General features: G+C 42.6%; 5 protein-coding genes across 13 annotated transcripts in view; 2 read left to right on the forward strand and 3 right to left on the reverse strand.

The window, feature by feature from the left end:
* The first annotated feature begins 17,488 nt into the window (after positions 1-17,488).
* Positions 17,489-18,626, forward strand: LOC119648262 (alpha- and gamma-adaptin-binding protein p34). The gene is made up of 3 exons (XM_038049913.1): positions 17,489-17,649; positions 17,707-17,912; positions 17,965-18,626. Exons 1-3 carry the CDS (start codon positions 17,583-17,585, stop codon positions 18,529-18,531), a joined length of 840 nt encoding a protein of 279 aa, XP_037905841.1. The 5' UTR covers positions 17,489-17,582; the 3' UTR covers positions 18,532-18,626.
* Positions 18,627-26,505: 7,879 nt separating this feature from the next.
* On the reverse strand, positions 26,506-52,124 carry LOC119648044 (tyrosine-protein phosphatase 69D). Of its 2 annotated transcripts, none has more exons than XM_038049496.1 (13): positions 51,779-52,124; positions 51,387-51,495; positions 41,714-43,605; positions 41,418-41,648; positions 41,093-41,354; positions 40,520-40,883; positions 39,931-40,464; positions 39,722-39,874; positions 39,551-39,661; positions 29,667-29,846; positions 29,299-29,606; positions 29,101-29,236; positions 26,506-29,036 (listed from the first exon to the last, which is right to left on the reverse strand). In XM_038049496.1, exons 1-13 carry the CDS (start codon positions 51,882-51,884, stop codon positions 28,956-28,958), a joined length of 4,467 nt encoding a protein of 1,488 aa, XP_037905424.1. In that variant the 5' UTR covers positions 51,885-52,124; the 3' UTR covers positions 26,506-28,955. The 2 variants fall into 2 exon arrangements, with proteins under 2 accessions (XP_037905424.1, XP_037905423.1); XM_038049495.1 differs by having other exon boundaries at positions 41,418-41,663.
* An 8,048-nt stretch (positions 52,125-60,172) lies between these two features.
* LOC119649801 (serine protease inhibitor 27A) lies at positions 60,173-68,751 on the reverse strand. Its single transcript, XM_038052113.1, has 8 exons — positions 68,589-68,751; positions 68,303-68,502; positions 61,617-61,805; positions 61,289-61,502; positions 60,990-61,201; positions 60,740-60,925; positions 60,523-60,673; positions 60,173-60,459 (listed from the first exon to the last, which is right to left on the reverse strand). Exons 1-8 carry the CDS (start codon positions 68,599-68,601, stop codon positions 60,320-60,322), a joined length of 1,305 nt encoding a protein of 434 aa, XP_037908041.1. The 5' UTR covers positions 68,602-68,751; the 3' UTR covers positions 60,173-60,319.
* Positions 68,752-89,142: 20,391 nt separating this feature from the next.
* On the reverse strand, positions 89,143-142,662 carry LOC119648028 (dynein heavy chain, cytoplasmic). 8 transcript variants are annotated; one of them, XM_038049446.1, is made up of 37 exons: positions 142,422-142,662; positions 133,356-134,588; positions 133,127-133,300; positions 132,380-132,878; positions 132,218-132,322; positions 132,055-132,160; positions 131,705-131,743; positions 131,441-131,596; positions 131,199-131,378; positions 130,999-131,142; positions 124,299-124,444; positions 123,999-124,241; positions 123,730-123,944; positions 122,956-123,665; positions 122,682-122,891; positions 122,273-122,620; positions 122,072-122,211; positions 121,386-121,932; positions 120,237-121,323; positions 115,045-115,133; positions 114,936-114,962; positions 114,365-114,600; positions 114,124-114,301; positions 113,862-114,065; positions 113,645-113,802; positions 113,063-113,436; positions 112,814-113,001; positions 111,836-112,759; positions 111,615-111,776; positions 105,829-106,422; positions 105,529-105,769; positions 104,279-104,477; positions 97,145-97,262; positions 94,023-97,075; positions 89,888-90,170; positions 89,547-89,815; positions 89,143-89,486 (listed from the first exon to the last, which is right to left on the reverse strand). In XM_038049446.1, exons 1-37 carry the CDS (start codon positions 142,660-142,662, stop codon positions 89,321-89,323), a joined length of 13,986 nt encoding a protein of 4,661 aa, XP_037905374.1. In that variant the 3' UTR covers positions 89,143-89,320. The 8 variants fall into 8 exon arrangements, with proteins under 8 accessions (XP_037905374.1, XP_037905375.1, XP_037905378.1 ...); XM_038049447.1 differs by lacking the exon at positions 104,279-104,477 and adding an exon at positions 104,956-105,151 and having other exon boundaries at positions 89,321-89,486; XM_038049450.1 differs by lacking the exon at positions 131,705-131,743 and having other exon boundaries at positions 89,321-89,486.
* Positions 142,663-142,882: 220 nt separating this feature from the next.
* The window catches only part of LOC119648030 (probable leucine--tRNA ligase, mitochondrial), a 14,885-nt gene continuing 13,588 nt past the window's right edge, over positions 142,883-144,179 (forward strand). The window contains exon 1 of the mRNA XM_038049455.1: positions 142,883-143,081. Coding sequence (XP_037905383.1) covers positions 142,986-143,081 — 96 coding nt within the window. The 5' untranslated portion in view covers positions 142,883-142,985. The remainder of the gene's footprint in view (positions 143,082-144,179) is intronic.

Here is a 144,179-nt window from a genome sequence, read left to right on the forward strand (position 1 = left end):
TCAAGTCAAATTCTTCGTTTGCAATAGTATCAGGCAGCATACTCCTATGATAGATCGCAGGCGGGTGTTCACGAAGGCTTAGAACTTTTGAGTGACAGTGGTGGTTACTTTCCAGTAATGCAGAACAGTTTCAACTTCACCTTGATGTTAAGATGACTCCATTTCCAGATTTTATGCAAGGCAACGGATCCAGCTCTGCTAATTCACCGAGCGACATCCAATTCAATACCACCGTCGGTAGAAACCATCATCATCAACCGCGCAACAACCGGTATCCGGTCTAGGCCCGCCTTATTAAGGAACTTCAGACATCCCGGTTTTGCACCAAGGTCCACCAATTCGATATCCCTAAAATCTATCTGACGTGCAGACCTACACCATCGCTAGATCTCAGGAACGGTTTGCCACGTCTTCTTTTCCTACTATAGATATTGCCCTTATAGACCCGCCAACCGCAACCTATTGAGCCGGATTTTATCCACAACCAGACGGTCATGGTATTGCTCACAGATTTCGCCGTTGTGTAGGCTACGGAACCGCCCATCCTCATGTAGGAGGCCGAAAATTCCTCAGAGAATTCTTGTCTCGAAAGCGGCCAAGAGTTCGCAATTATTCTTGCTAAGAACCCAGGTCTCTGAGGAATAAATAAGGGCTGGCAAGATCATTGTTTTGTTCAGTAAGAGCTTTGACCCTATGGTGACACGTTTCGAGCGAAACAGTCTTTATAAGCAGAAATAGGCTCTGTTGGCTGTCAACAACCGTACGCAGATTTCAACGTCATAGCTGTTATCAATTGTGATTTTCGACCCTAGATAGGAGAAGTTATCAACGGTCTCAAAGTTGAAGTCTCCTATCTTTATTATTTTCGTTTGACCAATGCGATTTGGTGTTATTGGTTGGTTGGTTTTTGGTGCAGACGTTGGATGAAGGAAATTTGTACGTCTGGGGTCGATATCGTTAGCATAGGCCAGTAGTTGAATGGATTTAAAGAGGATCGTACGCCTCGCATTTACCCCATCATCACGGATCACTTTTTCCAGGAACAGGTTAAAGAGTACGCTTGATAGGACATCCCCTTGTTTTAGACCCTGGTTGACGTTGAATGGTCTCGAGAGTGATCCTTCCTAGTCAGTCTATCAGTTTCGTTAGGATACCGAAATCTCTCATGGTCGTGTGCAGTTTTATCTTGGCTATGCTATCATAGGCGACCTTAAAGTCGATGAAAAGATGGTGCAACTGATGTCCATATTCCAATAGTTTTTCCATCGCTTGTCGCTGAGGGAAAATCTGATCTGTTGTTGATTTGTCTGGAGTGAAACCTCTTTGAGTTGGGCCAATGGCGTTCTAGGGATATGGGGCAATCTGGCCTACCCTATATACGGTACTCGGCAACGTGATACCTCTATAATTGCTGCACTGCCTTCAATGCCTCGTTGCCAGTCGTCAGGCATTGATTCGTTGTCCTACACCTTGAGCATAAGTTGATGAACCGCCTTGTCTAATTGGTCGCCTCCATATTCCTCCAATTCGGCTGTAATTCTACCAGCTCCTGGCAACTAATGATTTTTAAGCCGATGAATTGCATGGGCTGTTTCTTCTATACTTGGTAGTGGTAGCATTTGTCCATCGTCTTCAATTGGCGACACCTCCATCTCGCCGATGTTCTGGTTGTTGAGCAGTTCAGCGAAATACTCAACCCATCGTTCCAATATGCCCATTCTGTCGCAAATTTCCCTTTTTGTCTTGGCAGGATGAGTATCGAGGTGTATACGACTTCATCCTGCTGACTTGTTGGTAGAACTTCCACACCTGGTGCGGGTTCTTCTTGTATTTTTCCAGTTCACAGACTTGTTGGTTCTCCCAGGTTCCCTTTTTCTGTCTGTGAAGTTGCCTCTCCGCTCGACAGAGTTCATGGTAAGTCTCCGACCGTGCCCGCGTTCTTTGAGAAAGAAAGATTGCTCGCTATATGCATTCTTCCATCGTCGAACGAGTCCTTCCGACTTAATTTTTCGTACGTTTGTGGCCGTATCAATGATAACGCTCTTCAGCTGATTGATTGACCATTCGTCGATGCTTCATCTCCGGGACATCTGTTGATTACGGTCATGGCGGCATCTATTTCCCCCTTATTACGGAGGGTTGTACTGTGGGTGGTTTCATTCAGGGAAAATTCTAGGTGATGTTATTGGAAAAATAGTGGTCTACATTGACCCCCCTATAGTTTCTGGCATTTGGTTGAAAGTAGTCCCATCTGGAGGGGCCCATGTTTGTTTGTGGACCGCTATCCGCGCAAACCTGGTAGTTCCAACAATCGTTTCGTGTAACACAGCTAAGTGAATAATCCGCAGTTCGTTATCATTGATATGGGCGTGAATGTAAATGAGGCTTATATAAAACTAAATTTGCCTCGCAAGCGCAGAATGCATAGCCATTCGCCGTCAGTAGAGATCAATATACATACATTGATCGACCCCTTCGAAACTCTGCCCATTAATGCTGATAGGGAGAGTGCGATGACCCGTAAGGCTGAGAATCTTAGTGTAATTGGTGCTTGTCCTCACTTCAAACTGTGTTTGCCCCTTTTCCAATTCCAGAGCCATTTGGCCAAGGTCCATGACTCGGTAAGGTAGCCAACAGATGTCATCAGCGTTGTTGAGATGTTTGAAGAAAGATGCCATAGTCCATTGAACTCCTCCACTTGCTCCGGACAATACAGCATAAAGATCATCACCGATAACAAGAAGAAATAATATCGGTAACAGGATGCAATGCTGGCGAGATGTTCTTTGACGTGTTCCAGAATTATTTTAGCTATCATCTTTGCCAGTACAAAGAGAACGCAAATATCCCTCCAATTTTCGCACCCAAGCGGAGGCCCTTCTTTGGAATCGTGATGATCATATCCTTCTTTCACTTTATGGGAAAGACCTCGAATTTTCTGCATTTCTGTATGAAGTAGTAGTATGTGACAACTGCAACTCAGAAACTGTAGGTGCAAAGATGAATAACTCTGCGGGGAGACCGTCGAACACAGCAGCTTGAGCGTTTGAGTGCATTAATAGTTGGAGGAACAGTCTATGTCCGCATGTTACATGGGCGAGGAATCGACCGTTAAAATCCTTCACAAGACCATCGAAAGATTTACAACCACATGGAAGTTCTTTTGTAATGCGGTATACACTTCTGAAATGATTGGGTTCTGCGCCCCTTGGCCAGCGCAATAACAAATTCCCTTTTGCCATGGTGGAAACTATGTAGAACTTCTCGGGATTTCGCTTGGTATTGGAGCTAGCGCGCGTCACTCCCGTCATGCCCCGTAGCTGTCAATAGAGCCCTCAAACCCTTCCGTTCATTGTTCCGCTTCCGTCCACCGTAGCAACCGACAAAAGAGCATTTCTCGATGGCGATTTAATGCTCTTCGACATTCTCAAGCGGATTATTCAGTGTTTCTGCCGTCCGATCAGGGAGATAGTTCTCTCACTGCGGAGTGGCAACTGGATCATCAAAACGGTCCATGTTAAATTTGGGGCCTCAGCTTTCCAACCCTGCGAGAAGCGACGGACTTAACACGGGAACGTAAACGACCATCTGATGGTGATCCTTATCGAGGCCAATTGCTCATACGGTACTAGTCAGTTGAACAGTTGACGTTTTGGCAAGCTGTACGCTTTAACAATGAGCTACCAATGACGAGGCAGTGGAAGTTGCATTGGCGTTGAGGTCGCCAAGACCGTGCTTCCCCCTCACATGTCCGAACAAAGTTCTGTCAGAGCCCACCTTGACATGCAGATCACCCATCACGATCACAAAGGCACCTTTAGGAAACCTTTCCCGAAATGCATGTAATTACTTAAAGAAAGCATCCTTTTCCGCTATATCAAAAGTCTCCGTTGGTGCATAACACTGTGCAATCGTGATGCTCCTTAATCTGGACCGGAATTTTGCAGTCAGAAGTTTGGCAAAAACCGACTCCCAGAGAGTGCGCCTTGCGGTAGCCATCAGAAACAACCCGATACCGAATTCGCGTCTAGTACTACTTGGTTTTCCAAAATACTAAAGCACATTACCGCAAAGTGAAGACGTGTACTCAACAGAATCTCACCATCTTACCTCGCTTAGCCTCAGAATGATCAGCTTATATCGTTGGAATTTTCACTCGAGTTAGAGAAAGCGTCGTAGCCTTGAGTTCAGTCCCTATCGATGATGTTTTGACGTATCGCTAGCAATAAAGTTAAAGCCCACAAACTTCTATCCCTTTTAGTTGCCCTTTACAAGAAACAGGGAAGATTTTCAGTGTTTCTTAAGCCCGAGGCCGGGCACGAGTGGTCGGATGAAAATGATGGGCTAGGCAAAGTTTCATACAGAAATTCGTTTAATTTTTGGCCATTATTCTAGATATATCTAGATACCAAGCTCGGTTTTAATATTTTCTGTTCCAGGAGACTTTCTATTGAAGGTATCATGTTTTACTCAGTAAGTTCAAGCGAAATCCACCTATCAGGTGTCTTTACATTTCGAAGTTGAAGAAAGTATCTCTTACGTCTAGGTGTCAGACCGTACCAGCAAGTGCAACTCGTCGAATCAATTTTCGATTTTCAGTTCAATTTTGGAACTTGGATTGCAATGCAGTAAGTCAAAGATGAACGAGCAAATCACAGTGATGATTGATTTAAAATCAACAGCGTAGAAACGTTACGTTTTCACATAGCAAGACACTGACACGCTGGATGGAACTGATGCTTCTCCTCCTTTCCTTCGTATTTTTACAGTTGCTTAAGAAACCGTAACGCAATCCTCCTTCGACCTGACCATCTGCGCAATTACATATATTCCCCGGGCTTATGATCCTCTCCTGCACTTGGTTTAGATTCCTCTTCTCCATTGCGAAACTTCTTCAAACCACCACATCTAGGACAATTCGGTGAATCATCCAACGTAAAGCGAAGTAGATACTGCCTGCACCAACTACCGTGTCCGGTGAGGAACTGAATAATGTCATTGTTGGTCTCACCATGTCCCCGCTGAAGCCATACCCTAATGTTGGGAATGTGCTTGTGTCCTCAATGATCCTTCGTAGACCCATCCCATCTGCGTTTCCAGAGATCATTCGACACAGACCTTGCCGCATTCCTGCGTTCTGTCTGCCCCTCTATACATCTCGCGTAGTACATCACAATCATTTCTTTTAGCAGAATGTCAATTGGGATCATGCAGGCCAACACCGGTACCGCCTCATCTGATGAGATTCTAAAAGCATTGCAAACATTTAAAGCCACCACCCGTAAACCGAATTTAACTACTTCTGTCAATGAGAATTTGCAAATGCCTCCGCTCACACATATGACGCGTAAAGCAGAATGTATCGCACCACTCCGGCTAAAAGTAACCTACAAAAATAGGTAGGTAGTAGTAGGCCCGCTAATATTCAATAATGATTTTGCAAGTGCCTCGGTGGCACTGGCTGCCTTTTGACATTTATGCTGTAGGTGTTTTCCAAAGCTCAATTTGGCATCAAACATCACCCCAGCTATTTGATAACTAGCTTTGAGACAACCCTATGTATACCGATTTCCATTGACATAGTGCTCTACTTTCTAAGGTTCGTTATTAAGACCGACTCTGTTTTCTCTTCTGTAAAGCCTTGTTGCTCGGAAACATACCGCTCGCAAACTTGCGATTTCTTTGTTCCACCAGTAGTTGAGTTGCCTACTGCGGAGCAGTTTCCTTCTAGGTATAGTAACATTGCATGCTTCCGTCACACATTGGTGCATTGGTTGACTTTTTCTCTGGCTGCATCATCCAGCGATATGTTGGATTTTAGCGCCGCGGAAAAAAAGGTCCCCTTCGTAAAATTTTGCTATCCACCCGAGCAAACCACCCGGAATTCTGCGACAGCTCTTTCCGGAGCTCAGTTCGCCCTTGTTTCCAATGCAAATTGCTTGGTGGTCACTGTGAATATACCGCTCACTAACTTGCCAAGCGAGTCTACTCGCTAAAGCGGCGTTCACGTATGTCAGGCCTACTATAGACTTCAGGTCCTTCGTCTGAAGGTGTATAAGGTCCCGACATTCGCAAGTACCACGTCTAGCTCCGGGAATAGAACACGTCCTCTCACATTTGTTGCCCAGTTGTCCCATTCAAAAGCCCACAATGAGTCTCCACATACGTCCTCTTGCATCTAAAACCAGAGCGCTCATTATCTTCTCGTAATAGGTAAGTATAGCACTGGGTGGAACATAGCAGCTATATATGCGGATTTCGTTGACTTTTGCTCTGATGAATTCATCCTTCAGATGCCCCATTATTTCCTAAAAAGCTTGTTCTCTGCAAGCTGCTGAACCCGCTTAGCCTTTGGCCCAACCGTCATTTCAATATAGCTCACTAAATATAGTCACATCGATATTTTCTCGCGGATAGTTTACAAGAGTATGTGCCGCTTGACAGTGATTGAAGTTAATTGTGTCAACCCCATGTGTGACTTGCATTAAGGGTTCTACGGGGGTACGGGGTTTACTACTGCCTAACCAAAGCCAATGCATCTGAAGCATTCCTTCTCCATAAGCCGACCTATGGCTTATGATGACGGTTTGTGTTTCATCGTAAGCTTTCCTTAGCGTTTTTACCGCTGACTCTTGTAGTGGAATAAACTCGAATTGCTTTTCCAAGGCTTCACGAATCTCTTGATTCGTGGTTATCTCATCTATATCCTTGCACAATATAGTGATATCCGACCTACTAGCCTTTATGCGGGCTTCCTGTTGTAACGATTCCCCAATTTGCTTCAAGAGTTTATCCGGGGTTACTTCCTTCCTCCAAAAATTGGGGTCCGACCACAAGAGTCGAACAAAGATGCTACCCAATTGGCCCGGTCCGTCATCAAACCTCAAACAAAAAATTCACTTTGACCTAGTTTAGGACGAAACATAAGGTGAATTTAACTTGAATATAATTCGCACTGATGTCGTGTTGCGATTATATATGAATGGATCGATTACCGTCTGCCGCTACTTTCGGTAACGATGCTCCCAAGGTAGAGGTGAGACATATTCGAGTGAATATTCCAGCGCTCTGTGATTAATTCACAAAGCTCCATGATGGTGTTACCCACTGCAATAAAGGCAGCTTCCATTTGGCAGCTGCATTTCACATCGCTCAGATGGTTTTGGGGGTAGCTCTTTCGATCGCAGGAACATGGGTACTGGGTTTCTGAAACCCAGCAATGTGATTTTATTCGTTTTCTACTCCATGGTCATGTTTGATTTTATTTCTGGGTATCCTTCCCATAACCAATTTTTAATAATAATAATTGTTGGTGCAACAATCTAATTAAATCAGGGCTTTGAAGTGTGTTACAGGATAGCATTGCGCTTCCCCGAGAATATTTCCCTGATTTGACTCAAGTACTCATTCACAGCTGAATCGACTGGTATCTGACGTCAAATCACGCTATATATTCCACTGCCACCAGTAAGATTTGAACCGCGACCTTCCGTAAGATAGTTCTTGAGTTCTTGGCGACAAAGCTCTACCCAACTAAGGATTCATTTGGCGATAGAAGATCCATTGGAAACTCTGAATCGCACACTTTTAAAGTGTTTTGAAGAGGCTTGTCCTATTTCCCTAGGCCAACGTGGTAAAACGGTTCCATGGTGGAACCGAGAATTGCAAAGACTCAGGAAATCAACCAGACCAGATGGAGACTGGCTAAACTTCCCGATCTCACAGCGTGAATATAAGAGGCTCGTAAAACGTTCGACACGAGGCTCTTTTTTTCTGCAAACCTTTCAACACGAAGATGCTTCAAGGGGAATTGGGAAACTGCGAAAGGGGTTGCTATCAATGAAAAGGCGAGAGCTGCTATACTATCATTTGAACACTTCAAATCACCTGGCATGGATAACATCTACCCAGCGATGCTAAAGGAGGGTATAGAGCACTTAGAGCAATTTCTGGGATGCCTTGCTCTGAGCTACGCGCCTTTTTCTTGGCAGAAGGTTAAGGTGGTCTTTATACCAAAGCTTATTAAAGATGACTATTCAAATCGAAAGAATTTCAGTCAAATCAGCCTAACATCATTTTTGCTGAAATATATGAAAAGACTGTGAGAAGGCACTAAGGTGGCACCCCCTAAATGAAAATCAACATACTTACCAACGTGGAAAGTCGTGTAAGTTTGCTCTTCATTTTTTGGGTGAGGTGTTCGCGGACATTGAAATGGTTTTTGACTGTGCGCCCTTCCAGAAGCTCTGTGAGAATGGTGTTGATGAAACTGTAATAAAGTGGATCTATGCTATGCTAACGCGTTGTCTGCTGAAGTGGTTGTTGATTGCTACCTAACAACGGAAGCGACGAAAGGCTGCCATCAAGGAGGTGTGCTACCGCCACTTTTGTGGAGTATGCTGATCAACTCGCTACTATGCGAACTGCAAAATCTGCCAATACACCTTCAAGCTTATGCGGATGACATGACTGTGCTGGCTGTTGTTCGAGATCTCGGAATAATGTGTAGAAATACACAACGCGCCGTTGATTTGATTGACAGTGGGTGTCTCAGGCATGGACTTTCAGTAAATACAAATAAAACTGTTACACGTGGGAATCGAATACAATGGACCACTCAGGTCTGAGTGCTTAGAGGCTTTGCCTCTCCTCCACCTCAAACATACACACACACTAGCCCGGCCTCAAGGAGACATTGAAAAATGCACTCGAGGTGCTCTACATGCTCGGACTCAGAGAAGGACGCGACCAGAACATCATCCAAATATACCAAACAGAAGTTGAGATTTCGCAGCACAGAGTGAATGAATCTCTGAAAGATGCAAAATCCAAAAGTCATCCTAGTGAACTCAACGAGTCCGAATGGTCTGCATATTGCCGTTTGATGGAGTTTGGGGTTTGATGGTGTAGCTTGACTAACGTCGAGAAAATACAGCAATTTGCGATAGTGTGCGCAAAATTGTGGATGAGTGGTATGGGGTAGCGGCTTAGAATAGTCTCCATTCGCCATTGGATTTAGGGACCATATGAAGTGGCGAAGACCAACCGCTGTCTGAGGGTCTGCAAATACCCTGCTCAGAACTTCTTTGAACTCTTTCCGCGCAACTGCGAGCTTCTACGGTGGTAATCGCAATCACAGAGAAGAACAAGTCGGGAAACTGGAAGCTGGACGCTTTAGGTAAGAAAGGTTTTGTATATTTCTTAGTACGTAGCACGTAATATATCCATATATTATGTGAGAGTATCCACTTTCGGGTGATGTTAACATCCATAGTCTTTAATTTTCAAAGAAGCAACAACTTTGACGTATTATAACTTTGTTAGTAATAGTGCGATTTCCACCAAACTTGGTAAGATCATGCTCTACATCATAGCCCACATCACACAATACAAAACCTTAAAAATGAGTGTCAATAGTGTTGATGTGGTGCTGAACATAATAGGTGCGTCGGTAAGGTCGTCAAAAACGATGGCTAGGTGAGAAGGATGAGGTTTTTCCCTCATGACCTAAGGCAAGTTGTGGGGTCAATCAGGGGCCTATTATGTAAATCCACTAACGGTCCATAGTGGCACAGGAGATCTGCGCCTAAGATGGGAATGCTGATGTCCACGATAATGAAGCGCCAAGAAAACGCTAGTCGAAGTCCTAAATTCAAATTTACCTTCCTGTAGCCATACGTGCGGATCGACGAAGAATTCGCTGCCACGAGTTTCAATGATTGCGGTATTAAATTATTATACCGGGAAGAACCGAAAGTTCAGCGCCTGTATCGATCAGGTAATTGCGCCGGCTCAAGAAGTCTTAGATTGCGACTCATACAGTCGCCAGAAGTCTCGGCAAATATTATTTATTTGATGAGAAATTGCAGGGGCTGGTACATTTTTCAGTCTTTTCAGACGATGGTACGATGGTACCAGCAAACCCCGGAATAACCGATCTCTCATTTCGGGAGGCGGATTTAGACCTACTCCCTGAACGCAAAGCGGTTGTTGCGCCGTTGTGATGATGATGAAGACAGCGTTTCTGACCAATTAAGGGTAAAACTGCCACGAGATCAACCATGTAGAAATGTGTGAGATGTAGTACAGCCAAGCCAAAACTGCTAACTCAGCTTATGGGAGATGTGCCAGCACATCGAGTACAACCAGCCAGAGTGGATTTCGCCGGACCTATCTAGACTCATTCTAAGATCAGAGGTAAACGACCACAAAAGACATATCATGCCGTATTCTGCTGTTTCGCTGCTAAAGCGGTTCATTTGGAGTTAGTCACCGACCTGGCGACTGAATCCTTCATCAACGTCCTAAACAGTTCATCGGACGCAGAAGACACTGCCGAAATTTATATTGTGGCAATGCTACAAATTTCGTTTCGTTAGAAGAGCTAGCACAATGCATTTACAGTAGTCAAGCACAGAAACCGTTGGTCGACTTTTATATCCGGAAAGGAACCGATTTCCATTTTATTCTGCCAACTTCTCCCGATTTCGGCGGACTGTGGGATGTGGCTGTGAAATCCGCCAAATACTTGCTATTGAAAAACATCGCGCCGGCATCATTCACATATGAAGAAATGGAGAAAGTCATAGTCGAAGTTGAAGCTGTTCTGAACTCCAGACCGCTGACACCATTATCAGCGGACGCAGACGACTTAACCGTGTTAACACCGGGCATTTTCTTATTAATAAAGATATGACCAATACCATTAACGCAAATGTGGGCGATGTAACAACCTGTCTACCTAAAAGACAACGATATAAATGGAAACAGTGTTGAGAAAATATCAAGCCAGGCATGTTAGAAGTATTAAAGAAGATAACACGCCTGTTCTCAAATGTCCAATGGGTCGCATTCAAAAAGGAATACGAGGAGCGGATGGTCTCGTAAGGCTAGTGGACATCAAAATATGAACAGAGGTAGTACGCAGACCTATTAATAAAATAGCACCACTGCCGATTGACTGAACCATAGAGGTACCTTCCCACCTGAGAACAAATTCGGCGCCAGTTCAGGAGCCGCCAGCGGACAACTCAGCCGAACCAGATCCATCACATGAAGATCTGATTCCCATAACGAAGATAAGGCGATTCTCAAGCTTAATAATTAACTAACAACTTTGGGCTAGCGTCATTTTACCAGTATTCACCAACCCGATTTAAATTCCACACGCCATAAGCACTATTTCGAGAATTTCGGAGCAGCCAATTTGATTTTAAACGAAAGGAATGTGGTCGTGCCCTACAACTTAGGACCGTACTGGAATGAAATGGACAAATGTTCTAGGCGATATCAAGAGAAATAACGAACCATTATTAGCATCAACCAAGCAGCTGCAACGAATAAATAAACGAGGAGCCCGGAATTTAATCGGTAACATAGCCAATTCGTTATTTGGGGTAGTAGACTCGGACTACGCGACTAAGATGGCAATCGTTGTTAAAGGTTTAAAGGGGAACGATGCACACTTGCTGGACCTCATCAAAAATCAAACTTCGATTATCGACAAAACAGCAAGCATTATGATGAATTTGGAAAAAACTACAGATAGTTCATTCCGTTCCTTGCGCTCAACCAAACCACAACCCGAATGAACAACATATCCAGGGAAATGTGGGAAATAGAACAAACGCAAACATTCTCCATGCAGCTGGGCACTTGTTGCTAGCCATCAGCGGCTACCTAGGGTTAATTGGCATCGTAATTATCTCGAGCTATCTTCTATGGACCAACCGACGGCGGATAGCGACCGAAGATACCAGTTACTGAACCTAGAACCAATACAACACATCGAACTTTGTTAATAATAACGCGATTTCCACCAAACTTGTTAGGATTATGCTCTATGTTATAGCCTACGTTACTGCAATGTAGTACTAGGATGAACTTAAGGAGGGTTTTGCAGCCGATTACTAGAAAATATAGTAACATACTATTATTAACTTTATTTCAACAGATACCCGTATGTAGGGTATTTCGGAGCCTAGGTACCATATAGTGGCAGCTTCTTGATTTTTTTTTCAGATTTTTCGTTTGAGTAGTTTCTGAGGATGGGTTCGTTAAAGAAATGATCCCTTTCAATCCCCACATTCTAACAAATGTCAAAACTAAGACCGGCTTCAAAAAGTACTAACCACATGACTATATTTGATAAAAAAATGTACATCCCCCTTTTGAAACCACCTTAAATTCGACGTAGATTTATGTAACTGACTGTATGCGTGAGCGTTCCACCAAATTTGGTATCAATCGCTACAACCGACTCTGAGAAAAATGCGTGTGACAGACAGATAGACAGACCATTGAGGGGTGGCTACATCTTTCATCAAGCATGACCCCATCTGACGCATTGGGGCATACCTATTGATGTGTAAATATGTGTTCATGCACTTTTCTCACTGTGCATGGGCTAGTGTTTGCTTATCTCTGGTGCGCGGACCAAAATGGCTATGGGAAGGATACCCAGAACATAACATAGGTTGCAGGGGCTCGGAACCCCAATACCGGCAGCTTTTGGGAGTGAGCAAACACGGCAGTGCCCCGCTTGTGGACAACTTGGCCACCGTGGCATCTAGCGCTACAAGTGTTTGGAAGGGTCTAGAAGTGTTTAAGCGAAGTGCCATTCTTCCAAGAACACCAGTAACAAATTGGGAGAAGGATGAATTGAAATTAGATCGCTGGACGACAAAAACAGTAATAACACCGACCGCACATATTCAAGAGGAGCAGCAGCAGGAGGTACTCGAGGACCAGCAAAAAGGACTCATTCAGAAGAAGTTCGTCAACTTTGAGATCTCCGTCAATGACAAATATCAAAAAAGATAAAACGGAGGCAAGGTCAATGAATGCCAAATGTAAAGGACTATTTAAAAATAGTATTCCAGTTAGGACTCATGGAGAGCAGAGCCCTGAAGCAAAAGAATTACCCTTCACACAACTTGGTGCAAAAATAGTTGAGTTGTCTGAGTTCATCAAGGGCAAGCACAACGTGCATCAAACCATAAAAAATATGGTGAGAGCGATTAGAGTGTTCTACAACAAATCGTAGCAGGAGGAACGAAATTCGAACAGCAAGTCGAAATCTGTTGTCACAGGCGACCGAAATGACACCCAATCGTATTGCAATCAACATGCCACTAGAGTGCGGGAAAAATATATGGATCTTCTGGGAAATCAGCAAGTGCCTAAGAAAAAAAAGGCCATACAAATTCCGAAAAATGGAAGTAAAAGCACCGAAGAGAGAAAGCAGGTCCCCAAGTGCGAGCCCCGGCAATCGAATCGAGAAAATCCAAGGCGAATTAAAACGGTGGATGGACCTAGGTAGTTAATAAAAAGGCGAAGAAAAAGGCAAAAGTGCGAATTCGCCCAGTAGCGATTGTGATCTCCAGCAATGGAAGTTCCTACGCGGAGATACTGAAAAAGGTCAAAGCTAACCCCGACCTAAAGGATCTAGGCGGAAACGTCAGCAACATTCGAAGGATCCAAAAGGGTGACCTCATGTTTGAGCTGAAAAAAAACCAACTTGCGGAAAACTGATGGCTTCCGAACTCAAGTTAAGAACTCACTTGGGGAGAATGTCGCAGTACGAACCCAAAAACATAAGGTCTATATACAGTACAACGATTTCGATGAAGTGACATCTAAAGGAGAAACTGCACTGCCTTGATGGAACAGTTTAGTTGGAGGAACTTACCGAGGAGTCCATTGTGAGTTTGCAGAAAACCTATGGCAATACTGAAACGGTCACATTGCGATTACCAATGGACCCAGCGCAGAAGTTATTAGCGGCCGGGAAGGTTCGAGTCGGATGGGTTGGTTGCCGTCTGAGAAAGTATATTTCTCTAATGAAATGCTTCAAGTGTCTCCCGTTTGGTCATTTTACGAAGGCATTACCGCATTACCGTATATTGCCGGAAATGCTAAATGCCCGGAATTTAGGAAGGCGCTGACTTCAATGAAAAAATGAGGTTTATTCAAATAAACCTCAATCATTGCAGGGTCGCTCAAGATTTACTCGAGCAGACCACCTACGAATCTGAGGTGGAAATTGCCATCATTAGCGAACCCTATAGAACCCGTCATGGTGGCGTATGGGTTATAGATTCGACTGGTGGAGCGGCAATATGGGCATGCGGTCGACAAGCCATCCAATGTACTGGGAATCAGACAACCATCGGCTTTGTGTGGGCGAAAATAAACGGGGTATATTTGTACAGGTGTTACACCCCACCAAGTCTGATACTGTCCGAATTCGAAGAAATGCTTGACAGTCTTGTTCTCGACATACGGGGTGGTAGTCCAAAAGAGATTGCAGGTAATTTCAATATTTGGGCCCGTGAGTTGGGTAGCAGGGAGACAAATGCAAGGGACCACAATCTATTAGACAGTTTTGCACAGTTGGATATAATGCTGGCCAAACACTTTTCAAAAAGGAGGGTCTGCATCAATCGCAGACCTAACTTTTGTTAGCCCTGCACTGGGTCGTAGTATGTCCTGGTGCATCAGCGAACGCTACACCCACAGCGATCACCAGACAATCTTCTTTGGGCTATGGGTGGAGCCACCGGGCAGAAGATCATCATGCCTGAAACCGAGAAAGAGAGAGGCTGATCTGCCAAAGCTCTGCATGACAGACCTTCGTAGAGGTGTGGTTAGACCAGCCTAATAAAGCAGATGCCTCTACGGAAAGAGCTGTCCATCTGGCCCAATGCATCGCCAAAGCGTGTAACGCGTCCATGCCTAGAAGGTGCTCATTCCCCAGCAGAAGACCAAACTACTGGTGGAATGCTGAACTGGTCAGCCTTCGATCAACCTGTCACCGAGCCAGAAGAGCCGCTCAGAAGGCGGTAGGCAGAATCAACCAAGGGCAAAAAAAAGCGCCTATAAGGAAGCCCGCAAAACCCTCAAGCTCGCCATCCAACGGAGCAAGAGGGAATGCTTTAAGGAGCTCTGTTCGGGAGCGGACGTAAACCCGTGGGGGAGCACCCATAGAATCGTGATCATCAGGGGCCGTTCACCCCCGCAGATCACGTGCCCTTCCTACTTGTTAAAAATCATCCAGAGGTTATTCCCCCAGCAAGAGGAGGGCATTGACAGCTTCCAGTGACCTCTGAATGTGACGGCAATATTGCCAATCACCAGCTGCTGGAAATCTACGTTAGAATGAAGCCCCCAGTTTGGATGGCGTACCGAAAAAGGCCCTTAAGCTTGCCGTGAAATCGAAACTGGACATGTTCGCTGAGCTGCTCGAAATGTGTCTGAGGGGATATTTCCTGCACCATGAAAGCGGCAGAAGTTAGTACTACCGCTTAAGGCTGGTAAAACTCCAGGCGAACAAACCTCCTGCAGACCTATATGTCTTTTGTATACTGTGTTGAAAGCCAGGGAGGTTCTGTAAAGCCAGATCAACCATTGATGCCATCAAAATGGCTACCGGTTTGGCCGAAGATGTAATTCACGGAAAGAGTAGTACTAGCAAATATTGTGTGATGATGACCCTGGACGTGAGAAAGGCATTCATTTCAACCAATTGGATTGTAATACGGGAGTCTCTGGCGAAGATTGGTATTCCCACCTATCTCGCAGCTATTGTTTACAGCTATTTACAAGAACGGAGGCTTTGGTATGCCACTGATGATTGACTCCAGGAGTACGTTGTCTCCGCGGGTGTCCCACAGGGCTCCGTACTGAGTCCACTGCTGTGGAACATCATGTACAACGATGTACTTAATCTTCCCCTTCCGAGGGAGGCCACGGTGATGGGTTACGCCGACGATATAGCGCTGGTTGTGGTCGCAAAGCACCTCGAAGATACTGAGTTATACTCATGCGAGGCGATCAGTGCTGTTAAGGATTCTTGTCTGACACTTGCGTAGAAAAAAACGGAAGCAGGCCTCATCACCAAGCGCCGTAAAAGAAATTTTGCCCGTATTCAAATTGGGAATCATATCATTATTTCCAAGCCTGCCTTGGGAGTGATGACAGACGGGAGGCTCAGCTAATAAATAACACGTGCAGTATGCTTACGAGAAAGCATCCACCGCAAGTGTGGCCCTGGCAAGCGTGATGCCGAACGTTGGGGGGCACGGCATGCTTCCAGGTTGCTTACAGCTAGGATAGTTAGTTCGATCCCGCTCTATGCAGCCCCAGTTTGGGGAAAAGCATTGCAGGAAACATTTTACGCAAACAAAGTGAGTTCAGTCTACAGAATAATAGCCCTAAGGGTGTGCTCGGCATTCAAGACTGTCTCAGAAGATGCAACATTCGTCATCTCAAGAATGATGCTTATTGACATCTTGGCAGACGAGATGACGAATATATACTATGCGAAGTCTTCTCTCCTTCATCGCAGACAAAGAACGCCGAAAGGGAGAGATCTCTAAATAAACGACAAGAGCGTTGAGAACGCTCGGAAAAGGGTCAGTGGACACACAGGCTCATCCCTGCCATCAAGGAGTGCTTGAAGAGACGGCACGGTGGGATTAATTATAATCTTACCCAGTTTCTCACGAGGCATTGAGGATATCGCCAGTACCTGTTCAGATTTAAACTAGATACCTCACCCGATTGTCCAAACTGCAATGGAGTCCCAGGGGACCCAAGGCATGTATTCTTCCACTGTCCAAGGTTTGTAGAAGAAAGGAAGAACCTAGAGAAGACTCTAGGGGAGGTGCTCGTACCAGAAAATCTGGTGCGAAGAATGCTAGCATGTCAGGAAAACTGGAATGTGATCATGGTCGCATCTATCCAGAGCAAACGCGGAAGGCAGAGGAGACTAGAAAAAGCGGGGTTATGAAAGGGAACCAAGCTAAAATGAACTGACTCCGCCCCGTGATATAATACCGTATGGTGGTCCCACGCGGCTTGGAGGAGTCGGGGATGGTTTTAGTGGGTAAAAATTCCACACGCTGACGTGTCCACGTCAGTGTCTTTTGAAGGTTCCCACCTCCTCTAAAAAAAAAAGGACAGACAGATAGGCAGGCAGATAGACAATAAACTGATTTTAATAAAAAATGTATTTTAAACATGTAAGCAGTTTTCATGTATAAATTTCTGCGATACTGTAAATAAAGTGTAATCAATTGCGTGCCTACCCATTAATTGCTACTCATCCGCTGTTGAGGTTGATAGCCGCGCAATTACTTGTGACTACCAGCTTTTGAAAGAATTTTGCATCCATTCAACTGCAAAAGCAACAGATCTGATTCTGCTTTCGATCGGTTGATGTGCAAGCGAGCCAATCTTGGATCGCTATACAAACCTCTGGAAATGCAGTTGTCCTACTCCAGTGTTCTCTCCTTGATTCAATTAATAATTCAATTTAATTTGGTTAGCCTAAAATTGTAGCAGGTCTAAGTAACAAGGTCGAAGGGTTTATATACATCTAATAACCGAAAATTACTTGACGCCATTTACTCTGTTTTTCCAATTACTTTAAAAGCATCAAACGCTGCAAAATGTACTCCTATTGGAAAGAAGAACAAGACATAACCAAATGACATTTCAAACATTTCCAATTTCCAAGCTTCCAGGCGTAAACCTCCCGAATCCATTAAATTTTGAGTGAATCCTGAGTGGCGTAAATAATGGTGAAGTATCCGGTTATCCTCGTTGTATCTGAGGGCCAAGTATCGCCGGAGAGTATTATTGAAAGTAAGGAGTTGCATTTGCTACCATTGAAGACATTTCTCAGTGAATTTCCTGTTTCAGATATTCGTAAGAAGCCACCAACAGAAGATGTTGATCAACTGATGACACTCCCTGCCGGCGATATAGTCGGCTGCAAACTCCATTTGGTTACAAAGTACTACCAGACTGACCTCTACTTAGTTCCTTTCAAAGAAGACATTTCCCTCCTGCCTGCAGAGATACAAGAAGCCATTGAAGCGGTTCTCATATATTTCGACTCCGGGAAGGTATTTAGATATTCGAAATTATCCTGCGCAAATTTTCTGAAAATCCTTTTAGCGGAGCTTTTCAGATCGCATTCCAGTCTACGCCCAGTTCTTGAAGAGCAACGGGATCGAACTTGGTATCCTGCTCTGCGACAGAGTTTATGAAGACTCGAACGAGGGAATCACCTACAAAGAGGCCAAACAAGCTAGTCAAGTTCTTGATGTGATTGAGTTGGGAAGGAAGCGTGAAGAGGGCGAGGAAGATGATCCCCATGACCCCATTGGTTACGACGAAGTCATGCAGGCACTGCGAAGTTTTATTTGGTCAAATGTGGACATGGGCGCAGCCTCTGGTCAGGGCAAAACTGCACCAAAGAAGGAGGCAAAGGACACTAAGAAAAACAAAGACGGCCCCCCAGGCAAACCAACTCCGAATTCAATGGAAGCAGAATTGGAGATTTTCGAGAAGTTACTCACCAAAGTCATGGATTTCAAAAATGAAACAGCGACAATGACGCCTCCGGAACGCTTGGCATACGCAGAACGGATTGCCTACGATTTCGAGAATCTCATGGACGATGATGACAGTGATACCTCCGATGAAGGGGAGATGCTTCTTCCAAAATTTGGGATAAAGTAGTTGACATAAATGTATGATAAGTAGTTAAGTCGTGTCTACTTAGAAATGTAAGCTCAATATACTCAGTGTAATTGCAATTGTTTTTCTTTAATCGAGCTGCGTCGTATTACCCTTGAAGCAACTGCTTTCCTGGCCAGCTTTTGAATTGTTTTCCATCGACCTGGATGTTGAGCCCCTCTTTCATCATTTGAAGCTCTTTCCTCGCGACTGCACAAGAATCGAGGCCGGTCCGGTCGCGACTGCCCCTAATTCGGACACGCTCAAACGATCGGTATCCCCCAAAAAGCCGTAACTATAGGCGGAAACACGCGGACAACAGAAGTAATTCCCAACGCGCGAAATTCACCATTGGCAGAAAGCAAAAATCCAAACACTTCAGTTTTGATTAAGGCCGATGCCGCTGGCAGCAAATGTGTAAGTTTTTTTTGGAATTAGTTATTCATTATGATCATCAACCGGTTTCCGGCTAAGCTTGCCTTAATGAGGAACTCCAAACATCCAGGTTTTACACCGTGGTCCACCAATTCGATATCCCTAAAAGTTGCCCGGCGTCCTAGCCTACGCCATCGTTCCATGTCAGACAGGGTCTGCCACGTCTTCCATTCCTACCATAGATATTGCCCTTATAGACTTTTCGGGCAGGATCATCATCATCCATTCGGATTAAGTGACTCGCCCACCGCAACCTATTCAGCCGAATTTTATCGCTCGTAGATTTCGTCGTTATGTGGGCTACAGAATCATCCATCCTCATGTAGAGGTCGAAATTCTTCGGAGGATTCTTCTCTCGAATGCGGGTTAGAGTTCACAATTTTTCATGTAAAGACCCCATGTTTGATCATTGCCTTGTACAGTAAGAGCTTTAACTCTATAGTGAGACGTTTCGAGCGAAACAGTTTTTGTAAGCTGAAATAGGCTCTGTTGGCAGCCAACCGTCGTAGCTGTTAGCGGTTGTGATTTTTGACTCTAGATACGAGAAGTTATCAACGGTCTCAAAATTATAGTCTTCTATCTTTATTATCCTCGTTTGACCAGAGCGATTAGATGTTGGATGGCTGGTTTTTGGTGCTGACGTTGGCACCATATATGTCGTCTTATCTTCATTGATGTGCAGCCCAAGATCTCGCACAGCCTGCTCGATCTGGATGGAGTTTGTACGTCTCGGATCGTTCTTCCCATGATGTTGATACCGTCAGCGTCACGGATCACTTTTTCTAAGGCCAGATTAAAGAAGACGCATGATAGGGCATCCCCTTGTCTTAGACCGTTGTTGATGTCGAATGGTCTTGAGAATGATCCTGTTGCTTTTATCTGGGCTCGCACATTGGTCAGGGTCAGCCTAGTCAGTCCTCTCAATTTCGTCGGTATACCGAATTCTCTCATCGCCCTGTTCAGTTTTGGCCTGGCTATGCTTTCATAGGCGACTTTAAAGTCGATGAACAGATGGTGCAACTGTTGTCCATATTCCAAAAGTTTTTCCATCGCTTATCGCAGAGAGAAAATCCGATCTGTTGCTGATTTGCCTGGAATGAAGCCTCTTTGGTATGGGCCAATGATGTTCTGGGCGTATGGGGCTATTCGGCCCAGCAAGATAGCGGAGAATATCTTATAGATGGTACTCAGCAACATGATACCTGCATAATTTCTGCAGTGCGTGATGTCTTCCTTTTTCTGTATGGGGCAGATAACGCTCCGTTGCAAGTCGTTAGGTATTGATTCGCTGTCCCACACCTTGAGCATAAGCTGATATATATAACAAATTCGGCTGTAATTCCACCGGCTCCTGGCGACTTATGGTATTTAAGCCGGTGGATTGCCCGAACTGTTTCTGGAGGTCGTGGCAGCATTAGTCCGTCGCCTTTAGTTGGCGGGACCTCCAACTCGCCGATATTCTGGTTCTTCAGCAGTTCATCAAAATACTCAATCCATCCCTCTAATATGCCCATTCTATCGGAAATCAGATTTCCCTCTTTGTCTCGGCAGCATCGATGTGTGTAAGGAATCAGTCATTGGAAACTTTATTTTCTGCAGATTTAACCATTGGCCGTGTTGCATACAGTGACCATTCCATGGATAAGTTACTTGAAATAAAGCTTAACCATGAGAGGCTGGATGGGTAATCAGATTTTATTTCTCCCAAAGCAATACGTAAGTCTACTTGTTTGGTCTCCTGAACAATTGTCGTGAGCGGGTAGAAAAGCGTCATCTGCTTAGACGTATATATGCGTTGGCCTACCCTGAGAGTTAGGGCTTAAGAATACACTCAAAGTCTTCCCTGCTTGTCATAAAAAGCGAATTAAAGGAATATAAATTGAAGTGTTAGCAACCTACAGAATTTCGAAGTTTCACTGCTACCGAATCGTCGGCAAATCCTCGGATAGAGACTGACAACTGGCTATTGAAAAGGAACTATGATTGGTATGTGGGATGCACGTGCGCTCCACAACAACGGTATTGAAGGTCACCAGAATGCTCGATCTCTCCAATTCGAGGGAGAATTCCTACGGGACATTCCGGGCCTAAGCGAACTACGAGGGACTCTAAAGAGTGCTCCTCTTCCTCTTCGCTCACTGACAATCTGCTTTTGTACTCTGGAAAGTCAAGTATTAGCAGCCGCGAATCCGGTGTCAGATTCCGGTCCAGGTTAAGGAGCATAGCAATTGCACCATGCTACGCACCAACGCAGTTCTGAAGAGGCTTTCCAACGGCGACATTCTAATCGTGACGGGTGCTGTAAATGCTAAGGTGGGTCCTGAAAACTCTTTGCTCGGATATGTGATGAGAAAGCACGGTCTTGACGACCGCATCGATAATGGTGGGAAGTTTGTGGATACGACGGGAGCTGAATCTCAATCGCCTCTTTCTGAATTAATTTGGTCAAATAATGCATTCCATAATGTGCAATTAGCCTGATATTCGCAGCAGATTGCACATTATTGAATGCATTCGGGGAAATAGATCTTGACAGAGGCGCACGCGCATGTTGCTGCAACATGAACGCTCGGAATTCAACCGAGTTCAAGGAGAGCGTAGCGGCATGGGGATCGATTCGTGGGTGGACAGCGGATCAACGGTCGGTGGGATTTGAAAAAGTCATTCGCACCTCGAACAGCCGGGAGGGCGGCACTGTGGGAAACGATCTCCGCATTTCCCTTGAGCGAGAAAAGTGGTGAAGCGATTTTCACCTGTGCCCGTTCCGCGTTCCCGTGATTTTCGGAGTGAGAATTTCGTTCTTTGGAAGAATTGTAGCTTTGTAGTGCGGGAAGCGTTGACAGGAGAATAAAAATTTAAATAAATTTGTGAAATTTGAGTTTGTTGTTAGAGGTGAGTTTTTTTGCGATTCGCAGTGCCAATGACACGATTTCAAATCGCCAGATTTCTCGAAGAAAATATTGTAACCAATTCACGATACCACTGTATGAGGTACTAGTGCCGTCGAAGGACTCGCGAGAAGGCTGTAAGTCACCAAGTACAATACCCGGCACAACGCAAGCCTGCTATAAAATCATCAAGTTGTCTTATTAAATCTGAGTTTTATAAGTCGCAAACAAAAGCGCAGTACGAGGTCTAACTGCAATGTTGAAATAGTTGAATCTGGTCGTTAGCGTCGCCATCATCATCTCCTTGCAATTGAGGCGATCTAGCGTGACGAACGTTTTGCTTCTTTTTGGGTATTGAACAGACGAAATCCACTTTCATTTGGAAGACAGACAGCAAACACTATTCTTCAGTTTAGTGCATTTTATTCGACTAGGTGCTGTCGTACGGCGCTTTACTCAGCCTATTCCGGCAATCAAGGAAAATATCGTTTTTTTTGGCAACCTGTTGGCGTGGTTCATTGCTAACCGTACGCAATGTAACGCATCGAAAACCAGCCGCAGAAAAAACCACAAACTCTTAAGGTGATTTTGTAGGGAAAATTCGGTCGAGTTTTGGTTTCTCGAGAAAAATCGAGTGTACTGGACGATCCAAATTGTTAAATTTCGAATTAATCTTCTAGAATTTCAATGTTTCTTTTAAATATTTTTGATGATTTGATTTCTTTTTACTTTTATACATTTTTTCTTTTGATTGCATGAATATAACATGAATTTGAGATAATTTTTTTTGAGGACCTCCCTTCTTGACCCCGCAATACCTGATTGAGGACATCCTCTAAATAATGACCTGAGGATATCAAGGATAGGAGGGAACCTCAGGGGCCCATTATTGGGACTGTGATCCGCCGTGGATCTTCCCTCTCGATCGCGATGCTCGGGTCCGGAGACTTCTGACTCCACGAGCGCAGTCGAGCAGTTTTTTTTATTTTCCAGTTCTATCTCGCGTCCTGGTTTTTATTGTTACGCCGTCACGAATTTCTTTGTTTGTGATCTATTTTTAAATACGGTGCGGACCCACGGTATAGACACGTTAATTTTGTACTATCGACACGTGAGGGATCAAAGCGCTCAAAGGACCACCTCTCAGCCTTGATGGATGTCTAAAAAGATAGGGGGCAATATAGATTCGGATCACTATTTCGTTGGCATAATGCTTCGAGCTCGAATTACAACACCACCTACAATCCCCTTTGACAATCAGGTGAGAGTAAATACTGAAGCCATTCGAAACATAGTCCTCCGTAACACCTATAAGGGGGAGCTGGATGCCGCAACAACCGCAGATAACAGATGTCATGGAGATGGAGCATGAACAAATGATCTTCACAACCACCTGAAGAGCGTTATCACTGATACGGCAACAAACATACTTAGCCCCAGCCGCAAGAAAAATCAGAACGGCTGGTGCGACGATGAATGTAAGCTAGCAACGGAACGGAAGAATGCTGCACTCTCAAAGAACGTGGGCACGCGCACAGACTTATCACGAACTCACTCGAGCGGAGAAACGACTCCACAGACGGAAAAAGGAAGTTTTACCAATAAGTTAACAAGATGATGCATTATATACCGCGATACTCATCCTGCCGAGACAAAGAAGGAAATTTGATTTCCATCAGAATGCGCATATTGGAGCGATGAGTTTTGTATTTTGATAAATTGCTGAACAACCAAAATATCGAGCAGTTGGAAGTCCCACCAACTAAAGACGACAGACAAATGCTACCACCACCAAGCATAGAAGCAGTCCGCGCAATCTACCGGCTTAAAAACCATGAGTGGCCAGGAGCCGATGGAATTACAGCCGGATTTGTTAAATATGGAGGCGATCAACTACACCAAGTGGTTCATCAACTTGTGATCAAGGTATAGGAGAGCGAATCAATGGCTGACGATTGGCAACAGGGCATTATCTGTCCCATATATATGCAGTGCAGTAACCATAGAGGTATCACGTTGCTGAGTACCATCTATAAAATATTCTCCGCTATTTTGTTAGGCCGGACAGCCCCATACGCCCAGAACATCATTGACCCATAGGAGGCTTCACTCCAGGCAAATCAATAACAGATCAAATTTTCTCTGCGGCAAGGGATGGAAAAACTGTTGGGATATAGCCATCAGTTACACCATCTTTTTATCGACTTTAAAGTCGCCTACAGCATAGCCAAGGTAAAACTGTACATGGTCATGAGAGAATTCGGTATCCCGACGAAATTGATAAAACTGACTATGCTGACCCTGACCAATGTGCGAGTCCAGATGAAAGCAGCAGGATCACTCTCGAGGCCATTCATCTAAGACAAGGGGATGTCCAATTATGCGTCCTCTTTAACCTGGCCCTGGAGAAAGTGATTCGAGATGCAGATGTAAATGCGAGAGGCACCATACTCTTCAAATTCACCCAACTACTGACCTAGGCTGTCAATATCGTCAACATTACGGGAAGAACAACCCGAGGTGTACAATCTACCTTTATCCACATCGAACTTGGGCTGCACATTAATGGAAGCAAAACGAATTGTATGGTGGCAACGTCAGTACCGAAAACCGAAGAACGAACAACATCGAATCGCACTGGTCAAAAGAAGCAATAAAAATAGTAGAGTACAACTTTGAGACCGTTCTCCTATCTAGGATCGAAGAACACAATCGATGCCAGCTATGACGATGAAATCCGCGCACGGTATGGTAGAAAAAGAAGACGAGGCAGAACCTGCCTGAAATAGAGCGATGGCATAGATCAGGACGTCAGTCAGCTTTTAGGGATATCGAATTGGTGGACTTCGGCGCAAAACCGGGTTTCTGGAGTTCCTTATTTAGGCAGGCCTAGATCGGATACCGGTTGTTGCGTGGTTGATGATGATGATCGTGTGCAGATGTTTTCATAGAGAGTAGTAGCCAGTTGTTATACAGGGTGCGGCAGCATAACTTCCTTTTTTAAAATGCGCGCCACTCAGTTAGTTGATGTCATAGCGGAGCGCTAGTGGTCTCGTTCAAGAGGGAATACTGTAAAGTTTTGTCCCGACACGGTTCAGTCCCCATCATGCGTTGGAATAGTGAGGAGCATGCCTTTGCCGTTGCGGTTTACTTTTCAAGCGGATGTTCGGTTATTGCAACAGCGTGCATTTCGGAATCGCTTTAATTTAGCCCCGTTGGCTCCCGTCCCAGACCGCAAATCAATTGTTACATGGGTCACTACATTCAGACAAACTGCAAGTGCGACAAGAGGAAGAACTGGATTCCCTCGGTCCGCTAGATCACCTGAGAACATTGAAGCAGTGAGAGCGTCAATGTTGCGATCGCCACGGCGTTCTGCGCGCAAACACGCATCTGCCCTTGAACTATCCGATCGTTCTTTGAGAAGAATTCTTCGTGATGATCTTCATTTTCATCCCTATAAGACGGCGATAGTGCAGGGACTTTCAGAACGTGACTTTAATTCTCGGATGAACGCGTGTGAGCTTCTTCTTGATGTCGTTCCCGAAGGTGCTATTGTTTTTTTTAGCGATGAAGCCCATTTTCATTTGTGTGGGTCGGTTAACAAACAAAACATCCGCTACTGGGCTGATACCAACCCTCGAGAATTGCATCAAAAGCCTTTGCATTCACCCAAAGTCAGTGTGGTGTGCAATTTCCTCAGCTGGAATTATTGGTCCCTGGTTTTTTGAGGAAAATGAGGTTACAGTGACAGTGAATTCGGACCGGTATGTAAACATGCTACAGAATTTTTTTTTTTCCCACGGCTAGAAAATTTGGATTTGGGGGACACTTGGTTCCAACAAGACGGTGCACAGCACACACTTCAAGAGCATCGATGGCTGTTTTGAAGAAACACTTTCCGGCACGCTCTCCCGATCTGTCCGCTTGTGATTTTTTTCTATGGGGTTTTTTGAAATCCCGTGTTTATGTGAACCGTCCAAGAACCTACAAGATTTGAAGACCAACATCCAAGAAGAAATTGCCAACATAACACCTGCTATGCTAACAAGAGTCATGACAAACGCCAGAAATCGGTTCACGCAATGTATGGAGAATGGGGGACGTCACCTAACAGATTTGATCTTCAAAACAATGTAAATAAAAACTTTAGACATGTACCTACATTATAAAAAATAAATAAATATTTTCCGATGCATACAATAGTTTTTATTGAGTTTTGAAAAAAGGAAGTTATGCTGCCGCACCCTGTACATACCAGTGTTTACAATGTCACCCATCCTGCAGTATTAGTTTGATATTCCCTTGATAGGCTTGACCTCTCGATCTCGCATGACCTTCAAAGATGTGGCTTTGCCGATTTCAAGTGCAGGCTCTGGTCTGGTATTTAGGATCCTTTTCTTGCAACTTCATCCGTCCTCTCATTCTCACCAATACCTTTATGGCTCGCTATCTACTTCAGCGTTATCTCGCTTTTGGCAGCCAGAGCTTTAAGGCGTTTTATAACCTCGATGGGATACTTATGCTTCTTGAAAGAAGTTTCGAAAGTATTCCTTTGAATGAAACGAATTGCATTTTATCACCCTACCGTGGCTTACCAATGATATTTCTCAAGTTGAAATGCATAACAATAAGTAGATTTATCAGCAAATAATTCCACTTTATTTCAGTTTCTTTATTCCTTACTAAACTTTCATTTATAATAATAATTATAGTCTAAATATATGAGTATGAAAGCGCCACATTTTCGAGAAGAAATACAAAAGAAAAAATCGTTTGATCTATTTATATTTCAATTAAAATGAAAAAATAAAATAATGATTATAAGAGAGAATGTTATTCATAATTACAAATATGTTTCTGGTTTGTTACTTTCTTTACATTACATTTAATCGCGAAAACATATTACCATTATGTGTATGTATTTCATTAAATAGAAATATATTTTTGGTTTATAAAAAAATTGTAAAAATGTTTTTTTTTTATTTCATTTTCATCTTTTGTTCATATCTTATATATTTTCGTGTATATTTTACTTCTATTTCATTTTATACCATTTATATTATAATTTGTCATTAAATGTGTGTTTCTTTTACGTTTAAACTGAACAAAAAATGTTATAGGTGTATAGACTAGATTATCATTAAAATATTTTTATATCAAGGCTAGAATCATGTCGAATCGTCAGTTAGAAAAAGGACAAGACAAACTTTCCAATTATAAACAAATTGAAATGAACAAACATCTGAAAACGATGTTTTGTTCACAGTTTGATTATAGCTACATAGTTTTTCTTTGCAACTTTTTTAAAAAGTAACAACAACAACAAAAAGTCTATATGGAGCGAAGACAAAACATTTAATCACATAACTTATTAGTTGCATATGAGAGAAAGGAAGCGGAAATATACGTATGTCGGGCGTGAAAGTTTGTCTTAATTTTGCTTAGACTTTTAATTTCGATTATGGCATGTGGATATTGTTTTCGTTATTTCAGTTTTGAGTTTCTCGAGCTCTCAAACACAAAGCATATTCCTACACGTGCAGTAACTGAACAATGACCGAACACATCTAGATAAAAAAAAAACGTTAATTGACCTAATAAAAGTAATCACAAGCACGGAAACATGATTCCTGGGAAAACTTTGTTGGTAGCAAAGATGCAATGGTTGAGCAAGGAATTTACGTGAATCAATTCACGACAAGAAGGTTTGAAAATTGATCGGGAAACACTATGTGTGTGTGTGGTATAAACCTTAATCATTCGAATTAGAGCTTGTGAAAAATGGTGAAGAGAAATTCCACCTAAATCCGTCATTTTTGGTTAAGCTTAATTAAAACCAGATATCCTGCTTTTTCGCTGGTATTTTTTCTCAAATAGGAACGCACACTACTGGGAAGTTGAATTAATCACAACATCAGGGAAAGTATGGTTTCTTGTATAAAAAATAAATGAACACAAAATTGTTCTGCAAATCTGGTTTTGCACTCTTCTGAACAGAAAAAGAAAATACGCCTGAGTATAACTTTTGATATTGTTTCATTATTATTCTATTGGAAAAACAGATTCACCCTCAGCTTCCCTCTGAGATTAATTGGATTTCATTCAATGTTAAGACAGCTCGGATAATGTAATTGACAAAACTTACCAGCTCTGGCAAAGAAAACGATAAAATACATAGTCGGATAAAAACTAAAATGATTTTCTCCAAGCACAATTGACTCTAGACAGCATTCCTATTTTATAATCCTACAATCATGTAAATGATAAAAAAAATCGCAAACAAAATAAATTACAAGTTTTTTTCGTCATTTCCCCATTAGCCTCTTCAAAATAAATTATCGCTTTAAATACAAGCATAACTATGCCTTGCAGTCTTCTTAAAAAAAAGAATATTTCAATAACAAAACAATGTATAGAAATATGCTTTGGAAAAATATATATAAAAAAGATTAAAAATAATTTCATCTTTATCTTGTACAATACTAAATTCTTCTCAATAATCTTAGGATGAAAATGAAGCCCAAGAACTTATATATTTATTTCACTGGATTTTTGCATTCACAAATGCCGTAAAACTTGTCTACACATGAAAAAGCAATAATTATTGTTAATGCGACGGCACAATATTCGTTTCCTACGTACATAATATTTTCGTTTTAAAAAATGTTTAACTTTTCCACAGAGCATGTGCATTCTCAGTGCGGCTATTATTTGTATGTATTTTTATCATCATCATATTGCTGGTAACTTATTGTAACGAAGAAATCAAGTTACTAAAAGACTTACCTTTGATTCTTCCATTCCAAGTGTGTCAATTGAAACAAATGGAGCAGATGAGGACAGTTAAAATAAAAATATGAAAATGCCACGATTAAGTCATATCACAAATAAAAGTTGAGTGTGACTTTTTATCTAAAAAAACTTAAAAAACAAAGCAATAAAAATATTTCCAATGTTTAAAAAAATGTAAAATGTGTCGTGTGTATGTATAGATAACATGCCATATATGTGTGTTTGTGTGTATGTTTAATGAGTATGTCACAAATCCCGTTTATCGACAGTCTATATCATTCCTTGAAGCATTCCCCCGCTTCTGAGATTCTAGTCGGATGGAGATTCCAGTGATAGTTTATGCAAGTCAGCATAGTTCACGATGGCTCGATGCAGGAACTCGTATTGTGCCTGGAATACAACCAACAAGCATTATTGCATTCGTTGAAAACTCCAATTGCAGATCAACACTTACATATGTGTCTAAAAGCATACTTCGTTGGGATCGCAACTTTCGCGCAGTTGTGCAAATGTCAACTTTCTTTTCAGTCCTTAATTGTTGAACTAATATGCACATAGAAACGAATATCGAACTCCGGTCAGTGCCCAAACTGTAACCAAAAACATTCATTAGTCACAGTTCACACACCTGCATATGTAGTTCTATCTTTACCTGCAATGAACAGCAATTGGACTTAACGTAGAAAAGTGCATTTCTGTATTGTGATGTCGTTGAGCTTGATCCACAAGCTCAATAATCCCGCGAGATACTTCGGGCACTTCACCATCGACTGTAGGCCACCCGTTATACTGGAATTGCGTTACTTTAATTGTATCGTCAATTTTACAGTTCGTCACATTAAATTCTCGTCTCGTATAGTACGGACAACTTTCACTGTGCATATATTTCACTAAAATATGGTCATACTGAACTTCATCATCGGCCCAATATCGTGGACATTTTCGCGGCCCATCTCCGATCTAAACAATGAACAATAGTAAAAATTAGGACCCTAATGAGCTAAAAGAAGTTTGACATACCTCTGAAATCATTACAAGTGTTGTTATCCCCTGTTCCGATATCATTCGCCAAAAGTCTCCTATTGTGTTTTCCATCGGATCTTGGGTAATGATAAATGACTCTGAATTGTCATATCCTTCAATGAAGGAAGCGTTGATGTATGTTGAATGCTCTCGTGTCGGGATAGGAGTTAAAATGACCTTGAAATAATAATTTGCTCAATTGTTTTAAAATGGAAACCAGAGGCAGAAAATTGTAACTTATTCCTAAACGCCTGGAAACTAAGTAAGACTTATACAGCAAAACTTCCATGAACGGACACTTCTAACAGGCTAACATTTCTCGTAAGCGGACAATTATATTTTCTCCCTCATAATTTTTAAGTTTTCTTTATATTTTTACTTCTGATATCCGGGCATCCTCAGAGATTTTATTAATAGTTTGACGTAAAAACTTCAAATACGCAGACAGTAGGATAAAATTTCCGTCTGCCGTCCTTAGTTTTCCGAATTCAATGAGTTCGAGGAATTTTAAGTGCTCGCTAAGCTATGAATGTTTTTCAATTCAGTTCACATATTTTCCTCGTTGAAACTGGGAAGATGTCTTCCAAAAGAAATGTGCTAACCATTAAAGAAAAAATACAGATTATATACGCGAGTAAAAGTGTAAAATTGATTGTCCACGATCTTGGAAAGTGGTTTAAAATTCTTAAGATCAGTGAAAGGGAACGTCCACGGCATCTTCATCTAAAGCGTAGATCTTCCTTTTCTTCAGCCTTTGTCCCGTTCACAGGCGGGGTCGGCTCGTCGTGATCGATTTCGCCATTTAGTTTTATCAAATGCCTGATCTGGATGCAATCCCGAGGCTTTTAAATCCCCATCCAGTGTATCAAGCCACCGTTGTTTCGGCTGGCTTTTTGGTCGTTTAGCATCGACTTCGATGTTCAGACCAATCTTAGTAAGTGAATTCTCGTTAGCGACCATACCATCGAAGAAGCCTCTCTCGCAATTTTTCCACGATCGGTGCAACCCCCTATCGATCACGGATATCCTCATTCAGGATGTGATCAAAACGTGTCACCCCACTAGTCCAATGCAACATCTTCGTCCCCATTACTACAAGATGTCGTTCATTGTCAACTATAGACAGCGACAGGACGGACGAAAATGCAGTAAATTTTAGATTTGAGACGTTCGTTGATACGTCGATCACAAAGAACACCAGTTGTGGAACGCCACTTGATCCAGATTGTGTTAATGCATGTATCAATTTCATAACGCAGATCTCCATTGGTTGATAGCATTGAAAGCAGGTCACTGCCGCTGACAGTGATTATGCCTGTTTCATGGGGATCGGTCGTCAAAAATTCAGTTTTATTGAGATTCAATCTTGGACGATCATTCCATTTTTGGATAAGTTGCTCGAGATCATTTTTGCTATTAGACGCAAGGAAAATATCTGCATAAAGCAGTGTATAGGGACCCTGGACGTTGAATGTCTCGTGTGACGGTGTCCATAACAAGAGCAAAGAGGAGTGGTGAGAGGGTGTTTCATTGAAGAACACCAAGAGAGACGAAGCGGTTTTGATACAACCGCCACACCTTGAATTTTACTTTTCAGATCGTAGTAGAGCAATTGAACCAAGCGCACGAGTTCTTCTGGCACGAAGTGTTGTCGTAAAGCATACCAGATGAGTTCGTGTGGTACACAGTCAAACGCTTTCTCTAGATCCAGAAATGCAATGTAAAAAGCGCGATGCTTCGACTCGACGGATGGTAAGCAAATTGCCGTTCTTGTCATTAACGCGACAGAAGTGTTCAATATCCTTTGTGTGATCGTGTCGGCTTTTAGCAAATCGATACAGATCTCTTTCGCCATCCCGAGAGTCCAGTTTATCGTAAAGATTTTTGTAATGGACTACCCGGTTGACAAACCTTTCATTTGTTCCCCGACATGACTATATGCGGTGGAAAAATATTTTACATCCCACTTTGGCATGTATGGGGATACAATCCTCACAAAAATTCTACAGAGAAAAATTAGATCGTTCGCCGATAAGACGATTGGTGAATACCAAGGAAATTTTTGGACAAGAAGATTTATTTACGGTCAAAGAGGTGCTAGAAAAATACTGGGAATTCAACATCGATGTTCATCAAATGTACGTGGACTTCAAGCAGGCATATGACAGTACTGACTGAAATCTACTGTATAAAATAATGCTTGACGTGACAGCAGGTCTTAGTCACAAATAACCTCACAGATGCGTTTGAGACAGACTTCGGATTAAAACAAGGAGATGGGCTGCACGTCTACTGTTCAATGTGGCACTGGATACGAAAGTTGCGTGTGGATACAAAAGGCACGCTGCTCTTTAAGTCCTGTCAAAAAGTCGTGAACGATATAAACACCATGGCGCGACCTTCCACATCAGCAAAGGAGATTTTTGTCAATCTCGACAAAACGGCAAACAATGTTTCTCTGCGAATTAACGAAAACAAGACGAGAACTATGACGCAAACGAAAAAAAATACGCCCACTAGAAAGAATATATCGATTGAATAGTACAACTTAGCAAATGTACACAGTTTTTTATGCTTGGGCGTACAACTGACGAACAATAGAAATGAACTTGACGACCCATGCCGATCAGATTATTTATCACCCTATGGATCCGTTTTACAACCTTTTTCTCTGAGATGCCCCCTTATGAGCTCCCAAGAGTTATTCACATAAACCTGTGACGAATTAAATATGGTGACCTTATTGCACTAAAATGCGATTACAAATGACACGAACACACTGGTCTCAGGATGTGTATTGCGTCACAGCTGTGTGCATTTGCATCGTCCTGTAAATATTCTCCAGTCCAGTCCAGTAATATGGAACTCATTAATTATGGCTATGTACGGCTCACCATTTACTGTAATTGCTTGGTACCCTGCGTTGTTATACCATACCATAAAGTGGTTTTGAGTTAATGTAATAATATGGGAAGAAGACAAGAAACAAGAATTCCCTTTGTTCACCTTTTTATTAAGATGGATATGGGCATCGCCACACATGATGAGTTTTGACAAAAAATTAAACACCTCCTTTTGAAGACTCAGGATGGTACGAGCATATGTCAAACTCGTCTCACGGTCAACTGGTTATTACTGATAAACTCTCTGCAGTTTGTAAGGAAACATTTTCAAATCTTTATTCAAAATGTGTTGCAGAGACGACCACGATCGCATGCTGTTGCATATTCCACCACATCTTGAGCCCCGGGAGCCATATTCTGGGCAGGAGGAGCACCTCGCCATCTTTCACTTTGTAATGAATATCTTGTTGATCCAGTCCCTTCTCTGCAAAATTCACGCAACGCCAAATTATGGACGAATTATTCCTTAAAAAAAATATTTCGCGTTCTTGAGGAGTATGGCATTTCATGGTTTCTTTACACATGTCTAATTATGTTTACTTGACAAATACAATGGAATTCCGATAATTGATTACCCCAATAATTCATATCAAACCGTCAGTCCCTTGCCTTGCGCCATGTACAAAATTTATTCCAGTTGATCTAATGACATCTGTCTGTTCTCTCACCGGATCATGGACTTTGGGCAAATGACTCTGGATTTGGAAAGAAAGACAAGTCCATCATCCATGAAAACCAAGATCCTCAGTCTGACGGGTCATCACTCTCTCTATTTGCATTTCTGAGTAGAGCATCGAAAGTGTTGATTAATTTGTATATCTACCGAACTAGATGTCGCATTTACGGTTTTTTCAATACCAAGATTAAGTTAGAGTCTCAACTGTGCTAATGTTCTTTCTGTGTTGCTATATAGGTAGGCCCAAGCCCTCAACAACACTTGTCTGCGAGGTTTCATCTGGCGCGCAGGCCAGTTACCCGTGGACAATGTGATCAAAAGGCGGAAGTGGCAACGGATAGGTCACACATTAAGGAGAGGCGAGAATTCAATAGTTGGCTACGCCATGCATTAGAATTCACGAGTGGGTTGCTCCAAGAGCACTTATCGTAAAACAGAAGAAGAACAAATGTGGGAGTCTCGGAAAGTCCTGGAAAGAGTTGAAATGCATTTCAACGAACCGTGCAAGATGGTGCGCAGGTGTCGTTTCCGCGCTATGGCATATCGCTTGACTATAATCCCCCGGAGGATGCCATCAAGCTGACCATGACAGCCGAAGAAAGAAACGGCGGTATAGGTCCAAGTGAAGACCCGTTCAGTTTCGACATGCGACGAAAAAATGGCCAATACCAAAATTGTAAATACCGCTCCAGAAAGCAAGCTTGTTCCCAGGTGAGGCAGTATCTGATGAATTACCTCTGCCCTGGACGAAACCACAAGCCTTTCTAATTCTACACTACCGTCAATTAAAAAAAGTGATATTTTCGATAATTATTGGATATAATCTAAGTGTTTCTTAGCGCTTCATTAAATAATACAAAGGCAGATATGAACCCAACAGATACCACACCAAAATATTCTCTCCCACAAACCCTAAGGACTCAGTCCTTCATTACCAGACGTCTCCACACTGAAATGCATCCTAATGAAATTCTTTCGGACTTTACCATGGAGCACCCTCAATTAAAATTGTGTTGGTTCATCAATTTTGTGACAAAGAAGGACAAAGCTCCCCACATGGCGAACCGTTCACTTCCAATAAAGTTCCAATCGGAGTTTTTCATTGCCACTTTCAAGGCTTCCCAGGAGCTCAATGAAGTTTTCAAAGTGAAGTATATTTTTTAAAATTCCCTCGATGATTACCTGCCTTGTCGTAGGGTGGGAGCTCAGTAGGGAAAATCCTCTAGGGAACGAGAGGGAAAACCTGAAGCTAAGCGGTAATCAAACCTCCATGCCAAGGTATGACTATCGACTGAATGGTCACAGGGGTTAAAATGCGAACGGTGAACTCTATGTGCTAGGCGACCCAGAGTTTTAACTAGCCTTGTCTCGAGTAAAAGGGGCTCTGCAGAGATCGACTTACTTTTCCCAGAAAAACCAACCAATTATTATCGTCTCCTGGCAAAACACCATCGCCGGGTTTTGTCGAAGTTTGAGGGGAAATGATCATCCAGGGCATTTGCTGCTCTTTCGGTGTACTAAAAGTCCTCTGACGATCCCTACTTCTCAGCCTAAAGGAAGGCTACAGAAAACAGTGAACGAGTATGACGACACCAATCCACCCGGATATGATAGTAAGCAGTGCTAACAACTTAGGAGGAAAATTCTCCTAGCTATAAGGACAGCATCATGGCAATGCATTAAGTTTTGCTTTGGGACGGCAGGTGCAGAGAAAGAAAGCACAAGCGAATGGCTCAGACAGTTGTGCTCCTCCCTCAACGAGTGGGAGTCTAAGTCTGAAAAGGCTCTCTGAACAGCAATCTTTCAAAAAGTGCCAGGACTGTGACATAAACTAAACTTCAACGCCTCCATCTGCATGCTCCAATGCAGGAGAGAGGAAGAGCCGACAGGCCGGCAACTTTCCTTACTATCGGCCATGTTGAACCGAATATTAAAAAGGTTCGGAAACTAACGGGTTTGCGACTGTCACGTGGCAAGCGTCGGCTTTTAAGGCCAGTGAAAGGGACGTGCAGCTCACGACATCTTCATCTAAAGTTTAAATGAGGTGCAATATTTCCCAAAGGAATTTGTGGTATTGTAAAGTGGTTACTGCACTAATCAATCGTCGGCTCAATAGCTGCGAAACATCTATATACCTTATAAAAAAATAATGAGCTGTTAAAAATCAGGGGCTTAAATTTCGGATATGCTGACCTGTTTAATGCCAATGGAAATGCTAGACCCTGCTCCTAGTCTCAACGGACCTCCAGACTATCTAGGTTAATGACCTATTTAATGGAGACATCACAACAGTAAAATTAACCATAAGAAGCAACAGAGAGTTAAGGAGGTTCTTGGGAGCTCTGCTTATTATTCCTATGAATAAAACGAAATTTCTAGTGGAACATCCATTTAAGCTATCTAATATGCTAAAGTAGAGGTATATAGGTAGGAGCACGACGCGATGTTAACGCCTGCCATATCTTTTGGGGAAGTTCTAACATCAACACGAGAGGATTGAAACTATTAGAATATCTGGTATTAAACGATATATGACGTAGCAGGTATACAGCAGACGAGAAACGGCAATTTCATTTACTTCAACTGCACTTCCCATCTAATATCTCCCCTCCGGTAGCCTAATTTATTTATTTAATGAGGACAATACACAGAAAACAAATTCCTTATTACATATTGTCCTCAGAGAGAGGAGCAAGTGAATGACTTACTTTACGCCTAAAACTAGAGAAGGAAATAGAGTTCAAGGACCCAAGCTGTAGGGTGTTGTAGGACCGACATAGCCTCGGGATCGAAGAGTGGAAGTTAATCTCAAGCTCGCCGAAGGGTGCATCAAAAATGTCCGCACTACGTGTTATGAAACGAGCCGATACGGAAAGTAATATCCGAGTTGGCGGAGCAGTCCATCAGACAATTGCAGTTTGAAAAGATGTTTACTCTTTTCAAGGAAGATACGGCGTTGCTGCAGGGAGAGGAGATTGAGGGTCGTGACGGATAATCAACACGTAGAAAGTTCTTTTTGTAAAAGAGGGTCCGGGTTAAGACCAGACTGCACAGCAATATTCAAGGATGTTTCTGACAAGGGAATAGAAGAGTGTTAAGGAGGGCTGAATTGAGGTAAAGTCGGAGGAGGAACATAGGATAAAACCAGACATTTTGGAAACTTTATTGATGACGTCAACGAAGTGGGAATTGAAACGAAGTTTGTCTTTGAATATTACACCCAGGTTTTTGAAGATCAGTAGTGAAAGGAATTGTCCACTGAGAGAATAGGAAAAGTATGTTGGGGAGGGTTTAAGCGAATAGCACATCCAGTGGCATTGGTTAACATTCAGTGTTAGCTTGTTGACCGAACACCACCGGACTAAATTATCAAGGTTGGACTGTAGAGAGCACAGTCCAGCGGAGATGAAACAGAGACAAACAATTTAAGGTCGTTTGCGTAAAGCAAATACGGGCAGGTGAGGATGGATGCGAGGTCATTGATAAAAAACAGGAAAGGTAGCGGGCCAAATATAGAGCCTCGGGGAACACCAGAGGAAGGAGAGAACGAAATGATCAATAACCACGAAAAGAAACGGAATGGTATGAGAGATAGGAGGAAAGGAGATGACTGAGAGAGGGAAGTCTAGTAATGAAAGTTTAGATAGGAGAATGTTATGGTCAACCGTATCAAAGGCTTTGGAGAAATCGGTATAAATAGCATGTACCTCCTGTCGTGAATTAAAGCATTTAGCAACAAAGTTGATAAAGACGAAGATTTGAAGCCATAGATCTATGTTTCGCGAAATCATGCTGCTCTTTGACAATGACGTGACCGAAGCGGTCAATCAGTCGTTGACGTATCTTTCCAGGAGGTAGTTCACAGTAATAGAAGGGCCTCCGCTCTTAAGGATAGGGATGATAAGGGTCTCTTTCCAGAGATGGGGAAAGTAGCATTCTTCTAGACTTTTGCTGTAGATTATACTCAGGGGGAGGGAAATGTTTCTACAGTTAAGGAGGAAGAGGCTAGGAAGCACATCGGGGCCAGGTGCGACATTGGGGTCAAGATTACCAATGAGGAACTCAACCAAGGAAGGCGTAAGGAGAGGAATGGCCAGAGATTTGGAGCAGTCTGCTCAGAAGTTTTCTCTCCTTTGTAATGGCTCTTGGTAAAGGAAGTACACAACGGTCTTTGCGTAATTATTTTCGTAGTGGCGTCTCCATAACCGACTCACGGTGAATGTTAGAAAGACTAAACTAGTTATGTTCACTAGGAATGTTATGCAGGGTAGCTACACGCTAGAAATCTTATCGAATGTAGAAAACCATCTAGTACGAACAGTGACGTGGTCTCTAAGCTAACGTGAAAGCATCATATTCAGGAGCAATGTCAAAGTTTCTGCAAATTGCCCTGGTGCTGAAGGACTGGCTTTCACCACAACAGATTCATTAGATGTTTGAGTCTGAAATTTACTAGCAGCAGGAAGCTACTGGTGCAGATTTAAAGAATCGGTTGCCTAAGTGTCACTTGAGCAATCAATATTAGTCCGTTGCTTGGCACTTGAAACTATCCTAAATCTACCACCTTTCATTTGGGGATGAAATGGAAAGCAGCTAACGACATGCGTCGATCTAGATATCCCTTGCCATAAATCGGGTAGCTCTGATGATTTTGAGGAGACATACTTTGTGGTAATCACCAAAAGAGGAAAAGGGTTACGAGACTTTTGAAATTAAAGACTTATTCTTTACCGACGATGGGTCAATCATGGAAGACTTTAACATTCCTGGTATTGACGCCAGGGCACTCGAATATCACTTCTGTCATGGAATAGGCAATTTTAGGAAATAGTATCGGGTGTACAAATTAATTCAGTCCGTTTTTAAGAGATGGCGAGAATCCATGGGATAATCCACAAGCAAGGAAACTGGATACCTTATCAACTTAAACTGAGCTTCAAAGGTAAAAAAGAGAGGGTTTTTTATTATGACTTGTGGTGAGAAGTTGATATTTTATAATAATCTCAAAAACGAAAAAATAATACGCTAGGCCCAATCAACACCAAAGCCGAATATCCCTGGTTCGAAGATCATGTTGCGTATCTGGTGAGACCAACAGGGAATAGCGTATTATGAGGTCCTGAAACCTGGTGATTCCATTACGGGTAATCGGTATAGACTGCAATCGCTTTTGCGCCGAAAGTTACGAGAAAAAATGCCAGAATACGAGGAAAGGTACGACAAAGTCATTCTTTTGCAAGAAACCGCTATTTGCTAACTCTCTAGTGGGATGTTTTACCTTACCCGCCGTATTCGCCAGACATTGCTCCTTCTGATTACTGGCTAGGAATGCAGCAAGATTTGACAGATAACCGGTTCACTACTTTCGAAGAAGGCTTCAAATTTTGATCACCTCCAAAGACGAAAAATTTCTTCGGAATGGAATTCGAAAACTGCCTCAGACATGGGCAAATGCTGTAGCCAACGATTGACATTATTTTGATTAATCCGTTTGTTTATCTTGTTTCGAAATAAATGCATTGTTAACATTAAAAAAACAGACCGAATTAATTTGTACTCCCAATACAATGGGTCTAACAAAAAGCCGTAGTGCTTGTGACTGTCCTACTACACTAAACTAAATATCCTTCACCAGAAGATCACTCTTGGCAGAGTCAGGGGGTGGCACGTTGTCTACAACTGTGTGTTATCTGTTTATAAATCCATCCTCATGGGGAATATCCGAGACCATAGACACAAATACCACATTGCTGCAACTGCGGTCAAACCGAAAATCTTAGCAGCTACTGCGTTCTCAGAGGGGGAGCTTCAAAAATTTTAAAAAATAAACGAAATACCACGATCCAAACAAACATCAGAAATGAGAGAGGCCCCGGATGAAGATGTGATCAATCGTGAATCTTCACTTTTGGGTCACAAGTATCGCAGCCCCATGGGCGTGGTTGGACCAGTATTTCAGATTCTTGTGCGTTCTTAATGCGGCGGATTAAGAACACATGGAAAGTTAATAAATGTCGTCAAAAGGACTGAAATGTCCCAAATGAGCCGCCCCCAAATTCCCCACACTAACCACAGTGGGATGTAGCGCATGACATTTCAGTATGGCAAAAGTTTGTGTGTTGGTGGACTTACATGGCTTACTTGGCCACTTTTCTTTTCTGGTTAATCTGGAAAGTCGGTTTCGCCATTCCCCCACAACTTCCCTAAAATCCTTCCTAAAGATTGTTCGAATATGCATCTATTTGAATTCTGATTCAATCTTACTGTCTGTATTCTAAAGAAAAATAATCATCAACACTCACCCGATTGCGATCATATGGTATAACTAATTCACTACGATTCTTATTTGAGTTTTCTTCACCACTACCTACTGAACAACTCTTATTCGTTTCATCTTGAATAGATTTGATCCTCTGCAAAGAATACCAAACATTAACGATCAAAACCATTAAACATCAATTCAATCAAATTACCTCGAACTCTAGCTCCAATTTACACTTTTCTTTGCTATCGTTCGGTTTCAGTTTCAGACTTTCCACTATTGAATTCAGTCCTCGAGCAGGCAGTTCTGTGTTACCAAATTGTGCGATGTCAAGTAACGCTCGATATAAAAATATGTATTGTTTCTGAAATTTGGCAATATTAAATGCTAAGACTGGCAGTAAACTTAGCGATTAATTACCAATGACTGCACTAAAAAGTTGCGTTGATGTCGAAGATCACAAACCGTGTTGAATATTGAAACTTGACCCTCTTCTTCAAGCTGCTGAGTCAGTGAGTCTAGAGCAACCAAAGTGCCTGTTCTTCCAACACCAGCGCTACAGTGCACCAATATTGGACCCCGCTGCACTGAATACACAGCATTAATTTGTCGAATAAACTTGATAATGCCGTGTGGATGTTCAGGGGCCATGAAGTCCTTCCATACCAAATAATGATATTGAGTAATCTGTCGTCGTTCTTCATCGTCTTCATTATTACTTCCATTCTTTTTGTAGACGTCCAGGTTTCGCACGAGATAGTCTGAATAGCGTTGCTCTGAAGCAAAAACTACAGTAATATCTCCGAACTGCTTCGAGTCATTTACTTTCTCTGGCCAATATTTTGCACATTTTGCTTTGTTGTATTCTTCCAGATTTGTCAACATTACAATTATCTCCAGATGTTGCTCCCAAATCATGCGCCAAAAATCGTTGATTGTGCTATCCATAGGACCCTAAAATATTCCGTTATTCAAATTTAGTCAATACCACTGGGGAAAATCAGCAAACCTGAGCACAGATGAACTTCTTTCGCTCCTTATACCCTATTACAAAATTAGCGTTAATGTAATCCGAGCCTTGCATACCATTTGAAGCGGACAATTTGACTCGAGTTTGATCGTAGGCTTTTATGTCAGGATAACGATTTTTATGGGAATTTTCTTTAAAGTCAGAATTTTTTGTTGTCCTGTCATTGAATCGATTCGGAAGCATTTCATATTCACGCAGAAATCCATAATCGGTATCCTTGTGACGATTTATGTAGGCTTGGGCCAGATCATGTTTTGAAATCGGACTAATGTCTGCTGGTTTTGCGAGCGCTGACCCGATGAGATGACGATGATTGCTTGTACGGCCGCCGCATAACGCCCGGCTGTGAGTATTATAATTTGACATTTGAAATTGGAAGCGTGTATGTTTGCAGGAAATTTAAATCAAGAATATAATTTCATACGCACACAAGAATGATTCATTGAAAGTCTACTATTCTCTTAATGGACAAACTACTTTTGGGTACTTATAAACCCTTCGTGTTTGAAATTTGATTTGACATTTAGTATATGCCAAAAACTTGGCAATTACCTTAGTGAATCACGTAAACTGATCACTTCCTCCCCTTGAACCGCTTGCTTGCTATAGTAACGATGCATGAAGCAGAGGGCAGCTAGCAGTAGCAATACCAAGACAATAAGCGCACATAAGACTTGAACGACTATATTCAGAATATACGACACATCATCAACATCATCCAAATTCTGCGCTTCCGCCCCAGGCAGGATGGTTTCGAAGTAGTCGCTGTATAGAAACAATACTCGGTCTCCACCTTCGTTTAAATCATTTCGAACTGAAAAAAACAATTGGCTCAAAAATGAAAAAATCACGATTGGAATTAAGTAAATAATTTTACCCGCGATTTCTATAAATCCCGTGTAATCACTCGAAATATCAATAGGACCATCGAAAACATCTAAATCTGGCTTTGGATCAACTGTGGGAGACCACGTTGTTGATTCAAACAAATGATTCGGATTCGATGCACCTGACTGTTGGTTTCGACGCCTCCGCTTATTTCCCAAAATTTTGGAAGCTGCCTGTGTTAAGTTGCCTGCTTTGACTAGCTGTTCTCGTTGTGAACGTTCTGGAATCACAGAATCTAACGAGGTATTAATTAATCTGTCAATTAACATTTTAATATCAAACTACCTTCTGCTGGTGTTTCAGTTGTAGTAAAAGGTGTCGTTCTCAATACTTTTCTGGCTTGTCTCCTAAACGGTACTCCCTCCAAACACTTGCGACATAATTCGTCATTCAAAGCGCGATCTTCCTCAGAAATAACGTTACCACCATCACCTAGTAAAATTTCTGAGCGAAAATGCTCCCCCGAAAACATTTCTGCAATGTAAGCTCCACCTCTTGTATTATTGGGAGAGTGTACCTTACTGTATGTAGAAATGTCCAGATGTTCAGGAATCGGAAGATGCTTATTTGCGTCCGTGATACGAACTAGGTAAATACGATAACAACAAATGGGTCCGTTTCGCTCGCTTGTCCGGTCCATATGAAGTCTTATCAAAACTTGTTCCTCCGAAACTTTAATCTTCACCCAACTCACTCTACCGATGTGGTCGGGAACAGTGACTGGCATGGTGCATGTCCCTGTTGAAGAGTTACCTGGCCGTTTCCGTCCATTAACCGCCGAAATGTCGACAGTGTAGTTAGTATTCGGCGGGACTTCTTCAAATGTTGCGAAATGGCTTTTCTCGTCAATGTTTCTTATTTTCGGACCATAAGTTTCGTTCAACATGCTTCCGTTCGAACGGTACGTTGCTAAACCCTTAAGGATAACTTGATAGGAAATTATTTTTCCATTCGGAGTGGCTGGCGGATCCCAGTCGACTTTGACGCTATTTCGTCTTGTTATATTGTAATGGGTGCAAACAGTCCTCACATTTAAAGGTTCACTGGCCTTTCCTTCAATCGTTGTTCCATTCACTGTTTGGGACCATGGTCCACAAAGTTTTGTCATCTCACTGCACGCTCGAACCTTGAAACTGTACATTGTTCTACTTTTCAAATTGTCAAACATGTATGGCAAATTTCTGCTGTTCTGGGGATGATATGCCTTTTCAATTATACTAGAATTATCACTGGCATCCCAAACGGTAGGCTCATAGTAGTCAATATACTCTAAGAGTTCGGGTGGAGGTGGCGGCCACCCTATTGTCATCGTTGACGATGAACTGCCTGTCACTTCGATTTGCGGTATGAACACTGGGTCTTTTTCTAGAGTTTTCACTGGATGCGGGTACTCCATTGCTGCACTATCTCCGATTGCATTTTTCGCTGACATTTTCAAGCGATATGTCATGTTCGCCGTGAAACCTTCTAACACGTATGAGGTCTTCTTCCCATCGATCGGATGGTTGTAGTACGTAAACCCTGAATTGTTTCCTTGCAGATACGTTACGAAATACTTGCTCACTGGCGAGTTTCCATCGTTAACAGTCCAATTTAAAAATATTTTGCTAGATCCTACAGCTTTTACAAAATCTATACTAATTTGCGGTATATCTAAGACGAGTAGATCTACTTTCATATTCGTTAGCTCATCTCCTGTTTCGGCTGACGAAACAGAGCACACATACGTGCCGTTATCTTTCTTTTTTATTTTCTTCACCTCGAAGGTGGCGTTGATGTGAGTAGCATTTAATACCTTAATCGTGGTTTCATTTTTTAAATCTAACAGTGTGTTGTCATCATCTTTTCGCCATTTTATCAGGGTCCGATATGGTTCGGTGGGATAGACTTCAACAAGACAGAATAACTCAACGGATTCATCAATTTTTTTCTTAACCTTTGCCGCTTGTTCACCAACGATTTTCGCTCGAATTGTTGGCTGGAGGAAAATGGTCGTTTCACCCGCTGTGGAATCATCAGCGGAAGCGTCGGCACTAGAACTTCTACATGTAAAATTGCCTTCGTCTTTAATGTCTACATTGATTATTGTAAGAGTATTGTTCAGTTTGATGATCTCTGCTTGTTCCAGAACCACATTCCTATCGTGTTGATTGAGAGTTATGGATGAGGGTTTGTACCTGGAAAAACGAAAAGAATAATGTTTCAGTTTATCAGATTCTGATTTGCGGAGATTAACAATCAGCCCAAGGAAGTACTGGTAATTAGACCTATTACTAACGAATAGTGGCATTAGGATCGAGCAAATGGAGTTAAGTATTTTGCTATGTCTCGTATGACGATTCCTCTCGATGAGCGGTAAAGGAAAAAAAATCCGGTTGCTATGTTTATCACACGGAGACCAGAAAACCCATGCGGCGGAAAGGAACGTCAGCAGGAACACTATAGCAAAAAATAACGACGCCGAATACAATTCTAATGAACTAAGTAGTCAAAGGCTAGGATAGATCCCAGGGCGAAACGTGGATTGGTACCCACGATGGAGCATAAAACCTGGGAAACGCCTGCTTAACCACCATCAACAGCTCTACTACCAAACCCTTTCTCCATCTCCACGTGGTGACCGCGTGATTAAAACGAGTATAATAATAATAATCGTTGACGCAACAATCCAAGTTGGATCAGGGCCTTGAAGTGTGTTAGAGCACTTCATTCAAGACCGTAACGGTACACTAGGAGGCAATGTGGTCAGCATTGCGCTCGCCCGAGATTATTACCCTGATTTGACTCAGGTACTCATTCACAGCTGAGTCGACTGGTATCCGACGTCAAATCACGATACAAATTCCGCTGAGAGTGAGATTTGAACCGCGACCTTCCGTATGACAGCCTTACGCTCTAACCACTCAGCTATCCGGAAACGAGTATCCCGCGCCTAAAAACGGGAGAAATTTTATCAACTCGTCCTCCACGTGGGGGGTTACGAAGCCGCAAAAGGAACTTCGAACTGGATTGACAACACAGCAAAGAACCCGGCAACGAAAACGGAATAATGATTTGCTCATTTTCTTATGGCAGCTAGCCGATAACCTGTCCCAATACAAGGCTAATGTAACAGCGTTGCAAATGATGCGTTAGACAGGGACCACTTTCCTGGGGAAGAACCACTACACCATATATTATAGTGGCCATCCAGTAAACCAAGTCCTCGGACTACGCTTCTTAGTCAGCCAAAAATGAAACCTGCTGTTATCGACTTTGAAAATATAAGCGAACGGCTATGCACATTGCGCTTGTGAGGCAAATTTAGAAATATAAGAGATATTAACGTTGGCGTCCCTACAGAGACTACAATCGGAGAAAGATATCTTCTAGGAGGCAGTTGAGCGGAACCTTGAAGATCGTTCCAAGTATGATATCAAAATCATACTTGCAGGTTTTAACAGCCAAGTAGGGACGGAACCCATATTCAGGCGATACGGCTAGCAGTTTACATAAGGATACAAATGATTGCGGACTGCAAATTATTCAATTAGGGGCACCACACGAAACGGTTGTTGGAAGTTCCTAGTTTGGACGGAAAGCGGTCCACAAACATACGTGGGCCGCTGCAGACGGGACCACTTTCAACTAAATTGGCCACATATTGATCGACCGCAAGTACCTCTCAGCCTTGATGAATATCAGAACATATACGGGAGCCAATATAGACTCGGACCACTATCTCGTTGACATGATGTGTGTGTGTATGTGGTGGGGGAGAAGCTACAGGTTCTGAGCACTCAGGCCATGTTGATCCATTGTACTCGCCACCCCCGTCTAACGAAATATTCCGGATTCGTTGATGTATCGCAGAATTTCCATTAGTGGATGTGATGCTACCCGTCGCAACTAGAGAACATCGGCACCAAAGATCTGATGCCTGATGCGTCCATAGGCGGGGCATTCACATAGTAGTAAATGCTCTGTGGATTCCGCTTCCTCATTACAGGAGGGACACGTATCATCTTGAGTAATTCCTATTCTAAGCATATGTCCAGCTAGTGAATTATGGCCTGTCAGAATGCCCACAATACACCTGCAAGTCCTCCTGCTTTTCGACAGGATAAACTTTGCGGTACGCTTGTTCGGTTCTGATAGGAGAAGTTTGGTGTGTCGAGCAGCATTTAGGATCTGCCACCTGGCATTGTGGGAAGCTTGTTCGTAGTTTTTGAAAACAGACTTAGCCAATGCTACTGATACTCCAATTGCTGGTTCCGGTCCCGGCATAGGGGAGATTGACCCCTCTTTCGCTAAAGCATCCGAGATTTTATTTCCCTCTACGCCACAGTGACCAGGTACCCAAAGTAGTTCCACCGCATTGAATCTAGAAATTGAGTTAAAACGGTTTCTGAATTCCTGAACGATTTTCGAGGTGATCAACGGACTACTCAGTGCCCTCAATGCAGCTTGACTATCACTGCAGATTGCGATGCGCCTGCCCTTCAATCGCTCGTCAATCACTCAGTTTGCCGCCCTCAGGATCGCATAAACTTCGGCTTGAAAAATCGTTGCATATTGTCTCAAAGGAAAAGCCCACTTCTCGTTTTTATTCGAGAGGTAGACTCCGACTCCAGGACCCTCTTCTGTTTTTGAGCCATCGGTGTAGAATCGAAAGGCATTATAGGAACTGGATTTAGTCCTCCCAGTAACTCTTCCAATGCTCTGTGCCCCCCACATCCGTTGTTGCCCCATAGATCTAATCGAATTAGTCTATGAGCTGCTATCATTGCAGTGCTTTGAATAAATGTATCCAGGGGCTGCAAATTAAGTAGTGCATCCAGAGCTGCTACTTCTACATGTTTATTCCAAAGAAGTTTTTTATCTAGAGTGACTCCCAGATATTTCACTTCTTCGGAGAGTTAAAGAGGAGTCCCCTCATCTCAGGAAGGCGAAGTCCATCCAGTGAATAATACCATTTTGGTTTTATTTGGATTAACTGAAAGACCATGTCCGAGGCACCAACTGTCTATCAAATCAACGGCGCGTTGTATAATCGTAAACACCGTTCCAAGATTCCGATCAACAGCAAGCACAGCCACGTCATTAGCATAAGCTTGAGCGTGTATTGACAACTTTTGCAGTTCGCATAGTAATGAGTCAATCAGCATACTCAACAGAAGTGGCGAAAGCACACCTCCTTGGGGGCAGCCCTTCGTTGCTTCTGCATTCAGATAGCGAGCGATACCCACCTCACCGCACTGCAATCTCTGCGTTAGCATAGCATCGATCCACTTAATTAAAGCATCATCAACACTATGCGCTCTGGCAGCATCACAAAGTTTTTGAAAAGGCGCACAGTCAAAAGCCCCTTCAATGTCCACGAACACCCCCATCGCGTACTCACCATTCAAAGTTATATTCTCTATCTTTGTGAACAAAGAATGAAGAGCAGACTCACAGAACTTTGCAAGCTGGTAAGCAAGTTGGTGTTCATTGAGTGGGTGTGACCTAAGTGCGTTTCCACGAATGCGACGCTCCATCAGTATCTCCAAACCTTTCGGCAAGAATGAAGCCAAGCTGATCTGTCTGCAGTTCTTTGGATTTGAATAGTCATCTTTCCCAGGTATCGGTATGGAGACTACCTTAACCTGTTACCAAGAGGAAGGCACGTAGCCCAGAGTAAGATATCCTCGAAAAACATTTCTTAAAGGTCGCTCTAAATGCTCCATACCCTCCATTAGCATTGCCGGATAGATGCCATCCATGCCAGGTGCTTTGAAATGTTTAAAGGACAGTATGGCAGCTCTCACCTTTTCATGAGTAACAACCGCTTTGGCAGTGTTCCAGTTCCCCTTGCAGCACTTGCGTGTTGAAGGGGTTGCAAGAACCGTCAACTCTCCCCCTGCCACTTCTCTGTACTTCCAGGAGGGTCTGTACTGCATCCAGTCTGGAATTCCAGAAAGTACCATCGAGTTTTCTAAGAGAGTCCAACTTGGCCGACTCTGCACAGCCTTGAAGTCTTATTTTCGCCTTCCAGTTCCTAACAGTACGCTCTAAAGTTGTATCATTTCGAGCACCAACGAGCCTCTTATATTCACGCTATGAGTTCCTGAAATTTGACCAGTCTTCGTTCTTATTACTTTTGCAAGCCCGGTTCACAAGTCGCCTGGTTGATTTCCTGAATTTTTGCAGTTCCCGATTCCACCAACGAACAGTTTTACCGCTTTGGTCACGGGAAATAGGACAAGCCTCTTCATAGCAGTGTGCAATTCAGAGTTTTAAATTCATCTTCCAGCGCCAAAGGACTCGTCGTCTAGGGAATTGTACTTAATTGACAAAAAGTTAATTGAACCTGTGATCTAACAGTGAGACCCCGTCTAGCACTCGCCAATATGTAATCAACTCTAACAACCTTGAAGTGCAGATTGTTCGGTCAATTACTTCACTTCTTCTTGGTCCCACGAACGTAGGGGCGCACCCTACGTTCGCGGTCATCAGACCAGCTGAACCTACTAAAAGTTCAAGACGACTTGATTCTGCATACACTACCAGATCCCTTAGTTCTTGCATCCGAGGAGGGCACAAAGAATCATAGGGTAAGTAGGCAGAGACAATTATAACGTTTCTCCTCTTACCGTTAACCTGGTGTTGTAAGTTGACCGCAACAAGGTCCTGGGAACAGAATTGTCTCAGCATGGTTGCTTCTAACAATTTTGAGAACGGAACGCAAGCCCTCGGTCTCGAGGATCTTTCATCGAAGATCCTGGCCCCCTTGACTGATCCAATATCACAGATTCTCTTAAAACGAACTCATGGCTCTTCAACCAGAAATATATAAGGACAGTTCTGCAACTTTGCCGCCAGTAGATAGGAAGAAGCTTTGGCATGCTGCAGGTTGATTTGACTAACTCTTATGTTTGTAGCAATAAGTGCAGTCTAATGTGAAAACCGCCGCTAACTGAAAAGTGTGCTGCATTCAATGTGGATTTCACCATCCATCCACCACCTTCCACCAAAAGTTCCGCATTCTTGCGTCCGATTTCTCTGGATATCGCCACTCTTGGTGATGTAGCAACGTCCATGTCCTCATTCCCAAGAAACTTCGCCTTCTTTCGCAGTGCCTTCCGTTGTCGTCGGCTAAAAGTCCTCGCAGGTTCACGGAGTCCGGGCTGCATGGATCTATTTTCACATACCGGCGTTAGACCAGTTCCGTCCACATTACCAGCTTCCCTTTCTTCCGTTTTTCCGGGTACAGGCGGAGGAGAAGGTTCTGATAGGCAAGCGTATAGTCCCTTCTCCTTTACGGCTGAAGTTTCCTTCTGCCGAGCCTTCTTCCCCCGTATTTTAGAAGTGTTAGGTAACAATGTCACCGACCGACCGATTTCCAGTTCGTCTCATTAAGGGAGTTGCCGTGCTATCCTTTTTGGCTGACCGCGCCGTAGACACCAACAGATTTGTGAACTCGATAAGTACAGGGAACAACCACACCAGGCGGGGAGGTTTTGCCAACAAGTCAGCAGGGTGAAGCCTTAAACACCTACATCTCATCCTGCCGAGACAAAGAGGGAAATCTGATTTCCGACAAAATGGGCATATTGGAGCGATGGGTTGACTATTTTGAAGAACTACCCAACAACCAAAATATCGGCGAGTTGGATGTCCGGCCAACTGAAGACAACGGACAAATGCTGCCACCACCAAGCATGGAAGAAACAGTTCGCACAATTCACCGGCTTAAAACCCATAAGTTGCCAGGAGCCGATGGAACTACAGTCGAATTGGCTAAATATACATTAAGCGCTTCATCAACTTATGCTCAAGGTGTGGAGTAGCGAATCAATGCCTGACGACTGGCAACGAGGCATTATCTGTCTCATACATAAAAAGGGGGATATCACGCAGTGCAGCAATTGTAGAGATATCACGTTACTGAGTACCATCTATATGATATTCTCCTCTATCTTGCTAGGCTCGATAGCCCCATACGCCCAGAACGCCATTGGCCCATACCAAAGAGACTTCACTCCAGATGAATCAGCAATAGATTAAATTTCCTCTCTGCTGAAAACAATGGGAAAACTGTTGGAATATGGACATCAGTTGCACCATCTTGTCATCGACTTTAAGGACACCTACAACAGCATAGCCAGAGTAAAACTGTACACGGCCATGAGAGAATTCGACATCCCGACGAAACTGATAAGACTGACTAGGCTGATCCTGACCAATGTGCGAGGTCAAATAAAAGCAGCAGGATTACTCTCCAAACCATTCGACATCAATAACGGTCTAATACATTATGCGTCCTCTCTAATCTGGCCCTGGAAAAAGTTATCCATGATGCGGAGGTAAATTCAAGAGGCACGATTCTCTTTAAGTCCACCCAACTACTTACCCACGCTGACGATATTGACATTATGGAAAGAACAACCTAAGATGTGCAGTCTACCTTCACTCAAATCGAGCAAGCGACGCGAAATCTCGGGCTGCACATTAGTGAAGGCAAGAAGAATTACATGGTGGCAATGTCAGCGCTAAAGAACAAAGAACCAACAACATCGAATCGCACTGGTCAAAAGAAAGCAGAGACTGTTGATAATTTCTCAGGATCGAAAATCACAACCGATAACAACTACGACGGTGAAATCCGCGCACGGTTGTTGGCGGACAAAGAGCCTATTTCAACTTACAAAAACTGTTCGTCTCACCATAGGATCAAAGCTCTTACTGTACAAGGCAATGATCTCGCCAGTCCTCATGTATTCCTCTGAGACTTGGGTTTTTAGCAAGAAGAATTGCGAACTCTTGGCCGTGTTCGAGAGAAGAAGAATTTTTGGCCCCCTACATGAGGATGGACGATTCGATAACGACGAAATTTATGACCGATATCACGATCGTTTGGTTGTGGACAAAATTTGGTTGCTTGGAGAGTTATTTAATCCGTATGGATGAGGATGAACCATTTCAACGAAGCTGGTTCCTCCCATAGAAATAGGGACATTAAAGCAGGAAAGAAGAGGACGTATCGCAAGCTGTAGTCTCATGTCTGACGGCTTCCGTGAGGGTTTTCTCCAAGGATAGCAAAATTTCAGGGGGACAATTCACTATTCTCTGGGAGTGCCTGTGAAACTAAAATGTTGGAGTCTAGAATTAAGCCAAGATTTAACAATCAGATTCGTGGGATGGGCTGGTCCATTTGGGTGAACATCTCGGGCATGGACTTCGGACACTGAAGGGTAAAGTTCATGCATGCCAGGAAGGACAAATCTAGAAACGATAGATTGAAATTCAGTCATATTAACAATTTGCAGAATATCGTCTCCACTTTGAGAGCAAAGGACACTGACAGTATTCGACTCGCACAAAATAGATTAAATTCTAGCATTTTCGGTACGCTTTTCCACAATGGAGTCGCGCGCAAAGAATAGTGTATATAGTGGCAGAACGGATTACAGAGCAAACCCTACCTGTTAGTAACTTCTCTCATACCATTTACGGAACAAACGGGAAAAAAGCGAAGCCAGCGGCGTAAACGGAGGAAGACAGAAGAATACCTTGCGTGGTAAATTTTTTTATGAGTGAAAACATGGATACTGTTGCACCTCGAAATTTATAATTTCTGCAAGTTTCAATTTTCGATCGGCTACCGTATTGCCATCTCCGACAGCGAATTAATAATTAACTGAGGCAGTTTTGGGAGAAAAATTTACCAGACTTCCAGGGACTAATTAGTAGTACCACCTTTCTACCTGGCTATGGAATATATAGTCAAATAAAATGGTGGTTGGTAAAGTAAATAATATTACGGTTGTAAGCACAGTAACAAACCCAGTAAAGGATTAAATCCCTCCGGGTCGCAATTGGAATTAACTTCTAGGAAGGGAATAAGTAGCCAGTTCCAAGCGTATTAAATATTCTGCTACCCTCCCAGAGCCTCTATCTTCTGTGAGACGCCTACATAATATTGCACAGCATTTACCTGAGGTCTTCACTGGTTACATTCCTTCCGTTGAAAGTCCACCAGACTCCGCTGTTCGAGATGGGGCACTGCAAGGTGGCATTCCCACCTACCTCGACCGTCCGCTCCTCTGCAAAACAGACCAGAAATATTCCCAATTAGCATCGTTTCACTGTCACATCCCCGCATGCAAACGACACAACAAGCCATGCGAAAGGACCCGCCAGCCTCGCGATTACACCCGCGGTTGGCGACGTTTGTCGGCACTTCCGATGACATCAAGGGGCAGCGACTTTTCGTCGACGACTCCTTGTTTATCGATCATAACCTCACTCGCGTGAATTTCCTCGGCATTTCCTGTGTGAATTACGGCCGCGCGTCCCTTCGCACTGTTGCAAAAGCAATTTCCATACCTGCCGCCACGTGAATTCCGCAGCGGAGCGACCAAAGGATGAGCGTAGCGCAAAATAAAAAGCACCGCCCTTCTGCTCGAGCTTGGTGTCTTGTTGCGGGAGCCATGGCGAAGACGAGGGCGACGATTCCTCTATGGCACGGGACGCAGTCTTATCGCACGGTAATTGCGGAGTTGCGCTCACACGAACGCTCGAACCGGCCGCACACAACTATTATTCGCGCCGGCGGCACATTGCGACGCGCTTTGTAATTGAAACGGATCGGAAAAGCACGAAATTATTAAATTATTTCCAAACAAGTGTCCTAACAAAACAAAAGAGGTTCCCTTCGACAATGCACTCGGCTCTCACACACACGCAAAGCGAATGTGAAAAATTTGACACAAACTCCCCGGTCCGGGTGCGTTTGGTAATTGTCATCGCAAAGGAGAGTAGTGCCATCTGCTTGCTGATAGGAACAATGTCATCATATCGCTTACCAATTGGAAACTAGGGAAAACCAACAAGGTGTCTATAATAGAATTAGAAGCAAAATATATTAAAAGAAAAACACGTTTCAGAACAGTATTCACCCTAAAACCTGATACTTACCTTACTGTACGTCTTCCAATGTAAATACTCTTCATACTTGGAATATTTTCCGCAAAGATTCTCATTAATTAAGCTTTTCAATCGAATCGTGAGATGAATAAAATTAGCACTAATTATAAAACATTAATTATAAGACTGTAACTCCGTCGTAGCCAATCCCAAGCCCGGTTGTGAAAACAAGGGGGATATATAGCTTCGGTTTGAATGACTGTAAGCCACCACCACGTCTCAGGAACTTTGTAGTCTTGCAGATTACCCACTGAAGGAGCTATCACCACAACTGGCAGTAAGGTATAAAATGCAAATCCAAAACTGAGGAGAAGAAAAAATTTGAGGTTCGGTACAGATGACCGGCGGGAGTTGTCTGACACGGTGATTGAGTTGGGTTCCCATAATGGACACCACGGCGGCAAAACCGCTAATCGTGGGCCACGATGAGCAGGAGCATTGCTCCGCGTATTGCAGCTGTTTAGTCACAATCTGTGACAACCACATCAGCAGGTTCGCGTAGGCAGCGAATGAAATGGACTGGATTATCCGCTCCTACTAGGAAGTAACGGTCACGCGTGTATAATATCTTACCGTCCCTTGTTGCCCCAGAGATTCGTCGAGCGCTTTCCGCAATACGCGCACGTGAGTGTACAGCGGGTTGCAGACCAGTTCGGCTCATTACTCACAGCAACACAATCCCGGCTGCTATCAGGGAACGTGTTCGACTTGAGGTCATCGCGGAAACTGGTAACCAAGACTCGATGGGGACAGAGGACATACTAAAGCAGAAACTTTCTGTCGTATGCAGTGGGTTGCGACGGTATAGTGAAAGGCACTCCAGACATATCTACAATGTAACGTACGCGAGGACCCAGCGGAGTTTTTTCAGATCACTCAACGAATCCCAACAGAACATCCAGACAGTGCAACTTTCGGTAACAGAAGCGAAAAAATATTGGGGTGAACTTTCATTCTTCGGTTACGTTGTCAATCCTCAATTTTTTCAGTACCCCCAACGCCAACGGTTTTGGGCAAGAATACTATGGTTGGTATTCGCTACCTCCAGTTCGATAACTGCAGTTTCCAGGCTGAAAATCGCTTGTCGCACTGGCAACTGGCTCCCGGAATTCCCTGATGTTACTTTTAGCATAGCGTTGCTACCACACGCGCGGATCATCCGAGTCCGAGTTAGCTCTCCCACTATCGAGCGACAACTGGATCATCTAAGCGGTTGATATTGACCTTGGGGGTCGCAGCTCTCCAACACTGAGAAGGGCGCCGGGCGTAACATACAAATGATCATTAAATAGTCAGCGCCTTTCTAGTTACGCGCATACAAAAGCTGTAAAAATTCACAAACCTGCCACAGTCGCAGTGGACTCGAGCATATGATGGGAAGACATGGTTTTGATAACCGGAACAATAATGGTGACAGGTTTTTATGTTTTTAAAACTTTCAAAGCCTCTTCTTCGGCAGCACTTTGTTCAAGCTCAGATCCTGACACAAGGTCGGTCTGGTAGTAGTAGTAACATCTAAACAGATCGACCCAAGAAGACTTTACACAGGAGATTCAACTCCCAGCACATTTTTTGAAACTTTATGGAGAAGGAAAAGTTTTGCACACGTTCGTTCCCGACGGGGAGTTGCGCTGGCAAAGTTCCGCTGGTTTGTAGGCCGTTTTGTCTGGCTTACTTTTTAGTCTGCTAAAGCTTACTGGAAAAGAGGACAACTGGTCCTCAAAATATCGGTAGATGAGTAATAACAAACTTTTATTCGGCATTTAACAAAACAATTTAGTCTTTTTCTTTTTAGCTTTTTTCCTTATAAGTTTCCGCTATTTATGACTTCCAACTTCCCAGCTTCCTTAAAGATTCATTTTGGATTAGTGGTAATGATTCTTAATGGAATCAGTGAGCGAATGATGCTTCAAAATTCCTCTATAGGAAGCTTGATGAAAGCAAACACTTGTAACATTCTCTCTCTAGATCCACGTTTGCTCTCCTGGGAAGTGAGGAAAAAATAAGCAGAAGCATCCTTGATCAACGTTTCGGATGTATTCGTTTCCTGCTGGGATAATTTATTTATTTAATTAAAGACAACATACAGAAAAGGAAATTCCTTGTTACATATTGTCCTCAGAGGGAGGAGTAAGTAAACGGCGTACTTTACGCGTAAAGCTAAGGAAGGAAACAAAGTCAAGTTGTAGGGTGTTGAAGGATTGGTAGAGTCTCGGGATAGGGAAGTGAAAGTAGATGTCGAGCTTCTTGAAAAATATTCGTACTAAGTGTACTATGAGAGGTGGATCGGAAAATAATATCGGAGTTGGCAGAGCTATCAATGACAGAGATTGAGAGTGTGGAATCGTGCCGGATAATCCACCCATAGAAGGTTCTTTTTGAAAAAGAGGGTCCGGGTGAAATTACGTTGTGTAACGGATGCGGAAGTGGGACCAGACTACAAAGCAATATTCAAGGAGTTGAAGAGTGTTAAAGAGGGCTGAATTGAGGTAAAGTCGGAGGAGAACCGCAGGATAAAACCAGACATTTCGGAAGCTCGATTGATGTAGTTAACGAAGTGAGAATTGAAACGAAGTTTGCTCTCGAATATTACATTCAGGCTTTGAAAGGAGGTCAGCAGTGAAAGGGGTTGTCCACTAAGATTGTAGGAAAGGGATGTTGGGGACGGTTTAAGCGAATAGCATATCCAGTGCCATTTGGTGACATTCAGTGTCAGCTTGTTAACCGGGCATCAACAAACCAGAGTATCATGGTTGGACTGCATGAGAGTACAGCCCAGCTCATCAGTGTAGAGCAAATACGGACAGATGAGAATGGACGGGAGGTCATTGATAAAAAGCAAGAAAAGTAGGGGGCCAAGTATGGAACCTTAGGGAACATCAGAGGATGGGGAGAGGGAACGAGAACGGGGAATTGGAGTAGAGAGAGTTTGAGGAGGAGCATATAATGATCAACGGTATCAAAGGCTTTGGAGAAAACAGTATAAATAACATGTACTTCCTGTCGTAAATTGAAGCATTCAGCAGCAGTTTCAGGAAACCATGCTGCTCGTTGACAGTGAGGTGACTGAAGTGCGTGGTCGTTGACGTATCTCTCGAGGATTTTCGAGGAAGTGCAAAAAACAGATATGGGACGGTGGTTCTTAGCAAGAGAAGGATCTCCGTTTTTGAGGATAGGAATGATAAGGGCTTCTTTCAAGAAATGAGGAAAGTAGCATTCTTCTAGGCTTTTCTGGTAGATTATACACATGGGAGGGAAATGTGTTTTTTATAGTTAAGAAGTAGAAGGTTAGGAAAAAAACACACAGAAGAAGAACACACCTGTTTCGTCCTTAACCGAAAGATTCAAAGATTCCGTGCCTCTTTGTCGTAGCAGCTGCTCTTCTTGGGCCGGCCATATCGCGATCAGCAGTAGATTTAGAAGTTGTTCTCTGAATGTGTGTAACAAAAGAGGCGTTGACATCGGCCTCGAAAGAGATCATTACTTGGTAGATGCAAGTGAAATACGTAAGTGAAGGCAAACATCTACGCAGCGGTGAAGAGTTTCGAGTCCATTTTCGTGATCTGGCTGCCTGTGAAAATGAAGTGAAAGAACCACTCTTTTAATAATCACAGGCGAGCACAGTGTTGACAACATTGCCTCCTATATGTTACTGCAGTCCTGTAGTATACCGTTACGGTCCTGAATGAAGTGCCCTAACATACTTCAAGACCAAGATCCAATTGGATTGTCACGCCAACGATTATTTAATCATTAACCGTTTTCGATAGCCAAAGGTAGCCGTGAAGTCGGTCCCTATCCGAGGTGTTGTTGACGCTTCGGTAGCAATATGTTAAAGTTATAAAATTTGCAGGCTGCTGGCCTACGAATTTCTATCCCCTTTTAAGACAACCAGAGAATACTTTGAGTGTATTCTTAAATTGCAACCTAAGAACCTTTGAGATATGAGATATATGTGTAAGTATAAGAGCTGAAACAGCTGTTCCACAAGGCAGTTCAGCGTTTTCTCGGGGAGGAATGACAACGACTGTAAAACGTCGAATTGAAAATCGGACATTTCATATGTGATTACCAGAACAAACTACATATGGAGAAAGTCCTCATTGAGCTTCAGGGAGGGCGACAAGGTTTATTATTATACATATTGTGCTGAGTGCCGGATCAGTCTTTACCGATGAATTCTTTCTGGTTCGAAACTACAAAACCGTATCTTGGATATTGTTACCGGTATCCGTGAATTCGAGTATGTCTTCTCCAACGAAATTATTAAAACGTGCTACTGAATTCTGTAAAAACCATAAAATTAACTAAATTATTCGCTACATTTATTCGGTAGCAACCTCAAGGAGCCTTCTTCTTCTTCTTTAGCCTTTGTCAGGTGCGGACTTGGATAGGAACAGCCTTCACAACAAGAACTAACAAACGTGAAGAGAGGAGGCTTCCTTAATGAACACCAGCAGAGATTCGAAGCGATTTCGATATCATCATCATCATCAACGGCGCAACAACCGGTATCCGGTCTAGGCCTGCCTTAATAAGGAATTCCAGACAACCCGGTTTTGCGCCGAGGTCCACCAATTCGATATCCCTAAAAGCTATCTGGCGTCCTGACCTACGCCATCGCTCCATCTTAGGCAAGGTCTGCCTCGTCTTCTTTTTCTACCATAGATATTGCCCTTATAGACTTTCCGGGTGGGATCATCCCCATCCATACGGATTAAGTGACTCGCCCATCGTAACCTATTGAGCCGAATTTTATCCACAACCGGACGGTCATGGTATCGCTCATAGATTTCGTCATTGTGTAGGCTACGGAATCGTTCATCCTCATGTAGGGGGCCAAAAATTCTTCGGAGGATTCTTCTCTCGAGCGCGGCCAAGAGTTCGCAATTTTTCTTGCTAAGAACCCAAGTTTCCGATGAATACATGAGGACTGGCAAGATCATAGTCTTGTACAGTAAGAGCTTTGACCCTATGGTGAGACGTTTCGAGCGGAACAGTTTTTGTAAGCTGAAATAGGCTCTGTTGGCTGACAACAACCGTGCGCGGATTTCATCATCGTAGTTGTTATCGGTTGTAATTTTCGACCCTAGATAGGAGAAATCGTCAACGGTCTCAAAGTTGTATTCTCCTATCCTTATTCTTCTTCGTGTTTGACCAGTGCGGTTTGATGTTGTTGGTTGATTCGTCTTCGGTGCTGACGTTGCCACCATATATTTTGTCTTGCCTTCATTGATGTGCAGCCCAAGATCTCGCCTTGATAGCCGCCTGCTCGATCTGGATGAAGGCAGTTTGTACGTCTCGGGTGGTTCTTCCCATGATATCGATATCGTCAGCATAGGCCAGTAGTTAGAATTTACCTCAGCATCACGGATCACTTTCTCGAGGGCCAGGTTAAAGAGGACGCATGACAGCGCATCTCCTTGTCGTAGACCGTTGTTGATGTCGAATGGTCTTGAGAGTGATCCTGCTGCTTTTATCTGGCCTCGCACATTGGTCAGGCTTAGCCTATTCAGTCTTATTAATTTCGTCGGGATACCGAATTCTCTCATGGCCGTGTACAGTTTTACCTTGGCTATGCTATCATAATAATAATAATCGTTGGCGCAACAATCCATATTGGATCAAGGCCTTGAAGTGTGTTAGAGCACTTCATTCAAGACCGTAACGGTACACCACAGTACACTATGGGAGGCAATGTGGTCAGCATTGCGCTCGCCCGAGATTATTACCCTGATTTGACTCAGGTACTCATTCACAGCTGAGTCGACTGGTGTCCGACATCCAATCACGATAACAAATTCCTCTGCCCCCAGCGAGATTTGAACCGCGACCTTCCGTTACGATAGCCCAGCGCTCTAACCACTTGAGCCATCCGGACACTCTATAATATAGACGGCTTTAAAGTCGATGAACAGATGGTGCAACCGTTGTCCATATTCCAACAGTTTTTCCATCGCTTGCCGCAGAGAGAAAATCTGATCTATTGCTGATTTGCCTGGAGGGAAGCCTCTTTGGTATGGGCCAATGATGTTCTGGGCGTATGGGGCAATCCGGCCTAGCAAGATAGTGGAGAATATCTTATAGATGGTACTCAGCAACGTGATACCTTTATAATTGCTGCACTGTGTGATATCTCCCTTTTTATGTATGAGACAGATAATGCCTCGTTGCCAATCGTCAGGCATTGATTCGCTGTCCCATACCTTGAGCACAAGTTGATGAACCACTTGGTTTCGATATACCTGTCACAATTCGAACTTTATTCTGGAGATCATAGTAAAGCAATCTAGCCCAACGCACGAATTCCTCTGGTACTACTTAAATTAATTTCTAAATAAAAAGTTTGCCTAATATATTGTAATTTCTGTTTCGTAGTATTTGACATTCAGAAATTAGAAAGAAGTCTTGGAAAACAATAGATTTATTCTTTGAATAAATATACAAAGGTCTGGGTGTGTTGAATCTATATAATACATTCCTATCTATGCCCCAATAAACACGCTCCTCAAGTCAGCACTTACCTGTAATTCACACCATAAACCCAAGAAGCGCATTCCTCAATTCCCAGAATAATATTGCCCAATTCTAGCCACATACAATCACCCGATCAGATTACATACTCCAAACACCAATTCAAGCGAACAGATCTCTAGGCAATCTGTTCCGGCGATCGAATAACTTCTAGGGCATCAAATTTACCTAAAACCCAACATTTATTTGAGGAACAAAATATTTAAATGCACACCTGTCCAGGCATGCATGCACACACATATTATCTCATCTTGGTCACTAAAACGTGATAACCTCATGCGGAAAATTGATCTGACTTTTTAATTATGTTCTCAACTTGCTAAAATATCGCTCATATGTAATATTAGATTTCGAACTTATGAATATTCTAGTGATGTACTTCATTCCATATAATAATAATTGTTATAATTGTTTGTATACAAAACCTTAAGATCAGACGCTGCCTCGCCTCTGCCCTGGGAGCAGCGTGACCGTAGCTGTTCGCAGATGTTGAGTGCTCCTTTATATAATTCGTAGAGCACGACATGCCTACGAATTATATTGAGCGCAAATCCGCCTTATTGACCAGAGCTTGGCCAGAGCTGAAAATATTCGTTTTGAGAATGACGATTTGCCTCTGCCCTGGTAAGAAACCGTAAAGCCGTCATCGCTTGACTTTTTTGAAAAGTTTGGGTACAAACGAGGGGTCCGTGGACCAGGAAAGAGGGAGTAAGTTGCTCCCCATTTGGTCCGGTCCAGCATTAAGTTGATGCGGACTTATGTTAGGACCCCATCATTTTCAAAACGAATACTTAAGATAATTGTTTCGGCGTGCATGGGACAAGATTGCCCTGCAAATATACCTACTCACAGTGATAGCAATACCGTCACCATATTTTTCGCGTGACCTGCAAAATATTAGTTTATAGCTATTTTTACCGCCTATTATATAGTTTTATCGCAAAACCATCACTGGTGGACTGAACTGTGCACCATAGCTAGGTATCTGAAGTGGCTCTTGCCATGAACCCTCAGACATTGTCTGGTACCATAGGAACCGGGATGACCCTCCAGAGCATCTGTTAAGTAATGCAAATGATCTATTGACCTTGGGGGATCGAATGGCCCGTGAGCGTGGTTAGTTAATTTAGTGGAAAAAAATTATTGCACTTTAAAAATCACATACCACGATTTTAGTTTATATGTAGTGGACGTGATGATATGCCAACCGATGGATCGTGGATCTCTTAACTCTACGTTTTTATTAAAAACAAGGCTGAATTTCGCGTAAATTTTTATATGTGGAGAAATATTTATTTTTTTACCAACTAAACTAAGAACTTAAGTACAATGGGTAAAGTATGAGTATAAAATACCGGAATACATATATCTAGTCCTTGTTTAGGAATTAAGGAACTACATACTGTCTCAATTCTTATTGGGGTCAGTAACTTTGCCAGCGAATATTATTGTTCCTGTTGTTTCATCCTCTATGATAAACATGAACGGCCGATTCGCCATGAACTCATGGACGGTGGTGTCTCCAAATTTGTTTGTTATTACAACATCTAAAACGCAAAATCAGAAACCTGTGATAGTCTGAAGGCTAAAGTGAAAACTCAGAATCTTACCAGTGGCTCCATATGCTACAGTGCCTTTCTCGTTAACAATTAGTCCACATTTTTGAATAATATCTGAAACTTTGAGTTGGTTATTGAGACCAGCGCCGCGGGCCAATCCAGGGAGCGAAGCGTTCAAGGTAAATACCTCTTGAATTCCCAGCTAAATATTTTCAAAGAAATTATTGGATCAGTATAGCTTAAAACGATTGATTAGAGGGAGCCTTACCTTCTCCAGGACTTCCTTCATGTGGGTTGTGCGATCAAAGTGGAAACGTGGAATTGTCACTTTGACCTGAACTTCTTCCATCAACCACTGCAGGCGTTTCAAGCCATCCCCTTCAATTTCGCGGACGAGCTCATCCAAACCACCCTTAGCTCCTGGCAAAATTATGGTCATGGAGAATTTTTTTCCCTATGGCATCGAAGTAGAAAGAAATTTGATTCCTGAAAATATTCTCTCGTTGTAAAATATTTACCTTGTAAGGCAAACGAATGATTTTGGCGTTCATTTTCTTCGATTCGAAGAAGTAAAAGTTGCCCTGTTGGGTCATGTAGGTGGTCCGAATTTCTTCATGTGGGGTCCTATAGAATGTAAACTCAAATGAAGTCTCTTCGGCAAATGGTTTCCGCCAGACTCCATCAAAGAAAATTGCGTTGGTCATGACCATCACAGCCGAATCAAGATCGTCTGAAAAATGTTTGAAATTCAATTTTTTGCTACCACAATCCTCGCCAAATAATATCATTTTATCAGTCAGAAAACTAGTTGGTATACCTTTGGATATTAATTCCGGAATATGGCCCCTTGTAAGGTTCGAACACCATCTATTTATGTGCTCTGAAGCTCCTCTGGCATTCTTGAAGTCCAAACGGTCAATGGTAGTACCATAATGTGCCTCAGCAATCGATGCAAAACGTTGGCGGGGTTCGACGAATTCATCGGTAAAAATTTTCGTCCCCACATGAAGTTCATAGTTTTTGTTAGGCTCCTATTGTCGAAAAGATAAAACTTAAAAGTTATAGCGGAATGTCTGGCAGGTTGTCCCGAATTCATCTTTTCTGAAATTCGAAAATAGGAAATCAAATAAGGAAGTAGCGCTTACATTCAAAGAAGTTAAAATCCTCCTGTACAGCTCCCGGGCTAATGTTGGGGTACGAATGTTAGGAAGAACTGCAGAAAGTTCCTTTTTAGTTATGGACTCTGCTCCGGCACCTTCTGACAGTAGGGCTAGCAAAATTTTCACTGAAAATGGTGAAACAATAATATTCGAAGAATCCGCTAGAAGAACTTCCTGAAAGGATAAATTGAACAACGTGTGAATACCAAATGTATTTTTATTTAGCTAGGGGATGGAAAAATTAGTTTCAGGTACTTAGAGAGCGAGGAATTCAATATGTACTTAGTTTTAGGATGTGCATTTTAACTTCCATACAATGTCTTCAACTAACGCATGCTGTTGATTTTGAATGTTGTAAAACGGAACCTTATTAAAACCGTTTCAATGTGTGTCTCTGGCTCTGGTCTCACATAAAGGAGGAGCGACAATTGCATTGCTGGCTACGCTATGCAATTGAATCCACTCTCCCAAGTTGGCCGACGTGTGGGTTGCCTCATGAGCGCTTGGCGCAAACAGGAGAGTGTATCCCAGGGAGTCTTAGAAGAAGTTAAGGCGCATTTCAGCGAACCGTGAACGATAGCCCGAGAGCTGCATGGTATACACGTATGACAACCCAGCTAACCACATTTAACGAATGGGTGACTCCAGAATACCTAATAGTATATTTAAAGGGGATATCGATGGCTTAAAACATCAACAAAAATATCAATAATGATTTCCCAGAATTTTCACTCCAATTGTAGAAAGGGAGCAGCAATTTGTAGGTCATCGATTACATTTTGTATAAGAACATTCTCTGTGACTTTCCTCTTAGTTACTGGCTGAAAGCCGTAAATGAAAAGGATAAAAACAGAATCTTTGTTTTCGGAAGCCATAGTGGTAAGTATGACTTATGCATTATGATCATGCTTGACAAAACAATGCAGAAAGAGGAGGATTCCCCCTGGACACAGAATTCTCCCGATAGTCCGAAATAGAAATTAGAAATTTTAAGGAAAAATTGAAGATAATAGGGAGCCCGCAGCATGATCACCTCGATTACAGTATCTGCATAATGTTCACCCCATGGGGTACCGGGTCCATGGCACTCCCACTTTGAGGAGCCTGTTCCTCCGCCTCCATAGAAACCTCACCTCTCCGGGGATGAGATTGAAAATTCAGCCTTTACAATGTTTTCTTCAGGCTTCTGACATTTAGAATTGTTTCAAATATTGACACTATTTTAGCATTTCCTTAAACTAGTCCCAATTATAATTCGAATCATGTGAAAACAAATCATCTTTAGCTGCTAAAACATGACATAAAACATAAATTCGAATAAATAGCAATAGTAGCATATTAAGCTGGTGGGAAATAGACCCAAGTGGCCCGGGTACCGTGAACCTGGGAAGACTCCAAGCCGTCAGCAGAAGAAGGCTCTGCGAAGGAAGATGAAGCACCTTGGGAATGAGGACATACAGGTGGCTGCACCATTAGGTGCGGTAATGGCCAGAAAAATCTTACGTAAAGAAGCTGCACCTTCGGTTGAAGGTGGGATAAACTGGCAACCCCAGGGAGACCCATCCTGGACGCACCAGATCCATCTGTCATCGATAATGCGTGCAGGACGAGGATTAGGACCAGTGTGCCGGTAGGTGATCAAATTAGCGAGAAAGATCTCAACGAAGCTGGTCCCTACCATAGGAATACGGACACGAAGGAGGGAAGGAAGAGGACGTATGCGCAAAGCGGACCATCATTTCTGACCGCTGCTTCCAAGGATGTCAAAATGCCAGAGGGACAATTTGCCATCCTCCAGGAGTGCTTGTAGAAAGAAATGCTGGACCTTGGAACGAAGCCAAGATTTAACAATCAAAGTTTTCGCGATGGGCTCTTCCATTTGGAGTGCACTGATGAGGTTGCCTCAAAATGGTTCAGGCAGGTAATCCCGGCTTTGATTTCTGGCGGTCGGCCCAAATTCACTATTGTGAACACTCAGCTGCACAGGACATAACATGTCGGATCTTGGCTACTTGGGGCTCGAAGGAAGGCAGGAGACATCATCCACATATTGCGTGAACAGAAAGCGGGCATGGACTTCTCCACTAGAGGGGAAAGTTCATGAATGCCAGAAAGGACGAATCTACAAACGTATAGCTTGGTATTCGAACTGGACCAAAAGAGTCGGAATATGCTCAAGGACAGTCACCATATGGTGCTCCACTTTTTCCTAGGTAGATTGAGATTCCATCATATCATCATGTAGGGCATCATCTCCATTTTAAGAGCGAAGAGCAATGATGGTTTTCGACTCACACAAGACAAGGCATCTTCGGTGCGCTTTCCCAGAATGCATACACTGGCGGAACCCCTTCGAACTAGTGAAGGGACTATAGAGTGAATCCTACCTGCTAGTAACTTCTCCTTCACCATTTATGAAAAAAGCAGAAGAAAAGGAAGCATGAGGCGTGAGCGAAACTGACTTGATGCCAATTTGAGTGATCGGATCTATGTAAACCGGACATCGCAAACCAGTAAGGGTATTGAGCGGAAAATAGACGAATTCTCAGCATGATGGGATGAGACATTTCATGGATGAGAACATGGGAACTGCTTTACCACCAAGTTGTCTCAGAGAAATCAAACCATCGAATTTCTGGCGGAACGGTGTGGGGGAAACCCCGTCACACGCCGACCGCGGCATACGCTTCTAACTGTTTTCCACTACACATCAAAATAAGTTTATTTCCAAAAACATAAAGACTAGTCAAATTAATTTGCAGCATGCCAAAACCTTCTCCTATCTACTGGCAGCAAGGCTGGCAAAGCTGCAATACTACTTTTACTTTTTTTCTGGTGCAAAAGCCATACGTTTGATTTGATAGAATCTAATGCATTGGATCAGTAAAGGGGGCTTTTTTTACGATGAAAGATCCATAAGACCGAGAGTTTGTGTTCTGTTGTTAAGACGGCTAGGACAACCATGCTAACAATTCTGTTACCAGGACCTGGTTACGAGCATCGTGCAATACCAAATTAATGGGGAGAAGAAAAACATCATAGTTGCCTCTGCTTATCTATCCTATTATTCTTTGTGTCCTCCACCGATGCAAGAGCTAAGAGATCTGCTAGCGTATGAAGAATCAAGTGGTCTCAAACTTTTAATAGATTGCGATGCAAACGCTCGACATATTTGTTGGGGCAGTAGCAAATGTAAACCAAGAGGAGAGAAGCTCTTTAATTTCATCACTTCAGCTGATCTCATGACTGCAAACGTGCGCCCCTAGGTTCGTGGGGCCGAGAAGAAGTGAAGTAATTGACCTAACTTCAAAAGTATTAGCTTTGATTACACACTGGCGGGTGCTAAACGAAATCTCACTGTCAGATCATCGATACAGACTGTAACACAAAGACGGAACCCTAGAAAAACGCAGAGGCGGGATGAGGGATGAGTCGGCCAAGTTGGACTCTCTTAGAAAACCCAATGGTACTGGAACTCCAGACTAGAATCAATACAGACCCTCCTGGAAGTACACCATCCGGGAGAACTGGTGAGATAAGTGGAAGGGGAAGAGTTGACATTTCTTGCGACCCCTTCAACACGTAAATGTTACAAGATGAACTGGAACACTGGGAAAGCGGTTGTTACCAAGGAAAAGGTGAGAGCTGCCATAGTGTCCTTTGAACATTTCATAACACCTGGCATGAATCGTATCTAACCAGCAGTGCTAAAAGAAGGTATGAAGCACTTTGAATCATTGCTGAAAAATATTTTTCTAGCATGTCTTGCTGTGAGTTACATGTGTACCTCTTAACAGAAGGTTAAGTTAGGCTTCATACCGAAGCCAGAGAAAGGTGACTATTCTAATCCAAAGAACATCAGACAGATCAGCTTGACGTCATTCTTGCTGAAGTATTTGAAGAGACTGGTTGAGCTTCACATTGACGGGAAAGCGTTTAGGTCACACCCACTCAATTAAAACCAACATGCGTTTCAACGTGAAAAGTGCTGTGTGTCTGCTCTTCATTCTTTGGTTTCAAAAATAGAGAAGGCAAATCTGTGTTGATCGACTCACTACTATGCGAATTGCGGAATTTGCTGAACATGCTCAAACTTATGCGGATGATGTGGCTGTGCTTGCTGTTGATCAGGATCTTGAAACGGTGTGTAGAACTATACAACATGTCGTTGATATGATAGGCAGTTGATGCCTCAGGCATGGACTTTCAGTAAAAAACCACAATTGTATTGTTTACAAAAAGGGGGGAACTGAATGGTCTTTACCTTCCAGATATGAGGAGTACAACTCTTCATCTGATGATGTGAATCATCTGAGAGTTATTCTAGACAAGAGGCTTCTTTGAAACAAACATTTAGAGGTAAAGATGAAACGAACACTCACAGCTTATGGGTTCTGTAGGTGGATCTTTGCCTCGACATGGTGACTTAGGTCTCAGTTAGTAATGTGGATATGTGTTGCTATCATTAGGCCGATGTTCGTTTATGCATCCGTAGTGCGGTAGGTTAAAGTGTGACAAAAAAGTTTTTAACGCAAACTAGCCGCATTGTAAAGAACTATTTGTCTGTTTATTATCGGTACCATGAGCACAACATCTGGCGCAGCACTGTAATGAGAGCAGCTCATAGACTAATTCGATTAGATCTATGAAGAAACAACGCACGTGGGGGCACAGAGCATTGGAAGACTTACTGGCAAAACTGAATCCAGTTCTTAGAATCCCTTTTGATTCACGGGTCCCCAAACATCTGTTTGGTAGAAGATATGTAATTACCCTGAAACGTAGAGAGAACTGGGAACTCCCAAAGGAATGCGTGGCGAGATATACGGAAACTTCTAGACCAATGGTTCAAAAACAGAACAGGGTTCTGGAGCCGGAGCCTACCATTCGAACAAAAACGAGTAGTGTGCTAATCCTTTGGGACAATATGTAAGGGTTTTTCAAGCTGAACTATATGCGATCCCAAGAGCGGTAAATTAGGTGATTGACAACCGGTTAAAGGGCAGGCGCATCAAATCTGCAGTGATAGCCAAACTACATTGAGAGCGTTGAATAGTCCTTTGATCACCTCGAAATTCATTCAGGAATGCAGAAACCGTTTGAACTCTATCTCTAGATTCAATACTGTGAAACTACTACCCAGAGTACCTGGTCACTGTGGTGTAGAGGGAAATGAAATCTCGGATGCTATAAGAAAAGAATTCAGGTTCAATCTCCCCCATGCCAGCACTGGAACCAGCAATCGGAGTATCAGTAGCATTGACTAAGGTTGTCTTCATAAACTGGGAACAAGCTTCCCACAATGACAAATGGCAGAGCCTCAATGCTGCTAGACAAACCAAAAAGCAGGAAGGCTTGCAGTAGCATTGTAGGCGTTCTGACAAGCCATAATTCACTACCTGGATATGGATGGATCAGACATAAAATCTTTGGTACCGATGTGGTCCAGTGGCAACAGGTAGCATCACATCCGCTAACGGAAACCCTGCGATACATTAAGGAATCCGGGATATTACGTTAGACGAGGTAGTTGAGTACAATGGACCACCACGGTCTGAGTGCCCAGAAGCCACCACAAACACACAGACAGCATATTGGTTGATGTCAAAATTGAGTCTCGTCTGAGGACACAGTTTTATGCACATATATATATATATGTAAATGAACGGATGATTCTTAAAAACTGTTAATGGCTCAAGAAAAATCACCTTGAGCAAAACTATATTAGGTAATATCCAATAAATTCCCCATTTTTTCCGGCGATTGTGAAGGACGATATTGCGTAATGATCAAATGATTAGATTCATTCTAATACCAATCGCTCTAATGCATTAACAAATGTAAATTAAATTCCGGTAGGGTCATTGCTTCCGAAAGATTTCATCAAAGTTTGGGAATCACCCTCTTCAGCTGTACCATTTTTTAATCCAGTCTCTTTTCAGTTTTTCCGAGAGTAAGTAATAATAGGTTTAGTATTGTCTGAACCTGAAGACAGGTTTGGTCATAACAAATATTGACGATAACAGAACCGGCTTTGCCATTTACAAATACGCAAATAAACAAAAAGATCTAAATGGATCTGAAACGAGTATTTAAAATCTTAAAGTTCTTAAAGCTTCAACCATGATCGTGCAATTCCTCAGGTTACTGAATAATACACGAGAGACCTTATATGATAACAGTAAATCAGCAGAAAATTTAGTTGTTCCTACATACATGGGTATACCACAGAATCAATTGAGAAGATGATGTTCAACTTGGGTAATTTATCTTTTTTTACGAGATAGTTTTTTATTGTTTGTCACTGGATTGTACACAAATAAACTCCGGAACGTGCGACTTAAAGTCACGGAAACCACAAAAATTCGTAAAAAACATAATCGACAACTATTTATACTGTACTGTGTTCACGTAAAGAGAAGATACGAGTTTTGCATTCGAAACCCACTGATTCATTCTCATCAAAGTCGCTAAGTATCTTCGGTTTTCCCTGGACAGTCATTTGAGGTCATATGTTCTATATTTCGCTTGGTATTATCTCGCCCTGACCTAAACAGACTCCAATAGCGCGACCAGATGCGACTTTATCAATAAAAGCAATATTTGGTGTAGCAATTAGTAGGCGGTCAGAGAAAACGTGCCAGATACTCATTAAGGTTTTGGGTACGTACCTTCAGTAGTTTCCAGTCGAAAGTATCGTGTCGATCCTCGCGGAAGGGGACAAAGTCGTCATAATCCCAGTAATCAGTATCATTGATTAGCGTCGAATTAGCCCCAGCACGCACTCTCGAGGACGATTGGGTCGTTGCAGTTAGAGTTTGCTGAAGTGAAGCACTTGTGAACTGTCCGACTCCGATAAAAAACAAAAATGCTGCAAAGAAAAAATAATATCAGTATACAGAGAAATAATCGGTGATCACTATCAAAATACAAAATCACGGGGTCGACTCAGCTTACCAAGCGAAAACATTTTAAAGATCAAGAGTTTTACACTTATCACTTAATTCTAGGAATAAAAATTCACTCTCTCCTAATCTTGATTAAAACAGGCAGTCCGTTCTCGAATCTGTTCCAGCGTCCAGTCTGAGATTCGAGTCTGAAATGAAGATTATTCAGATACTGAGGCAGACTAAATAAGTGACGCTTGAGTCCAGTATTCTCTTAAGCGACACTTACTAACTATGAAAACATAGGCTCCCGGCCCATCTCAGTTTTACGCCCCAAAGAGCCACCTCATCTGAGGAGAGAACTAATATTGGAACGTACGTGTGTAAGTTTATCTGAAGATTCTAGCCATGCTAGTTCTATCTTTGCTTCGCAGCATCTGCATTCAGTCCCTCTATCATTTTCCGTTGAGGTTCTATATACAATAGCCTAGTCCTCAACGTTACTTTAGTAGCGCCACTTTGTTCTCTTCTATATATTAGCCACTGAATATATGATTCTCTTGTCTGCAGCTGTAAAACATGTCCATTAGGAAGTCGATCACGTCTGAATCAACATCTTAAGATTCACATTTGGTGAATTTGTTTATTTAGTTTTAACAATTCATCTCCAAGATTTTCCAAACTTTTCTTTGAAGATTATTGATGATTTTATTTTGAGCTACGAATAGTAAATGAATAGTTGGTCATAGATTATTTGTCCAATTCTCTCAGATACGTGCTACAATGTGTAAATGAGACTTGATCTCTATTCGGTGTATTAGCAGGTGGTAAAGGCAAAAAACAGCTCAATCCATCATTTCTTCAAAACGTTTTCTTTCCTGCCTTTTCGCACAGTCTTGGGAGTTGGTAAAAAGATGGAAAGTCTTTTCATAGAAACTTGTTTAGCGAATAATCCTGTCGACGAGGCTGACATATGTGAAAGCAATGGGGGACCTTTGGGGTTGTCTGGTAACAGAAGCATCCACTTCTAACTGGTTTCCATTGAAAAGCACGACTAACAGGGAAAGGTCACTCATCAGACGCAGCTTCACCTCTGCTTTGCGAGTAGCGTGACCGAAAGTGGCTGCAGATGGTACATATTCTCTCCTTTATATATAAGCGAAAATTCGATATGAGTGCGACTTCTATCCTAATGAAAATCGTCTTATAGACCGGGTCCGTTGGGTCTATAAGACGATCCGAACCAAAATTATTTTGTTTTGAGGACTAATGGAGTCCTAAGTTCACATATAGTTGAGACCAATTGGGAATGAATTTTCTACCACTTTTATGATACACGGACCTCTCTTTTTGGGCTAAATACCAAATTTTCAAAGGATAACAAACGGTTTGGTAGAGAGCAGAGGCAAATCATTAGACGAACTTGGATATAATTCGCACTAATGTCGTGTTTCCCATTATTATATAAAGGAACGATTACTACCTGTAGCCACTTTCGGCCACGCTATTCCCAGGACGGAGGTGAGGCAGCGTCTCATGAGCTGAGCCTCTGCCCTGGACGAAATTGTGAATCACAAAAGTGGAAAAAGTTTCTTTACTACTAGTCCAGTCCGCCATCAAAAGGATACAGACTCCCTTAATCTTTAAATGCAATGGTTTCAATCACATACAAGATCACGCTTATGTAAAAAACATAAAAGTTGGTCAAATCAGCCTGCATCATGCCGTAGCCTCTTTCATTCTGCTCGCAACCAGGTTGAGAGAGTTACAGGACTGCCCTTATATTTTTCTATTCCAAGTCCATGGGTCCGATTTAAGGGCAGGTTCTTTCAGATTTCATCATCATCATCAACGGCGCAACAATCGGTATTCGGTCTAGGCCTGTCTTGATAAGGAACTCCAGACATTCCGGTTTTGCGCCGAGGTCAACCAATACGATATCGTTAAAAGCTGTCTGGCGTCGTGACCTACGCCATCGCTCCATCTTAGGCAGGGTCTGTTTCGTCTTCTTTTTCTACCATAGAAATGGCCTTATAGACTTTCCGGGCTGGATCATCCCCATCCATACGGATTAAGTGACCCACCCATCGTAACCTATTGAGCCAGATTTTATCCACAACCTGACGGTCATGGTATCGCTCATAGATTTCGTCGTTATATAGGCTACGGAATCGTCCATCCTCATGTAGGGGGCCAAAAATTCTTGGGAGGATTCTTCTCTCGAATGCCGCCAAGGGTTCGCAATTCTTCTTGCTAAGAACCCAAGTCTCCGAGGAATAATAAGAACTGGCAAGATCATTGTCTTGTACAGTAAGAGCTTTGACCCTATGGTGGGCGTTTCCAGCGGAACAGTTTTTGTAAGCTGAAATAGACTGTGTTGACTGCCAACAACCGTGCGCAGATTTCATCATCGTAGCTGTTATCGGTTGTGATTTTCAATCCTAGATAGGAGAAATTATCAACGGTCTCAAAGTTGTATTCTCCTATCTTTATTCTTTCCGTTTGACCAGTGCGGTTGGTTGGTTTTCGGTGCTGACGTTGCCACCATATACTTTGTCTTCCCTTCATTGATGTGCAGCCTCAGATCTCGCGCCGCCTGCTCGATCTGGATGAAGGCAGTTTGTACGTCTCGGGTGGTTCTTTCCATGATGTCGATATCGTCAGCAGAGGCCATTGGTTGCACTTAAACAGTATCCCAAACAAAATTCACAACTTAAGAGCTATCCTTAATATGAAGGTCAAAATAGAAGCACTGAGAAAAGTCAGCGACCTAATACCCCAGTGCAGAAGATGCCAAAGTTTCAATCACACTCAAAGCTATTATAATCGAAATCCAAGTTGTGTGAAATGTGCTGGTGACCATCATCATCAACGGCACAACAATCGGTATTCGGTCTAGGCCTACCTTAAGAAGGAACTCCAGACATTCCGGTTTTGTTTCGAGGTCCACCAATTCGATATCCTTAAAAGCTGTCTGGTGCTCTAACCAACGCCATCACTTCATCTCAGGCAGGGTCTGCCTCGTCTTCTTTTTCTACCATAAATATTGCCCTTATAGACTTTCTGGGCTGGAGCATTCTCATCCATACGAATTAAGTGACCCGCCCACCGCAACCTGTTGAGCCGGATTTTATCCACAACCTGACGGTCATGGTATCGCTCATAGATTTCGTCGTTATGTGGGCTACGGAATCGTCCATCCTCGTAAGGGGGCCAAAAATTCTTCTGAGGATTCTTGTCTCGAACGCGGACAACAGTACGCATTTCTTCTTGTTAAGAAGCCAAGTTTCCGAGGAATACATGAGAACTGGTAAGATCATTGTCTTGTACAGTGAGAGCTTTGAGGCACTTAAACAGAATAGTTCCCTTCGCATTTACCTCAACATCAAGTGTCAATTTTTCCAGGGCCAGATTAAAGAGGACGCATGATAGGGCATCCCCTTGTCGTAGACCGTTGTTGATGTTGAATGGTCTTGAGAGTGATCCTGTAACTTTTATCTGACCTCGCACATTGGTCAGGGTCAACTTAGTCAGTCTTATCGATTTCGTCGGGATACCGAATTCTCTCATGACCGTATATAGTTTTACCTCGGATATGCCATAATAATAATAATAAGCCGAAGCCGGTCCCAAGCCCGGTTGTGAAAGGAGGAGGGATAGATAGCTTCAGTCTGAATGGCTGTACGCCACCGCAGCGTCTCAGGGGGTAGGTGAGGAAAGTGCAGGAACTTTGCAGTCTTGCAGATTACTCACTAAGGAAGCTATCTACACACCTGGCAGCTAGGGATAAAATGCACCACCAAAAAATGAGAAGAAGGAGAAATTTAAGGTCCGGTACGGATAACCGGCGGGAGTCGTCTGACTTGGTGACTGGGTCGGGCTCTCGTAATGGACAGCACGGCGTCGTCGTGGGGCGGTTCGACGTCTAGGCGCCACGACGACCAGGAGCACAGCTCCGCCTGCTGCAGCTGTTTCGCCACAATCTGTGGCGACCAATTCAGCACGTTCGCGTAGGAAGCGGATGAAATGGACTGAAGAAATGAACCTCTTCATCATCCGCTCCTACTACGAAATAACGGCGGGGGCGGGTACAACATCTTACCGCCCCTTGTTGCACCAGAGATTCGTCGAGCGTTTCCCGCAATTCGCACACGTGACTGTGCAGCGAGTCGCAGACCAGTACCGCTTCATCACTCGCAGTGACACAATCCCGGCCACCATCAGGGAACGTGTTCGACTTGAAGTCATCGGGGAAACTGGTGACCGAGAGTCGATGGGGGCAGAGGCGGCGGCATCAACAACACCACGCCGCACTGCAGGCAACAGGTTCAGTACTCGCCGAAGCACTCTTCTCCACCGTCCAGCTGAAGTTTCCGCTGAAGTTCGGGACGAATTCCAAAGAGCGTGTATAGAATTCTCGGATATGGATCCTTTGCATAGACCAGGTATTCCCAGGCTCTATGCATCTCCAGCAACTCCGGGAATTCTATCTCAAATCAATGATGAGATTGCATCTCGACTGTGTGCTGATATGTCGCTGCTGCAACTACAATCACTTGTGTACTGTGGTGCAGTTGCGGCTATCAGATTGCACGGTCAGAAGATTCGCTTTCGCGTTATTGGTTTGAGTGACAAAAGAGATCCACCATGGAAAATTCGTCTGGAACGTCGGCGGGACTCACTAAGGCAGGACATTGCTAGACTGATTCAGATCAGCACTGGCAATGCCAGCCGACGGGTGAGAAATAAAGTGCAGAGGGTTTACCGGAACTATGCCATCCCCTGTGAGACACCCGTAGTTGAAATTCTGGACACACTAAAACAGAAACTTTCTGTCATATGCAGTCGGTTACGACGGTATGGCGAAAGTTATTCCAGACGTGTCCAGAATGCAACATACGCGAGGAACCAGCGGAGCTTTTTCAGATCTCTCAACGAATCCCAACAGAGCGCCCAGACAATACAGTTCTCGGTGACGGAAGCGAAAGAGTATTGGGGTGGACTTTGGGGGTTACCTGCCCAGCATGCTCAGCATGATGAGTGGATCACCGCCGAAGGCACCCGCCATGCCAATACACCTGGCATGAATTTCGCGGATGTTACCGAAGAGGAAGTTCGACGAGCTATAAACATCTCGAAGAACTGGAGGGGCCCAGGTCTGGATCGGGTGCAGAATTTCTGGTATAAGAAATTTACCAGCGTACACAGTCGGTTGGCACGCAGTATAAATGAGGTCATGAGTCGGCCGGAGGAATTTCCACCTTTCCTCACTGCGGGAATTACCTACCTTATCCCTAAGAAGGACACGGTGCAGGACCCCGCAGACACAAGACCGATCGCTTGCTTACCAACCCTCTACAAATTCATCACGTCCATTATTAGTGGAAGGATCAATGCGCACCTCGAGACCAACAACATTCTGTCCGAGGAGCAGAAGGGCTGCCGAGTTGGGTCAAGGGGTTGCAAAGAGCAACTCATTATCGACTCGGTAGTTGTAGGACAAGCAACTAGAGGCCAAAGAAACCTCTTCAGTTGCTATATCGATTATGCCAAGGCTTTTGATAGCGTTCCGCATACCTGGCTAATCGACATCCTACATCTGTATCGCATTGATCCGAAACTAATAAAGTTTTTGGCGACAGTCATGGAAGGGTGGCATACCACCTTATCAGTCCGTACATCTGAGGGTGCTAATACCTCAGAGCCCATCCGTATTCGGAGGGGCATCTTCCAGGGGGATTCATTGAGTCCTCTTTGGTTTTGTATGGCACTGAACCCCCTTTCATGGCTACTGAATGATGCTAGAGGGCATGGTTTTGCAATAAAATATGGCCTACGTGCTAAGTGCGAACTGACACACTTGATGTACCTAGATGACATCAAGCTGTATGCTGGTACTGACAACCATCTTAGAAGTCTGTTGCGAATAATAGACATGTTCAGCCGTGATATTCGGATGGAGTTTGGATTAGACAAATGTCGAATCCAAGCCATTCGCAAAGGTTATCACGAGCCGCATGCCGGACATAGCATTGGTGACCTCCACATCGAAGCTATGACCGAGACAGACTTCTACAAGTACCTAGGAATTCTGCAAGGAACCCATGCTCGAGTTGGTGATCTGAAGGAAGCTCTGCTGTCCGAATTCCTGCGACGTGTGAAGCTGGTGCTGAAATCGCATCTCTCGGGGAAGAATAAAATAAGCGCGTTGAATGTATTCGCTATCCCTTCACTGGCTTATGCATTCGGAATATTGCCGTGGACGAAGACCGACCTGGAAAACGTCCAGCGGCGGATACGGACAACTATGTCCAAATTCCGAATGCATCACCCAAAGTCTGCCGTGGAGCGGATGAACCTGCCTCGTGACATCGGAGGTAGGGGCGTGGTTGACGTGGCGGCACAACATCATCGCCAAGTCGACTCGCTGCGCGCTTATTTTTACAGTAAAGAGCAAGCGAGTCCCTTGCATGCGGCTGTCTGTAAGGCAGACTGTGGACTGACTCCACTTAACTTGAAGGATCGATCTTTCAATCCTCTGAGTGGGGTGAAGTCGGACCAGGAGCGGATCGAGGAATGGAAGTCGAAGGCAATGCACGGTAAACACGTGAATTGTCTTTGGCAGCCATTTGTCGATTTGCATCTGTCGAACAGGTGGCTGTGTGCTGGGGAGCTCTTTGCTGAGACGGAGGGGTTCATGTGTGCCATTCAGGATGGCGTGGTCGCCACCCGAGCTTATAAAAAGCTCATCATGAAAGAACGGGTGGAGAACGACCAGTGCAGAATGTGTGGTTCGGCGTTAGAGACGTTGGACCATCTCATTTCTGGCTGTACTGTTATGGCACCGGTGCAATACATCACCAGGCATAATGCTGTATGTAAGGTTATCCATCAAAACCTTGCATATAAGCATGGGCTGATCACGGGAACATGTCCGGTTTACCGATATGAGCCGCAAGCAGTACTTGATAGTTCTGCTTACAGCATGTATTGGGACCGGCAAGTTCTGACTGATCGCCATACCGCACATAACAAGCCTGACGTACTGCTAGTTGACAAGACGGGTCACTCCGCGTATATTATTGATGTTGCTATCCCCCATAATAGCAACATTGAACGGAAATACGTGGAGAAGAAGGTGAACTATGAGCCATTGGCTCGGGAAATCAAAGAAATTTGGCGTCTCGAGCGGGTGGTTGTAGTTCCCATAATATTGTCAGCTACAGGTATTGTACCTAAATCCCTGACGGCTTCCCTTGATGTCCTGGGACTTTCGCACAGTCTGGTTCAAACCATGCAGAAGTACACCATTCTGCATACGTGCTCGATGTTGCGGGGAGTACTGGACGGATTCTCCCACTGACCTACCACCGGCCACCACCACCAGTGCCCCTTTAGTTTTTAAGTAGGTAGGATCGTCCGAGCCTAAATGCTTGGCACTTAGTGCTAGTATTAGGTAAAATCCGGCATATGCCGAGATTGTGATAACTCGGAAATAATAATCGTTAGCGCAACAATCCATGTTGGATCAGGGCCTTGAAGTGTGTTAGAGCACTTCATTCAAGACCATAACAGTACACTAGGAGGCAATGTGGTCAGCATTGCGCTCGCCCGAGATTATTACCCTGATTTGACTCAGGTACTCATTCACAGCTGAGTCGACTGGTATCCGATGTCAAATCACGATACAAATTCCACTGCCACCAGTGAGATTTGAACCGCGACCTTCCGTACGACAGTCTTGCGCTCTAACCACTCAGCTATCCGGACATCATAGCCGGCCTTAAAGTTGATGAAAAGATGGTGAAACTGATGTCCATATTCCAACAGTTTTTCCATCGCTTACCGCAGAGAGAAAATTTGATCTGTTGCTGATTTACCCGGAATAGAGCCTTTTTCGTATGGGCCAATGCTGTTCTGGGCGTATAGGGCTATCCGGCCTAGCAATATAGAAGAGAATATTTTATAGATGATACTCAGGAACGTGATACCTCTATAATTGCTGCACTACGTGATATTCCCTTTTTATGTATGGGACAAATAATGCCTCGTTGCTAGTCGTCAGGCATTGATTCGTCGTTCCACACTTTCAGCATAAGTTGATGAAACCGCTTGGTATAATTGGTCGCTTCCATATTTAACCAATTCGGCTGTAATTCCATTGGCTCCTGGCGACTTATGATTTTTGAGACGATGAATTGCACGGACTGTTTCTTCTATACTTGATGGTGGGATCCATCATCTTCAGTTGGCGGGACCTCCAACTCGCCGATGTTCTGGTTGTTGAGCAGTTCATCAAAATATTCAACCCATCGCTTCAATATGAACATTCTGTCGGAAATCAGATTTCCCTCTTTGTCTTTGCAAGATGAGCATGAAGGCTTCATCCTGCTTAATTGTTGTTAAAAACCCCCGCATCTCGTGCGGTTGCTCCCTGTACTTTTCGAGTTCACAGACCTGTTGGTTCTCCAGGCTTCCTTTTGGGTATGTGAAGTAAATGGAACATTACTCGGTATGCTGCATTTTTTCGTTCCGTTGCTAGCTTATATTCATCATCGAATCAGCCGTTCCAACTTTTTTTGCGACTGGGGCCAAGTATGTTTGTGGCCGTATCTATGACAACGTTCTTCAGGTGATTATAAAGATCATGTTTTGATTCTTCATCTTTAGGATCTCTGTTGATTGCGGTTATTGCAGCATCCATTTCCCTCTTATAGATCTTGCGGACGGCTGTGCTGTGGTGGCTTCAGTGTTAACTCTCATCTGGTTGTCAAAGGGGATTCTAAGTGACGTGTGTTCGAGCCCGGAGCACCATGTCAACGAGATAATGATCCGAGTCAATATTGGCCTCCCTATATTCATCAAGACTGAGAGGTGGCGGCGTTCGATCAACACGTGGTCAATTTGGTTGAAAGTGGTCCCGTCTGGAAAGGCTCATGTTTGTTTCTGGACCGCTTTCCGCGCAAACCAGGTACTTCCAACAACCATTTCGTGTGCTAACTGAACTGCTAACTGAATAATCCGCAGTGCGGTATCCTTATGTGAGCTATGCTAGCCAACGTATCGCCTGAATACGGGATCCGTCCCTACTTGGGTGTTAAAATCCCCAAGGATGATTTTGATATCATACCTGGGACTGGCTTCGAGGGTCCGCTTAACTGCCTCCTAGAAGGTATCCTTCCCCGACTCTGTAATATCCTCTGTATGGGCGTGAAAGTTAATGAGGCTTATACAGTGTGCGGCAGCATAACTTCCTTTTTTCAAAACTCAATAAAAACTATTGTATGCATCGGAAAATATTTATTTATTTTTTATAATGGAGGTACAGTATTTCCCGGTTAATTGAGCCAGCAAAATTTCACTAATTTCAACCCTCTTAAGCGGGGAACGCAATTACGGAAATCCCGGTTAATTGCGTACCTAACGCAATTACGGAAATCCTGGTTAATTGCGTACCTGACGCAATTATGGAAATCCTCATTAATTGCGTGTCTAACGCGATAAACAACATTTTCAATAAGGTCACTGGATTTGAAGTAAACTCACTTCTTTACTACCTGTGTTTTATTTTATTTTATGAAAAAAATTAACATAAACAAAAAGGAAAGAAATCCAATAACAAATCATTAATTTTAAACTAAAAAATTTAAAAACTCAAAGACATAAAAATTCATATTAAATAAAGGAACTCAAAAATCACAGAAATGGATATGAAGATTTAATAAAATAAAGGAGAATGCGTCAAAAATTTCATTCTGAGGAAGGAGTTTCTTTAAAATAATCAGTAATTTTCGACTGAGTAATTTTTTTCAAATAGTTTTTATAAACATATTCCTCAATGTTTTCCAGCTCCTGTATGAACTCATTTTGAGGCAATAAAAACTTTCGGACGGTTGTTAGGGAATTTAGCACATTCGGAAGACTAGGAATTTCATCAGGAATTTCATCCTCTGCATCACTATCGGAGTAGTCTTCATTGTCTTCCTTTTCCAATGAAATTTCTTTAACTATCTCTTCATCTGTAAGTTGTCCACAGCACACCAAATTGTCGTCACAACGGATGTAGTTGTCGAATTCATCCCCTGATAAGTCACTGATGGTTTCAGTGATATCCTCCTGCTCATTTTCTGCAGATGGTGCTGCGTCACATTCGGAAATGAATTTAGCCTGAAAGTATAATACTTAGCTAATTCAAACGCACAACTTACTGAAATTATTTACCTTTTGGAAACACCTTGTTATAGACAATGGTCTGACTAACCACCAAGCATGTTTAATTATATGCAATGCAAAAATATTTATAGATTTCGCAAATTCTCCAATAGTCTTTCCACTTTCAATAGCAGAAATCTGTTTTCGTATTATAATTTGCCTATAATACGCTTTAAAAGAGTGTATTATCCCTTGATCCAATGGTTGGATCAAGGAGGTAGTATTGGCCGGTAGATACTGAATATTAATGTTTTTCAGAATTTTTGTTGTTTTGTGAGATGCAGCATTATCCACGAACAGAATAATCTTACGGTTTTGTTTGGCCATCTCCTCGTCTAGAGAGATTAGAATACTTTCCCAGATTTCCCTCGTCATCCACGCTTTTTGGTGGGGATAGTATTTAAGAGGCACAATTTTATTTTTAAAACAGCATGGATTTTTCGGTTTACCTATGATAATTACTTTTTTATAATCACCGATGGCATTACATATGAAAAGCAAAGTTAAACGATCTTTTGACGATTTAAATCCATTATTATGACTTTCTTTTCTGCTTAGGGTTGATACCGGTAAAGCTTTAAAAAACAGACCACTCTCGTCGGCGTCAAATATATCTGATGATTTGTAACCTTCAATCAAATTCGGGAAAAGTGTGTTGATGAAATTATTTGCACTTTCCGAATCGGCAGATGCAGCTTCTCCATGAATTTTTTTCAAGGATATTCCCTCACGTTTCTGCCAGCGCCACAGCCAGCCGGTAGTGGGATTAAAATCCTTGTTCAATGTCACAGCAAACTGTTTTGATTTTTCCAAAATCATATTTGTTGAAATGATTGCACCCGATGCTCTCATTTGATCAAACCAAATTGAAACAGCTCGGTCAACATCGTAACATGCATCATTTCTAATTCGCTTGCTTGACAGGTTATGCATTTTGGAGTTTTCTAAAATGTTTTTTTTCATTTTGGATAATTCTATTGATCGTAGACATTGAGCATTTGTATTTGACACACACTTCCTGTTTGGTTTTTTCCTTACACTTGATTTCCTTAATGATTTGCATCTTTTGTTTTAAAGATAAGGTTACGTGTCTATTAGGACTCATTCGTTTCTGAAAAATATGCAAAGTTTTGCACTTTAGATATTATCACCATGTGTACATTTCTTAAATGCGTACCTACTTTAGATTTTTCCGTTATTTCACAAGAAATTTAAACACTTAACTTGCTTTATGAACTTGCAGAATCTTTATAAACGCTGGAAGCTTAAGTGACACATTTGACAGAAAGAAAACAACATTTCAGTGATGCCATATACATTTGTTGGGTTTTCTGTATTACAACTAATATTCATTTAAGTCTATTACGATTTCTTCAACCAATTTTTAGCTGTGCATTTAAGCGGGAAGACATGTGGACATTTTCTTAGGGACAAAAATTTGCTCTTACTTTTAATGCAATAAAAAGGGAAAATCAATTAAAAGGGACGCAATTAACCGAGAAATACTGTACATGTCTAAAGTTTTTATTTACATTGTTTTCAAGATCAAATCTGTTAGGTGACGTCCCCCATTCTCCATACATTGCGTAAACCGATTTCTGGCGTTTGTCATGACTCTTGTTAGCATAGCAGGTGTTCTGTTGGCAATTTCTTCTTGGATGTTGGTCTTCAAATCTTGTAGGGTTCTTGGACTTCACATAAACACGGGATTTCAAAAAACCCCGTAGAAAAAAATCACAAGGGGACAGATCGGGAGAGCGTGCCGGCCATTCCAAATCGCCTCTAATTGAGATAAGGCGCTCTGGCAAGTGTTCCCTCAAAACAGCCATCGATGCTCTTGAAGTGTGTGCTGTTGCACCATCTTGTTGGAACCAAGTGTCCTCCAAATCCAAATTTTCTAGCCGTGGGAAAAAAAATTCTGTAGCATGTTTACATAACGGTCCGAATTCACTGTCACTGTAACCTCATTTTCCTCAAAAAACCAGGGACCAATAATTCCAGCTGAGGAAATTGCACACCACACTGTGACTTTGGGTGAATGCAAAGGCTTTTGATGCAATTCTCGAGGGTTGGTGTCAGCCCAGTAGCACATGTTTTGTTTGTTAACCGACCCACACAAATGAAAATGGTCTTCATCGCTAAAAAAAAACAATAGCACCCTCGGGAACGACATCAAGAAGAAGCTCACACGCGTTCATCCGAGAATTGAAGTCACGTTCTGAAAGTTCCTGCACTATCGCCATCTTATAGGGATGAAAATGAAGATCATCACGAAGAATTCTTCTCACAGAACGATCGGATAGTCCAAGGGCAGATGCGTGTTTTCGCGCAGAACGCCGTGGCGATCGCAACATTCACGCCCTCACTGCTTCGATGTTCTCAGGTGATCTAACGGGCCGAGGGACTCCAGTTTTTCCTTTTGTCGCACTTTCAGTTTGTCTGAATGTAGTGACCTATGTAACAATTGATTTGCGGTCTGGGACGGGAGCCAACGGGGCTAAATTAAAGCGGTTCCGAAATGCACGCTGTGTTGCAATAACCGAACATCCGCTTGAAAAGTAAACCTCAACGGCAAAGGCACGCTCCTCACTATTCCAACGCATGATGGCGACTGAACCGCGTTGGGACAAAACTTTACAGTATCCCCTCTTGAACGAGACCACTAGTGTTCCGCTATGACATCAACTAACTGAGTGGCGCGCATTTTAAAAAAGGAAGTTATGCTGCCGCACCCTGTATTTCTAAATTTGCCTCATCCTTCTCCATCTGCAGCTTTTCGTTAAGAAAGAGCTCCCAGCGGTCACCACGTAGAGGTCAAGATCGGGTTTGATAGTAGAGGTGTTGGTGTTGATCCAGCAGGCGTTTCCCAGATTTTATGCTCCATCGTGGGTACCAATCCACGTTTCGCCCTGTGACCTTTACTACCCTTTGACCTATTGCTCTTGGAAAGTACTAATCGAGACCTTTCATGTGATGTGATGTGATATACGACTATACTCGGTAAAAATCTTTGGCATGTATGGAAATCCTCCCCCCCCCCCTCTCTTAAACTCAACGTGGAATTATGCATGCAATGGGATTCATAGATCCCATTTTTTATCAAGTTTCGTATCAGTAAGGGTAACCCTTTCTGAGATAATATGTGTGACAGGCAAACGGACGGACAGTCAGACAGTAAACCAATTTTAATAAGTTTTTTTTTAAACAAAACCTTAAAAGGCATGCTAGAAATTATGGGAGTTCCTAGGAAATTACCGTTATTTAATCCTAGTTGAAATTCGTATTTTTGTTTGTTCGACATTGACCTGATTACATTCTGGACAGCCGATTTTGTAAGTCCCACTGTTTTCCTTTTGAAGCGGGGAGTCTTTTGGGGAAATAATTTATTTGTTTCCGCTGCAGTTGCTGTTTGTGGACATCGGCACCAGGTCTGTCCTGCGTGTTGCGCTTGAGTAAATGCAGGGGAATCTCTTTTTGTTTTCCAACTTTTGCTACCACACACCCTTAGGTACGTTAGTGCCGCCCTCTTCAATTGCCTCTCCTTTCATATCATCAGATGTTCTACTGCTGTTGCGTTGTAGCCGACCATTTTCACGGTGCTGAGGATGTATTCTTTTTCCTTTTTAAAGTATACCTCACTTAGCTGGATCGTGTACATGCAATAAATTATGAAGTAGAGGGGTCCTTTTTTAACTAGATGGTTTGGAGGTTATTGGGACGGTTCGTCAAGCGTGGGTAATTTTTCTGTGGATGTCAAATTCCATCTTCCCCACTTTGTTCATTATTTAACCGTCCAAGAAAGTAAAATAGGTTCCGCTCATGCACAGGGAGACCAGGTTCATATTTTGGTGAACTTCTTTCTTTCATTCAAACTAATCTTCCTTCATCCATGATGAATATATTGAACAATGTAATTCATTGAGCAGCCTGGTATACTTACAAAATATTTTCTACGTGTACGCCTAATTCAAACTAGGCATATTGGGTAAGCGAGTTAGGCTTAGGAGGATCGATAGGCGAGTGAGAACGACTGGTAATCCCGATCTTCTCAAGAAAACAATCGTAACATCAGCGTTCTGCTTGGTATCAGCTGTAAGACTGTGTAGAATATGACTTTGATTTTCAAGTTTTCCAAAATCACACATATGTCCAGCAGGCAGTGCTAAGGGTTCTGTCCTTAAGTTACAGTTTTTTACACTTTTAACTTCTCAAAATCACAGCCCAACCCCAATACCACTTAATCCTTCAATATGCAGGCATCCTTATCTTGTAGATGTACTTGTATCAAGGTTATTTCCAGAGGTCATTGTCATATTTAAACGATTTTATTTAGGTAGATACTAAGTTCCCATCCCCAAAAGAGTGAAACCATAACTTTCCGCGAGGCATGAACCTAATTCATAAGACGGGAAAGAAATAATCTCCATTTTACTCATCCACGACATTTGAGTTCTGACCATAAAAGAAGACATCCATCTTGAAGTAAAAATGAACTCTGGCCCGGTTAGTATTCCTCACATTTATAAAGTACTAAACTGTGTAAACGATGACTTTAAATCCATATATCCAAATCCCGAATGCAATACAATACCTAAACTTTCTGGAAAATTGGGATGCTCTGCATCTTATCGAACTCCTTACTGTTTTGAACTCCCTCTATGAATCTGATAGTTCCCCATCCATTTTATCTTTTTAAATGCTTTACTTTTATCCTTCTCAGGGGCAGAGTTATCCATTATAAGAGGAACTATTTCCATTACTATTGCATCAATCCAAATCATCTCCTGCCTAGTGTAGAGGAACGTTAATTTGTTGTAATTAAAATAATGCTTTGTTTTACACAAAACCTTAAAAAAATAACGAGCTATACCGCGACTATACATATTCTTGCTAAAAAGGTGAAACGTGCGTCGGCATCTTTAAACCTGAATTTTCCAGGCATAGACATTCCTACGTCAGAGATAAAAATCTCTAGAGCGACAACAAAATAGATAGAAAGTCTGGAAAACCCCTGAGTGAAATTGAAAATTTTCGGAATAGAAACTTAGAGAATTGTTATTGATTTCGGAGGAAATACTCGTATGAGTCTCTTAATGTGTGGTAAGCACGCGGAACTGCAAAACAATGATTGCACCATTATATAACTATTCATAGCGCGATGGATGCAACCGCTAAGCTACGCTAATGATGTCTACTTTATTGGTACATAGACAATATCACTCTATTCTCCGATTAATCATTGGTGACGTCAAATAAATCACAGGAAAAAGATATTACTTTCTTGTCTTTATCTGAAGCTTTGCTGATATATTGATTTTCTTGTTGTTGGTTTTTTTTTGGAGTGGTTGTTTCTTTTCTATCGTTCTCATTTCTAATTTTTATTGAATACTTTTTGGTACTGGCATATCATTAAATGGCACTTTTGTGAACTCATTAGCATGTTCCACATTTCAGTGATGCCTTTGACGAGATCGCTACGTATCCGATATTTCGTACCGGGCCGAAGGTTTGATCTTGTATCTTGCAGAGGGGAAAGCCCTCTGAAGCAGACTTCTTCAAAGGTTTTCTTACGGTCCGAAATGGTTGGAAGTTACAGACTTCACCCACGAAGGAATCTATGGAAGATATGCTCGCCTTAGTGAAGCTTTTCTCTCCTATAGGAAAGCTAGCATTGAGATGCGAAGAAGGAAGTTTGTGCAACCCGCAGTTTCCTTCAAGGCTGGCAAAATTTCAGTGGAACAATTTATCATTCTGCACGAGTGCCTAAACCGAAGACATCATCATCAACGGCGTAACAACCGATATCCGGTCTAGGTCTGCCTTAATAAGGAACTTCAGACATCCCGGTTTTGCGCCGAGGTCCACCAATTCGGTACCCCTAAAAGCTGTCTGGCTCCATCTCAGGCAGGGTCTGTTTCGTCTTCTTTTTCTACCATAGATATTGTCCTTATAGACTTTCCGGGCTGGATCATCCTCATCCATACGGATTAAGTGACCCGCCCACCGCAACCTATTGAGCCGGATTTTATCCACAACCGGACGGTCATGGTATCGCTCATAGATTTCGTCGTTATGTAGGTTACGGAATCATCCATCCTCATGTAGGGAGCCGAAAATTGTTCGGAGGATTCTCGAACGCGGCCAAGAGTTCGCAATTTTTCTTGCTAAGAACCCAAGTCTCCGAGGAATACATGAGGACTGTCAAGATCATAGTCTTGTACAGTAAGAGCTTTGATCCAATGGTGAGACGTTTCGAGCGGAATAGCTTTTGTAAGCTGAAAGCTATGTTGGCCGCCAACAACCGTGCGCGGATTTCACCGTTATAATTATCGGTTGTAATTTTCGACCCTAGATAGGAGAAATTTTCAACGGTCTCAAAGTTGTAGTCTTCTATCTTTATTGTTTTCGTTTGACCAATGCGATGTCGTTCGTTCTTTGCTTTTTGGCGCTGACGTTGCCACCATGTATTTCGTCTTGCCTTCATTGATGTGCAGCCCAAGATCTCACGCCGCCTGTTCGATCTGGCTGAAGGTAGACTGTACATCTCGGGTTGTTCTTCCCATAATGTCAATATCGTCATCGTAGGCCAGTAGTTGGGTGGACTTGAATAGGACGGTGCCTCTCGCATTTACGTCTGCATCGGGAATTCCTTTCTCCAGGGCCAGGTTGAAGAGGACGCATGATAGGGCATCCCCTTTTCGTAGACCGTTGTTGATGTCGAATGGTCTCAAGAGTGATCCTGCTGCTTTTATTTGGCCTAGCACATTGATCAGGGTCAGCCAAGTCAGTCTTGTTAGTTTCGTCGGGATACCGAATTCTCTCATTGCCGTGTACAGTTTTACCCTGGCTATGCTATTATAGGCGGCTTTAAAGTCGGTGAAAAGATGGTGCAACTGATTTCCACATTCCAACAGTTTTTCCATCGCTTGCCACACAGAGAAAATCTGATCTGTTGGTGATTTGCCTGGAGTGAAGCTATCCGGCCTAGCAAGATAGTGGACAATATCTTATAGATGGTACTCAGCAACGTGATACCTCTATAATTGCTGTACTAAGTGGTATCTCCCTTTTTATGTATGGGACAGATAATGGCCTTTTATGTATGGGGCAGATAATGCCTCGTTGCCACGCTGTCTTCACTTGACGGGACCTTCAATCCGCCGATGTTCTGGTTGATGAGCAGTTCATCAAAATACTAACCACATCGCTCTCGTCGAAATCTGATTTCCCTCCTTGTCTCGATAGGATGAGCATCGAGGTGTGTAAGGCTTCATCCTGCTGACTTGTTGGTAAAACTTGCGCGCCTGGTGTGGTTGCTCCCTGTACTTTCCGAGTTCACAGACCTGTTGGTTCTCTTAGGCTCTTCTCCGCTCGCCAGAGTTCATGATAAGTTTTCGAGCACATGATTTACTGGATGGTGACTATAACATATGGTGTAGTGACTCTTATCCAGGAAACCATTCCCTGTCCAAAGCATTTCCTGCGACGCTATTACATCAGCCTTATATTGGGACAGGGTATCGGCTAGCTGCTCATCAGCTTCATCTCTGTACAGGGAGCGCACCTTCCATGAGAAAATGCGCAAATGGTTATTCCGTTGTCGTTGCCGGGTCCGTCGTTTTAAAATCCGTCCTGTCCGAGGCTCCTGTTGTGGCTTCGTAACAAGGTGTTTTCCGTGTAGGGTTGTCAGCCCTACCCAACCCCCAACCTGGAGGGCCAGTTGGTACAATTTGTCCCGTTTTTTGGCGCGGGAGACTCGCTTTCATCCTTTTCGTCTGCAGCTTTTCGTTAAGAAAGAATTCCCAGCGGTCACCACGTGGATGTAGGGTTTGCCAGAAGAGTTGTTGGTGTTGGTTCAGCAGGCGTTTCCCAGGTTTTATGCCCCATCTTGGGTACCAATCCACGTTTCGCGCTGGTATATATACTACCCTTTGACCAGCACTCGCTATTTGGTTAGCGCAATTAAGACACGCGGATCCTAGATAAAGAACCGGCGTTGGATAGCCGGATCATAGAAAAAGAATCGTAACACAATTTTTTCGCTATCTACATTTTTTAAATTTGAATATAACATATGAGTGTCATATTCCCTTATGCGGGGCAAAGTGCGTCAGGCACTATTGATGTCTGCTTCTGGTAACGTGTTTTAATCTCCAAAATTTTCCAAAGAGTGCATTTTCTTTGGATAGTTCATCACTATGCCATTCTAAGGCGGCGCACTAACCATGGGATAGTAAGTTCGGGAATAGTCCGTTTTGAAATTGCTGTCCTTTTTTTGAAGTGTGACTTATTTACTAATACTTTCCCTGTCCACGAATATCCGGCCAATACACAAACGTATGGTAGTGCCATGTCTGATGTTGTCTCAGGCCAGAGTACTTCGAGGTACATGAGTTGAGGAAAGCTTGGACCTTTTAAATGATAATGGCGGTCAATTTCCATGTGCCTGTAACTAAAGCGTATTGGAGCGGAAGAGCCTCAACTTGCGCTGGGATGGAGCTAATCATTACCAGACTTTAAACATAAATCGAAGGCGGACCTAGTGCTGTTAATGAGTCGGCATCTAGTTTCGTAATATAGTCGAAAGAAATAAGCCTTCCTAGATACAAAAATTGTTTAACTCGATATTCTGAATCCATTGCTCGGTGAATTTGTAACAGAATGCAAAAATGGCGGACTATGTTGTGGACTACCACACCCTTATACGTCGCTCTGATAATAGCTATTAGTTTATTCGAAATGTGTTGTTACACCACTTGGACCGACTATATCATATCCATATAACATATGGATATATGTGGATATATGATATGTTAGTTGATATGGATGATTGGAGTATTTCAGGACATGGTCATTTCAATGACTAGAAGGAGCTATGACGCGAGATGCAGAGTACAGCTGTTGGCAATGTCAATCTCTCTAAAAGAGTCTAGTTCTGTGACCCCGTGGTCGAAGAAGGAAACCCTCATCTAGGAAAACAGCAACAGTCCAGAGTTATCCGAAGTTAAAGCTAGTCAGGCAGGCTCAGAACTTTTCAGCGTATTCCAAATTACTTTATGATTGCCAAACCAGTTTAGTGGTTTGGCAATCATCATCACCCGAAGAGGGCGATTTGAACATAAGCAGAGGATGGTATGTTTTCTTGAAGAAACCAATGCAGTTTATACGATTCAGTCCTGGAAGCGCAACTACGCGCCGATAATAGGAAGCATAGATACAGTTCACTACAGCAGCAGAAACTTCCAAAAGATAACAAGTGGAACCCTATGCAAGAACGACGAACTATGCATATCTGCAAAAAATAAGAAATTTTAAGTGAAGCAAAAGGAGATTTCGGATTTTTTGAGAAAAATGCCCATGAGCCATTACGTTTGCACTTCTGTGGACTAGCCAGAAGCCTAGTGGCAGAGATTCGAGAAGTTCAACAAGCAGTGTAAAGATTTCTTCCTCGGTGTCAACATTTTCAAATTGTCGAAAACATTGATTGTGCCACAAATTTCCATAAATTCACGAAAAGGGCCATTGCGCTTCGTTACGCCCGAAAAAATGTCTCGACGCCGTATTTACCACAGCGCGATGATTTTTTGCGAGGGGCTGGGCCAAAGATGATGCGGCGGGAATGAGTTATATTCCTTTGACTTCAACTTGGATTAAATTATACATTTAACTTGCTCTTAACTGAAAAGCTCTTCAAGCAAACTTTAGATCCATTGATTTCTTTCTGGTTTGATGAAACTTTGAAGAGGGGGAGGGGTTTTGATAGTCTTTATGGGAGAGAAACGAGAAATGTGACCGACGCCGAGATATCCATTTCCACATATCTAATAGATATTCGCCGTCGCCCAGGATAAGTCATATTGAGGATGTGATTTGGTCGCCATAAAGGCCATTGGGGGAGGATCTAAGTTGAAGAGAAATTTTGCCTATACTTCATCGTCAAGACTAGCTACGGCAGTATATTTTATGCGAAACGAAAAGACAATTTTGAAGCCTTAGAAAGTCTTCATTTGCGCACAATTTTTTAAATCTATGATTCATGTATACTTGTCGTTCGAACCTCGGTCAAGATACTTAGGGAAAGAGAATCTGCATCAATTGCTCGTCTGTATGGTTCCAATACCAATATTACTTGCGCAAAGTTTGTGAAACTCACGGTTTATGTATACTTGCCGTTTGCAGCAGTGGCAATTGAGGTGGCGCCCCATAGCGAGGGATAAACTGCTTTTAGTTGCTCACACATATAATAGTCATCTGGCGGGGTATTCTTAGAAGCATATTTCCCCGGTCCATGGGTTATTATTATTATTTTCATCTTAACATAATGTCAATAGCAAATGCTGCCGTGTTTTTTACACTTAATATTTTCATTGGGGAAAACCAAATTACCATAAAGGAAGTAAAACAAGTGCAAATTGCATTCAATAATATTTATTGGGAGTATATTTTGAATAATAGTTTAATATTTTGTTTATAAATGCTTTTGAAGCATTCAAAGTTGATACTCTTGTGTAACGTAACGTAAATATAAGACGGTATTTGAATATATTTTGAATATGTGATTAGATGAATATATTTTGATAATTTATTATTTTAATTCAAAGCGGTGGATGTCAATACAGCAACACCGCGTTCATAGAAGCTGTGTGGATCCTGTCCAGGTGCAACTGCCAGATCAACTGTAAACAACAGTTCGGATCTGGTTGAGTTCAGATAAACCGGCAAAGTAAGTTTTCCAGAACGATGATCACCGGTAGCCCTTTAGAAAAAGATTTTTCATTAATAACTTTCCTTCATTTCCAAATTATATTAAACTTACTTAACCCATTTCAATATAGTCAATGGAAGATCAGTCATAATCGTCGAAGTAAGCAGCAATTGATTGTTCTTGCAATTAGCGCCTTGCAATTTCAGTCCTACCACTCCAAAGCTGCTATCCTTCTGACCATTGTCGGAACCAGACTCAGTGATGGTCACTTCTAGAGCCAATTCTTCCAAAGACCAACTGTTTGCTTGAGCCACGCACTGGCGAGTTGCGGTAATGTAAGCTTCAGGATTGAGGAGACCACCAAGCCAAACAGGGAAGCCCTAGTAAATTCAACAGATTTGTATTAAAATATGGCTCAATTTGTTTTTAATAGGGAAGATATATTCAGTTACCTGTAATTCCTTAGCACCAGCCTGTGATACTAATTTTGACACCTTCTGTAGTTGTTGGACACGGTTGCTGAAGTCCGTTATCCATTGAATTACTGTGCACCCAGCAGGGACAGTGTAGCGCCGCCATCCTTTCGGGATAATACCGCGTACCAATTCGGACAACATGGAACGATGGTGATTTGTTTGTTTCTTTTCACCTTGACAAATTAAAACGACATCCTGCAGATCAGAGATAACAGTTTGTAGTAGTTTTGCGCCGGACGTAACTTCGCGTTCAAAGTATCTGAAATCGAAATGTATAAGATATATTTTTGATGAAATTTGATGGAGGTAATATGAAAATAACTAAAAGTGGTTTATAACGTATAACGGGAAAGATATGAGAAAGCTCAAAAATGGGGTGCAATACTAAGATGGCAATATACCAGGTGTAGAGTGACAGTAGCCTTCTGAACGCCATATCGGTTTATTCGTTAACTTACGAGCAAACTAAACAGCATTTGCGCCACATATTGCCTTTCCTGTGTAACCAGAGGAAGGATGCGAGTGAAACCCATTGAATGCTTGTGGCAACCTACGGCGATGCTGTTCCAAACCGGGACTTCGCTCCAGCGAGAGCAACATTCATTTGAAGAACAAAGATCGCCAGCAAAGTTTGAGGGCACCGCCTTGTAAGCGCAAATGGTCACAGATCCCAGGTAAATTCAGCAACAACCGGCGAACAAGCTCGATGTCGGTCAATAAACCGTCTACGTGCTATGGGGAAGATCAACAAGACAGAAAAAAGGTTGCCTCATCAACTCAATGAAAGGCAGATGGAGAAACCTGAAACGGTGTGTTAGTTGTTGGTTTATCGCTTCAAGAAGAAACTAGGTTTTCCATGCGAGAAATGGATTCATCTCAAATACACAAAGGGGAAGAAGTCGTCTGTTCTGCCCGGCAAACTTTCTACATCGCCGCCAAGACCTAATCTCGCTGGCCAGAAAACGATGCTGTGTATGTGGTGGAATAAGTGGAGCTGATCAGACTCTGTCACCCGATCACGTCAGCTTGGACCATGCGGCCATTGCAGAAAGACCGGAATGGATGTGAAAACACGACAAAGTAATTTTACCGGTTACCATGAATCGATATCTATACCATTATCGTCGTTGATTACTGGCAATGTGCTACAGCTGTATAGACAATTTTCCGAAAAGCCTGCACTTCTCAATTATTCTACGCCACGAAGTTATAGGGTGACTCCTGAGTTCTGAGATTGTGAGTTTCATTGCATGGTATAATCCACAATATAGTTGCCGCCTTTTCTTAAAGTGTGACCTATCCTCTGCCACTTCCACTTTTTCATTAACACATCATGGGTATCAGATTTGTACATCGACCCCTATCAGCTTAGGTCACAATACCCCGAAGACACGAAACACAAACTTGAATTGCGTTCTTATGCGTCGAGCAAAATCAAGCTCGGTATGCCGGGTGGGAGAAACAATATTCCTTAGAAATAAATTGATCAACGCTTTCAATATTTTGCCCCAAGGACATGACTTGGATGACTTAACTTGACTTGAATCCTTGTCAAAATCAATGAGGTGCTGGTGAAGTCAAGATATGAACTCCGCACACTATTCTAAAATGATCCAAAGAGTGTTGAGGTAGTAAGTGCAGGAAAGTCCAGAGCGGAACCAATTGTGCGTCCAGTTGATCAAGCTTTGGAGATGTTCCTTAATACGTTTTAGGATAACTTTAGTTAGTTTAGTTGCAATTTTTACGATAGCAGGAAGCAGACAAATGTCCTTCCAATTGTCGTATTCAAGACGGGTATTCTTCTTCGGAATCTTGACGACCATCCCTTCCTTTCATTTACCGGGAAAGATCTCAGATTCCAGCACTTTGATAACATGACGTAGACAGGTATTCTCAGCTTGATCTTGAGATAACTGCATTGCAGATTTTAGACAGGGAAGCAAAAGCGCGCTGTTAATGCGTCGAGAAATTTTCAGTGCTATCGTCCGCAGGAACCACATCTCCTAGATATACAAATTGATCGTCGCTGCTTGCCTCTCTTTCAAATCCAGAGCCATTAGGCCAAGGTTTATGAGCCGATGAGAGAGCAAACATATGCCAACAGCATAGTCAAGGTATAAGTTAGGTTAAGGCCTATACCCCACAAAAGGGTGAATGCCCACCAAATATGTTACGGTGACTAGCAATTTAATTAAAAGAAGTGGTATTTCGCCAGATGTTATTCGATTGAGAACCGTAGTGGAATCTGCCCTCCACCTCTTAAGTTGTTCGTTGTTATAGATGACGAGCCCACCGTTAACGCCCTTTACAAGACCATCGAAACACTGGCGGCCACCTGCAATTTTTTCGCGTTTCAGCATATGATGGCGAAATGTCACGGCGGCTACTACACTTCACTTCCCAAGATTTATCACGGAAACGTAGTTCGCCCCCAATTGCAGTGGCAATAAAAACCTTTATTTCCCTCCGCTCCTCGATCCGCTTTTTAGTGGCAGCAGTCAGCTGGATCTTATGGCACTCCTTAGGCCCTTTGGTGATCAAATTCACTTGGGGCGGGGAGAAGAGTACTTTTGATTTCGACACAATGCTCATCAATATTCCCCGCAAATTGTTCAAGATTTCGGCAGTTCGTTCAGCAAGAAAGTTTTCCCACAATTCAAAGGCAGCTAGGTCGAACCGCATTCAGTTACGGGCTCTCTACCCCTGTGAGTAGACGCGGACGCGATACACAAGCGGAGGCAAATGACTATCAGGTGACGATTTCGCTTGAGGCCGATGTCAGCGCATTTGTTGATTCGTACATCGAGGATGTGATGCTGAGCGGGATGTGGTTGATATGATTAGATGTGCGTTGCCCGATTAATGTGCCGCCGATGACATTAGGCTCCCCAAAACCGCGTTTCCCATCACATGTCTGAGCAAGGATTTATCAGAGCCCACTCGACATTCAGATAACCCATCAAGACCGCAACGTCATCTTAAGGAAGCCTCTTCTAGACTGCGTTGAGTCGCTGATAGAAAATCTCCTCTTCTGCAAGTCATTTTGGAACTGAATCTCGCTGATACCGCCTAGCGGAAGCGGTAAACATTAATCCGACACCGGATACAACCTCGCTTCATGCTGGCTTGTAGTAGTACCTCAAGAGTAAAAGGAGCGCTCCCCAGAGTCTTGCCACTTTATTTTATTGATATTCTTGCTGGATTTTGGAGAGTTTGGATACCGTTGCGCATTTTAGTCGCCTTTTACCACAGGCAGTTAATGTTAGTTTCAGGGAGTTCTATAAACGGCAGCTCACAGAGGAGTGATTACCTTAGCGGGGCACTGATTTTCCGTCTTAATAGTAAATATTCCGAGTGGATTTGGCTCCTCCTACTCCGAGAACCTCCTTCTTAAGCGGCCATTAAGGTTGTGGTGATTCTTCCCCCTCCTCTCTCAAACGGGCTTGGGCCCATCTATGGCGGAGTGAAAATCGTTTTGCATCTGATCGTGGTCGGGAATGAGAAATGAATCCATTTCAGGAGCCCTAAGAAATCGCAAGTTTGACTCGCCGAACTAACCACACCGGCGTCAAGACCTATCGCTTCAATCAAAGATGATGCTGTGGGTCTAGTGAAACTAACTAAAACCAGATCAGACGGTCAACTTGAACCATGATCTTTTTGAAAAAAGATCAGAATGATGGTGGAGATATGGCAGTCATTTTGCAGTAAGACAACTCTCTAGCCCACTGAAAGACTTTGGTGAAGAACACCATTTGCACCCTTGGCTGAAAACTTTTCCTCAACTGCCCTACTCCCTGGACCTCGCCTTTGACACTAGAACTTGTCTTCGTAGATGGAGTACGCACTTTCGCAATAGCACTTCACCATGGGTGAGGAAGTCGAACAATGTGTTCAAGGGTGGGTGGCCTTCAAACAAGAACCCTTCTTCTTCGGGGAGACGATCCGTCAATTGTTCGATTCATGACAGAAATACGTGGCGAGCGAAGGAGTATATTTTTAATAAAGTAATTTGTGTTTTTATATAAAAAAGGAAACATAATTTTCAATGCAATTAATTGTTGCTTTGGTAAATTGAATAGAGATAAAAATATATGTTAATGATACTGACCTGTAAAGTGGATCTTTAATATTTTCAACGGTACGTCTCAACGTCTGCAAAGATTTCGGTAGCAAGTTCAACCATGCAGTTGCACTATTATGTAGTGTCTTCATCCATGATGGACGTCCATCCTCTTGATGTGTTGGGGACGCTTCAGATAACTCTTCAGCGCTATAAGCCAACTCATCATCATCTTCCAGCTGCTGCATCTTCAGCAATTTACTAACGAGATCTGTGCCGCGGGTTGTCAATAACACTTTCTCAGCGTTGTTTGGTAGCCCAAGCCAGGAAGGCGTTTGCCGATCAGCCAAGTTTTCAATCCATTTCAGGAAATGGTCGCGTCTGGTGCCATCAGGCATAGTTATGTGCCGCTGTCCATTCGGACCGCCAGCAACTCCATCGACATTAGCAACTAGAGCAAAGTCTGCCTCGAAACTTCTCGCCGTGAAGAGTTTTGATAGGAAAGAAGTCAATAGTCGTTGATCGAAATCGTTATCGATTTTACCACCATAGATACTCTGCGACAGAAGAGTGACGAGTGCATCCCATGGTACCTTTTCTGGTGGCAGATTTGTGCGACCCATTGCAGTTGCATCGATCCAAGTATCCAATGTATCACAAGCCACTCTCAGATCTGATTCGTTGAATTCGTATTTCTTCGCCCAACCTAATGGAACGTAGCGTAAACGTTCTTGAATGATGGCATGGAACCACGCCAAGAGGAAGTACAGACGGGCGCGTTCACTTGGTACTTTCATCATTCGTCCTGCTGGAACTGTTGAGAAGGTTCTCAATAAGTTAGCGCGGATACCTGGTGGAGGTTCAAAGACGAAGATACGACCAGCTCGAAGTAAGTTAACTGGAACTCTTGGACTTATTTCCATTGTTAAGAACAGACGGAATCCACTATGCGGTTGTAACGAGTGCAATTTCTTCTCTAGTTGTACAAGCCATTGAGGCGCCAAGTGAACGTTCTTCAAGAGAACCCAGCGTCCTGATTTGCATGCCATGTTGATAGCTCTGTCTGCTTGGCTGAAACCTTCCGCGGAACCAATGGCGATACTTGAAACTTGTTTATTTAATTCAGCGGCCAAATCATCGACACGACTCGAAGCATCGAATCCAGGAACGGAACATAGAAGAGCGGGTGTGTTGCAGTTCAATTGCTTATCAACACAGTGGGCGAAGTCAAGTTCAGCTTCTGCAGTGGACATAAAGTCCTCGCCGAGAATTGTTGAGACGACTAATTGAGCCGCAGCAATTACACGATCCGGTCGGAATGCCTGGATCAAAAGTAAACGATGCACAGATTGAACAATCGGAGTTAAAGCCTTCGATTCGTCCCAAAGTTGTGGTACATTTTGCTCCGGTGAACCTTGTTGTAACCAGGCTCCGATTTCTGGCATTGACTTAACCTTTTCAATAAGCTTCTTGAAGATTGGGAGACGTACAGTTAATCGATTTACAGCCTCAATTTGCTCAGGACTTAATCCTTCGATGTGTTGCTGGCTAGCAAGTAAGCCTTCCTTGCTTCGTAGGAAGAAGTTGAATTCTGCATCGAGATTCTGCTCTGACGTTCCCTTTAGGTGAATCTTGCACATTAATAGAGCAAAAGTCAGCCGATCGGAATGGATCATGCCTCGTGCAACCCGTTCATAGCAAACTAAGAATAAGTCTTTTGTTATAATATTGAGACGAGCCGTGTGTTCAGATTTTCCATCCAGATGTGGATTGTTGTATAGGACAGTGCTGAATATGTCCAAGAACATCTTTAGTGAGTATTGGTATAGGAAGTGAACTTGATTCAAGCTATCCATTGTGAAGTACAAGTTACTACAAGCCACAGACAACGGAAGGTATTGCTGCGATACAGTTTCAATTTCAGCAATGACCTTATCAGTCTCGTCGACTTTCTGGTTGATATCGTAAGCTTCCTTCTTGAGAGTTTCGAGGGTTGTAATGACCGAGTCGTCGTCCAATATCTTGCCCTTGGCGTCATTCAAAGCTTGCAATAAGCTCTTTTCCAGTTGACGGAGACGAAGTCTGAACTCTCCTTGCAATTTCAACAGATCTGAACGTTTTTCATCGATATCCGGACGTTCAGCTTTAAGGACTTGATTCAAACATTGTGACTGTAGCGAGCTGCGTGTTACTGTGAAATTCACGAATGTTACTCGAGAGCAAATGTCTGGTGGGAATTCAACGGTTGGATCACGTGTGGATAGGAAGATTACGAACGATGGTGACAAATCGATGTCTTGATCGCCAAGAGTGATCAATACACGTCCACCTGTACGTCTCAACTCTTTGTTCAACACCGGATTGAGAATAGGATCGTAGTTTTCTACATCTTGCACCAGCAATGGATTACCGAAACGTAGGGCAGACTCAAGATTCTTTCTGAATGAATCATCCAAGAAGCTTGTTTTTGTGATTTTCTTGTTGGCAAACTCGTTCATTATGAATTCAGTGGCTTGTCCAGATGGATCAATGATGAGTGGGTATCGGTTGAACCGTTTCAGCATGATAGCGTTCTCAGTGCACAGATCGTCACTTGGTAGCGCGTGTGCTTGCCAGCGTAGCCTCTCGTCTGGATTCGAGAGATATTCAGTTCGAGCGATATCAGCCCGATATTGGATATTGGCGGACTGGAGATGCTGACACCATGTTGTGAATAAGTTGTTTCGATAGTGTTGATCAAAGTAGCCGCCATAAGCAATGAACGCTGCCGACAGCATAACATCACCAATAATAGTCGACATTTGAGAGCGGAATGTCTCGCTTGTAGCTTCCCAACGTTCCCGTTCGATGTTCAAACTCTTCAACAAAGCAATAGAACGATCGACCTTGGCTTGAACATTCTCCAAATCAGCTTTGATGGCTTGAGCTTGGGAAATGAGTTGTGCGTACTCTTCTTTATAGGCAGCAATACTTTGTTCGAGTTGTGTGATCAAATCTTTCATATTTTGAGCGTGTTCCATGTTTTGTGCAGCTTGATCTTCCAAGGATTGAAGTTCATCCCGGAGAGGTTCGACACGTTTCAACATATCGGCGTATTCGATCTGGAAATAGATGGAGATGATGTAATACCGACTGGCGCCATGCTATTATTTATATAATTTGTCACTTACCTGAGCAATAGCCCATTTCACCATAGGACCACAAGCCAAACTGGCGCGGTTGACTTTCTCAAAGTTGTAGTCTGGATTGCTCAAGTATCGAGTCTTCATCTTCTCACGCACTTCATCGCTTTAGGGAGGTAGATATGGAAAGAATGGGTTAGTTTAGGTTGAAGATAAGAGAAGTAGTAGACAAAACAAAAACACGTTATATAATACTCGGGCGTTAGTTGCTTCCGTTAACTAGTAAGAAAGTATTGATATGTACAAAACATTTTTGAGCATTGGGGCTTGTGTATCCGAAACCAACATCAAGTGAAACGAATAGAAGATCCGATGTCTGATCAATATTCGCGCTTTAACAATTGGGAAAATTTGGGCACATATAGCTTTCAGGGAGGATTATGTACATTGCAATTTTTCATCATGAAGGAAATGTTGGACAAAAATGATTGAGCCGCAGATAATAGATCTACAAAGGGTGAATGGCTGAATCTTACCTTTTTGAAGACTTCAGAGAGAACATGGAAATGGGGACCTGTGGCTCCACCTCCCTCATCATCTTACTCTCCACGCATTGGTGCTTTTAACCCTAAACAGAAATTGGTGAAATTTCAATGGATATTAAAACCTAGGGGAAAGGATAATTACATTATAGAAAAGACTTCGGTCCTCTTGGACAGGTGCAGGTGTGTGAAGAGAACTTCAGGGAGATTCGGAATATAACATCCTGGCGATCCAAGAAACGACATGACTTAGATTCACGAGGGATGACATGCAATCGCACATTGTCCTAACTCGTGAAGTAGAAAGTTTAAAGTGGTGTGCATTGTCCTAACTCGTGAAGTAGAAAGTTTAGAGTGGTGTGCATTGTCCTAACTCTTTTGAACCCTTCAAACCCCTAAACGAGAGATTCGTGCGATTCGTCTAAAACTTAATTTTTTCAATATGTGGCTGATTAATGGTCATACGCCAACTGAGGCAAGGATGAAACAATCAAGGACGACTTTTATAGGTTAGGTTATAGGTTAGTGCTGGAATTTGAGAATATGGAAAAACAGTTTGAGACTAGGTCGGTCAAGAATTCAGTTGATTGAGGAACTCAAGGAAGATGAAGTTTTGGTGGGTTCTTTTTGCCAAGTATTCCGGCAAACAAAGTGGCCTCTCTAGGAAAGAATTGGGTACATCAACCCCATCAGCCCCTCCTCTCGCCGTTCATCCGTGAAATTTTCATGAATATACCGAGAAAAGAGTTAACTTTGACCGATCTGATGTCAAGATATTGGATGACGTATTTGGATATGTGTGCCATCATCGGAAAAGTTGAAGTCGAAAATACGCTCAAATCTTCATCCAATTCATCCAAATATTGAATTCACCTTGGAGATGGAAATCAAAGAACAACTACCTTCCTTAGACCTATTATTAAGGAGGAAACGTAAGACATTAGATGTGGAGATCTACAGAAAATTCATGGGTACCAAGCGAGTTATTCCCAGAATTTCGGACAACGCTCATCACCACAAACTTGCTTTTTTCAACAATATGATTCAAAAGCGTTAACCCTTCCGTATCTTCGGAGGGCATGATGAAAAAACCCAAATATACTTTGAATATCGCCAGACTGAATTAATAAACCGATCACACAATTAGCAGTTTGATCGACAAATGGAAAAGTACTTTTCAACGGTAGGCGCTTATAAAGCTTATTCTGGGTCAATAGTCCAAGAGGAGAACGGATTTAGAATTTAACCAAATGTCCCTTTCCCCAGAAAGCACATATTCCTCGCTATTCAAATTGTTGTACTCGAGAGGATAATTGCAACAGGCGTTCTATCGGCGAGATGAGTAATCAAGGGGAAGGGGTGAACGATGATTCAGTTACACCGATTTTTGAGGCAAGAAACATAAATAGGATGATTTTAGATTTCTTTACTCATTTGAATCTTAGCACTGAGGAAGGCAACGTTTTGTGAATAATCATCCCTGAAATTTCCAAAAAGCATGAAGTTCATCATGAAGTAAGGTTGAAGTTGACCCACAAAGGGGTAAGAAAGCTCTTAGTGCTGATGTGATATCGGCGGAGCATACTTGACAACTCTTCTGCACAAGTTAATTGTTAGGATATGGACCCATAAAAGAACACTTGACTGGCGTAAACGTATTCCGCTTATAAAGAGTTTACTATTAGGAATGAGAGTTTATGGATGGAACTTTATCATCTTGTGTTAGTTGTGTTCAGTAAGGTTTGCTATTTGATCATGAACGAGTTTACGTTGCTACATTTGGAAATCGTCCAAATATTCTACCAAAATTCAACTCAAAGGGCATTTCGTGCAAAATTTAGATGTCATTATGCTTCTTCTGAGCTCGTCATACGATGAGAAGTGAGTTTATATGCAATTAAGACGCCAAAACGACAACGTAGCGCGCGAAGTTCCGAGAATATTATAGCTGTTCAGGTAGGGTAGCCGCCAACGATAATGTATCAATTCCACACCGTTCACAAGAGTTGAGTCTATCTACGATGGCTATCCGGCGTATTTTGCGCTTGAATTGCATCCATGAGATGGTATTGGTAAATGAACTCAAGCCAAATGACCATCGTTTATGACGTGAGTTCGAAGATTGCACTCTAGGAGACAGATTAGAATTTTCATTGAAAAATCATCTTCTCTAATGAGGTAGATTTTTGGTTGAGCGCCTTTGTTGATTAGCAAAATTGTCGTTATTGGGGTTAGTCAAATCCTTAGGTGGTTTATGAATCTCCATCATATGCGGAGAAACTCACTGTTTGGTGTGGTTTATGGTATGGTGGCATCATTAGACCATACTTCTTCAAAAATAAAAGGACGAGCCACAACTATGAATGAGGAGTAATCGTTCAATGGTAACGGATTTTTTCCCCAGAATTTGATGATATTGACGCGAACGATATTTGTTTTCAGCACAACTTGCTACACTATGATTGTAACAATGGATTTATTGCGCAGAAAGTTCGATAAGTCATTAATATCGATAAATGGCCCGGACAGGTGGCCGACAAGATCTTATGATTTAACAAAATTTGACTATTTCCTGTGGGCCCATGTAAAGTCGTAAGTTTATAGCAATAAACCCAAGACTGTTGACGAAATTGGAAGTCAATATTCAAGCAACCTTTGGCGCCATGCGACCCGAAATAGTGTACCGAGTCATTGAAAGAAGGTGTGTTCGAATCAACCAGTGCAAGAGGCATAGAATATACCAACTAATAAGAACGATACATGACACTATTGAGCAAAATTACTCCGTTTTATCTAAATTTTAAATCCTGACGTTCTTATTGGTAAGAGAAATAAACTCTGTTGAGAAAGCAATAACCTTAACCTATGCTTAAAACTGCTAAAGAAGAGAAGTTTAAAGAACCAAGCTGTTGTGGGTTGTAACTTCTGCAAAGTCTAGGAATCGGGGAATGGAAGTAAACTTGAAGCAGGTGATGTCGTTAAAGGCGGAGCAATCCATCATATCCGAGGGAAGTTTAAAAAATATGCATAAATCCAGATGAGATCTACGCTGTTGTAGGAGAGAAGGGTAGTCCACACGACGCAAGTTTTTCTTAAAGAAGGAACGGGTGAATTGATGTTTCACATTTTCAAGGGGACGAGAATCACAGTTATGGAAAGGTGCCCAGATTACGGAGCAGTACTCGAGGGAATTGAGGAGCACTAAGGAGAGTTGGATGGAGTCAAAATTAGAGGAGCGAGAAGTATAAAGCCTGACAATTTTGTTGCTCGATTTGTGACTTAGAAGCAATGCAATGAATGTCGGAGTGGAGCTTATTGTCGAAAGTGACTCCGAGGTCTTGAGTGGAATTTAGGTATGATCAGGAATGTCCGTTAAAAGCGTAGAAGAGGGAAGTGGGTGAGGATTTAAGCAAGTTGTACATAGAGTGACACTTTCTGACTGGGCGCGATCCTTGATAAAAAATTAAAATAATAAAAGACCCAGAATCGATCCCTGTGGGATGCCGGAGGAGGGGGAGCAGGATGTGCAGTCATCAAAAGGGTCCGCAGGATCGATTGAAAAGCTAAAAGATATGTCGAAGTCTTCAGGAAAGTCAGTGTAAACACAGATATTTAGCGACAAAGTTTGCAAAGCCGAGCAAGTTGGAGGCTTAACAAAGCCATGTTGCTATTTCACTATAGTACACTGGCATATCTTTCCAAGATTTTGGAACAGGAGGAGGGAAGGGAAATGGGACGGTAATTTTGGGCAAGCGTACGAACGCCACTTTTGTGAATGGGGATGATGAGAGACCCGGCTTTTGTTGAAAATCAGGGCTAGGGGAAGGGAGATGGACTGACCAGTTTCAAGCAAAACGATGTCTTGAAGACCACCGCAGCCAGGGCCGCCATTGGCATAAAGTTTGCTAATAAGACACTCGACAAAGAGAGGAGTAAGGAGGCTACATCCATTAGCGAGAGGGAACATAGACTGAGAAAAAATAGCGGCAGAGTAAATTACAAGAAAATTGGGAGGAGTTAGTTGAGGAGTCAGAGTCTAATGGACGGAGGGGATAGCTGGGCAGGATAGCGGGAGTTGCGAATGTGGTTCCAGAAAGGTTTGAAGTTTCCGTGCTTCAGTGAGCCTTTAACACTGGTCAGATATTCGTTTCTGGACTTATGTATAAGGGATTCGACTGAGGAACACAGAGTTTTAGAAAGAACTAACTCAGCATAGGTTTTAGAAGACAGGAACTTCTTCCTGGCAATGTGTTTCTGACGAACTTTTTGTGGACTTCAGTGAACCAGACAGAGTGAGAGCGCAACACTTAGGAGAGGAGGAGACTTAAAAGGGAAGAAAATTAGAAGAAGTGGTATAGAAAGTGTTGAGTGCTTGATCATCCGTTAATGTGGAGAGGAGGGGAACTTAGTTGATTGCTGCCGTGGCTGAGTTCAAATCTTCGAAGCTCGCCTTACGAAAGTTAAATTTGGTAGGTTTCTGTGCGACAGGGAGAAGAGTCGGGATAATAGAGCATCGAACTCGAGAGCAGGATGATGCGCGTTAGAGGCAATGTAAGAGTGGGCATGAGGGGGTTATAGAAAGAGGGAGGGTTGCTGAGGCAGGGAAAATATATACAGGATATGATAAAGGGGCATACGTTTGGCGGAATGACTCGTATGGGGACAGAATCTTACGTGGAAGAGGAGGAGCAAAAGATAATTTCGGTGCGGAGGGGGTATTTAACAGCTATTAGGGCTCCTCCGCCGGTTGTTTTGCCAAACGGAGTGCATTCTTTGTCACAAGGACAGACAGAGTAACCGTCGAGGAGTTCGGGATCTAAAATCATTTAAGTTCGGTTAGGCATCAGGGCGGGCTGGAAATTTTCTCTGAGTATCTCAGTAAATAGGTTCTCGGGAAACACAGGAAGTTACAATCGATATACACCAGATCTTAGTAGACTTTGGGCGAGCACTGTCAGGATTTTGTAATTGAAGAACACAGTTAGTGGACCGAGAGGCCAAGGCTCGAATTGAGCTGCCGCGGCATTGATGATAGATTTAATACGGTTTTCGTAATAGCTTGAATCTCAGATGAATTTGTCATCTTAGGTAGTTTGTTGTTTTCTTCTATTCCTTGTATAATGCATATTTTCAAGGAAAGTTGGGATTTAGGTCGGGTGCAAGTTGAGACGTTACTTGGCGAGGTGACGATCCGACTTTACTCACCGTGACTTTTGTGAAACACAGAAATGAACGCATGCAGTGGAACGTGCCCAATTTGATGCAGTTTTCACTATTGATTTGGACCATGTTGAATGAAAAAAGCAACTGGAAATCCATATAACTCCACAAGTCGTTCATGGATTGCTTAATGATTTTTCAATAGAAAATTCGTCATAACTACAAGTTCTCGGTCTTTTTTTTGCTTTTCGAAGAGATTGTAAGGAATATTGTTGAAATTTTGTCGGTATTCATAATAGGACTCAGATTTCGAACTTAAAAAACAATCATAATATGAGTAAAGGCAACAATCCCGCGCATAATGGCAATACCTACCCCGTCTGTTTTGCATTACACTCAAGACAAGTTGCGCACGGCCTTGTTGTTCTGTTTCGGTGATAGATAGAAAGGAAACATATCATCGGGTAGGATCTTTTACTGCTACAAGGTTGCTGGATAACTACTTTGAGCATAAATATTCGAATATTCGAAGGGCATGAGTCCCTTTTCCTTACGAGAGCATTTCATTGCGCAAATTTATCACCGACTTTCTTTGCGAAATCAATTTTTTTATTCATTCAATTGAGAACAGAATAGAACAGTTTAGAATTCTAGCATTTCAAAGAAAGTATGTGGGAGAAAAATTTAATCGAAACATTAACAAATTTTTCAACCCAGACTGAAAAAAATTGTTGGTTATGAAAATTCAGTTTTAGCAATCACAAGACGTCTTTTTAAAAATTATGTAATAGCCCAAAACAGTGGGGTTTGTGGATCACACGCAGTGGGAGTAAGTTTCTCCACAATTGGATTGCAGACTCAGGACCGCCTTAATAACTAGACAAGCATTAGGCGAACGTCTTTGGAATAAACTGACTTTTCGGAAAAGCTATAATTTGATGGAGCGATGGACGAGGTGATTAAACGCCAACTTCTCGATCTCGGAGTTTGAGTTCGAATCCTGGTTGCCTCACGAAGGTTCCTCTTTATCTTTGTAAGGTTACCATTTGCAAAGCAGTATAGCTACATAAAACGTGAAATATGGGAAAAATAATATGACCCACGCAAAAGTGAATAGGAGGCTTATATGGTTTGATCGGACGCCAACAATAATTCACGAGATGGTTCTCAAAAACGGGCGCAACCTGTCGTATGTTAGGTAACTCTTTGTTTCCTTTTTGGACCAATAGATAATAAGGTAAACTTAATTTCGATTGAGCTCATTCACTTGATGATAGTGTTAGGAATATCACAAGCCCCAAAAATGGGACAACAAAGCCAATATAGCGATTTTCGGTGTATATACAAAGCAAATATGATCTAAAAGTTATTGTGCCGTTATATAACGAAAAACAAGAGCAACATTATGCCTACTTATTAGGAATTAATTCAACGTTAAAATAAAACGAGTTAGTTTTCATTATAACTAGAACATGCTTACGTTATATCTTCGGTATTGAAGTTAGATACTATTAAATTTATAAAGTTTTCTCGCATTATAACTGCACGAATTGATTTCCAATCAGTTGCATTTTCCCCAAGCAGCAAGCATATCGATTCTAATGCCAGTTTAACGACAGCTGGTGGATTAGCCATTGTACGTACTTCAACGAGCTGTTGTTTTCTAATCGACTTTACAGCTAGAGAAGATTATATTATTCAATAAATTGTTGATGGTTATGAGATTATGTAGGAAATTAAGAAAGATTATAATAGAAAGAGAGAGAGGAGAAAGATTATTTTGAGTAGGGATTAAAACAAAAAACAAATGTTTGGCAGTTTGGAAGCATGTTATACACATCTGTTGTAGCACACGTACGTTAAATTGGGTTTAATATATTCACAGGTCCATGTTCATTGCGCTCACAATATTCACACACAATTAGGTTCGATTGTCGTCAATCTGTGGAGGTTTTGTGAACGCAAAGACTTCTGGGTTATTTTCAAGCCTCAATAATTGTATATTTCATAGGTGCATTTGTAGCATTAGAATTTGTATGTATTAGAATAGCTTGCGATGTTAGAAACGATTCCTTATCAACAATGCATGATTACGAGTATTACATAGCAGCTAGTTAAAAATATCTTTGAAATAAAAAAATTTGTTTGTGTTCCTACGTGATCTCAGATGTGTCAAAGTTTACAATCGATGGAATGAAACTCTCTTTGACTAAAGTGCCACGAATAGCTTTCCAATCACTTGCATTCTCATTGAGTAGATCACAAACGGACTCTAACGCAAGCTTAACAATTGCCGGTGGATTGGCCATTGATCTAACTTCGGCTAAATGCTTCTTCTTAATGGCACTCACAGCTATAAGTGTTGTTTAATTTGCAAAAAAATAGAGCAGAAAGTGTTTTTTTATAATATAAAAATCAAATCAACTTCACAATAAAGGTAAGAAAAAAATAGTAAAATTTTTAAAGGAAAGAATAAATCAATTGTTATGAAATAAATCATCATGACGGAAACTCCATTTCATTTGCGATTGCATGATAACTAATCTCTTCCTTGTCCATTGTCACTTATTCGAGCAGGGAAGAAATAGTTAATCTCCTACAAATGGCAAATGATGAATGAAGTGACCATTCACGCTGCTAAATGTTGCGCAAAGGAGAAAAGGATTCACGGTGCTAGGACAAATTGAAAGGGAAAAGGAGGGGGGTGATGTCAAATGAGAAAGATAATACCTTGCTGCGCTTCAATAACAGCCGGTTCGACTTGAGCTAAATCAGCCATGACACACTTTCGCTTCTCTTCAATTTTAACGGTCTGTTGCGCCAATTGTTGTTGAATTTCTTGTGATTGAACCTTCTTCTTTTCAGCTTCTTGTTGATCCTTGAACATCTGCTTCAATTTAGCATTGGCAGCCTCATTCTTCGCTTGCAATTCTTGTGACTTGACAGCTAACGATTTTTGCATTTCTTCGACCTATAGCCACATGAAGTTATCGTATATCGACTTTTCAAATCACGAGCCCTTGAACTTACCTGTTCCACAGTTTCTGCGATCTTATTCAAACCGACATTCAAATGAAGTTGTTGCTCTTCCAAGTCGCTACGTTTTTCCGAATACAACTTGACGAAATGATGAATAAAGTCCAAATAGTGACGGGGCGTAATAGCCATTGTTCTTCCACCTCGCTTGGCCAGTTTAGCATTAGCATTATGCAGCGTTTGATGTACATATACACAGCCGTTGATAACTGCATCACGATGTGATGGCTGAGCGGGGATATTAGGACAAGCGGCAGGGAAGAAGTCAGGTGTTGTCCAATTTGGTTTCTCTAAGTCGACACGTTGAGTGAACTCTTTGCCTACTTGGAATAGAGCTGAGTCTGACCAATCGCCGAACCAATTCAAGACGCAACGATTGAACAAAGCTGGTGATGTAGCTGCACGATCTTTGAGACCATCGGTTGATGGATTCATGGTGAAGACGACGTGGAGATTGCGCATAACTTGTTGTGTGAACCATTTATATAATTCATCGTTGGAGTCTAGCATGAGGCCTTCACGTTGGGCGCCTTCTTTGCACTGGGTCATCAAGGTTGTGTATTCATCTCCCTCGAACAATCCTGGAACCTAGAATGGGATTTTTGTGAATAAACTTTCGAAAATCATTTTGATTCCACTGAATATTGATGTGGTATAATATATGCTAGATGTTACTCTAGTTGTTGGCGTGGCTTTGTAAGGGAACTGGAGACAAATTTTGTGTTGACGAAATGAAAATGGATAATTTTAATATCACATTTCAGATTATGCGAACTAGTAAAGATAAACTGGGAAATTTCAAAAGAGCTTGATATGCATTCGTCTTTACAGTTTCAGTTCAGAGTTACTCTTTTGTACTTTTCAACGCACTGGTAGCTATATCTTCCATAAACATTCAGGCTTCAGAAGGAAAATCAGGTTAGAAAGGGAATTTATTCGCATATCAATGGAGGTGAGCGTGTGTTAATTTGGCGCATGCGGGAAATCATGGCCGCTTAGGAACATAGCGGAACCATCAGCAGGGCAGCAGTTTATTTAGTTACCTTTTTCAAAACTATCTTTTTACGTGTTGTGTGCTTTGTTATCTATTTGGATTGCCATTTTGATTCGTGTCCTTTAATTCGACACTTTACATGGCTACATTTTATTTAATGTACACTACGCTTTCACATATACGGTCAGCTCCTCCTTATATTTAACCCGAAATGACGCCGCCACATATAGCATGTAAAGGAATTCATAGACTCCACAATTTCATTAAATATAGTGACATTGGGTTTAGCCGTATCAGAGTAAAATGGATGTTACAGATAGACAGACACAGCCTTAAAAAATAAGGTATCCATTTAATTTCTCAAGGCACTGCATATGCAGGTGCTCACAGGTAAGACATTTTACTTCAAGTATATTTACGTGCTACAGCCGCTAGCTTCTGGTAATGTTCTTCATCCTTCCTCCAATTCTCAAAAGACCGAATATACGATTAAATATCGTAGTGAACTGCTCTTTTCGCCTTTTAAGTTACCCATCATGGTAGATCAGAAGAACACCAATTGTGGGGTGCCACCTCATCTAGGTTAGGTTAGGTAGGTTATGCATGAAATAATTTCATGATACAGTTCTGAAAATGATAGTGCCTGTTTCATGTGGATTGGTCGACAAAATTCAGTTTTATTCAGATTGAATTTCAGACCGTGTTGATGAGGCGGTCATTGCATTTTTTAAAAATGTTTTTTGTGATCGATGTATCGACGAATGTCTCGAATTTAAAAGTTACTGCAGTATCGTATGCCCTGTTGCCGTCTATAGTTCTGAGTGTTCTCAAAATATAAAAGACAATTAACGGCGTCTCGCGGTAATGGAGACGAAGATGTTGCCTTGGACTTGTCGCATAGCACGTCTTGATCACATCCGAAATAAGGTTATTTGCAATCGATATGGGGTTGGACCGATCGTGAAAAAATTGCGAGATAGAATTCACTTACCAAGATTGGTCTGATGGATAATTTAATTTGCGTCAGAGATAAATGTACTCTTCACGGCGACTAAGTGCACATTAATATAATATACCATAATATAGTGGGCTTCTTAAGATATCGGCCGTTCCTTTCATATTGATGAATGTCAGACCAGGCCGCCAATGTCCAAACCATGGTAGTTGCAGAGCACTCAAAACCCTTCACCGTGGTTGTTACTGCCCCAATGTCTTCGATCCGGTAAAGTTGTTGGGAGTACCATCCTCATGTACTTGAAGAGGGCGATCAGACACAAGTTTGAAGTGGTTCTTGCCGCGAAGATTCACCGGATGATACCATAAGAATCGGGATGGTCCTTTGAGAGAATATGCTGCAGAATTCCTGGATATGTTTTTGCCCCGATTATTTGCGATTGCCATCATTGCGGAAGTTTTATGCTGGTGATGATTACGACCATATCGCAAACAAAGCCCGCCGCTTTACAATTTGCGGGCAGTATTCCTTCATTGTGGTAAAAGTTTTAGATAGGTCTCGCGTCCACCGCACAATACTGACTTTATTGTCTTCTAGTGACTGATATGGTGTTGAAATGAAGTGCTATAACATGCTTCCAACTCGAGATAAGGTCTGTATATGGTCTACTCTCGGACTATTTGCCTTCAGCTAACAATGAGGCGCTGCCTTTGTGGTTTCTACTCTTTTGCTTGACGTCTCACTGCTTACTAAAAAAACTTTTTGGGGGTCAGATTTTCAGCCTTCGCTCCCCTGTGTTTCAGGCGAAATCAAATATGCGACCAGTTTCGGAAAGTAGTAATTGAGCCTTCTCATTTGCTAACCCACATGGACACATTCTGTGGCTCCGCTCAGACCAACTGTTGTAATAATTGATCTAACTAAATCGGGTGTGACAGACAGACAGACGGACGGACAGACATCGACTCGATTCTAATTGTTTAACAAAAAACCTTAAGAAAAGTCACTTCTACTTCTGATCTATGTTCCCTAAAAGGGGTCTCCGAAAGGGAAGATTAAGCTGTTAAATATGATTGCCATTCACCCTTTGGGGGGGGGGGCCTAGAGCACGCCAGGTACACTCCCTTCCACTTCATCAGGTGCTTGTCGTCGTGGATAAGGAGTCGGCCGTTAACGTTCTTCAAAGGACCATCGAAAGATTTGTGGCAAGTTTTTTTTCTGAAATCATTGCATTCTGCGGCATCTTCTACTTCCTTGACTGGCGAAATAACAAACTCTTTTTTATCACGGCGCACACAATGTTAAACTTTCCGGGATTTCATGCGGTATTAATGCGAATGCTTCACGTCAGCCGTCACTCACATCGTCCATTAATCCTCCTCAACGATTCGGCAGTAAATCAGATTTTGTGACGTCCGTTCAGGACGTGGCTGACGACCTGCGTAGCACCCGAGAAAAGGCGCCCGAAATAATATGCAAGCGAAGGTAAGCGGCTCTCAGATGATGATCCCTTTTGAGGGTGATGTCAGCGCCTCTCTTGTTATATATATCTAGAAGACAACTCCTAAATCCACTACTGATCGCAGAGTTGTCAATCTGATTGTTCTTACGGTATCGGTCGATTGAAACCCAACTGACCTTATAACAGTCTTTGTCCTCGAATAATATGCCACCGGCAGAGATCTACAAATCTCAAATCACTATTGTTACGGTCGTCAAAACTGTACTCCGCCAGTACATGGTGAGCAAGATGTTGTCAGAGCTCACCATGTCATTCAGATCATCCTAGCCTGCGTGTAATTGTTCGTAGCATCCTTCCCCACTATATCGAAAGTGTCCGGTGGTGCATAACAGTGTACAATTGTGATGCTTCTTAACCTGCACTGGAATCTTGTAGTCAGAATCCTGCAGGAACCGGCTCCCAGATCAAGTGAACGGGCTTTGCGGTAGCTGGCAGAAGCAACCCAACCCCAGATCCTCTTCTGCAACCATTTGCCTTTCTGAAGTATACAAGTACATTGACGTAAGATTCCCACCATCCTGCTTTGTTTTGTCCTAGAATGTACTGGAATTCTCGCCTTTTAGGACAAGCAGGGAATGCCTTGAGTGTATGCTTAAGCCCCAACTCACAGAGCATTTTTCTGCTTTCAAGAAATTAGAACTTTATTTCATTGATGTCATCAATAATCTCAAAATGAATGAAATCACGGAGACTATTTCAAATTCACCTGTAGATTTTCGACCTCCTGAAGAAAATAGCATTCGTTTGTATGGATATGTGGACTACTGTATTTCCAAGCCAAGGTGATGGAAAAGGAATGGAAAACTGGGGGACTCCATTAACCTTTGCAAAGCTACACAGGAGAAACTTTTAAAATGTAGAAAAATAAGGCGTACTGATAGAATAAAAAAATGAATATTGCACGAATGCGATGACCAAGCTAAACACATGGTATGCCCTGAATGGCTCAAATACTTCTCTCGATCAGCGACCAATAGCTAACATCAGCAACAGACAACACAGCACAAACCTGAAGTACACTTCATCCATCACTTAAAGGAAGAAGTTATTTTTATTGAAGAATTGATTTAACGATAGTTTGCAAAACACTAGCTTTCCTATTCCTGCCTCTAGCGACAAGTGCAGAAAGCTAAGAGGATAGACCAAGTTTTTCCTTGAAATTCAATGCGAAATACTACGTTGGCTTAATGCTAGACCCGTTATGGAAACTTAAATTGGTGAATCATTGGGTTCCCTCAGTTTTACCTACCATTGTAATGAAAACTGAAATAAAACAGAGAAGATACATGTACCAACCATATCCATCAACATGCAAAATGTCCAGGAAATTATTAGCTTAAACTATTTGAAATGCTGTCTAGAAACCCTTGCGATGTCTATGGATATTTCGCTATGGATCCTCAAATTTCTAGCCGAACGCGCCGTCAATTCGAAGCTAATTGCCCCAGGCCCCCCTCAAGTTATAGTTTAACTCCCGTTTAACTACAAGAAGTCAACGTCAGGCTTCCGGACTTTTTACTCAACTTGTGTCGTAAAACCAAAGAAATGCCTCTCAATAACCTCCAGCAAAAGTTTCGTAAAGGTGTGTAGTGACTCGTGCTCTTCCTCAACATTTTACAAATGCAACACTCTTAAACACAAAAGAGTCATACGATCAAAATGCGTTTTGAGGATATTCCAGCAAACGCCCAATGAACATTTTTAGGTATAGAAAGTGGGATTAACTTCATCGAAAGTTTAACGTTCTACAGAATTCTGATGAGTCGCAGGTTCTAATATTCGGCCTCCTCAATAGTCAAATACTTTAACGAGAAACTGTGTAAATGTGCCATTGCGGCTATTTACTCATGGGGAATCGATTGGTGCGATGACGGGTCATTCATTCCTTTCATTGTGTGTTTGGTAAGGATTGTTTGCCGGGAAACCGGGTTCAGTTTCCCACCGAAAAGATTGCTTGATTGATTGAATATATGAGATCAAGCGCCATAATTTATATGTTATTCGGACCCACTAATTTTAACGTATACGAATTCAGTTGATTAAAGTGGATCTTCCAAAATTTGATTGCTTCGACATTTATGGGTTAACGTTGACAATTGATTAAATTTTAAACATTTGCGAAATCAGATCTTTTACTCTTTATGTATAATGGAAAAGGGTGGAATCACAATCAAGCGACAATTCGTGCTTTTATTTGAACTAAGTATTTGAATTACTACTGCTACTGAGCTGCTTCGATTGATTCAAAAACGCATTACTTGTGAATTTTAGATTGCGCTTAATGTAATTAATGAAACTCTTAAACTTACCTCTCCGTTAGCCAATAGAGTATTCATTCTTTCCAAGAAGCCAGAATCTAATACGTTGGACTCATCCAGAATGAACGCAATTTTCTCATCCTTGCAACCAGACCTTCGCAAGACACAACGCAAATCCTCATCGAAATCTTCGCTAGTGTATTTATTGTGAACCTGTTAATAAATTTCACTTTGAAATGTTTGAATTCGTTATCATAAGAATAAAAGCAAACCTTAATTTGGAAAATAGATAATCCATTCATCCATGCAACAAATCGTGACAAAGTTGTCTTTCCTGCGCCTGAAACACCGATCAGCAAAAGATGTCCTTGTGGTTGACGGAAAATACGATCAATACGTAGCACATGCTCCAATACTTCATCGAACAAGACAAGCGGCACATCCAATTCTTCTTCGTAGAATACTTTTAGACGAGCCTTGACGTAATCGCGCAGTTCTTCCCGATTAACTGGCATATAATCCTTTGAAAGCCAGTTGCTGTACAGAATTGGACGGGCCAATGCCTTTTCACCGTCAACACTTGGGAAGTGTTTCATGGCGACAATGTCAATATTTTCATTTGTCCAGCGACGTTCCGTATCATCGACAAGACGATCTTGGAAGAGGCGAAGAGCTTCATGAGCCCAGAGACGAACTAATCCCTCAACCGGCAAGTTGTCTAGTGGCCTAATAGCCTCACAGATACCACGAACCCATCTAGTCATTTCACGAGGTGAGTAGACATAATGTGGTTGCATGTCCTGAGTGAAACGATCTTGTGATGCCAAGTAGAATTCAACCATGGCATTAGTCAATGGTTCAGCGTAACCTCTCAGAGCAGGCATCAATCTTAACATTGCACGACTGAATGTTCCGTAAATCTGTTTCAGTGAAGTCTCGCCGGGATAGTCGACATAAATAATTGGTACATGACGTAAGAAGCGATGGCTTAGTGGCTTTCTTCCAGGATCTGTTGGAGGATTACAAGCGCCAACAAACTGAATGCGCTCTAAGGAAACCCAAGCTTGGTCACTGGCTCGATAGAATCCTTTGTGTTCAACCAGTTGGCGTAAGAAAGAAATGACCCGCTGTGTTCCGTAAGCGTCCATGTCTGGCAAGTTGATTTCATCGCAGAACAGAACAAGCCATTTTCCAATCTATGAACAACGATAATGAAGAATAGAAAAAAAAATATGTTTTTCTAATCATACCTGAATTGGAGACAGAACAACACCGTTTGGTGTCTTGCGATATTCACAATAATGATCAAACGTTTTCAGCAACAATTCTGGTGTTGTAGCAGATGAGAAATTCAAGCCGACAACTTCCATATCAGGCAGCGCACGTAAGGCCGAGAACAGAGTCATTGTTTTACCAGAGCCTGGCGGTCCGCAAAGTACTGTAAGGCAACGATAATTAAGTTCTACCCATTTTCATTTGAAGGCAATCCATTAATTTACCTAAAGGCTTATGCTCTGCTAACCAAGTGTATAACAAACTTTCATGGCGAACAGTATCAAGAGTGGGAACGACAATATCAGGAGCTGCGACCTTATGCGTTTCAACTTCAATAACTGGGACTTTGTTAGACCAGGGAACCCATTCACCAGACATATTAACCTCGTAGTCAATGATAGGTGATCCTTGGTTACCAGGCAAAGGAACAGTTGTAACACTTCGGAGGAAATCACCTAAATCGACGCGAACCTTGAGTTTAGCATCACCAGCGAATGACCATAAGATGGAGTAGATCAAAGCCTTTGGAATGTATTGTTCAAGTTGTTCTGGAGCTACTGGGAAATCTGGATGTTGTTGATTGAAGTTTAAGACGTTTCTGTGAGGAAGAATTTTTTTTTTTAAATGGTACAGTTGAATTGAATTAAATAATAAGAATGTGAGCGTGCATTTTAATAGTTTTTTCTCTGTTGGTAGGAGTGGAAATAAGAAGCCAATAATTTTAGAATGAAAGAAAATGTATCTAGAACACTCAAATCCGTTTTAAATTTAAGTGGAAGGATAAAAATGTTCGAGGCAATACTGACCTGACGGCTTGGTTAAGCATTGAGAACAATGAGCTCAAAGCGCGCAGACGTGTGAAATCCATAATGTGCTCTTGCTCCATCGCATATTCTAAGCATCGAACAATAACACCATCGGCTGAGAAGAACGGCTGAATCAGGGTAGATATTTCTCGTTGAGTCTGGAAAGGAAAATTTAATTTAGCAGTCGTTTACAATCACGCCGTTAGACGCAACTTACTTGCAAAGATGGCGAAACTTCGTCCTCCTTCTCTTGAGTTTTACTTGTTCCAAAGTTATCTTCATCCGATTCTTCCAGTGGAATATTACGCAAGCGTAACAAGTAGTTCTCAAATATCATTTCGGTGGAAAGAACATCTTCGGAGAACCAAACCATGCCGCAACGTGATACCGTAGCCAAGGTAGCGAATTTAAGATCTTGTACCTAGCGAAAATTGTTACATTATACACAGCTGCCATTGGGGATAGTTTCTTATTCATACCTCAAACATGACGCGAACATTTGGTGGCAACGATAAACGTTCACCATTTGGCAAGGTTAAAAGTTTGTTATCATCGAGCACCGAGTTCAAATTTTCTACCCATTCAGGATCAACGTCACCGTCGAATATAATCCATTGGCGCTTGTTGATTTCACCTCGTACGTTGTCAATAATTTTTCTGCATGAAGGACAAATCAATCAAAAAAAGTTCGTAGAAGCAAATTGCCGAATGAAAATATACCTCAGAATGTGCGTAAACAAACCATCTGTCCATTCTCTCGTGTTTGGATCGAGGACACCATACAGCGCTTCTTTCGATATAGCCTTTGGATCAATGACGTGCGCCACACCTTCGGTTCCTTCGAATCTTTCCAGAGCTTTGAGTAGCACTTTCCATGCAGTTGATTTACCAGATCCAGATGGACCGACCATCATTAGACCGTGATTGAGGTTGCTGATTTGGTATAGTTGAAGTACCTAATTTTGGAGAATGAGCGTAATACAAATTATTCATAGGAAACACTCCTCCAATTTGAATAGCAACGAATAAACATGAAAATCAAGACAACATTTCTAAATGCATGAAATTGATAATGCAACAAAATAAAACTTAAAACCTATTCTTGCAGTTTCTGAAATTTGTATGTTAGTCAAATTATTTTATAAGAGTTCCTAGTAGTAGAGTAACCTAATTATAATTTGCCTTCAATAAAAGATCTATTCGCTTCGTATCTTACGAAGTCCTAGCGATAAATTTTGAGATGGACACAAACTCATTGTGAATGTGCTACAGTACAAATGGTTTTTCTTACTTTTTCCACCCAAGTTTCACCATATCCCTTTTTAGTAGCGTTAAAGTGAAATTAGAAGTTAGTATTATTGGAATTTGTCGTACTAAAAAAAGGAAACACAAGTTTTTACCTTTTCCATCCAAGCAGCACCTTGTTCATCACCTTCTCCGCAAACCAAGTACTCCTCAGCGCAAACTTTACGGATTTCATCCTTAAGACCTAGAAGGAAAGCAGAAATTTCAGTTATTGTAACTTAACTATGATCTCGCTAAATTTCTTTAAGGTCCAGATTTAATTGGATTGCCGCACTAGCGATTGTTATTATATGATGAGTTTTGGATAGGACTAAACGCTGTGCCCTGTGAGTTGCAGCTTCTCTGATTGTTGTAGCTGAAAGGAATAGAAATTTGTGGGCTAGCAAACTGCAAATTTCGAAACTTTACTGCTACAACGCCTCGGATAGGCACTGACCTCACGCCAAAGACCTTTGGCTATCGAAAATGGACTATGATTATTTTCTGGAATGTGCGCGCCCTCCTTGACAATGGCAGTCAGGGTCCGAAGAATGCTCGCTTTTTCAAACTTGAGAGAATAGCAATGATATAAGCTGGACATTCTGGGACTAAGCGAAGTACGATGATGGGACTCTGGAAAGCACTCCTCGCTCTCTTGCGGCCATGTGCTATTGCACTCTGTTAAATTCAATGGTAACCGTGATAATGGTGGGAGGTTTATGGATTTCTGCAGCTTCTATCCCCTCATCATTGGTGGCGCATTGTTCAAGCACAGAGCCTACCATGGGGTTTCAACTAAGCGACACCGTATGAGCAATCAGATTGATCACTTTGCCATCAGCAGTAGATTTAAGAGTTGAGAGAGGTGCTGTGATCGGCCTTGAAAGGGATCTCTATCTGATGGTCATTTACATTCGATCGCGTCCTCTTCTTCCCTCAGAGTTATAATGATGATCCAGCTGTCGCTCGACAGGAGGAAAGCTATATTGCTGATCGGACCGCAGATACACTGAATAATCCACCAGAGAATGTCGATGAGTATGAAACAAACGACACGCAGGTCATCGGCCATGTCTCCAAATGACGCCATAAAATCTGACTGAATATGGAATTGTGGAAGCGAATCGATGAACGGAAGGTATTGAAGGCTCTATTGCTCGAGTGCGATTGATTTCAGGCGGGACGCGCTCGAACGCCCTGATAAAAAGGAATTCGCAGTAAAACGTAATAATTTCAGAATTGTACACCGCATCATGAAAGAACTTGGATGTGGTCGCAAATCATTCGATGGTCTTGTGAAGGACATTGAAGTTCGACTCCTCATTCACGATGCTGAGCAGCGGCACGGTTCTTAACCCTATCCCATCGGTCTCTTGTGAATGGAGTCACAGCAATTTACGGATACGGAAATAGCGAGTGGAAGAAGGGGATAATAATAATAATAATCGTTGGTGCAACAATCCATATTGGATCAAGGCCTTGAAGTGTCTTAGAGCACTTCATTTAAGACCGTAACGGTACACTACAATACACTGTAGGAGGCAATGTGGTCAGCATTGCGCTCGCCCGAGATTATTACCCTGATTTGACTCAGGTACTCATTCAAAGCTGAGTCGACTGGTATCCGACGTGAAATCACGATACAAATTCCGCTGCCACCAGTGAGATTTGAACCGCGACCTTCCGTACAATAGCCTTGTGCTCTAACCACTCAGCTATCCGGACACGGAAAAAGGGGACCATCCCAAAAATAATAGCTAAGTAATCTTGTTAAGCATCAAAGAACGTCTTGAGAGCTTGATCGTCAGAGTGTAGTGCCGGGGCTTTGCGATGGGAGCGGAATTTCATTCGTCTCTTTCGGGATTAATTTGCCCAAATAATGCATTCTACAGTGTGAAATTACCTTCAGATTCGCCGCATATTGCACATTATTGAATGCATGCGGACGAATTGATTGTGACGCTACTGCGCATGTTGCTGGCAACATGAACTCGAGAAGTTTAAGGCCAGGTCTAGCGGAACCGGCTGATCGAGAGGCAGGGGAGAATAAGAACAAGAACGGCGCTTTTGAAAACGGTGTCACATCGAACGGAAGGATAATTTAGAGAAAAACATAGTAGCTCATCGGATTTTCCTTAGTTCATTGTTTCGACATTTTTCTCTGAATTGTGTGAATGTAAGCGACATATGAAAGCGCAAAATCTCCGAGGAATTTGAAGTCCAAAGGGGAGTCCGCCAGGGTTGCATCTTACCACCGATTTATTTCTTCTTGTTATGGGTGACGTTGTTCCTGCCGCAGGGCTTAGAAGAAGTCATGCAAAATTACTCAAAATTAAAATTTTATAAGTTCTCCTTCTCTCCACCTTCAATTGTAAGATATTTTTATTTTTGATTGATTAAACATGCCACAGTTACAAGATTTGACGAAAAGGGTGGCCACTATGAAACTGTTTATCACTAAACCTACCCCCTCGATCAGTTTCCCATCATCAGCAATGGCGCAACAGCCGTTATTTGGTCTAGGTCTGCCTTAGAAAGGAACTGCAGATATTCCGGTTTTGCGACGAGATCAACTAATTCGATATTTCTAAAGCTGTCTGGCGTCCTGGTTAATGCCATCGCTCCATCGGAGGAAGGGAAGGGGGGAGGGTCTGCCACGTTTTCTTTCTCTACCATAGGTATTGCCCATATAGACTTTCCGGCTTGGATCATCCTCACCTATACGGATTAAATGAGCCGCTCACCAGAACCTTTTGAGCTGGATTTTATCCATAACCGGATGATCGTGATATCACTCATAAACTTCGTCCTAATGTAGGCATCCTACTGATGTTATCTGGCCTCTCACATTGGTCAGGGTCAGCCTAGTCAATCTTATCAATTTCGTAGGGATACCTAATTCTCTCATGGCCATGTGCAGTTCTACCTTAGCTATGGGCAACTGATGGTCATACTCCAACATCCGATCTGTTACAGATTTATCAGGAGTCAAGCCTTTTTGGCATGGGCCGGTGGTGTTCTGGGCGTGCGGTGCTATCCCGCCTAGCAAGATAGTGGAAATATCTTAAAGATGGTACTTAGCAAAGTGATAGCTTAATAATTCCTGTACTGTGTAATATCTCCCCTTTTTATGTATGGGACGTTTGCCAGTTTTCCGACATTGATTCGCTGTCCCACACCGTGCGCATCAGTTGATGAACCGCTTGGCGTAGTTGGTCGCCTCCATATTTAACCAGTTCGAGTGTAATTCCATCGGCTCCTCGCATTCCACGCATCATCATATTCGATTTGCATTTGCGCAATTGGATAAATTTATTATTTTATTATATTTATATTATTCGGTAATTCTGGGATAGTTAGTCCATTGCATAACATAGTTCGCAGTGGAATTATCGCTCGTTTTCAATATGTGACCACTTCACCGCCACTTCCGACTTCTGCTTAATGTGTCCACGAGCATGGTAACCAAGTCCGATGACTCGACGTAGACACGGTTGATAAAACTTTGGAGCTTTCGAGCATTTCATGTAGTGTTTCCATAGAAGAACATTGACACGAAATAACTCCAATTTGCCGTCTTCTGGAAAAAACGTCAAGCGACATTAAGCTTCGTGGTTGCGTCGGCAGAGATCACAGTACATTCATATTTAAATTGTTCAATGCTCTCCATATTCTGTCTATTAATGACCAGTCAGACTTTCAGTAAGACTTTGCTCGTCTCCTTTTCCGAATCCAGAGCCATTTGATTGTCTGTCTATGGTATATAATTGATTATAACTCATCAGAGACAATTGAGTGGCCACATTTCTAATTGTCTGAGCACCGGTGCAACCATCATTTTTCTGAGATCAGGAAGAAGTTCATCTGCCAGCGCAAAGATTACATGAAGCGGAGTTTTGCGAAGTTGTGCCGCAACAAAGATTCAATTTTCTTTTTGAGGTAAGCCGGTGGACGGCGCTGCGTAGTACACTATAGGCCTGATAAGAGTTCCTTAAATGTTGGGACTTTTAGTCGAATGTATCCCCTATTTAACTTCTATAACCGCTTTGATCGTAAGTGAGTCGTCACCCTTCTAGGTGCTTCATTCTTGTGTTCAACGGTCATTTCGTTGGCCCCAAGTGATAGTTGTTTGCACAATGTAGAAGCATTTACGACGTTTTTAATAGAGTTGAAGGCCCTGTACAATTCATCTTACTTCTCCTTTCTCCCAATAGCACCTTTTAGCTTCGTTGACGCAGTATATCCAGATGAATTTGGCAGAGGTGAAATATCAATAGTTGTTGGGGTTGGGATTTGCTCAGAAGGTTGCTGAGAGCTTTAAACACAGTAAAAACAATAAAGGGCTCGAATAGTTTTCTTTTCATAGAGCCCTAACGTTTTTGCTTCTAGCATTAAAGTCTTCCGTTTCTAGGACTTCAGTCATACTGCCAAGAAAATAAAACAATTATCTTAGTTCATTCTGAACTCCTGCATTAACATCGAAGGGAGAAAGTAGACTAACGCAACTATTAGTCTAGTGGCTTTGATAATATCGTTTGAGGAGGTTTGCTTATTCGTCTAAATTTGATTCTATTTCGGAGGTCGAGTGCAATTTTACTGCCGAGATGATATAAACCCATCAGGTTTATCTGGGATTTTTCGATTATGGTGAATAGCTTCTGCTGCCTTAGTTGGGGAAATGCTACCTCCATCCTCTTCTGAAAAGGACGAATTCTTTGGACGATCCCGCAACGGAAAATTAAATTGTTGGAGAGGAAAGGTTTGATGTCCTTCTCTTTAGCTTAATAGTTGTAAATGAAAATATTTGCATACGATATCGCATAAAATACTTATCTAAATCTCGAAAAATCCACCTTCTTAACATCTATGATACCCTTCAGTGATACATATTTCGCTGTGTCGAAAAAGTGTAATCCATCATCACTTCGGTGAACTTGAAAACTTTGTCCATTAGTATCGGGTAATTTTTTTTAAAGATATTTGGATCATAAAGAACCGTATCTCCGATTGGGAGTTGCGAAAAGTTTGTTTTATCAGCATGTTGAAGACAGAAAGGAACCATGTTTAACTGTGGGGTGGGGACGTACAATAATCAGGATGAGCGCGCTTTGCGTCAGCTACTATTTTTGGCACATTGATTCTACTACTTTTTCCGTTTTATTCAGCGACTTAACATCACCAAAAATACTCAAGGGGCGGAGGTATATCTCATTTTAACTGAAATATACGATAAGTATCCAGATTTTGACAGAACGCTTACCGTACAATTTTTGATATCATTTTTTGATAAATTAAGATACAAACTTACCTTTCATTTCTGCACGAGTATATCCAACATTCGGGAACACATCACTCAACAACGAGAACAAAAGTGGAATATCTTCAGCAACCAACTTTGGTACCATAGTCTCACAAACTGATTGAATCAAGATCTCCTGTTCCGGTAAATTTTCAGCGATCGAAGCTTCATCAATATTAGTTTCGCCACGTTGGGTCATGTTTTCCTTAATCCTCATGATACGATCCCGTTTCACATTACCAGCAGATACCAACACAGATTTCAAAGCACGCAAACCGAAATCGTAATGGGATTGGTTGGACAATTGTTCGTCGCACAGCTTGAAGAATGGTACAATTTTGCAAGCCAATTTCTCAGCAGAACGGAAACCTTGACTGAACAACATAACCTCGGCGATGAGTTGACGATCTGGTGTTGTCATAGCCAATGATCGGAAGAGTTTCTTCAAGTTATCGGGCAAGTTGGAACGTCCAGCGTAGCCAGGATTCATGGTGATGAAAATAGCCATGTCGGGTGAAACTCGTACTTGCTTTCCAACTAATTCAACGGAAATACTTTCTTTAGCATTTTCCTGTTGAGACTTCAAAGCCTCCTGGATTGTTTGAATTTGCTGAGAGCAAGCTGACAGCATACGTTCTTCTAAACGATTGAATTCATCGAAACAACCCCAAGCACCAACTTGACACAAACCAACGAAAATTCTTCCCATAGCTTGGAAATCAAAGGTTTCGTCACAATTGAAGACAAGAACGAAACGTCCCAGTTGGTTGCCCAAAGCCTTGACGGATTCCGTTTTACCCGTACCAGCGGGACCGAATGGAGAACCTCCAAGCCTCGACTCTAAGGCCTGAGTCATAGTCAAGTAGCAACGGTCAGTGAGCGGAGTCTGTACCAAGCGATCTTGGACTCCCAAATATTCGAATCCGTAATAGAAACGAGCATTAGCCATGTGGATCGTGAGTTGTTGTAGAACTTCAGTTTGACGAGGATCGAAGTAGAAACGCATTTCACAGAGCCATTGGAATGATTTCGGATTTGTGACGCCGTGGGCGATCAAACGTCTGGTGACGGTACGTTTGTGGACAAACTCGTTGATCTGTTACGAAAAATCGTAATCAATGAAATCTTCCCGCGAAAATAAAGTTACATTTATCTTACCAAATGTTCTAATTTCTTACGACGCAATGGCGGTTGTTCTTGAAGTACAGAATCAGCCAAAACATTAAGTGTTGCTTCAACAGTTGACAATACTCGATTTAACGGTTTTGTGCTTGGATTTTCTGATGATTGTTGAAGAGCAGCTTCAACGTCCTCCGACCAAAGAATCTGTGCGGCCAAAACGACTATCTGCGCTTGATATTTGTCGCACCACTCCATATATTTTTGTGGATCAATTGAACCTTCTTTAAACTGCTTGATATCCTGGACAGCTTGAGCTAAATTTGATGCCAAGGAGAAACGCATTTCTTTCTCCACAAGAGTAAGCCATTCGTTAATCTTTGGGTGGTCAACGGTTGAGACTGGTCGAATAAATTGAACTTCTTCACCCTCCCGAGATGCAATACCGAGGATGACTGTGTTGTCTTCGTTCAGAAGAATTGCAGCAACACCAGCAAACATTTTTTTGAAGTGCTTTTGAAGTCGAGCGATATTCTTGCTGTTGCCGATAATTTCAAGCAGATCTTCATCACCGACGAAGTAGAATCTGAAGAGGATGGAAAGTGTAAATATCAAATTGTGACAAAATGTTCTAAATGGACGCGAAAATGCTGGCTCAGGGTGAATTTTAACTAAATATTCTGGTGAAAATGTGTAAGTTGCTGTCCAATTTGCCAGATTCTCACCTTGGGAATGATGTTCTCTCCCTCTCAAGATATTCTCCCAGGGCTTTCTGGATTTTGCCAAGCAGATCAGCGAGTCTTTCCAATGAGCGTTGAACAGCTGGGATGTTCAGAACATCCATAACTTTTGGTGATTTTGTGACCTATTGAATATGTTTCATCCTTTAGTTCTCATGTACATCAAAACTTTTCTCAAACCATTACCTTCTTCATCAAACCCAAGAATTCAGAACTGATGCTTTGGAATCTTGATGTCTCCACCGGCAGCAACGTTTTGATATCAGCACTTCCCGAGAATATACCCTCTAAATAGACCCATCGACGTTGAACATCAATCCAGACATCAAACAAGGCGTTAATGCGATTCAATTTCTCCTCCCAAGTTAATGCCTCTTCTTCGAAAACTTTGTAGTAGGGCGAGAGTTTCATAGCAGCAACTGAATTTATATGTTCCTTGACCTTGTTGAACAAATCATCCCAACCACGGATGATTTTGCATTTGTTCTGATAGTTGATGAGATCAAGCTCATAGTTTTGCCATGATTCGCGAACCTGTAAGGGCGACGTGTTGTTTCAGGCAAAACTTGGGACAAATGAGGGGATTAAGACGCACCTGTTTCAAGAATTCTTCCAAAGCCATTTCTCCTTGGGCGATGAGAATAGTGTCCTTAACAATCGACTCATTCTTCAGCAAATTAACATCATAGACTTGTCCAAGCGCCAATTCAGATAGGATCCAATTCACTTTTAGTTGTCTTGTGAGTTGTTTCCAATGTCGTTCTTTCAGTGCATCAGATTTCAATTCTACGATGAGCATGTTGACCTGGAAAATATTCAATGTAATTTGCAGGAAAACGAAATAGACCTTTAGAAAGTTAGTTTTTTACCTTGATGTAACCTTGCAAAAGCTTCTTAACATACTCATAACTCTCGTACATTCGCAAACGAGCAGGCAACTCCTTCAATTGCGACATCATTGCCTCCAGCTGTTGTCTCAATTTTCTTGGCTGTACTGAAAGCCATGGTTTCTCTCTAGTCTCATCGATTTGAGTCCAGATCTTCGAAAGTTCACTCCACACGCCGCGCAAATCTTGCAATTCTTCCAAAACGACGTTCATGCGCTCAGAGCTATTGTTCGGAATAGCAGACTCTTGAAGTTCCAAAGCCTCCTTTGCCTTAGCGACATTATCACGTTCTTCCTTAAGACGTGAGAATTTACTCTCAAACATTTGAAGTTGTTGTAGAGCTTCGTCTGGGCGAGTTTTGCCTCCTGTTGGTTTGTTCTTCTCCCAATCATTGAGGAAGTCAGCGGTTCTGGTCTCAACTGCCTTGTCCTCAGCCACAATCTTAGATTGAAGGCTTGCAACTTGAGTCTGAATAGCAGAGTCCTTACGCTTCATGATCTCGTTGAAAGCAGACCATTCGCCCTCGATGTTGTCAACGTGGAGCCAGTTGTTGGGGAATTGGAAGCGTTGACGTTCCAAGATCCTCTGAGCTTCGCGATAAATTTCAACTTGGTTGTTCCAGACGAGCATCTCCTTCTTGAGTGATTGAACGTAAGTGATGAAGCTGACGGCGTCAGATGTACTGGCAGCCTCTGTACGACAGATAGGATGATCAGAATTCATGTTAGCAGAGTTAAGAATTGAAATAGGTTTTACCAATGCTTTGCAGTTCGAGATCGCTACGTGACTTGGAAACTTTAGAATGGAAAGTCGACATTTCATTGCCCAAAAGAGAACCAAATTTGCCAAGAGCTTCTTTATGCCATGAATCATATTTCAGGGTGACCTTAGCTTGAACTTTAGCATAATCAATGATTATCGGTCCGTAGCTTCGCCGGGTGTCAGAGGTATCAAACGTAGTACGTGATTTCCTAAAGAAAATTTTAATTAGAACAGAAAAACGGAGATTCACTCATATAAATTACTTGATGTCATTCAAACACTTAATCCACAGATTGATATCCTCTCCTAGACGACCGTATAGGGTGTCAGCTTGAAGATCCCATAAGCTCTGGTAACGCAACCATTCATCCACGTAATTGCGGACTTCAAAGATCTTGTTTTCAATGGCTTCATAAGCATGTTCTAAAGTAGAAGCACCTCCGGGTAGTTTAGTAAGGAGATTGCGATAAGTTTGGGAAACGGGTTTGTCAAGTCCGACTTGGTATCTGTGAGAATTTGGAAATGTTAGGCGTTTGGTGAGCGTCAAAATACCAATGGCTTACCTGGAACTCTCCAAACGAGTTTGTGATGTCACGATCGCTTGCCAAGCAAAGAGTTGATGCATGATTTGGAATCGAGCCTCCTCAATGGATGGATATAGATACATTTGCTGATTGGTGATACGAATTTCGTGGATAGCATTTTGGATCTGTGAGAGTTAGAGGAAATAACGTTTAATGATTTTTGTCTCTTGATTAATTCATTAACTCTACAATATAGTTAACATTAATGTGTTATGTTCATAGTCGGCAGTAGAAAGGCAGCTAATCAGGTTTACATGGGAGCAAACATCCCATAATCGTTTTCCACCTCAAAAGGACAGTGCGGCAAGAGGAAGTAACATCTAACTTTGTTTAGAATGTTAAGCTTGTAGTGTTGGTACTCTCGCTCAAATTGAAGAAAGCGAGCATTTTGAATTTGCTCGGTATTGTTGCCGAAGGTCATCATTTGAAAAATCAAAAACCAGCTCGAGTCCTTGTACGATAGCTAAAGGTCGTAACCGATAAGTTCAGCTTTATCCACGACAAGGATGATCTTCCCTTAGCAAGAAGAATCGAAATTTTCGAAAACATTTTCAGTGAATTCTGAATCCTTACCTTAAATGGGGGTTACTATTTTAATGGAGTGAAGATACATTAAGTTAATAGAAGTCCCACCTAATTTTAAGTTCCCAACATATTCAGGGAACGCCTAGGTGTTACACCGCCGTTTAGAACTTAAAGACTCATTCCTCCTCTGTTCTCAAAGGAGCTCGGGCTCATTGGTCTCCCCGCTACCGAAATCTTGGATATCTGAGACCCTTTCCAGAGAGTGGAAGAAGGCTTCCGCTTTCAGTTTGATAATTGAAGGGACATTTGAGTGCTTCCTGCTGTCGCGAAGATAGTTGCTAAAATAACCTTGGAAAGTATTAAGAAACAGCTCGAAATATTGATCGGCAGAGAACAGGTGTCAAATGTTATGTTGCATCGAGGTGAAATTACGGAAGCTTTTGAATTCGAAAGCGGAGTCTACTAGGGCTATATTAGATAGCCGCTATTTCTTCTCGTTTTCGTTGATGTTCTTCGTGCTATCTTATACGAAGGACGTGGAGGACTTTAGCGGACTATGATTGCTTTGGGTATAGATTTTAACTATGAATTTATTTGACTGTTTTGAATAAACTTAGGATAAGCCGGAAACCAGCAGAACACTACGAAAAGTTAATAAGGATTCTAACGTAGTTGCCGCAGTCTGCCGATCTTTGCATTTCAGTTAAACTTCCTAGTACCAGCCAATAATAAACGATGTCGCTTTTTGTGTGCGAGGATTGTTTTAGATCTTTGTCGTAGTAGGGTGCATGAAATATCCCTTCAATCATCGCATTAAAAGTGCTCCTTTTCGAAGTTTTAACGAGCCACGCTTCTTCCAATCCACGAAGAAAACCTCAGGTACCCAGTTTCGAATAAGTGCACGTAGTAGCTTTGTAGGAAATCCAGGAATAGTTGCGCGGGGAGATCATTAAGTTCGAGAGATTCACTCCGCTTGAGCTCATTAATTGCACAGTTGATTTCATTCTATTCGTCCGAAACACATGGAGATGGAAGCAACGAATTTTTACTCTCCAAGTGGTAAAGAGTCACGGGCTTCGAATCTACCCCATTCACGGATTTTGGAGACCTCCTCAGATTCATGTTCCTCCACGGAAAAAATTGTGGAAGGAATGCTCTCCACTTGTGAAAGGCTCCCCTCAGTGTCTATGGCGGGGACAGGAAAAAAGGAGAGTACAGCAATTCCAATAATGAGAAACCTGGCTACGGTCGGTCTGTCGGCGTCAATTTGGGAAGGCTTCAGCCGACGAGAACGGAAGGTACTACGAAAGAAGACGAAGCTTCTTCGGAATGAGGATATGGGTGTTGTTCCACTATCAAGTGAGTGAGTGGCAAAAACCAAGGAAAACAGAACTTTTGGCGGAAGGTGAGGACAAACTATTTACTGCGGTGAGTTCCACATTGGACGCCGTAGATTTTTCAGCTAGCGGCGGTTGTCACATTGCACTACACTTATGTTTATAAATATAAATGTTAGTCAACTAAACCTGCAATTAGGCTACCAAAGTTGCAGGACTGCTCTTATTTATATTATATCAACTGGTCTTATGACCGTGAAGGTAGGGAGTGAAGAGAAGACGAAGTCTTATTTTCAGATCACCGTTTCCTAGAATCTAGTTTGACTGTTGTAGGCGAATAGCTTAATACAAAGGCCGCATCTGGCTTGGATGGAATCTATCCAGCGATGCTAAAGGAGGGTGCAGAGGGTATAAGAAATATTTTTTTAGCAAGTCGGGCTTTGGGCTGGGCGCTTGCAGGTGACCTTCGACTCGACTTAGGGACTTATATATTTGTTGCCGGTCAGTCGAAATTTAATTGACCTTATGTGCTCACGGTGAAAATTCAAGAAGCCTACAAATCGTTTATTATTGTTAGTGCAGTCACCAAGAGGGTGTTTTTTTCGGATCAGATTATTCATCACAACCACCTTTAGGGAGACTTTCCTAAACAACGGGCAGATGCTTGTGCTCCCTATCTACATTAGGAGCTTAAGTTGGTGTATGGCACGTACAATTGTGATGTTTTTTAGTATGACCGAAATATCACACGCAAAATACTGTCTGTAACTGGTTCCCAGATGTCCATCATCGGAATTTGAAGCATGTCTAATATAATATAATAGCGCAGGAATACTCCCTAGAGGTCCACCACTTCATTTTGACCAGCCGATATCCGTGAATTTCCCGCTAAAGTTGCACAATTTTTGGGGATCCTACCTGCTACCATTGTTGAGATTCGCGTCATTTTTCAAAGAACCAATTAAAGTCCGTTTTTGATACCTGAAAAATGATCATGGGTAGGTGTAACGTCGCCATTGTAAACTTGTTAATTTGATTCCATTGTGGAGAAGCATGTGGTCATTTCAAAATAATAAGTTTGCACTCGATAGCCGAAGGTCTTAATTGGTAACTCCGTCTGAATTCGAGACTTTATCATCATCATCGTAGCACTACAGCCGGACGACGGGCCATCGCGCCTTAGATGGTTGTCCTCTAATTATCTCTGTCACGTGTCTGCGTCCTCCCATTTTGGCAGCCCAGTAGTTGTTTGGCATCCGTATATATTGTGCTCTCCCACCGTGTTCTCGGTCTTCTTCTAGTCTCACTCCGTCGATACGTCGTCCGTTTATAACCTTTTTTAGGCACGCGATCGTCGCTCATTCGTTAGACATGCCAATGAAGGCATTGTAGTTGAAAAAATTTCGAGATTTCTAGCTCAGTTCATACAACTCATGTTTGTACCGGATCCGTCATCCATCACAGTCGCAAATTTCTTCGAAAATTCGCCGAAGGATTTTTCTTTTGAATATATTTAGCAAAAATTTTCGAAGGCTTGGGTTAGGGTCAAGGTTTCGTACCCACAGTATAGCAGTGGCCGTATGATGGTTTTGTATACGCGGAGCTTCGTGTTTCTGTGCACATGCTTCGATTTCATTATGGAAAGGACCGAGAAGTAAGTTTTATTCGCTAGCTGTATCCGTCGCTTGACCTTGTCAGTCTCAGCGGCGTCCTTTCACAGGCTGCTACCCAGTTATATAAAGCTATCTACGAATTCGATGTTGAGGTTCCTTATGTGGATGCTCGAATGATTGTCTTGATTGCACCATTACTTTCCTTTTTCCCTCATTGATGGGTAGTCCAACGTCTTTCGCAGCAGCGTCAAGAGTATGCAGAACTTACTCTGTGTCGGTCAGCTTTCGAGATATGATATTGTTGATGTCATCTGCGTACGCTAACAATTGTGTCAACTTAATGAGTAGCGTCCTGCTGGCGGCATCCATTGCCGGATAGTGTATTCGAGTTTTAGGTTGAAGAGCGTCGGCGTCAGTTCGCCTGCTTCAAACCAGTACGTGTTTCGAAAGGACCAGTGACCTTTTCTGGATTCTGACCGGTGAAATGGAGTTGGTCAGAGTCATCATCGTCAGTGGTACTAGTTTAGCTGGTATACCAAATTGCAACATTATGTTCTACAGTACTCCACGATTTATACTGTCGTATGAAAGGCCTTGGGGGTTAACGTGAGCACCTGCCGTGTAAGCATAATTCCACTGTCCTCTTCGGACATGGATTGATTTTGGGACCACAATCAGAGCACATTCTCCTGGAGCATATGCTCTCAGAGGGCCATCCCGGTTCCCATGGTACCAGAGGCTTCGTGGCAGAGCCATTTCAGATGAGTCCCTTCCAGACTCGGGTTTGATCGCCCTCCTTGAGTACGTGGGGACGTCAATGTTATATTCCCAGTAGTTTTGCAGGATTAGTTTAACGGTAACAAGCTGGTCGGTAGTGGAGCGATACGGCCTGAAACCGACTTGGTACTCGCCAATGAGTCGTTCGGTGTATGATCTTGTTTTATTCTCCAGAACTTTCGACAAACAGACTAGTGAAATGCCTCTGTAGTTTTTACAACGCAATCTACCTCCGTTTTTGTGGATGGGACAGATGGTGCTCCTGCGCCAGTGTCTGGGATCTCGTCTTCCCAGATTCGCAGCAGCAGTTGGTGTATCGCATTTAGTAGATCCGTTCCACTGGATTTTAATAGCTCGACTGGAAACTCGTCTGCGCCCGGCGCTTTGTTTGATTTCAGTGACCGCACCGCGAGATCAACTTCTTCTGCCGTCGGAGGATGTGTAGTGGGGCTAGGATTATCAATACCGCCATCGATTTGGGCTACTTGTATGAGGGAGTCAGGTGTCGGGTTCAGAAGCTCTTCAAAATAGGACGCTCAGCGTTTGATGTTGTCGAACCGCTGATGAAGTTTTCATCGTTTTCTTTACAGAGGCTAGTCTTGGGTTGTTTACCGTTCTTAACAGTATTCACAATCTATATGCTTGTCTGGTGTTTCTATTAGCTAGGTTTTCATTAATGTTCAGCAACTGCTCGTCAAAAAATTTCTGTTTCTTACACCTAATTATTCTATTCGAAATTCGCCGTAGCTCGTCATACTTTTCTTTTTCGCTCTGGTTGCACGTTGGGTATATTGTCTGTAGGCTTCGTTCTTTGCGTCGGGTGATATTCTGCATTCATCGTCAAACGCGTTGGTCGGGATTTGTATCCTACGATCTTCTTTACGAATTCTGTGTACCTCTGTGTTGCCTGATGTCGCGTAGCATAGGTGATAATTTTTCCTACAGGGCTGATTCCCGATTGGTGCACTGAGGAGATTCTTGCCTTCATTAAGTGATGGTCTGAATCGCAATTTGCTCCTCGATAGGATTGTACATCCAGTACACTGGGCGCCCATATTTCATCAATGCGGACGCGGAGCTTACGACAAGATTCCTACTGCTGACATTGTGATTGCATTCCTCATGGAGGCATTGTTCTTCAGGGGATCCTCGATGTCAGTTTTCGTTTCCGATTTTCGCATTAAAATCCCTCCGTAATTCGTGACACTCTACTCATCTGAGTCGCTTTGCCATCCAGGCTACAGCTATCCCTTGCTCCTCCTTTCTCAACCTTGGCTTGGGATCGGCTACGGTGGAGTATTTGAGACGTGAATAATGACTAATGAATGAATAGCAAATAGATATGCCAAAATTTGCATTTTTCTGCGATTGGTGCAACAACCGTTGGTGGACAGAATTAATTTTTCGGTTGACGTACCATCGCCAAATGGTATCTTGCGTTTTATAGTAAGGAGTGATACGCATGTTTACTTTTCTCCAGTATTTGATGTTCTTCCTCATTATTAGGGCTTCAGAACACTTGCCATCTTCTTCAAATTTGAAATAGGGCTAACAATTCTATTTTAAGTTCTAGCCACCTTAACCGACATGGCTAAGATATCTTTATTATTGTTATTGGTATGATGTAATCATTCACGTAGAAAAGATGATGTTGCGTTGGTAATTTAAATTAATCGTGCTTTGCTTCCCAACACGCCTTTGAAAAAAATGTTCATATATCAAAATTGGTGGGCTTGCGCGATTCGCTCTTTAGTTTTAATGACGTAACTGCTGCCCTCACCCGTTCTGCTAATATAGCTGGAAGTCGTTCTCAGATGTTATGCGCTCCCTTATATACTATAGATCTACAAACACGACATGGCTATGAATCACATTGAAGACGAAAAACCGCCTAGACCAGGCTTGACTCGGACGAAGCAAAAATAATTATTGTTTTCTGATTGAGTGAGTCCTGAGTCCCCCATATACTTGGTGGACCGAAGGTGAGGTAATGTCCCATGAGTTTCATGGTGAGTGAAGTTTTTTATTTTAAGGTTGGGAGAAAGGTTCCTCTCCAATTGATTTGGTCCATTATCAATTGGGTAGTGGACTTAAGACTCCCTAAACCCTAAATCAAAAATCATTACACGATTTCAAAATACCATATAGGAAGAATGAAATCGCTTGCTCTGGATCTAAAGTGACAGCAAAATTATTTACTGATTCTTGATTGGGGTAATCCTGAGTCTTTGTTTTTCAAACGCCCAAGAATCCTCCCAAGGAACAAGAGGAAATGTTACTTCCCAAAAGAAATTCATATATTTGTGCTTCGTTGGAAATTCTTTTATATGTATGGAAAATAACGAAGAATTCCTAGTTTGACGCACTGACATTTAACATGTCTTCTATTTCATGTGCAAATTTTACGTAAAAATGAGATGTACTTACATGAGGTTCACCGCCAGGCTTGTGGGTTGGCAGAGCCGGAGCATCAGTATCCATTGACAAATCGACTTCCTTCTTGTTTCCAGTTAGAGCATCAGTCCAGGCTTGGATTCCGGCTTGCAATCGGGATGCCAATTTTTTCTCGACCTAGCCAAATATAGTTTACCTACAAATCAACCCTTTGTTGTTTTAGTTGAAATTACCTCTTCATCAAGACGCGCAACCCAAATATGCAAGTTCGAATACTGCCTTAAAGACAAATCGTCAACTGCATGCTGAATCTTGGATAAAATGTCAGCAAAAGTAGCTGCACTGTATGGACAAGTTTCCAGAGAGCGGACATCTACGTCTAGTTGTTCTTCTACTACCAATAAGTCTTCGACCTAGCAAACGTAAAGAATCTCCGTTTGTAGATAAAACATTAGAAGGATTAATAGCGCATTACCTTCTCCTGGAACGATGTCACGCAATCAGAAAGACGTTGCACGTAAGGATCCAACTTATAACTCTCCCAAACCAATCCAATGCCTTCGGAAATCAAAGCCAACACATCCTTCCGGAGACCAGCAACCAACGGAATAATGCTCGCACGATCTTCAATCTAAAATTATAAAATTTTGGTAAATTTACGTGTTGTGCAGGACGAATTTCTGGACGGGGTTTCTAGTAAAATGGCATGCAGAGGTGTCTACAATAACAATTAGGCTACCTTGAATACAGAATTATGTGCTAAACTCCTATTATTTAGCTGCATGAAAAACAACAATAAAGAAAATGTGGTTGCGAAAGAAACTTTATTTATAATTGTTTCAATTACTGTATTCCTACATTATTGTATAGTTGCTGTGTGTTGTGTGAATGTTTGTTAATAAACTAATAATCTAGTGTCAGAGACATCCAGCGAGATGTGGCGCAATAAGTTTTACCAGAAAATTAGGTGATTTGAGCTTAAAGATTTTCCGAGGAGTAAAAAAATACACAGATCTCGTTGGATGTACTGAGGGATTGTGTGAAATGAAATTCGAAAAAGTGGGTGCCATTGTCAGTTGAAGAACCTACCTTTTCTAAAGTACGCTCGTAAGTGCGCACGCTTTCGATCAGCGAAATAGCGAATGGATAAATTTGATTCGCCTGATGAGCCTTGTTGACAATAGCCAGCGGTACACTTGAAATAAATAAAAATTATGTGAAAAGTTTACTTAGTGACGGAGAGTAAGCCTACCGGAAACCAAGATTCTTGATGTTACGAACTTCCTTCCATAGTGTGACTACCTCCGGTAAGAAATTAACTCGAAGTTTCAGAACATTACCACGACCGGTGCGAGACCTGAAATCAATAGCTTCTTTAACAATGGATACAATTCAAAAGTCTTATTTTCCGGACCTTGCTGATTCAATGGTGAAAATCCTTCCGCTAATTCCGAAGTTCCGTTCCTGTACCTTATTCGCCCAGTCTTGGAAAACTTCCGAGATCGATAGTTTGTTACGGAAGCTGTCTCCATCGGCTTTCAGTTTTTGACCATCAATATGCGATTCCCAGCCTTTACCCAAAACATCTTCGACGCGCTTCAGATACATGGTCAATTGGTTGTCAATTTGACGAGCCCAAATTATGGAACCGGCAACTGGAGGAAGATCGCGAGCCATCGACAGCCGACAACTCTTGCTTTGAGGGTATTGCACCTTGAATTTTTCATGCAAAGCTTCAATATCATCCTTGACGCGCTGAATCAATTGCGTTTGATATTCGCGAATGGCTCCACGAATATGTGGACGAACGAAGAGGGCATTGAACCGTGAGAAGATACGGAACATTTCGTTGGCATTCTTGGCTGTTCCGAGCTGATCGCGAAGATGGGCCGTGATTCGTGTCTCAACACGGTCTAAAATATGCATTATTGTTGTAAGTTATATTTTAGTTTGATTAATTAAGCTATCATAAGTGGATAAAAATTGCAGTTTGAGCATCTACATAAGCTTGTGCAGAAATTTTTAGGAATGCAAATAATGCGAAGCGCTTACTATTAACTTACGGTAATTAAATATTTGAATGGTATAAAAAAATCCACCTTTTTATGTGGTTGATTACACTTACTTGACTACAACAATGCAAGTGAAAAGTATAACTCACCAATACGCTCCTCATAACGCTTAACAGCTGCTTCCCAGGCATCTGACCCCTCCTTACTAATATCCAAGCAGTCAACCTCCTTTACGTTCTCGTACGCCAAATTAACCTCTTCGATTGCGTTGGCATCAGCAGCATCCAAACTTGAAGGTTGTTTAGTTTCGGGTTCAGCTTCATCTTTAAATATATTTTAGTTCTTAAAAAATCTTCATACAAATTTTCAAAAACATACTTTGTTGTTGCTGCCTATTCGGTCTCAATACACGCAAAATTACAGTCCTCAACTGTTCATGCTGCCTCCTAAACTTACGCATATGCTCCATGCGCTGTTGTAAACGCTTATGAGCCGGTGAGATCCTCCAAATCATCTTCAAATTCTCATCACGCTTCTTCTTAACAATATCACGCAACAAGCCTTGCAGCTTATCATACTCATCATCCCAGCAACCGAACACTTCAAAGCATTGATTCATGACGCGTTCGAATTCGTCGAAAGGAATATGCATCAACCGACGAGTTCCTAATACTTTCAAAAGCTGCTGACTCAAATCACGAGAAATAGCCTCGATCAATTTAAATGCTCGGTGAATTGGATACTTGGTGCTGCGGATTTTACGCAAATGAGCAAAAATCGACTGAACGGCGGGTCGAATTTTCTCCAGTTCAGTCGCGGATAGAAGTTCATTGATTGGGAAGTCTTTCATGAGAGGGTTGAAATCAGCGACCATGGCCAAAGCTTGCTTCAGACCAGTGTCGGTATCGAACGAAACAGTTGCATGGAAACGTTTTCCATGTTTAAGGATGTCTAGAGTTAGAGCTACTTCGGGAGATTCGCGTTTTTCTTGTATCCGATACAAGGCGCGTTCCAAATTCAGCCAGAACGAAACTTCTTGCAAGGTTGTACCTGATGCAGGGTCTCGATCCAACTTGGTTACTTTCTTAATCTCCTTAATCCAACGGTTTACTCCGTTCTGCAACTGATTAAGGAAGGTCGAATCTTCTACCTTATCTCCGAAATCAGCAACTTTCGCTTTGCGATTTTCATCATTGCATTTTTTAATGGTATTGGCCACCAACTGATGGATGACCAATGTAATTTCTGGGATATCAATGTTTTGTTGAAGATGCAGGAGTCCCATTTCAAGTTCGGTCAATTTCTTCTCAACCGAAGGTGCCATCTTGTCACCATCCCGATCGGCACGTCCTGACTCCTTCACGTAGCTTTTGAAGTAAGGGGCCAGAGACTTGCTAATGAATGAATGGAGAGTCTCATATGGCGACCCTTCGGAGAAGTTGATTAAGCGAACTTGAGAATGAATTGATTTATCGGCTTCGACGACGGTGCCACGCTTGATGATGGCTAACGATGCCATGCGGGGATTGGTGAAATGGACGTCGTTGCTGATGTAATATGTGACGGCATCCTTTTCTTCGTCGCCTTCCGGTGGTTGATCGTTTTCATCGTCTAGAATTAAAAAGAAGTAAATTTTTCAGTAAAACAACTGTTTTAATTGAATGCAGGAAAAAATTATAACTATATAATGAAGTAGTTGAATTATATTAATTATTCCTATTTATATTTGTTGGCCAATGGAAGGAAATCATTGAGGATGCCTTTTTATTGATACATTAAGTCTAGTATTGGTCTTTGAAGTCCGTAAGTAATTTGTTCCGACATTTGCAGGTTTCCAATTTGTTAATTGGATTTATTTATTTATTAATGGACAATAAAGACAGTAAACTTCAGTTACTTATTGCCTTCAGAAAGAAGAGAAAGCAAGAACCTTAATTTATGCTTAAAACTACTAAAGAAAGAAAAAGAAAAGTTTCAAAGAACGAACTGTTGTGCATTTTAACTTCGACAAAGTTTAGGGGAATGGAAATAGATTTCGAGTGTGTGCGTTGCATGTATTAGGTGATATCGGTAAGGGCAGAACCGTCCATCAGATCCGAGGAAAGTTAGAAAAATGTGCATACATCTATATAGGTTCTATGCTGCTGTAGGAAGGGGAGGTTTAGAGAGCGGGGGCGGGAGATGTAGTCGTCCACATCAGGAAACCTTTTTTTAAAAAAAAGAAGCGGGATTGGGTGAATTGTCGTTGCACCTTTTCAAGAGCAAGACAATCAATTACAGTTACGAGAGAGTGACTAGCTCACGGAGCATTCCTTTTGGATACCTTAAAAGAGCGATTTGAAGCGAGTTAAGGGGAGTTGGTTGGAGTCAAAATCAGAGAAGGAGTGTAGTATAAAGCCTGACGATTTTGCAGTCCGATTGGCGACTTCGAGGCGGTGGGTGCCGAAGCAGAGCTTATTGTTGAAAGTGACTCCGAGGTCTTGAGTGTAGTTCGGATTTGAGCGAGTGGCACTTTCTGACGTTTAGCGTTAAATCATTAGCAGAGCATCACCGAACCAGAGTCGATACGTTTGATTGAAGGGAGATATAGTCCATAGGCGAGGTTAATTGCGGAAAACAGCTTAATGTTGTCGGCATCGATCAATTAGGAACAAGTAAGGTGAAGGAAGGTCGTGGATAAAGAATAAAAATAATAAAGGGTCCAGAATAGGACCCTGTAGAACGCTAGGGGAGGGAGAAAAGGAACGAGATGTGCAGGCATTGAAAAAGAAACGGCAGGATTGGTTAGAAAAATAACAACAACTTCGAGAAAGCTTAAACTGACTTCAATTTTCGGACGCGGAAAGACGTACACGTGGAAAACGAAAATTTCATGGAAACGAAGGCGAGCACGAGGCCAAACAGCAATCTATCGAAATATGCAACATCATCTCGCTCAAGCTTCCACCGTTTTGAAAATCGCAATCGGCAGTAGCAGCTTTTGCGCAATATGAAACGCATTGCAGGTAATAGTCTCGGAGGCGTGCTCGTTCAAACAGCAATCGGAAATCGCACATGGAGCAGGGCTAATCAGCGACGTCGGAAACAAGCGCCTGTACATGCATGATAATGAAACAAAATTACATTTTCTTATCAGCACTCCCCTCCCATGTAAATCTGCAAGGCAAGACCAGTAAGTTATAAGTTATAAGCCGCAAACGATTCAGAGATCAAGACGTATGGAGAAAAACCGCTTAAAGTCAAGCTAGGACTTCGGCGCGTTTTTAACTGGAAATTTCCGGCAGCAAATGTATTGCGACTAATAATAGGCGCAGATTTTTTTCCAAAAAACCAAAAAATTTCACGACCTGGTAAGGAAATATTCAACGGTATTCAGCGGAAATCAACGTAAAGTGGAACCACGCGGCGCAGTATCACATAACTACAGAAGGTCTCCCGGTATGTGAACGAGCACGCCAATTGGCGTCAGACAAATTGAAAATCGCACAACAGGAGTTCGAGTTAATACTAGGCAGTGGCTTATACCGGCGATTTCCGTCGCATTAATGCAGTCACACAAACGCTATCCACTTCGACAGAACGAAGACATAATGACCAACCTCGCCAATAAGAAAATCTTTACAAAATTGGATCTAGTATGCGCATTCCATCACATCCGGATAGCAGAAAAGGACATTCCTAAGACAGCGTTAATAACGCCATTCGGGCTCGGACACCACAATCAGTTTAGTCCTACAACAGCTGCAAGACAACTGTTGGTTACCAATGGCGTTCATTCAACGCATTCTCTCTGGTACGAAAAAACGTAACAGCATTTATGATCCTCGTCATTCACGACAGGATCAAACACTTCAGACATTACCTGGAGAGCAGAAATGGTCTCTGGGACAAAGCTTACGCTTCCAGGGCAGTTCATAGCGTCATTGAGCCAAACGCATTCATCGAGCAACTTCGAGAAACAATGCGACCCGTGCAAGCAGTACAATATTGTCAACGTAAAGTTTTTCGAAGCAAGAGTTTGGAAACTTGAATTTACGTTTTTCTTCGAGTGACCTCGTTCTGCGAATCGCTAGTGCAACCACATTCCGGACTTCATAAGATCCTGAGCAGAATATCCCAAGTCGTATATAAAATCGACTAAAATGGAAAGGAAAACTACGTTTCTATGAAACATCTGAAGCCTGCATTCCTCGAGGTTGTAGCATTCGAAGGAAATAACACATCTACATTAGCAAGCAACTCGGAAACCCCACCAACTCAGAGGATTCCAAGTGATGGGGCGATTCGATGGACTTCAATCAACACACTTCCAAAACATATCGCCTGAACTTATCCACCAGTCTCGGAAGCGGGAAAATGGCAGCGCGGACTTTCTTACTCACTCCCCCGTGAGTCCGGCAACTCAGCTGGTTTCAAACTTTGTCACGAGAGGCAGCGTCGGTAAAAAGAGGTATCGAGACGTCAACGAGGTATCGGGAAACAACGCGAAATCTTCTAATTTAGTTTTAGTATTCTCCGATTAAATAAAGTGGTTTATATTTAGAAATACCTCCTCGTAATTCCTATAAGATCCTTGTGAACCGTCGTAACCTTTAATTGCGACTACTCGAACGCCCGCACAAGTTTGGGACCTACATCAACAACGTGGAAGTTTCTAGTTTTGCCGCTAACTGAGAAACGGAGCCGCGAGGGTGGCCCCCGTCTGATGAAGCTCGGTAATTTGGCTCTTGGTCTCCCGCGACATTTCACTGATTCCGAGGCGCGCATGCACCTCGTGGATCTTGTCAGTGGTGTTCGCTAAGACTTCCAAAGGCAAGTCCGGAGTTGCTTCAACCACAGTGACTTCAGAAGCAAGACCCCAACCTTGTCCCCGCCAAACTGCTTCATCTCACGTAGTGTTTGGCTCGGGAAGCGGTCGCCTAAGGTGAGCTACGTCAGCGAATGATTCAACTTTGCTGACTCACTTACCGACAGTCGCTTGATGATAGTGCCATTTAACTTTGAATAAGAACACTCTTCAAGCACGTCGGCGGGGAGACCAGTCGGCTGCTCGTCCAGGCCTATGACCCCATGATTAAATCGCGTGGCAACAGTAGTGAAGCCCGCGAGCACGAACTGCTCCTTCAGTTGGTGGAACCAGGTCCCCAGGTTACGTTGTCAAAACGGTAGCATCCGCACCGTCACTGTGAGAGATGGCGGATTCCCCCGCAGCGTTGTTTTCGCACGACATTATGAACTTAAGCTGAAGTAGTAGAAAGCGACGAGCTAGACTAGAGAGGACAATTTACCAGCACCGCGACCGAAGCGGAACCACTGGAGCCACAATGTCAATATCAGGACGAGGAACCAGGAGAACCAGCGGAGCGCTAGAGGCCACAACCTGCCCAATTTGTCTTTAAAAAACTGCGCCGATTCCTGCGGCCTAATGTGTTTTACTTTTAACCTTCAAAATGATCTCTTCAAATATATTTACATATTTAAACAAAAATGTAGGCTGCTGCTGGAGTTGCGGAAACCTCTTCGAAGTGTATCAATTTTTCATCTCCTCAACTTTTTTATCTTATTTTAAATTTGAAGAACGACTGCGGAACTCTTGCTTATCCTTAGGTTCTTTATATTCCTCGATCAATTTTGGGTATTCGACTTGCATTTTTTCATTGCATGCTTGCCTTCTGTACTGCATTCCTTAACTAATTTGTCGACATTGAAGTTGAATACTCTGGTATCCTCTAGCGAATCTCCCCGGCAAATATTGCCCAGATTCATAAATTTGTATTGATTTTCTTTTGGCACGAATTGTTTTTGAATATTTTTTGGGGATATTTGGAATACTGGTTTCTGCTCAACCTCTTCAAACAGAGTTAAGGTAGTCTCGGAGAAGTTGCATACTTGAGTGAAGAATGTTTTTCAAAGCGTCCCGAATTTTAGTATTTTGCTTTGGCTTTTCCTTGGTAACTAGCCTAGTTTTTAGATTTGTCTTTGCGGGGTCACCAGCCCGGTTTCTACGCCGGCCCCGTGGCTGTCATCCTGCTACCAATATTTGCCCGCCCACTCCACTTTTTCAACATCAGCGAAACCTACGTGCCGATGCTCCATGCAAATGTTGATCTGCAACATGGAATGGCTTCACGCATCAGTGCAACTTCAAGTAGCGCTCCAGAATTGGCGCCCTTATTATTGGCATCATCTTGTAATCCGCGCTGATGGGAGCTCGCTAGCTAAAATGAATTCGAATCAGAACAGCGATAACTTGATAAGCTAGATGGTGACCTGATAATTTTTAGGCTTCACTCGGACCAAGCCTAAGACCGAAAAAAGTGGCATACCCGATCTAGATAGGTCTCCCCGAAGAAGTCTCGAAAATCATAGATGCGGAAAGGACTGGATCAACCAGAGAAGTAGACCTGCTGCCCAGTGAGAGACGACCTAGACCTAGGACTCCTAGGGCTCAGGGTGGATAGCGATGCGTAGGAAAGCGCCATGTCGGAGGAGGAGGGCGATACTCCGACAGTGGAGAAGAGCTACAAACAATAACGCAGCCAATGGCCAGCACTGAGATAGCCCAGATAAACCTTCACCATGCGAAAGCTGCATCTGCGGTAATTGCAAGGGCAAGTTTCAAGGAGAACATTGGAATAGTGCTGGCTCAGGAGCCCTGGGTGTACCGGGGGCAGCTTCGCGGCCTGCAAGAAGGAAGCATGCAGGTAATTTGGGACTCTTCTTGTGAAAAACCAAGAGCTTGCATAATTCGTAAACGACATCAGGAGCGAACTGAAACTAGAAGCAGTGGCGGAAAACCTCAACACAGTCGCCATTGACGCATATGAGGCTAGCTGTCCGGCTAAGACAGTTAAGTCATCAAGGGATGTACCATGGTGGAATAGAAACCTGGCCAGAATGAGAACAGTGGCACGAAAACTCTTCAACCAGGCAAAACAAACCGAGGACTAGCAGAGGATCCTGTTCACCCTAAATCTTTCAGACCAATTTGCTTAACATCGCTCGTACGCAAAACGGTGGAGAAGGTCATAGACAACTATATTAGAACTAACGTTCTAAAGCGCAATCCCCTACATCACTGTCAACATGCTTACCGGGCAGGACGGTCAACTGAAACTGCTCTGCATCAGCTGACAGAGGTAGTACGGGATGCCATAGAAACAAAAGAAATTGCATTGTGCGTGTTTTTGGATATCGAAGGAGCATTCGACAACACATCGCACACAAGATGCCCTGAGCCGCAAGGGAGTGGGAAACACCCTGGCATTCTGGATGGGCAAAAATTCTAGAAAGCAGGCAAATAGAAGTACCGACAGGTACAAATTCCATTGTCATGAACACTACTCAAGGCTGTCCACAGGGCGGGGTACTATCGCCGCTGATGTGGAGTATTGTAGTGGACGAACTCCTGGACGTACTAACAAATACTGGAGTCCAAGTCCAGGGTTACGCGGACGATATGAATAATCTGTAGGGGCAAATATGAAGATACCCTATGTGATAGAATCCAAACTGGACTAAGGGTTATTAGTGCCTGGTGCAGGAAAGTGGGACTGCGGATCAACCCAGCCAAAACCACCATTGTACCATTCACTAGGAGGCATAAGCTTGACCACCTGAGAGCCATAAGATTACATGATATGGAGGTGAAACGGGAAACAAAGTTCAAATATTTGGGAATTACGCACATGTCGGAAAGCCACGAGGGCTCTGATGATTTATAGGTCCATAGAAGGAATAAAATGGGGTTGCAGCCCGAAGGTACTGCTTTGGATATATACTGCAATAGAAAGACCAACTGATTACTTGGTACACTGACGGATCCCTCACAGCAGAGGGAGCGGGTGCCGGTGTCATTGGTCCAAGGGAAATGTACTTTGAGCCGATGGGCAGGCACACTAGCATATTCCAGGCGGAAATATACGCCATAGACAAATGTGCCTCCTTGAATCTGCAAAGGAACTACAGGGGGCAGAATATAGGTATTCTTACTGATAGCAGCGATCAAGGCACTTAGGTCCAAACAGGTGGAATCTAAATTGGTATGGGAATGCCTTGAGAGACTGAATACACTTGGCTCGTCCAACAAAGTCTGGATACTCTGGGTTCCAGGCCATGCTGGGTTGGAAGGCAACGAGGCAGCGGACGAACTAGCCAAGAAGGGAGCAGAGAGGCCTTTACACGGGCCAGAACCCTTCTGTGGAATCGGAAACGGTTTCATGGCTATAGCACAAAGAAATGAAGAGGAACGGTTGAGGGAACTATACTAGGCGGGCCTGCCAGGGATGGAGCAGTCCAGGGTGCTTATTGGGGGATACGAACCCATACGCGCAAAGGATTGCTTAAACCTCACCAAAAAGAACCTCCGAATCATACTGGGAATTCTCACTGGACATTGTCGGATGAACTATCACCTAGGGAAGCTAGGGATATCTACGGACATTGCCTGCAGGTTTTTTGAGGAGGATGACGAAACCTCTATACACGTCCTGGGACAGTGTCCGGCACTTGTGCAAAGTAGGTCGAGGTATCTGCGAGAACACTTACTAGCAGATGCAAGGCTGAAAGATCTAGTAGGGAACATACTAAAGTTCCTAACGGTTATAGGCCTGCTTGAGATACTATGATCAATAGGTACACTATAACCAGTAAAAGGGGTTCTACAAGGACGCGGTGCGACTTTTCCTTAACAGAATAATAATAATAGATAGGTCGGATTCGAACGGGATAAAGGCTAAAGAACCGAAAGAAAATAACTTCCTATAAACGGCATTACGTTTTACCCTATTTCCTTCAACACGTTTCACAGGCTCAACAACTTTTGGGGAATCTCAATATTCGAATTATTTTAAAGCTGGAAAAATTAAATCATTCATCTCTGAAATTTTATGTTTAATTGTGAAGAAAAAACAAAGCCATTTCCTCCTTGCAATCTGGATCTAAACAATTCAGTGTTAAAGTTCTGCGAAAACAATCAGACATGACCTAGAAAACTCGCGAGTAAGACTCGATTTTATTGTTTGTTTACATTTTCCTGAGTTCAATGTCTTCACCGAGCACATGGTTCCCCTCTTTGTTTACATCGACAAAAAGGTAAACAAACTCTCCGCCAAAAAGCAGATGTTTCACCCCACTCAATGCAACTGCATGAATTTTCAGATGATGTCATTTTCTTGCAGTCTGCCCAGCAATTGATTTCCCGTCAATTGTCAAAGTGCCGGCCGCGACGACGAGGTCCCTAATTGGAGTGCAGCGGCCAACCAATGGGCGATTTCCGCTGCGAATTACGACTACCTTCATAGGAATTTCCTTTCACACCCAATTTCCAAGTAGAATTTGAATTCAAAACGACAACTTCCTTATTGGATTTCACCAGACGGTTAACTGCACTCGCCGCCATCTTGGTGGCCATACCCAAGAAATTTTTCCAACCAGATTTCTTACCTTTCGAGCAACTCCTCTGGATGTAAAGCGACTGAATCTGGGGATCGGACAGGAACTTCTTGATGCAGTCCTGGTTGGTGGGATCCTCGAGGGCCACATTTAGGGCCGGCGGAACGGCATCCTCCTCGGGCAGCAGAATGGTCGCTGCCTTCCTAAGGTAGTTGGTGAACGCCCCATAATCCACAATTGTAACATTCGGGGCGTCGGCCGCCGTTTCCGTATTTTCTAAAGAGTCGCCCATGATCGCACTTGGGCAACTAGAGTTCACAAATTATGCAAATTTTCACTGAGATCACTTTGCACGAGAAAAACTTGATTACGTGTCCTCACTCGGCGAAAGATGAATTCACTATGACGGAATGCGGACTTCTGATTGGATGACTCAACTGTCAAAAACGGGATTTTGAAGGGAAACTGCAAGAATATGTACAGTTCGGTGGGGAAGTATCAATCAGCTGGGTGTCCAGCTGATTGTTGCTGTCACGGATATTGACATTTCGTACGACGTCTGGCTATTTGCAATGTTTTTTCTCTAACGTTTTCGAGAATAATTAACTGTTAAAGATGATATCTATGATATCGAAAAGTTGTAGTGCTTTTGATAGACCGCGAGTTTTTTCGTTTGTGCGTTGTCTTACACAAAATTGTACAGGATTTAAGGTGAGGTTAGATGCATAACCTTAAACTCTATTTTTTACATGTCTGCCGGTTTGGGAAGTTAAGACTTGGATAATTTGGTGGAGATCAACACATGGGGATCATTATGGTCTAAATTTTAGAGTAAATGATCTTGAAGATGTGGTTTAATTGAAATTGTCTGCTTGGGATCCTATTTCGCGAATTTTAAGTTTTTATCTATTTCACTAAATAAACAATTCAGTTGACAGGATTGAAAGCGGAAATTTCGGCTGGTAACCCCGGTAGGATCCACACTGAACGCAGCAGACTTTTCAGTTAGCGGCGGTTTTCATATTAGACTGTACTTATGGCTACAAACATGAGAGTTAGTCAAATCAACCTTCTGCATGTCAAACCTTCATATATATTTCTGGTTCAAGAGCCATGGGTTCGTTTTAACAGAATCTGTGGTATTGGATCCGTCAAAGGGACCAGGAACTTCTTCGATGAAAGATCCTCGAGACCAAGGCCTGCACTCTGATGTCAAAATTGTTAAAGGCACCCATACTGAGACAATTCTGTTCCCAGGATCTTGTTGCGGTCATCTTACAATACCAGGTTAGTGGTAAGAGGAGGAACGTCATAGTTGCCTCTGCTTACTTAGCCTATGATTCTTTGTGCCCTCTGTCGACGGAAGAACTAAGGAATCTTGTAGTGCATGGAGAATCAAGTGTCCTTGAACTTTTAATAGGTTGTGATGCGAATGCTCAACATATTTGTTGGTCTGATGACCCCGAATGTAGGGTGCGCCCCTACGTTCGTGAGGCCAAGAAGAAGTGAAATAATTGACCTAACAGTCTGCACTTCAAAATTGTTAGAGTTGATTAGAAACTGGCAAGTGCTGGATGAAGTCTCACTCTCAGATTACCCTTACTTAGAATTTAGTTTAACTATTGCAGGCGAACAGCCTGTAATACAAAGACGGAATCCTAGGAAATCGGATTGGACAAAGTTCAATGAACTTCTTGGCGACAAAGTTGAGCTCCCTAGGAGACTAAGGACTCCTTCGCCGATAGAGGATCAATTGAAATCTCTGCATCGCACAATTTTAAAGTGCTTTGAAGGGGCTTGTACTGTTTC

This window comes from Hermetia illucens, chromosome 2 (assembly GCF_905115235.1).
Source record: "Hermetia illucens chromosome 2, iHerIll2.2.curated.20191125, whole genome shotgun sequence".
In the NCBI taxonomy this organism is placed as follows: domain Eukaryota; kingdom Metazoa; phylum Arthropoda; class Insecta; order Diptera; family Stratiomyidae; genus Hermetia; species Hermetia illucens.

Excerpts from the sequence above, each read along its gene's own strand:
- LOC119648262 (XM_038049913.1), top strand. The coding sequence starts at position 17,583 with ATGGTGAAGTATCCGGTTATCCTCGTTGTATCTGAGGGCCAAGTATCG. Across the intron at positions 17,650-17,706 it reads GCCGGAGAGTATTATTGAAA|ATATTCGTAAGAAGCCACCA; the intron begins GTAAGGAGTTGC and ends TTCCTGTTTCAG. Across the intron at positions 17,913-17,964 it reads TATATTTCGACTCCGGGAAG|CGGAGCTTTTCAGATCGCAT; the intron begins GTATTTAGATAT and ends AAATCCTTTTAG.
- LOC119649801 (XM_038052113.1), bottom strand. Across the intron at positions 61,503-61,616 it reads GGATTTTAACTTCTTTGAAT|GAGCCTAACAAAAACTATGA; the intron begins GTAAGCGCTACT and ends TTTCGACAATAG. Across the intron at positions 60,460-60,522 it reads TGTAGCATATGGAGCCACTG|ATGTTGTAATAACAAACAAA; the intron begins GTAAGATTCTGA and ends TTTGCGTTTTAG.
- LOC119648044 (XM_038049495.1), bottom strand. The coding sequence starts at position 51,884 with ATGGCTCCCGCAACAAGACACCAAGCTCGAGCAGAAGGGCGGTGCTTT. Across the intron at positions 41,355-41,417 it reads GGGATTTATAGAAATCGCGG|TTCGAAATGATTTAAACGAA; the intron begins GTAAAATTATTT and ends TGTTTTTTTCAG. Across the intron at positions 39,662-39,721 it reads AATTGGAGCTAGAGTTCGAG|AGGATCAAATCTATTCAAGA; the intron begins GTAATTTGATTG and ends TATTCTTTGCAG.
- LOC119648028 (XM_038049446.1), bottom strand. The coding sequence starts at position 142,662 with ATGGGCGACTCTTTAGAAAATACGGAAACGGCGGCCGACGCCCCGAAT. Across the intron at positions 106,423-111,614 it reads CTCTATTGGCTAACGGAGAG|GTTCCAGGATTGTTCGAGGG; the intron begins GTAAGTTTAAGA and ends ATCCCATTCTAG. Across the intron at positions 104,478-105,528 it reads TGTTATTGAAGCGCAGCAAG|CTGTAAAGTCGATTAGAAAA; the intron begins GTATTATCTTTC and ends AATCTTCTCTAG.